This window comes from Nelusetta ayraudi, unplaced genomic scaffold, assembly GCF_046127955.1.
Source record: "Nelusetta ayraudi isolate G7.1 ecotype Tasmania unplaced genomic scaffold, CSIRO-AGI_Nayr_v1 ptg000116l, whole genome shotgun sequence".
Lineage (NCBI taxonomy): Eukaryota > Metazoa > Chordata > Actinopteri > Tetraodontiformes > Monacanthidae > Nelusetta > Nelusetta ayraudi.
In genome coordinates, this window is record NW_027466166.1 from 519224 (window position 1) to 647500 (window position 128277).

A 128277-nucleotide genomic window follows, 5' to 3' on the forward strand; every position below is an offset into this window, starting at 1 on the left:
AAGCCCCCTTTTTTTGGCCAAACGTGCAAACAAAGACTGGTTCAGGCGTCTGGCTTCTGCTCACAGCATCTGCATCCAGCTGGAGCAACAGGACTGAGCGCACCTGCAGCAGCCTGCAGGGTCAATTGGAAGCAATGGGAGCTAATTAAGTGGGGGCACGGCAATTCTGTCTTGGCATGGATGGCTGCGAGGCCTGGGGGGAGGGGGCTTCAGCTGAATTACCCCCGAGCTGCTGGGACGTTGCCTCCTGCCTCGCAGGCAGAATTTGATAAATAAAATTAAAAAAAAAACACGCGCTTAATTGTGTTTGCGTTGGCACCCTTGACGGAGAGCAGCGCTGGAAACACGCCACGCCCCTCTGGACGCCGCGTGCGTCGCTCTCCAAATGCCGTCGTCGCACGTGCCAACCGCTAGCTCACCAGGTATAGCGCCCCTACCCGCCCCCCTCCAAAAAAAGGGGGTGGGGGAAGCAAGAAGAAGACACGAGCCCATGAGAGAGGGAGATGGGATTAGGAGCAGGACGGGAAAAGGAGGAGGAGGAGAATGAAAGCGCGGCTGAGGGAAGGTGCGATAATCGCCGGGCAGCAGATATGGAATTAAGCGGGCCGCTAATAAGCCATTCCATCACTCACACCGCTGCTGCTGCTGCTGCTGCTGCTCTCCAACTTGAATGGGGAGCCGCGCGCTGATTGGCTGGAGGGTCCAACAGCTCACCCCGCGCGAGGAGTGCGCGTGTGATTATGTGAGTGAACCCATCCCTCCACTTACCGCCCCCCCCTCTCCCCTCTCCCGTCTCCCCTCGTCTCCTTCCTCCATCACAGCCACCACCCCGCCACCAACACGCATACGCGCACGCACGCACGCAGTGTGGCAGCTCTCCACCAAACAAATCAGCATGTCTCATCTCTCCATCCTGGATCTTCTGAGTGAGTGAGAGAGAGAGCGAGAGAGAGAGAGAGAGAGAGAGAGAGAGAGAGAGAGAGAGAGAGAGAGCCGGTGTCAAATACAGTGTCTCCAACCCCGGGATGCCAAGAATCAGAAGCCGGCCAGCATCCATAACCTTCAGGCAGGCGGAGGAACACACACACACACACACACACACACACACACACACACACACACACACACACACACGAAGAGGACGATCAACTGACTGACTGCTCCGGATGGATGCGGTGCACTTGCGCAACAGGTCTCGCCGCTTCGCCGAGACGGGGTGACTGAGGTGATGCTGCAGTGTTGGCGGCCCGGCAACAGAATAAACTTTACGGAGCAGTTCCTCCACCAGATGCTTATTTGCGCGACGGCAGTGGCGATCAAGATCATCAATGAGGTCATCAAGACAAAACACACACACACAAAAGGGAAGAAAAGGGGAAAAAAAAAAAGCACGTACCGGGAATGGCCAGGTTGGTGAGCGGGATGGTGTGCATGCTCTGCGGTAAACTTGCCATCCAGTCGGCGAAGCGCACGTCGCTCCTCCCGTGAGACGAAGCCATGCTTCCGCTGCGCGTCGCGCTCCTTCTTGCCTGTGCAACCTGGAGTGCGCGCCGCTCGCCGTTTTACCCTCCTTCTCCCTCCCTCTTTGCTCCGCACGCGCGCACGAGCGCACGAGCGCGCGGCCGCCGAGCGTCAACGCGCACGCGCGCACGAGAAGAAGAAGAAGAAGAAGAAGAAGAAGAAGAAGAAGAAGAAGGGGAAAAAAAAAAGATCCGGTTGGAAGAAAATTTGCGGTTTGGTTAAGGCGCGTCCGCAAGTGGCAACATCACGTTGGCGGCGTCCCTGCTGCGCCCAGCGTGGGCACTCCCATGGCTGGGGGAGGGTAGCAATCCAGCGTCACTCATCCAATGATCCGACACAATAATAAAAACTAAGGCAGAGTTTTACGGAGGCGCTTCCAACAAGGAGAGACCACAGCAGAGAAAACATGTCTCACATTTTCAGAGCAGGAGAGCATCGCTTGATTCATGGATTAACTGACAAAACAGTACAAAACAGTCTTGCTTGTCCATACTGTTGGTTTGATCTCCCCTATGCCCCTCTAATTTCTGAGTATTACACACTGCTACTATTGGCATCATCCATACAATTTCCCCTAAAAAGAACATTGTTCTGTTGAAAAGAAAACAATAATATGGTCAGGGTCTCTCCACTGACCCTGGCTTGCCCCCTCTGGGTTGGCGGAGAGACCCTGCCTCAGGTGGAGGAGGAGTTCGAGTATCTCGGGGTCTTGTTCACAAGTGAGGTGAAGGTGAAGCGTGAGATCGACAGGCAGATCGGTGCAGCGTCTGCAGTGATGCAGTTGCTGTGCCGCTCTGTCGTGGTGTCTCGATCTACGTTCCTACCCTCACCTTTGGTCATGAGCTTTGGGTAATGACCGAAAGAACGAGATTGTGGATACAAGCGGCTGAAATGAGTTCCCTCCGTAGGGTGGCTGGGTTAAGGCACCCTGAGGGACAGGGTGAGGAGCTCGGTCATCCGGGAGGAGCTGGGAGTAGAGCCGCTGCTCCTCTGTATCGAGAGGAGCCAGCTCAGGTGGCTCAGGCATCTGTTTCGGATGCCTCCTGGCCTCCCTGGAGAGGTGTTCCGAGCATGTCGCACCAGGAGGAGACCCAGAGGACACGCTGGAGGGACTACGTCTCTCGGCTGGCCTGGGAACGCCTTGGGGTCTGGCTGGATGAGCTGGAGGAGGTGACTAGGGCCAGGGAAACACCCCTCTTTCCTCCTTCACAAGGCAGAGTCAAGGACAGAACCAACATCTGACAGCAGTTGGTGATGTCACATGGGGTATGCGTGCGCCTTGTGACATCACCAAGGGTGGAGTTCCAGACTAGGTGTAACCGGTCGAATAGTGTCGTTTGCGTTGTGTTGATTTTGAGTGACCCACAGCGTGTTCAACTCTGAAGGCTGTCTCCGTTTATTCTGACAACAGAAAGTGGAACACAAAATCCTCCGTCAACTGCACATATATATCTGGAGCCCCCTACACAAATGAATTGACATTAACGTATACAACCAAATTTTGAAATGGAAAATAGACTTCACTGAGGCTCAGGAGTACAGGAACAAAAGGGAAGAGGTGAGGCGGGAAAAACTCTTTTATTGGTGGGGGGGGGGGGGGGCAACAAGTGTCCATAGGGGACTGCAGCATGGAGACAAATGTTCCAAATTTAACAATGGAGGCTTAATTGTCAGGTGTTAACACCAATAAATAAATTTTGTGGAATTATACAAAATAATATCCAGTTTCTTCCACAAATATTATTAATACATAAATGATCCTGTTACATAGGTACACTTGTTGAATAGCGCAGCCTGCAAAAACAGTTATGGATAGATGGACAGGTTACAGACTTATTCATAACAGAATACACTATCATTCAAAGTGCAGATTGTTTGTGCAGAACATCCAGTGTTCTAATCAGGAGGATCATTTGGAAGAGTCCAGTGAATTTGTGGATTTTCTTTTGGCAAAATAACTTTGATTAAAGTCCTCAATACACACCTACATTTCTAAGACATGTCGGCATCAAAGGGTCGACACATCACTCCAACCACAGAGAGAGAAATAAGGCCACTTTAGAAAAAAAAAAAAAAACACACTCCTGGCAACAAAATGCTGTCAAAGTCTAAACGTCAGTTGAGCTGGAATCATGTCACTTTAACGGAGCCAATTAACAGACCTACAGCCGTGCCAATGTAATATTTAGATGTAATGACACCCTTCCCACTCCCTCAATGTGCCAATCAATAAATTGGGTCACCATGATTCAAATGTGGGGAATAAATCGCATTTTCGTCAAAGCATGCGCAGCGGGGACTAAAGTCAAGCCGCAGCCTGTGTCAACTGGCTCTGTTCCGCTTTTTGTTTAGTTTTTTTTTTTTTTTTTTTTTAAAGGCACTCAGAGGAAAACAAGTGAACATATACAACTACAGTGGGGAGGGGGTGGAAGGGCGCGTGAAAAGAAACAATCAATATTCAGGGTGGCATATGGCCACCTTGAATAAATCAAAAATCAATTCCCTTTCAAACGTAATGCTTTTCCTATGGATACAAAACGACAGCGCTTTTTCATCATTGATCACCGTGGCTCCAGGCCATAGGCTCCACACGCACTTTAAATCATCTGCAGCGTATACATGATAAAGGAATCAATAGGTACCCTGCCCACTGTAATAGTGGGTGTAATAGGGCAGGCATGAAAAGCATCTGTAAACTTCACCGAACATGCTCGTGTGACATTTAAAGGCGTTAAAACTGTTTGGTGGGTGCGCTTTCAAAAGATGTAATTAAAATGTTAATAAAAAATTATTTTAGCGCAGGCGTTTTTGATTTACAGTTCAAAGGCCTTGTGTCGGATTTAGTGGCGTCTCTTGGGGAGGAAGCATATTGAATAACAATGTAAAAGTTGATCCCCATTTTCTGCCGTCTCACTTGATCTTTGTTACAGCTGCTGGGAGGTCAGTATAAAAACAGCAGGCGAGCACACCCAGTTCTGGGGAATAAATGGTGGTCAACACGGTCACAGAATATGGCTGCAAACTCCAAAGCGGAGCCACTGAAGACTATTAAAATACAACTGTGTCTCATCATTGAGTGACAACAGTTGTATTTATTTTTAATGACTTCAGATAAAAGCACATTTTCCGCTCCATTTAATGCCAAAAGCCCCCAAATAATTGTTTCACGCCGGCTCTTTTAAACTGGATATGCCTTTCAGTCCAAATATGAAAACGAGGTCAAACGCTGGACCAATCTGAGTCATGACGGCTGGTTCTGGGTCAACTCCAGCAGCTGGTGGCAACAGTCCCTGTCACTTTCTGCTTTTATATTTCTGCTTGACGTTCCAAAGCAGCTGATCTCCTCGCAGCGCCTCTGGCTGCGTGCGGTTATGCAACCGCCCTCAGGTAGCGGCAGCGCCGCTCTACTCGAGTGGAGAAATCACATCAAGAACGTCAGTGTAAGCGCGGCGGCCGTACGGAGGAAGGTGCGACCTGTGGACCAACCGTCACACTCGTTTACTCTCAAACAGCGGTAATTTGAACATACAAGACAGCAGTTAATGTGGTTTATCGTCATTTTTTTTTATTGAGAAATCAAAATTTGGAAAGGAAAGTTCCTACATTTGTATGCATCTTTATATACAAAGCCAAAGAGGCCAATAAACGTCTTCACAGATGTTATGTTTAGTGGAGTGAATCTGACATGTCTGAGGCTGAGAAAAAAACAACAACAACAAAAAACAACAACAAACACACCATGTCATGGCAGCCATATTCCCAGTGGAGGAAATAAAGATATCAAGTACTGAAGGTATAAAGGCATTTTTGTTTGTTTGAGAACAGTTACATTTCACACTAGATATTATTTCCAATGCTGTCACATGAAACGGGTTCTTCTACAGTAAATTCATATTCAAGCTGGATCCCTTTGTTCAAGTTGCACTCGGTCTTTGAGAACTTCTTTGAAGGAAAGAAAAATTGAGCTCTGGTGCACAGGTGCTTACTCGAAATCCTACATCCATGTCTAGCTTATTGATTTCAATATTAATGTCAGTTCATGCTAATCTCATCTTTCATTCGTTCATCTTTGTTACAAAACATTAAAATCTATTTTTGCCAACTTCATCTTACCGGTCTACTCCCTTTACAATACAACCAAGGTCGTGTTGGTCTTGTGCATTATTATTGACTTGATATTGACAAGTTAGACTGATTTATATAACGCGCGAGGAGAAACTTGAAAGAGGTTTTTCAAAATAAGAACCAACATGGACCTACAAGTTTTGGTTTATTTACAGAAAAGGGTCTTTTAGTTCGTATATGCTATCATAAATGGACGGCTCCTCTGGGTAACCACTGCAAAACTGCACACAGTTTCTCTTTTTTTCTTCCCGTAAATGTAAAGTGTACCTGAGGACAGGTGGTAATACGGCGGATAACCCCTGCAAATGAAATAACCTACTGGAAACTAATTTCATCTCTATCTGACTGGTCACACACACACACTGTCTTCATCAAATCAACCCAGTGGAACACTGCAACCGGACTAAGCTACAGATTCTGTGACACGCTCACCTGTTGTTTGGTAATAGCTGGACAAATATTTGCAGAACTGAAGAATTTATCAGCGAATATTCAAGTACTGAAAAACAAATCCTGTTAGGTTAGATTAGAAAACTGGTTGACGTTTTGGCTCCAACAAATTCTACTTCATTTACTTTAGTAAGAGGTAAAGATTAGGATGTTTGTTTGTTTGTTTGTTTTTATACTGCATACGAAGGACCCACTCAAGAAAAAAGTGTATTTCATGAGCTGGTTTGACTGACTGCCAGATCAGGCTCACCACAGGTTGCTGTTCAGATCTGCTGCATGGGCTTCAGGTTGGGAGACACCTGGAGGAGGACAGCAAAGAGATGAGACTCTGTGGTGGCACTTAGCTTTTACTGAACATACGTCCACGTAGGACGAAGCGTCACGTACCTGGAAGTCGGCGCCTGTGCACGCCTTGATGTCATCAGGGGTGAGCCCCTCCAACACCTCAATCAGAGTCAGGCCTTTCTCATTATCCACGTCAAACACCGCCTGGTGGTCGGAGGGTGAGAACAGGGGCGGTCATGGAGGGACAGAGACACTGTGATTAGCGCATTTCCTCAATAGCGCCGTAATAGGAGGCCACAGACTGCAGAATGCAGGGGGCTCTCACTTATCTAGGCGACCTACAAGAGACGGCACTTCCCAAAAACGCATCAGCGCGTCAGGTGGGGAGCAGAGCACCACTTCAGCGACACCCATCGATGACAAAATTGCCGCAATTACACTGGCGACGGATCCTTTTAAGGCATCACTGAGTGGGCCCTTCGCCCGCCACGAAGTGCCGAGTGACTGTTGTGAGAGCACAGGCGCCTCGTTTTTTGTTTGTCGTTTTGATGTAATTTGCATTGACACAGGTATTTTTTCAGATTTGGAGTTTCGAAGAGTACTCGCGATTATGCTGTCATGCAAAACAAACAAAAAAACGACAGACAGGGGCTGAGGGGCCTGAAGGTAGATATAAAATGACACGTATAATGGTAAGAATGATAAGTCTGAAAAATACAAATGGTTTACAAACAATACAGCACATTTGTAACGCGAGCTAATCCCAGTTAACTTTTTACATCTCTCCAAGTGATTAAACACCGTTTGTGATCAACAGCATTAATTCCCCAGAATAAAAAATTATCAGAGGTCTTCAGAAACTCAATAGATATTAGACAGGCTCTAAACATCGGGCTAAATATGCTAACTAGATTTGTAGAATGTTTCTTTTTTTGTTTGTTTTTTTAAATGATCATGCAAGACTGCTCCACTGGAGCCTGGAATGAAAAAAGAAGACACATGTTGTTGTATTGGATAAAACCAATGGGTGAAATCTTTTGACAGCCAAACCGATAACTAAGCCAACGCTGCCCAGTGAAGTGGGTTAGAATTCAAAGCATGTGCAGTGTTGAGCTTGTGACTTGATTCGTTGCATCAGCTGATTGGATCCGACATTTGCCGATGACATTCGATTGATCACAGCATTGCAATACCCATTTACGATAACCCTTAAACGGTTGGGGTGGTGATTGTTCAAGAGCACGTGTGTGTGCAATAGAATACCAGATGAGCCAGGCACAGTGAGTCAAGTTGGCTCATGTCGCTGCTCTCTGCGGGCACCGTCGGGCTGCGATACAGTCTCGTCCAGGCAGAGCCCATCAGGAGACTCGGCTCATTAGGACCTCTCACACACAGCGACGGGGCAGGAGGCAGATATCTCACTCCGGCAGAGCGAGACAGATGGAATGTCACAAGGTTTCCGGGTCCGTGTGTGGTTACAGACATCTGCGACACGCCAAAGGAAATGTGAAGGTTGGGCTGAACCAGGTTGTTTCTGGGCTCGATGACAGCGATGACTGCTGGTATAGCAGGAGCGAAGAAACATCACAGCGAGCAGTTTAGTCTGGTGCCCGTTTAATCTGACATTAAATAGTCAGTGTTGGCACAGATTTAGGCAGTAGGCAATCAGGTGACCTGACATAGTACCAACTCATTGGACATTTCATTTCACTTTCAGTTTCTGTGTTGAGACACTTTCATTGCCCAGACTGGTGTGAGTTTGAGCCCTCTGCGCATTGACTCTCCAGTTTGAAACTATGGTCAAAGATGACAACGTGTCACATTCAACAGGATCATTTAAAAATCACTAAACAAAAACAGTCCGAACCATAAGTTCATAACCTCAGTCGACTGCCGGGTCACTCAAGATTTCAACTCTGGATTCTAGCACGTCCATCTTGCCAACCTTAAGCTGAAAGTCTTTCAATCACTCCATCACAAGTTTGGATTTTAACTTCAATTTGCAATCAACTTCCTCTGGGGATAAAGAGTCGGGTGTTGCCAGGGCAGCAGGCAACCGCTCCAACTGTGTTCAAAAACCACTGAAGAAGAGCAGGAAGAGGAAGTCCCAGCAAGTTGCAAACAACAGCTTCTGCTGAAGACTTCTAGTGGCTGTTCTCACTGCAACACGAAACAAATGACACTCCAAGATTTTTCTCAGTGGACATTGTGTTTCGAAACAAGTTTATAGTTCAGTTAAACACTGTGGTGCAGTGTGGCTCGTCATGGAAAGTTCATATCATAACTGCGAAATCTTCACGTTGTGGCATCCAAGCTCAACTAGCCGTGGCAAATCACTTCAGCCCGATCCAGCGTGATAGATGGAAGAATCGACCTGTCACATTCCAAGTGTTGCCTTCGCTTTTAAAAGCCTTTTTAATGGGCTCTTGGCCAGATGGATTTGCGAGATAAATCCAAAGTATTTAGGCAGCGTTCCGTCTGGTGTGCCATGTTAATAGGATCACAAAATAATTTCAATTTGGCTGCCGGAGCAAAAAAAAACAGCCATCATTAATGCAAAATAGTACAAGCAACGGTTTTCTGCACCTATTAAAATTATTGAATAATTCATGAGTCATTGTGCTTAATTTGCACACGAACAGGCAATTATTTGTTGTAATAAAATAACTCCCTGGATAACCATTGAGGGAAGAAAAGACTACAACACTCTGCGCAACAAGCGATTGGGGCCACTGAGGTGACGTGATTCAGCGGCTTCACGGATGAGGGGCGACGGGACGGCAGCGACAGGCATCACTCCAATGGCACTGCTGCAGATTTATCAACAGAGAAATTGTATTAAAGGGAAAAGGAACGGCAGTGCTGTACATATACAAACTATTCTGACGACACAGAGGAACAGACACGGCGCCTGAAGCTCCGGGTCTCTCCAACCACTCATGGTCTCAAATCATGCAAACACCACTTGGATCAACGCTTCCTTTCAAGACGAGTGTCACATTTGTGGGAAACGGAAACGTGTAAATCTGCATTTGTGCACTTGTGAGTGCATTGTATGGTAGGATTGGGAAATAAAATAGGCCTTTTTTTTTTTTTTTTTTACTGGGTTAATTAGGACAAAAAGCTTCTATGTCACCGCGCTGGTCCTCTCACTTGGTTCAGCAAGCACGGCTGACAAATTAAAAAATGTTTTTATTCGCACTCAGGTACGAAGGACTTGCTAGTTTCACATCAGAAGCAGAGGGGTAATGTTTCCTCTCTGAACAATTGTGGGAATTGTGTGAATGTTCATCCCTTCCTCCTGTGGCCGAGTGGACACTTGTGTGGACGGATATGGTGCCGGTTTAATAACACCAAGACACCAGAAAGCTATCATGGGCAACATGACTCACACAAGTAATATGTGAAAAACTGGCACGTGTAATTGAGCCAGAGGGCAGCAGGGCCCACTCTAAATCCCGATTTATGACCATTTAACAAAAATACAACTGCAACAAAAACAATTACATTACATTAATCTACTATTATTATTCTATACTATACTATACTATTATATTATATTCTACTAGAACAGAATTATTACTATTATCTAATTTTAATTATGTCAGAAATGTCTCTACTAACAAGTGATTAAGCATCTCTTGACTTCCAACCATCTCTTTCCTTTTATAGGAAAAAGAAATCCACTTAAGAAAATATCAGAGCTCAGCTGTTTGAATGGAATGTTAAATGTGCATTCCTCGTTCTTCTTTGCACTGCCTTGACCATTCATGGATGTGAATGTTTTGTTTTTTTAGTTACCATAATGAAAAATCTGATTCCAAACTTTAATGAACACATAAAACACAAATGGCAACCCCTAATCTTACAGACGCACAGCGTGAAGCAATTCCAAACCTGAGCACTTTATTCAACAAAGGCCAAGATAATAACGGCAGCGCGGTTAGAAACCCTCATTGTTGTGGTCGGGTTTATTGATTTTAAAAACAGGTCACACAGCCAGAGCTGCAGACACAAAAAAGCTGGCTTGAGGTGATAAAAAGGAGCCGGTGGCAGCAGCGTGAGCGGGGCTGGAGGAAGAGCTCTGACCTTTATAAGTATCGACAGTGATCTTGTAACGCAATCACAACAAAAGCCTGCCGAGCATAAAAGAACAGACGGCGGCAAAGTAAAGAAATCAAAGGGGAAGGAATCCGAGGACACACTGCGTGACTTCAGCCCTGCCAGGTCATGTTGTCAGTGAGCGAGCTGCAAAGGCGTGGACCATCAGAGAACAGACAGGAGCATGGTCAGTCAGACGCAGGATGAGATTAGACCTGAGATCTATGGGAACGCGGTAAGCTTTTCCTTCCAAACGTTTCGCCATTTACATTTTCACTCTGAATTTGCTCTTACTGCCCTTCATTTTAGCACCTGTTCCACTTCCCCTAACCTTTTTGGACCTTATTCTCCTCATTTAGGTTTTCAGTCAAAAGGAAAATATGAAAGAAAAGTGTGAAGCACGAACCTGAAAGAGGGCAAATTTAGCAGACAAGTCTTTTAACCACACGAAAGTTGGTAAGATCACCGAGTGTGTGGAGTTGACTTTTCTGGGCTTTGAGACTCAGGCCGCTTTTAAATTAGCTTGTAAGATCAACTGCTTAAGCTCGAGCTTATGCCGGGTAATAATATGATTAGGATGGATTTAAAGGCTCTGGGGAATGTCAATATGGTATTCATGCTTATTATGCTATTACGTATTATGCTTCACAGCCCTTCAACTCATTTCACTCGCTTCTTCCATTGGTGCCACCATACAGGGAAATACATTTCTGCACAAACTAACTCAATTGGCCATTCTCCCTGGTAACTTCTCTTAAATCCATCACTTTTTGGGGGGGGGATAAAGAGCAGCAAGATTAGAGTACGCAGCAAAGCTCAGCGTTGGAAAGTTTAGTGCAGTCACCGACACATGATGCGCATGCGCTATTCTGTCCAGCTCAGAAACTGGATGTTTTAGCAAGACGACGTCCCTTTGCAACGCTCACTTGCAATCCAGAGTACAAGAGTGGAGGAAGCGGAGGAAGAATTTAGTTTTCTCAATTAACAACAATCATTTCCAGTTGTTTTTGTGCCTCTGATTCAACCAAATCATTTGAAATAAACAAACAAAAAAATCCCTGGCAAATATTTAATGATGGTAATTGGGCTCGAGTAAAATTCTAAGGGTGTCTGAAAACTCCCCCCAGTGTCTAGGCACGGGATCATATACTTATGACAAGGCCGTTCCAGCTGCACAGGTTTTTTGTTGTTGTTGTTGCTAACTTCTGACTTTAAGCCCCACATAAATAAAACATTTCTCAAAGTTAGAAACATGTAAACAATACAAGCACAGTGCAAGCATTACCAATGACCCATGAACTACCAAACGTAATAAATGGAAGGGCAACTTTCGAAATGTAATGGCGGTTGCACTAAAAATCAATTTGCTTCTGAGCGCAACGTATTTATTGGAGTTGGTTTTCTCCGCACACACAGAGGCGTACACCACCAGGCTCAATACACCAGCCTGTCACTCTCAGACAGGCGCTTTATTTAAATGAGTGTTTGTGTGTGTGATGTGATTGAGAGATTAGGATACGGTGTGTTGCCTGCTACTGTTTTCTGTCAGTCCTGCCCGCTACTGTCACATGCATGGAGCTGTGGCGTCGGAGCAAAAGTGGAGTGAGCAATATCCATCACCTGCCGCAGTGAAAGGTGCCTAAATTCTGGTTTCAGTAAATAACCGGTGACAGGACGCTGGGAAATTGCATTACTTGGCAAGCCGAGCATAATGGAAAACCTGAAACACTATCAAGGCTGCAATTTCCAATGAAGAACAAAATGTTCTGCAACTCTCAGTTATTTATTTCGACCCAAAAAATGTAACAGTGTGAACTGGGCTGTAATTAGATTGATTAAAACACACTTTCTATGCAAGGGAAGAATACTGTGAATGGAGCTTTGTTATAGGACAAGTCAGCCATCCATGTACACAGTGGGCATATAGTGATGGATACTGCCAGCATAAATACCCGACACTGAGAGGTTTTCTATTAAAGAGATGGTGCAACCAAAAGTTTAACAGGAGAAGAAAATTGCTCACAACGCCATTACAAAAGGAAGTAATGTCGTGGATGTGTTTAAATGTACATCACCACCAACGCACAAGGAAAACACAAAATGTATCTATCCTACTCACGTGGCGTTAACCCTATTGTCAGGAAGACAGAGCTGTCCAATTTTTTTTAACTTGGACATTTGGATGGCATGGTGTGGGCAGTGTGGAGAGTTCCCATTACACTGGCAGCAGGTGGAAGGTTCACCTCAGCCTCCATTGAAATGCAGTGGTGAGTTGAAATTGAGAGAAATTTCAGTTCCTCTGACCCGAGGCGTTATTCCAGGTGAGGACGGATCCACTCTTTCACGTTCTGCCCAAAGAGCTCGACCAACCTACAAGGCAGCACCTTTCAACATTTTGAGTCTTCCCTACAGTGTTGGACAAATTCTGACGAGGCATGCATCAACATGCTGCACTTCTACATTAACCCGAGCTGCTTCTTATTTCATTATTAATCCGTGTATTAGCCTGAATTGGTCTGGCTGTTCTCCTCTCAGTTCAGCTGTGTTCAGCTGTGTTCAGCTTGCTCTAATTTGCTCTAATTTTTGCATGACCTTTGATCAGACACCTCGGCCAGTTCACCTTGTGACACAATGCTGCAGAAATAAAAGTTCCACTTTGTTTGAGTTTGTTGGAAATCTATGAGGCCATCGCCTATAGGTCCATGTTCCCTTTATGCATTCGATTTTCCATCACTGCGTCTAGTCAGATGCTCGGACAGCTTAGCTCGACATAAATCAGGTCAGACGGTGTACAAACCTTTTCTGTGATGATTCGGTCCACGCATTGCTTCCCTGTCAAGGGCAGGTTGCATTTCTCCAAGATCTTGTGTTTCCCCCCCTGAAAGTAAAATTAATTTGCTCAGTGAGAGACAATATTTAACCTGATATCAGCTGCTCAGGTACATTGGGTGCATTTTACTTGCCACTGGGCCATCTTTAAGAGACAGCATCCAGAAAGCACAGATCATTGATCATGATGCCACCCGCACACTCTCCTTCCCCATCAAGAACAGAAACAGGCTTCGGGGCAATACATTTCAGCTCACCTGCTGCACCATCTGGACGTGGCGCCAGAAAGACTCCCATTAGCAAAAGCAGCACGCTCTGACGAATGCGGAACATTACGTCGACCTTGCATCATATTAGTACAGAGACGAACGGACCAAAAGTAAACTAATTCAGCAGGGTTGCCAGCCCTCTGCGGCCCGTGGGCTAATTTATGTCAAGTGTTGCGTTTGTCTCACTAATCAGCTCTTTACTATACACCCAAGCAGCACTACGCTGTGCTTAATTTGGCTTAAGATCAATAAAGCAGAAAATGGTTTGCGAGCAAAAAACTCATCAAAGACGAGGCGACACTCGCAGGGTTAAGAGGCATCATGCAATCCATTAACGGAATTATCCGCCATCGGTCATTAAATTCATTATCGTCGGCAGCAGACACAAAGTGCCAATGAAGCAAAAGTGTCGACACAAGGGAATAAAATTACAGATTCATCTCACGCTGCGCGCATCCTGAGAGAAACAGCAAGTTCTTGGTGAAGTGTCGCACAGACGAGCTCAGTTAAATCAAGCACACACCTTGGCTGAGTGCTCCATGGTGACCACCACCTTGGTGCCAGCACTGGCCACCAGGTCCATGGCTCCTCCCATTCCCTTCACCATTTTACCCTGTGAGTGGAAAATGAAAACACACATGTTGAAACAGAACTAAAAAAAAAAAAAGGTCGAGATAGAGTTAACTGCAGGGTTACCAAGCTGCTCCTTAGACCAGGGGTCACCAACCTTTCTGAACCTGAGAGCTACTTTATTTCTATCAATGAGCGTTCACAGAGTTCACCTAAACTTCTCTAGGCTTCATGTCTAATAAGATATTTTGAATAATTTAAATTTTACAATATATATATTTTACGGCTTTTTCAAATCTCTATAAATGCAAGTGTGATTACAAAAGAACGGCAACAGAAATAAAATTCAATTTAGACAGTAGCAAACTGAGTTGTGCTATTTTTAGAACAGGCCTGCGGGTGACTCATGTGGTTCTTGAGGGCTACAAGGTGCCAACAGGCAGCGTGCTGGTGACCCCTGCCTTAGGGCAAGGACATTTCAAAAAGTAGTCCTCCCTCAGTAAATTCTAATAATATCCATATGAAATAACAAGGCAGGGGGCAGAGATTAAAATGCATGAGGATCACTGCAGTAGGATCGCAGTGGCAACCCTCTAAGGGCAGCACACAAGTCTCCCAAAACATCCAGATTGTCTTCAAGGATTTATTTACCACTTCAGATACAGTTAGGTGTTTCCCATTTCCGCCTGAATTGGTTTCGAAAACACCTTCCACTTAATTTAGAGATAAAGGCAGTGACACAACTAGATGGAAACGACACACCTCAATGATTTTAGAATTCTCCCTGTTCTAAAAAAAAAAACCCAAGAAAGAAGCAGGCTTATTAGAAATGCTGGCAGCAAGTTCTGAGGTTTATAAGCACTGTTTATCAAAAACAATGCTCATGAATGGTAATGCAATTTTGCATTGCTTTGAGCTCCACAAAGTGAATCACCACAGTTCGTACTGCTGCAGCAGCAGGGACGGCACAGACCAGCGACTGAGAGTCTCAGGAAATGTTATCTGCAAGAAAACTGTAACATAGGAACAAACTACAACCAGTGTGCTCCAATTGAACAGCAGCAATCTAACCAAACTGTTGAGTAAACAGCAAGCTGTGATAGGATTAATTTGAACATCTCGAATAATTAAGGAACACATTAAATGTGTTATTGGAGCTTTTAGCTATTAAAATAACGTATTACACAACTATGGAGATGGATTGATGATGAGAAGAAGGCAGAGAACTGATTCATCATGTGAAAGATTAACGTACTAAATCCCCAATTTGAACATCAGACTTTCCAGTGTGTTATAAAAAAAAAGGCTTCTGGTCCCTCATTGTACCCGCTAAATAAGGTTTCCAAATAAAGATGGCTGACATGCAGATATAGCCGCAGGGTGATGGCTGAGTAACTGAATTAAATTCCCATTTGCTCATCAATCATGTGAGGAGGATGCTTTTCTCGCTGCTCCATAACCAGAGGATACGTGCGCCAAGTGTGGTACATCATAAGGAAAGTGTTTGCCTCCAGGGAGGCCAGCTGGGTGGGGAAGATAGTGTGCGGGCCGAGGCTTGAGAAGGAGGAGGTGGGCTCAAGGAAGTGGAAAAAGCCAAAGAGTTTTGACTGGGCCGATTTGCTTATTTTAGACCCCAAGCGCAAGCCTCCCACTGCGACAGCTCTACAGCTCGTCCCCGAGGTCAGTTTGATGGGGTCCATTTCCAAACCACCCATTATAGACAAACAATTTCCATCCGCTTTGCTCTTATGCACGCATTTTACGCAATTTTCAAATGTCACTCATGTTGTTTTGACGACTGTTAATGGAGGCTCTTTTTGCCGTCCACGAGACCTTCCTGGAGTTTTATGGAGGAATAGAATTCCATCTGATGCCAATATAATGAAAGTCCAATTGTATTTAAAACGTGACATGTGTCCGTGCACGTGTTCAGACTCAGCAGTCCAATTTGTCACACAAAGAGCTCACATTAAGATTTCTTTGAGTACATGGCTACTGTAGTGTACAATTGCCCTGGCACTGGGTGAAATGCTTCCCATATTCTGAAGCCCTGCAGGGTACCTAGGGGAGGAAGTCAGCAGAGCCTTTAGGGACGTGGTGGTGAGTAGGAAATTCAAATGAACTTTACCTTAAAGGTGTTAGTTCTCCATACGGTCATCCATAATGTGCAAAAAAAATATAATAAAATCAGCAATTTCCGAAATGAACAAACACTCGTGTGCTGCAGTTTATAACGTTGTCATTTAATCAGGATATTGTCTTTCCTAATCAAGTCTGTACCGAGACGTAGGCGGAATGAAAATCACAGCATACCGGAATAATTTTTGCAGCGAGGACAGTGAACTGTGTTTATGGCAACGGTGTGGCCCAGAACCGACTGGATTGCATAAAGTCATTGTTTTCCAAATGAAAGCCAGCTGGGGGATGAAGTGGCGCCCACAGAACAACACAGCACCGTGTTGATGCGTGGCCGTGGATGTGCATGTGCATGTGGTTACAAGTCTCTTGTAAAGCTTCTGTCCTTCTTGATGAGGAAAATATATGATAAAGTAAGACCGCTGTACAGGCGTTGAGGCGAGGATGGCTTTTTGTTGCCTATTCAGTGTTTCCTATGACCTACATTCACGAGAAGATTGGAATATTCCTGCCTCAGATTTACAGCTTTTCACGCGGTTATCGGAGCCTGCTTTGATCTGAGCAGCCGCTACGTGCAGCAGGGGGAGAAAAAAAAAAAGGAAAAAAATCGAATCCACGCCCAAGTAAATGGTATCGACGGAAGCTAATCAGCCATTGTGTTGTTCTGATGGCTAAAGCATACGTCTTTAAAATGTCCGATGAGGCCATAACTTAATTCTAATGAAAGGCTGATAGACAAAGCAGCAGTTGGGATACTGGAATGTTGCTGCATGTGGCTCAAGCACCGAAAACCACAGAGCCGTAGAAAAAAACAATACAACAAAACAAAACGATGGTGTCAGAACATCATCCGCAGAATGAAACATCCCCCGCCTCAGCAGCTAACAAGGGAGTGGGTGATTCACTAATTTAATTAATGCGGCTTTGATGATATTAACCTTGCTGGTCTGACTGAGGCTCTGCCGGATTTTAATTTCCTCGCCAGACCACGACGTACACTCCCCTGCAATCACTTTAGCATAATGTGAACTTTCCGGTGCCCGAACCTCAGTATCAACATGTTTACTCGGTGGTGTCTCATTAAACTTGAAAACTGTGCAATATCTTCTTGCTCCTGAGGACAATTACAGTTCAACGAACACAACCTTAAGCGTTTATACAATCGCGTTATGCACAAGCTGTAATGCTTCGCTAATCCCTTCTGACGTATTGGTGCAATGGCTTTGATTAACCGACATCCCAAGACTGCAGCCATCGTCTTACACAAGCTAACATACAGAGACTTTGAATTGACAAAAAGGGCAGTCTGATTTAAGCTTTAGCTCACAATGAGTTCAAAATACTGTATTTTTTGTTTTAGCTTGATGTTTAATTATTAAAGTCAACTGACTGAGGTCAAAAGACTGGTAACAGTTGATCACGGACATGATTCGGTCCTTAATGCACCATAGACTGAAACTCTGCTAATCAAATGACACCTACATGCTAAGGCAACCTTATTATACTTCTACTATTGCCAATAAGAACGAGAATACGCTATTTAGACCAGCTCCTACAGATTTAGCTTTCTCTCCATCCTTCTTTATGTTCCTCTGGCATAGCTGACTGGAAGATTAATCCGTGCTGCGGGCATATATAGTAACCCATCCATGTACTTATTAAACAGGCGTTCAGAAAGATGCGAGCAAGCGACTGCTCATTTGTATAATGGCTTTAAAATGGGATAGAATGTTGGTGGGAGGCAGTTTTACAGGCACGTAACTCCCATAATGCAGTGCTCCTTCACCGCTGCCACTAAATGTTAAACTGAAGAGGAAGAGACCATCAGTCCCTCTCAACCAGCAAGGTTTTTCACCTTGAGTCACACCTGCTGCTGTTTGGTGCTTTATTAGATTAGCACTAAACCTGCTTCCCCCTGTGCCCTCAAACTTATAAAATACGGTCACTCTTCTTTTATGGACAAAAAAAGATCACCCAGGTGCCATTCTGCTTTTTTAGACAGAAACGACGTTGATTAAAAAGCAGGACAACGTAGTCTTGCACAGTGGTTGGATCGACCCATTCTAGTCGTGAAATCTTTTCCCTACAAATTCTCAGACAATCTCTGCTGTCTATTTAATGCTAATAATACGGAGACGGGCAGCTACTAGCCTACGCTAGCCAGACAACTGCTTACCAGAACCAGAAGGAGACAGTCCTGGGTGGAGAACAGCGGACGTCCTTACTGAATACACACAGCCACAATCAAATTGAACATTTAGGAATGTGTTCAAAGTAAAGGCATCATTTCCAAAAAGCCCACGTTTAATTTGTCGTACAAACAGAAATAACCCTGCAAACTATTTCCTGGTAAATCTGCACAAGATGCAGCAGGTGAAGTTCTGAGCCAAAAGCACTCCTTCATTAAAAAGGCCATTAAGCTTCGACATCGGACACTTCAGCTGGTAACTGCATTTTAATAGTCAGTGGCTCGTGCTACTGCAGCGATAAGCACTCCTATTATTAAGCCTGAGGGGGTTCTGATGTCTGTTATGTGGTTTTGTTCAATCAAAGTGGATTCTGTTATGAGAAAATGTGTGTGCAGTGACGTCTGTTTACTTGACAGAAACGGTGCATCGGTTGCAGCCTTGAACAGAGCCAAGAGTTGCTTCAACGGCGATATCGGTTTGCAGTTGTGAAAACAATATGAATTGTTGGAATAAATTGGGATGAGTGATCTCTGCAAATGTCCGTGCAGTTAAAGGTTTCGTGACAAAGCTTCCCAGAGCACAGTTTGAATGAAGAGTTTTCTTTTAAGCAGGTATTAATACCTTTTGTATGTGACACGCCTGGAGCATTATCGCTATTATTTTTAGTCCTTAATACATTAGATTCTTTGGCATCAAAGCACCGCACCCGCTAATCTGGCTCCGGCTGGTTATAACCGCTCACTATCCGTACACAGTGAACGTAACATGTAGTGGGGGTGGGGAAGGAGTTGGCGACGGTTGCTCAGTACTGCAAGAAAAAAACAACCTTCATGTCTGCATAAAAAAAAGACGTCCAAGAATGCTGCGTTTAGGGCAGCTTGACAAGCGTCAGCAACAAAATGCTAGAACAGCACACTGAATCCAAAATGCCAGCCTTTATTCCATCATCTCGTTTTCTAAGTCTATTGTTTGGGTTGTTTTTTTTTTAAGATATTTCTGGTCGAGTGGAGATGTGAAAGCATTTCAAAGCCCTGAAGCGGATAACGTTCATCAGCATTTTTGAATACTTAAAGCATTCCAAAAAAAAAAAAAAAAATCAACATAATCACATGGAGAGAACAGACTGACGACTCCTACGTACATTTCCAATTTCATGTTGCATATTCATCTTTGATCTGCTGTACATGTTTCACCATCTAAGATGGTGCGAAAGGTCGTTATTTTGGTCCACGAAAGAACAAGGACACTCAATCTGGGCAAGTAGTGCGGGTGCCTGCTTGTGTATTTTGCTGCAGAATTGGTCTGCTGTTTAAATGGTCATGCATTTGAAAAGCTACACAGGATGAAATGAACAACAGCTGCAGCACATTGTGCTTTGAAAGGGTGCGTATATTTTATGATGCACGGGCTGAAACAACCTTTCATGTACACTTCAGTCGAGCAGAAAATGGCAGCGTGCCTGGGGGGCTATATTGAATTAGCCCTCCCATAATGTGAATGGGCTTTTAATGGGTTCTTGACCTTAGCACTTACTGAGGAGTGTGGTCACGGTGTTCTCCAAACCGACTGACCTGATGAGACATCCAGTGCTGATGCTGTCTACCCATTACACTATTGTGCTCGCCAACACTGCTGTGCTCGCTGATCGCTTTACAAAAATGTGTAATGTATTTCTGTGCTTAAAAAACAAAAAAAACAACAAAAAGAAAACAGAAAAGAGGTGTGCCTTTAAAATGATTAAAAATGAAGCAACATAATGATTTTAGACCTTTAAAATATCATTTTCACAACATCCCTGTAACGGACACAGTGCACCCTGCTGGCCTCGTATTGAACTGTACAACTCTGGCTGCCTGCCCAGCACCATCTCACTACAACACGGCCATCAACACTGGTCACTCTGGTGTATTTGCCTTTACATACACATAAAGGCTCGTGAGCTAGCCTCTTATCGCCAGGCAAGGGGTACCATTACTGTTGCGTGGAAGTGTGGCTGAACAGTGAGGCATTGTTCTCACTAGAGGGCGCCAGGCAGGTAACCCAAGATACACTGCCCCACTGCAGGCCAGGCAGGTGTGCATGTTTAATGACCTGTAGCAAATCAACAAATTCCTTAAAATGATTTGGAAACTATATTTTTAAGGTTGAAAAAGTCCAGTGTTGCTTGAAGCAGCCGGCGACTTGACTTTGCTATTGCAGCACTCATATGCACGCATAGACTTGTTCACGCAACTGCTTTAGGTTTTAGGCAGATTTTAAATTTGATATTTTTTTAAATGAGGAAATTGTAACAAGATCTGTGACAGACAGCAAACATAATAGAATCAAAGAAAGTGAAGAAAAATATTCCACGCTTTTACTTTTGTTATATTATATGGCACAACCATCAAGCAAGTCAAGCCTTATCTTTATAGCATGAGGAGCAAATTCCTCTTTTGACAAAAGCACCACACGGCAACTATACAGCCTGTATAATAAGCCACTTTTTACTGCCGTGATGGGTTCTGACATTCAGTCTGCACGAATGCTCAAAGTATGAAAATCATTAAAAGCCATCAAAACACATCAAAACTTACCGGTATCATCCAGTTGGCCAAGTCTCCGTATTTTGACACCTGCATGGCTCCCAGCATGGTCAGGTTGATGTGACCCCTGAAAACAATGACATGACACGAGAAGACAGCTGTCAACTCAAGAACCAGTGTTGCGAGCGCACAAGTGTCCACCGTCAAAAAAAAAAAAAAAAAAAACATCTTTGTGGACAAAAGATATTTTCATAAACAAGTCTTCATATTACCTCGATATATCTCAAGTCCTTCCACTACCTTACTGCAAAATGTAGGCTTTACTTGCAGTTATGCTTCAAGTAGAATGAGGCCTCTTCAATTAATTTGCAGAGTTGTGAAGTACCCGCTGGTGTGACCGCGCGCGGAAGCCACAGTAATTGAATTTATTGCTGCCAAATGTCAGAAAGGGCACTAATATGAGACAGGCTAATGTTATATTTTCCAACAAATTCGAAATAAAAATGTTACTTAATATTTGGCTCCTGTTGGTTTAATAAGACCACCTCTGAAAATGTGTTTGTATCTCCAGTAAGATCAACCTTTTTTCATCTTTCACAGAAAAGTCAGCCGCAACGTATGTAAAACTGCCTGTATTCATTGTATTAAAAAAAAAATGCTAGGCACCTCAAGCCAGGTTCTGTGCATAATTACAGAAGAAAAAAGTCACCTTTAGTCACTAATTTTCCAAAACTAACAAAGAAATTAAGATATGATGTAAGAAACGTGTTCAAGTGGCCATGACTCATAATCCTCGAGAGGTTGTGTGACTTTTTTTCCCAGCAATTTTTGGACTCATGACACACAAACAGGCACAAACACACAGTCGGTGGGTTTCCATTTTGTCCCTGCCAGTGTGACTAGACGGCACTTTGTGAGCACTATTGGATTTCCACTGGGCGGACAAACAACTGATGCTGCAGGGAGTGCGGGTGGGCAATCTCAGACAGCTGGCCGGATCAATAAGAACCGGGGGACCTTGGGAATATTGGCAAGGCCGCTGTTTCGTTAAACTGGCGACAGCAGGTATTTGTTAATATCCAATGAAACAAATTGTAGCTACGTCCGGTGCTCAAGCTTCTCGTGATGGTTGTAGCTGCTTTGGGAGGGCAGGAAACCTCTGGACCAAATTTTTAGTGCTGAAACCCCACCGTGTTTCTACCTTAAAATCGTAGTTTCAACTCAATTTTCAATGTTCAATGACTTCTAACGGAGAGCACGGCACGTCTGCTGAGATCATCATGCCTTGCTGTTTGGGAACACTTCATCTCACCAACATCTAGAATCTAGTTTCCATGTGTTTATAATGGCTAGGGGCAACGGCATCAAAGAGTTCACTGCCAGAGGAGGCGAGATAGAGAAAACGAGGGTGCCAGGCAGGCAACCAAAGTGAAGTAGTCCTACGCCAGGCCAGCAGAGGGTGCTGTGTCAAGGTGAGGGGTACCACACCCCCTATTAGGAGTCAATGAAATGTGAAAGAAAAAGGACTGAAACGATCATGTTAAGCAGAAAAGGTATCACACTATTATTTACAGCCACCAACAGGCCCAAGTCAGGCCGTGTTGTGCGACATCTTACCCTCGGATCATAGCAAACGACTCGTCACTGGAGAAATAGGCGGCCCCAGGAAGCACCGTGACGGTCTCCTTCCCTTTGGTGATGACATGGTTGTTAAAATCGGGGGGGGGGGGGCAAGGGGGACAAGCAATTTCAAATAAATAATCTTCTCTGCAAAAAAGGTTTCTAACCTTTTAACATTTAAAAAGGTTAGAAATTTAAACACATGTTTGTTTTTACTTGTCAGGAGCAGGGAATCGATTATTAGAACTCTCACCGGCATTAATCAGGTCTGCATCCACAGCTTCCTCAATGGGGTACGGTCCCTGCATGAACAAGAGGCGAGCAGTCAAACACACACACACATGCCACTCAACGTGAGCAGCCGTGGTGTTTGAAGGCAGAGACAGACGCAATCACATCTTTGTGATTAGATGAGGCATCGATTTTGTTCAACGTGGGGAGAAGAGAGGAGAAGGGAGAAGAAGAGAGGAGAGCCGAGAAGGCGAAGGGCGGAGAGGAGAAACTAATTCTCAGAATCTTAAAAGACTTTCTTTAAAACAAAGAAAAAAAAAATAGGGTAAATCAAATTAACTGCTCAAGGTTGTGCCCGCAAATAATTACAGTGAGGAAGAAAAGTGGAAGAGGAAGCGCCGAACCTGTCACTATATGTTACATAACAAAGCCATCACTTCACAAATAAGCACCCCATCTAGTCAATGCGATGTTCAAATGAATGGCTGCTCCTCTCCTTACGAGCTCCGAGCACAACCCCATTTGAAACGCAGACAGCTGAAGGGGAAGATGGATGTATGCGGGTGGCTCACCAGTCCCAAAATTCCATTTTCACTTTGGAGGTGGACAGTGATATCTGGCTTGATGAAGTTGCTGGCCAGCATGGGGATGCCAATTCCAAGGTTCGCTGATAGCGGCTTTGTTAAAGACAGTAACCACAACTTAACCGTGAGCATGCAATGGAAATTTTATTTGTATTTCTTATCACTTGCTTCACATTCACCATCGCTTTAGGTTTGTTGCCTGCCTCATATTCATATAAACTCATTTCATTTGCTGGAATAAAAATGGTTAAATCTGTTCCCGGAAGCCACCAGGTGGTGCAGTGGTCATCAAGGTTGCGAGTTTGATCCCCAGGTTTGGAGTCTCTCTGTGTGGACGTTGTCTTTGTGGGTTCTCCAGCTTCTTCACACAGTCCAACAACATGCATGTGAGGCAATTTGGGAACTGTTAATTGTCTGTAGGTGTGAGTGCGAGTGCGAATGGTTGTTTGTCTTTCAATGTGGCCCTGCGATAAACTGGCAAACTTGTCCAGTGTGTAAACAGCCTTTGCCTGAAGACAGCTGGGATGAACTCGAGCAGACCGCTGCGACCCTTAGTGCAGTAGTAGCGGTAAATAGAAAACGGATCCTGAGGGGCTAACAAAAACACATATAACAACATCATCCCAGCGAGTGATGCTCGTTTTAGTTCAGAACACATGTTGTGAAGCTTGCTTTGCTCAACAAAAAAAAAAGGATACCATACATCCCATCCTGAAACTCCAGAGCTGCACGACGAATGATCCTTTCGCGAACGATGTCAGAGTCCTTCTTTGGTTTTGGCTTTGCATCTCCGCCCTTCTTCACCGTTCGTTTCTACAAGCATGCAGGGACACAGCACAGTGGGTAAATAGGAAGTACATGAAGGGATTTTAGGCAAAAGTGACTGCAGTGATACAAAAGTTGTACTTGGCAAAACCAGTCGAGCACTTGGCATGTAGGTCTTAATTATTTTAGTTGAATTAGCCATTGCAATAGCAATAATACAAATGGAACATGTACAATTATGCACCATAAAGAACAGAATTGCGTCATCATGGTGACTGGGGTGTTTTTCTGGGCCTTCTTCACGGTTATTGTCACACAATAACATTCCTTCACAGACTAAGCCAAATCACTTGCACTGTAACTGATGGTGATCAGCTTCTGTATGAGTTTAAAAACATTTATTATCACTTACGATTATATAAAATGCATTCAAGTTAAAAGTAGATCCAAACAGATCTTAAAAAAAAAAAAAAATGGTTTCCTCTGACATGGGTTGTGCTTGGAGGAACCATCTGCATCTTTCAAGAAAATGAAATGAAATCATGTTGTGGTGGCCTGACGGGGTTTTCAGACTGTCAGGTGTTCCAATTCATTTGGCCACTGCCATATTGATAATTCAGCATTTCATTTTTAATGTCTTTATTTATTTTTAAAAAAAAAAGAAAGAAAGAAAAGGACACAAATTGCATTGCCACTGCTCACTTCAGCAGCAGAAACACTTTTCGCTTCGTACCTCGATCCTTTTTTCGTAGCTATCTCCCTTGACAACCCTGTGCACGTAGATGCTGGGTATGTGGATGTCCTCTTCGGCAAAAGTCCCAACATCCACCACCTCCTCCACCTACGCAGAGAAGCACAGCGCTGAGCTCCACCTTCACCTGTAACAGCTTTAATCTCATGACCCTGGAGATAAGAGATCGGATAAGAACAGTAGTCGATGGAAGCGCGCTACCAGAAAATAACCTCTGCCTGCACGCCGATGAAATTTAGCAGACTGTCGAATCCATTCAGCGAGCTCATCTCCGCTTTTATTCTTTAGTTTATTTTACTCAGGCACCAGCAGAAAAAAAAAATGTTTGTAGTTAAATATTTAGTCTAGTCGCGATCCGCACACTGGCGTTTGTCCTCCAGAAGCGATGCCTTGGCGCCGAAGTAAACAGAGGAAATGGGGAAATTATTTGTGGGAGGCAATTTTCTGTTTTACTTGTGAACAACTCTGCTCCAGAACAATTTGTGCATTTACGCGAAGCCAATCCGATTGATGTACGTGGGGATAACAGGAGCAATCTGCGGTAACTGTTTGGAGAAAGTAAAAAAGAAAAGTTTCTTAGAGCAGGTGGCCGCCAGGTGACCCAGTTGGGTAACAACCCTCATCAAACATTGACCAAAATGACCAATAAGCCGCTAAGTCCTTGAGGTTGATAGAAGTTTATTTCGGCTATTTCACGCTCTCCCACTGACGCCATCCAGCAACGCCTCCGCACCCTGGTGTCCCGTAGTGATGGTGACAGCTGCCCGTCATTCACTGGATGTCCTGGTTGGCAGCGAACACAGGCGAGCTTCGTCACTACCCTGAGATCAGTGGGAGAGCTCACATATGTCACGCCACCTTCTTTTTCAGTCTTCATCTTATTTCGTGCCTGGGAAGCTTGACCCGCGATCTAAAGTGGCAGGATGTAGGAGTTCTGGTCCATCTGCAATCTCAAGCTCCTGGTGTTGCAATGATCGTGCAGTGGGTTAATGTGAAGCTTTTTTTAATGCACTTTTTGTTGATGGGGAGGGTTTTTACAGTTTTTTTATATTCATATCAAACGGTTTGGTTGGGCCGCTGCCACGAATTCCCTCAGTCAGGACAATGTTTACCAGGCTCTGCTGATTTTACGGGCTATTTCACAACCACTCGAGATAAGTTAATATTTGAACGCCTTTGCCTTTTAGATTAGATGTTAGCCTACAGACAACAAGAAAATATGGCTAATCTGACATGAAAACTCAATTTCCACCAGCAGCGTCGCGGTCTTGCACAAAGGGGCTTGTGTCTCTCATGTCCGCCGAGCAGCATTTTCCCGACTGCGAGGGAGAAGCCGGCCGACGGAGGACGTGTCCAGCAGCACAAGGAGAGAGCACGAGAAGTTTATTTCTGTCGACAAGCACAGTGCACATGAAAGCGGCCATTGATTTAACGTGACTGGGACAGAAAGGCCCGGACAGATACACCTGCTCTCTCCTGCCTCGGAAACTTGGAGAACATCTATTAACGGACGACCTGTGCGCCTCGCACAGGTGTTGAGGTGGAGCTGCGCGCGACGCACAAGCTCCACCGGAGCGCGCAGCCCGTTTTAGTCTGCACTAGTGTCTGAGCTTTGCACCTAGAGAGTCCTGTGTTATTTAACAGTGGATTCACATAAGAGTTCCATTCCGAGGACGGACGGCAGGGCAGGATGTGCCATTTAATCATTTCTTTTCAAACAGGATAAAAGGGATAAATTATGCCAAGATTCAGCCTATTTTCCAATCACCCAAGTGGAACACGGAAAACCACCGCTGCAGAATGCATGCTAGCTGACCCAGTTCAAAGGTCCCAAAGTTGAGTGAAATCATCATTCTGGGTGAACTATGCCTTTAAAAATATGACAATACAGGCAGAGGCACAGGCACACTTGAGCTGTCAGTGTAACCTATTTATTCCATTCACACGAGGGGCAAATTAATCTCCCCATATCTCCAGTTCCTCCTCCCAGCACTCGGCACTGACTGAGAAGAGTCAACGGATACGAGTGAATCTCATCTCGCCCGTTGTCATGGATACGCAGGCTTTGGTCTGCAGTTAGCAAGGGGCCACTCAAGAGCGTAAAGTGATTTTAGATCCTTTTTCTGGTCCTCTCGGCCGGGATACAGGCGCAGTCTGTGGCGCTCGGCGCAGAAAAACGGTGCCGTGCGAGATGAGATTGGCGATGAAGGAGGTTCTGACGGAGTCCCAGTCCCACACATCCGCCCACGTCTTGCTCTGGAGGGCTGATCCGTCTTTTGTGAGAGTGATGATTTTCATAGACGTCCTCATCAGGCGAGGCTGAGCTCATCGCGTTATCAAACAGCCGCGGCGATAAAGCGGGAGAGGAGGCTGCGGAACGTGTGGCTAAAACTGACATGAAGTGAACGGAATCGACCGGGCCTTTCAGTTCTTTTCGATCACATGGGGTTTTCACCGCGTGCTTCGTCCGCAAAACTACAGACATTAGGAGCTTTTTTCCCCTCATTTCCCACCCCCCCCTTTCACCCAACGTGTCATCGTTTCAACGCCAACACAATCAACCCGTGCGTTGGGCTCAGTTTTCAATTAGCCCTGTCGGGCTAAAGTCTGAGCACAATGACAAGCTCATGCAATTTAAATGGGAAGTGGCACATTAAAAAAAAGCCTCTGTTCTCCCTCATCAAGGCGCTGTGGCTCCTGGGACGGGCTGGAGCTCGTGAGGGTCAGTGGACATGGGGCGGGCGGGACCAATAAAGCATTAAAATATAATTTAAAAACAGACACGCGTGCAGACACACTGGAATAACGCAGTAAATGAGCAGGTGTGCGCACACGTGCGCGCACACATTGATATTCCACTATCTGTGCACCCATTTTCACATCAATGAGGGTCTGAGCGAGGCATGAAGTGAGCTGGCAGCCGGATAGAGAGAATCAAAGTGCCCTCTAGGGACACGACAAGCGCTGCTTCGGCTCTCCTATTTCCTGGATGTTCACGCTTTTTCCGACGGCGAGCTTTGTCAGATCCTGTTAATCTCAAACTGATTGAATGGCACCGCTGCCAAATTCTTAGAATAAACCCACAGCATCGGTACGGAACAGTTCCATACCGCCGCTGCTATTTGCCCGCGCTAGAAACAGGACATGTCAAGTGTTCCTTCTGTCGGAACAAAAAAACAGACTACATGGTATATATAAAGTGGAGGTCACAACTCTTTTCCACAAAAGGAACTCGCTTTTTTGGCAAAGTATGAGAGGTTCCACAGTACGCAAAAATCACTTGACTGTTTTCTAAACATATGTACCTTTAACATACAAGTGCATGCATCAGGAATAAAAAAAAGGAAAAATTTAACCTTGTTCATTGTTTGCTTGCACCACTTTTGTAAAAAAAAAAAAAAAAATCCATCAGTTCTGAAAACCAGCCCTTTGTGATGTCACTCGGAGCCTCTCCAGCCACACTGTGTTGCGACGCCCTTCGAAACATGGAGAAGGGACAACAAATCAACAGCTTCGTAGAAGGCTATAAACAGCGGGCTGCTTTTAGGGAGTTCTGGCACCAGATTAATCTTAAAACCAGATTAATCTTCCCAGGTTGCTCTCCAGGTGTCCAGGACGCAAAAACAGACATCTTAAAATGGACGTAATATAGGACAGTTGGCCTGCAAGTCACCTGTTTAACAGACAGGTTTGAGTGATTAAATCTTCTGGACGGCAAACGTCCAGTTTTTGACCTTTATCTTGAAATGTCTGCCACGATTAAAAGCACCTCGGAAAATTAGTCATTCCTTCATCACAGCTCACTGCACACAGCCAGAGGGAAAATACAGTCCAAGGACAGAAAGAAAATTGTGTTACAGGACAAATGCGTATGACTAGATAACACATTACGGCACATTGCAGTCCGAGACAGAGGAAAGGTGCCAACTTAGAATACCTAGAATATGTGAGCTCTGCCCTTCATTCTGCTGCGCATTCACCGAGACGTAACAGAAGAATGAGATGGTGGAGCTCCATGCGGCGAAGCATGAGGGTAACAGTGACACCAGTCTCGCGTTTGCCCCTGTGTATTTTTAGCCACTCCATTTTCCTCAGTGCATGTGTGTGTGTTTGGCTACGCAGCCACGCTCGGCTGCCACTTTCGGGGCTCAGCTCAGGCTAAATCTTCTAACCCAGAATACTGACAACACGAGCAATCTGTTCCTCCTCAGCGGATGCCCACCTCGCCTCCACGACAGCCTTTATCGCATCCAGCATACGCGAGACAGCCGGCCAATGCAAACCTGGACGACGTTAAAGGAACTAAAAATACAGTTTGTTTGGTTTTTTTTTTCTCTTCCTTCCCGCCCCTCAAAAGCTGCACAGAGCGAATAAGCAGCACTTCACTCTCGATGTTTACATTTCAAAGGGGACGGAAATATGCTCGCCGTGCTTCAGATGATAGTCGGCCGGCCGCTAAGGAAGTCTGAACTCTCAGTCACGGCGTGTAGCATGCAAATCTGCCATTTCAGCGCGAGCGTGAGTTCAGCGAGTCTGTTTTCCACTTGGATTTATGCCGCAGACTTTCTCTTATGTCTCTCTTCTGTCCAGCTTCACAATAAATAAATACATAAATAAATAAATCTGCTAACCCTCGACTAACCCTACATTTATGCTAATTATATGATATTTCAAATTCTGAGCAACGCCTCAGCAACACTTCTTGGCAAAAGAAACCGTCAAACGCCGCCAGTGAAATTTCTAAAATGTTGAGCTGCAACATTTTACATTACTCATCGGCTGCTCTCTTCAGCCTGGCAAAAAGAAAAAACAAGTGATATTTTAATTAAAAGCTGTACTACACACATTATTTACAAATATTGTCACATATTATAATGACTTCTCTGTGCCAAATGTACAGAACTCACAAAAGCTGGGGCTCCTCAGCGTTCAGACTGCACCTTCAAGGAATTATAACCTTTACATGGCAATCATCATTGGAAATTCCCTTTTTTTGGTTGTTGTTTTTTTTAAGCTTTTGTGTCAAAAAATACTTTGAGATAAAAAAAAATAAATCCCATAGCCATGCCCCTACTTAACGCCCCCACTTTGATGATAACAGACTCAGAATAAAAGTGTAGCATTGTAGAATTTACATTTTCCATCAATTTGACAAGAAAGTCGAATGCCGCTAACTACTTTGTTTGTAATAAAAATGTCTATCAGCAGTGTGCAGTTAGAGTCGTTTAATAGACATTTTCTGAGATATATGCAACAAACTGTATATGTAGTTTCACTATTATCACTGTTACCATTAGTACAAATGCTGGTTAATGCCCACCATTCATTTTTCTTTTTTAAAAGATATAAATGATTGCAAATGTTTCCGTGAATGAAATACTGAATATTTCTCACTGGAGGTCTTTCTAAACCTCACTTTATTCATAAGCTTAAATCCTGGTCATGCGTCCTGCTGTCAGGGCTACACTAGAGTAAGTTGTTATCCTCAGTCAAGGCTGCCAAGTCATGAATGAATGTGTCGTCTCAAAGGCCTGAATGTGGAAAAGCTAAAACTGAGTCGCTAACATCGGATGTTTTCTGCAGTACGAGCTATAATCGAGTGCCTGTGCTATTTCAGATGATTGATTTTTTTTTTAATCAGTTTCGAATTAACACCGTGACACCTTCAGGCACCAACGTGTCCTACTTAACCAAAGCGACGTGTCACTTGCAAAACAGCGATGACGATGAACAACCTCAGCCAGACGACACGCTCGTAGCTACAGCCTGAAGGCAAAAATTAAGACAGAAACTACTTTTCTTTTATTTCTTATAAACACAAAAAAACATTTGAACTCCTGTGAGCATAAATTAAAGGGGGGCGGACTTATTAAAGAAAAAAAAATCTTTGAACTATTTGACAACAGCAGCCTGAGCACAAGAGACCAAGTAAGAGCTAATTCAAAGTTAGGAAAACAACGGACAAAGGCTTTAAGTACCCAGGAAAAAGACTACCTTTAATAATAATCATCAAACATTGCAATGTTTAAAACACAAATAGGCAAAAAGCAAACCCGAGTTAATTTTCCAAACTTCAAATTCTGGAACATTTTTTCCAATTGTGTCCAGTTAGTTCTAAACTTCAGTTTTCATACAAATTATGACAGAGGGTGTGAGCAGACACACCTGGGAAAAGAGAATGGCAAGTCCCCAACAAGATGAAAAGGAGGCTCACTGTGCATTTATTCAACTCAGGCATGCGTGACTGCCTGATCGCGTGCATCACGACAGTGACAGAACACTGGGCGGCTCCCAGTGGGTGAACACTGATACTGTACACTGTGGCAGTCAAGCAGCAGGCGAAACCGTTGCTTCCACCAAGTCTATGGGATACTGCATCCCACAATGCACTGGTGCCTCCCAGTGTACCTGCCATAAGAGAGCGGCTGGACCAGCTGAACGCCCTCGAGCATTCAACAATAAAACAGCAGACTTTGGTTGCCTAGCAACCGTGGCAGGAGCTGGTGATGATCTGGTTGTTTTCAAAGCGCCTTTGTGTTATCTCATGCTCCGGCACCCTTTTCCTGCCTCCAGTGGTTCTGATTAAGTGCTGAGAAGTGAGTTGGGATGAGCACTGGAACAGAGACTATAATGATCCCTCAGCGGCGGGTCAATGACCTCAAGAGCCAAACTGAAAGTGCTGGAAAAATACAAAAACTTCCTCCATTTATCAGTGGGAGAAAGGGAACACACTGTCACTGACGCTGGACGTGCACGGCTTTGGGGTGAACTGATGAGTCGAACAGTTAAAGCTGAAGTGTGAAATTTCATCTCAGGGCAGAATATCCCAAACTTTTGGTGAATAGTGTATTAGGTTAGATGGGCTTATCCTAAACACGCATTGAATTGTGATTTTTCCTATGGTTTAAAAGGACTCACTTTTCAACTGTTTGTTGTTGGTCTGTTTCTGTTTGTCCGAATTCAAATTGTGCTAAACCAGAGAAATCAAGCTTGGCATTTTGCCGGAATCACAGATCATTTAAAATCTTGCAAGTTCTGGAAACGGAAAGTGCATTTCTTCTTTGCTTACAAATACACTGCAATCCCACCTGTACCCTCCTGCAAACCCCAACATTCATCTCCCATTTAAAAAAAACAAACAAAAGAAAACAATTACTTCCTGCCCCTGGACAGCTTGAGTGTTCCTGGCTGCATTGAGTTAAAAGATCAGTCCCAGCCCATAAAACAAGCAAGTTAATCGTGCAATATGATGAGTGGCGTGCACTCCATTCTCAGGTCCGAACTGCCAAACTGAGCACCGAGTGAAATGAAGCGCCTTTTAACACCCATGACCTCACCTGTTGGTTCCTGGGCATTAACCTGGCAACCAAGACAGGAGGGTCAATATTGACAGGAAGTCCCAGGATTTATGACCTCAGCCTGCACTCGGTCTTCACGATGCATTTGTTTTTGTACAGAGGGCAAAGGCTCGGTTTCACAGATTTGGAAAAAAAAAGATTCTTAATGGGTGTTGCCAGACAGGTTTATCTCTTTATAGTCGCCAATAAAGTTGCCTGTCAAAAGATAACGCCTATATGTTGGGTGCGGTGCCCTGGAAAGACACTATAAAAGATGGCGCCTTCAGTATGATAGATGAACAGGACGCAAAGTGTCCAGACTGCATTAATGGGATCTCAGGTACTCAGCACAAATCTAATATGTCATTAAATACCCTTTAAATGACACTTGGTGCAACACTGATGATGCACATTCACTTGAAAAGCAGCCAAATCGATGTTAAATGCAGCAGAAATGTTTGTTTTCCCCTGAAGTCGGTGACATGATGGAGATCGCTTTCAGTCGTGTGGAAAACAAACAGGAAATTAAGAGAAACATTCAATCAGGCGTTATACGGGCACGTGACAGAAAAAGGCAGCGTGTTCATTTACGCTCCTTGTTTGAAGAGCTTTTCTATATTTCTTTCCTTGGCACCTCGAGAGAACAAAGGCTTTTCTGTGTTCCGTCCTTAATCTTAGACCTTGTTAAATAAAGTGAGCCACGTGCCTCCCGGGTGCTTCCAATCTTTCTATTACCTTCTTCTTTACGATCATTACTGCCACCACAGTCTGCGTGCAGGGATAAGGGCTGCACCGCTAATCGCAGAAAGGGGCGACCACTTCGGAAAAGATAAGAACACAGAGGGGGAATCAAAGTGGAAAACGAGACCCCGGCTGCTGCCCACCTGTTGAGAGATGATTCTGTCCTCTTAGCTTGACAAAAAAAAACAAACACAAAAACCAAAAAAACATCCTTGGCTCTAATTATTGGTGAGGACAGTTCAATATTCTATTCATTCAATTATGCTCACGAGCCATGAGGTGGCTCTACAGGCTGATGTGCACTGTAATTGATGTAATTAGTGTCCGCACCTCTGATCTTCAGATGTCATTCTTTCTCAAGCACACACATACACACAATTAAATGTGGAAACCCCCTCCCCAAAAGAAAGCCTTAAAGCAGCTCTAGGCAACTTTCGGTGGAAATGGCGAAGTGATGAAGTCAACACGCTGCAGCGCTAGTTTACTGATGTGGGAAAATACAAATAGTCGCCTAGCTGGAGCGCTCTTACGTGTCCGGGAAAAACACCGATATGAAATGCAAAACAGACATTGGCAATAACGTCGTAGCAAACGTTCAACACTTTTATTACTTCGCCTTTCATGAGGTTACTTATTGGGTTCCATTTAAAATCGTATGTATTTGCAATAGAAGTATGTAAAAACCGCCTCGAAATAAACGTGTGACGTTGCCGTCAAGTGGTTCGTCCTGTATGTAATGACGACACAGGAAGGCGTGTCGGGTTCGTGCGTGAAAATTACACAGTGCAGTTTACAGCCGCCACGACCCCCCTCTCGCTGCCGAGGCGGCACCATTGATCCTATTAACCGTTTATCTACCGCTTTACTGAGTTTGGAATCATCATTTTATGGTCGGAAAGTTACCTAGACTTGCTTTGATGGGCACTATGTCTTTTTTCCAGAGACCAACACTAAATTGGCTGTCACCTTCAAATGCATGCAGGACAGTGTTTTCGTGCCACACAGCAACGCTGCTGTCAGTCATAGATTTGAATAGATTCTGTTTGGGTACAATCATTTTTTGTGAGCCAGCAACTCCCAAACCAAAGCCAAATTGTGTTATGGACTGATTTGTTCTAATGACAACTTGCATTATTTTTTTGTGTGTGTGTGTGTGTGGGGGGGGGGGGGTTCCCAAACAAATTTCTCTTGCATGAGATGCAGGACATTTTGTTTCCAGTAAAAAGTTCATATCGCTGCACTGATTCTGTTACTGTGTAAACAAAGCATGAGGTTCCGATAAAAAGGCATCTGTTTTAGTCATAACACAAATCAGAATTGGTCTGGAGCTGGCTGCAGGGTAATTTGAGACGAAAGGCACTCAGAAATAAACTGGTAAATTCTCAGAGAAATATAAAGTAGTCTTTGTTTTATATTTACTCAACTTAGTGGAGGACAGGGTATATTCAAAGTGGAAGAGGTGTGTACTGCGGGCCAAGAATAGCAACAGAACCCAACAACTAAAACAACGTTGAAGTTCTGAAAGTTAACCTAAATTTTGCAACAAAAAAGATAAAAATGTTTCAATAATAATAAACGATGCAGCTGAGTCTTAATAAAACAATGTATTGATTATATATGGAGCAGGTTTTGAGTCATAATTTATAGGACATGGACATTTTTTTTTTTTTTTTTTTTAATACCGCGTGTGTGGTAGCTAACCGCGGGGCGAGGACGCCTCACTAACATCAGCTCCTGGCTCTCCTGCATGCACTAACCCTAGCAGACCCAGGCAGCCTTTGACATGACCAAAAATGATCCTTCTTGTCCATTTCACCATAAGAGTTGCTCCCTCTGTTGTCACCTCCGTTGGCTTTGACCCAATTTATAGAAAAGGGTCTCCCGCCGCAGTCGTCAACGTTACTTTTCTTCTTCTGGACATTTTTAATTAACAGCAGACAAAATATCAGGTTCAGCAACTATGGGGGGAAATTAAAGGCGCGCTTTGTAGAAGCCCTTTGAATTCATAAGAGACCCTTCGCTCCATTTTATTAGCAGACAGCGCCGTTCGTTTGAAGGTTTTCACACACAGTTTTCTCCCTCCCTGCTGCTCTCTAAATCAAACAGTGTTTAAACGGGAGGTGTGAAGCTGCGTGCTGGGGGGGGGGGAGTGAGACGGAGACGTTGCGCACGCGCACACACGCACGCACACACAGAAGACACCGAGGGAGGCAATCACACTTCTAAATTTCTAATGCCAGACAAGTGGGTGACCACGCAGAAATTAAATGGAGGCAGGCAGGACACACAAAACCCAGCGCAATCAGGAGAAAACCTCAACATATTGTGACTCACTGGAAAGGCAAAAACTCAAAATCTATGAATAAAGGAGCACCGCATTTCATACATTTATCACACAATTAATTTCTAGATATAAAATATGCGTCATGCTTTTAGCCTTGAGGCCGTGTCTGTTATTTGAGTCTTCCTTTGAAAGGGCCATTAGTCAGTGCACAAGCTTGATGACTTTTCTCTTTTGTTTGTACTTGCAACAGACAGTGTGTTGAACTGGCGTACCTCGACTATGGTGGTTTTGGCTGCCTTGCACATGGGTTGGTTGAAGTTTCTGGCTGTTTTCCTGTCAAAAAGAAATGCATGCTTAAATTACCAGGAAACATTAGCTGTTATAACACCGTAATGAGCAGATATACACAAAAAACAACCGCGATGCCTCAAAGTAAAAATATGTAGGCAGGTTTTCGTTTTAATGGAAAACACTGCCTCCTTGTGGATACATATATTCCTGCACTAAGTGATCTTTTCCCGTTCACGTTACACCAGGTGCACTTTCAAGGCCTAACTAGACCTAAGCACTTCAATCAATCGCAATGTCAAACTAAATAGCAATTATGTAATTAAATTATGCAATTGACCATTTTACCATTTACTCATCTTCTATACCCACCTTCTCCTTATTTTCATTCTTTATTAAGGCTTTTCTAAGAGCCTTAGAAAAGCCTTAGTGTATAGAATCCCAGACTCGACAAAAGAAATCTGCTGCTCCGTCAGCTGTGCAACTTAATAGCACTTCAATGCGATAAAGCCTCCACAGTCTTATGAAAAGAGGGTCGAAGTCAAACACCAGTCGGTTGCACGCTACTGTGTAGCCCTTATCACAAGGCAAGTGTGAGCCCACTGTTATGTAAACAAAACCGCTGATAAAGACAAGACTAATATGTTCTGAAAGTGTGAGGTACGTCTTCAACACGCATGATGCAAGAGCCGTCCAATACAATCATCTGTCCATTTACCTGAAAACAATGTTTCCAGCCCGGTCGGCTTTCCACGCTTTAATCAGAGCAAAGTCTCCAGTAATGGCTTTTTCCATTATGTAGTGCCTGCCATTGAACTCCTTTACCTGTGTACAATGAGAGGCATTCAGAAGGACTCCGAGACATGCACTCAAGGTGACAATGGAAGAAAAAAAACTAATCCACTTGAGAATAGGAAAAAGGGCTGAGAAGAAATGTGAAGGCCATGAGTGGATTACAGACACGAGCAGATATCAGAATCGCACCCCAGTTATTTGCCAGTATCACCTGTCAGTTTCCAAATTCACGTGTTTGTTACAGCTAAAGTGATGCAAACTGCTACAGTTTGCATCACTTCAGATGACGGGAACAAAAAAAGAAAACATAAAATCAAACCACTTTTACCATGTGGTGTAAAACGGTAAAAAAAAAAACCCAAAGATCCTTTAATGTCGGCATTTTGTGATGAGCTCTGACTGCAGGGCCATCGTGCAGTACAGACAGAGCAGGACTCACCTCTCTCTTCTCACTGGCGATGGCAATGCTGCCATCCTTGTTGTACTTGATGGGGGACCCTCCCTCCTGTATCAGCGTGCCGTAACCCGTTGCGGTGAAAAAAGCCGGGATCCCTGCGCCCCCTGCCCTAATCCTCTCTGCCAGCGTACCCTGCAGGGAGAAGGCTGACGCATGAAAAGGGGCACTCAACAGGAAAATGTCCAGCGCATGCCTTGGTTGTTGGACGTAAAGCAGCGTTTTCAGCAGGCAGCAAGTGAAGTGTAGGATTAATATCGATAATATTAACTACTAACTTTCACTTTTTTTTTAACTAAAGAAACCAGCGTAGCACAATCCTATAATTACTTTTTCAGTCTACATCTCTGTGGAAACCAGAATATTTAGCCCTGTGTTTACAACACACACATTCAAATTGGTTGTTGGCAACCCAAAAAAAAAAAAGGCTTTGCTTGAGATTGATTAATTAGAACCGTCTGAAAATTTGAAAGCATGGATATTATTGTCAGAGAACATTAATAAAGTGCTTAACATGGACCTTAGATATTGTAATGAGAAAAACTCTCGGAATCGGAGGAGCCTGCAGACAGCAAGACGGCTAAATTGTAAAAGAATAAATGAAAAAAAGGAAAGGGAAAACCGGCACAGATGACAGCTGCGGGTGTTTCTGATTAACCAGCCTGAGCAAAAACCCTCATGTAAATATTTCCATGTGGTCTGAGACCAACCTGCGGTGTCAGCTCCACTTCCAGCTCCCCTGCCAGATACTGCCGCTCGAACTCTTGGTTCTCGCCGACGTATGAAGAGATCATCCGCTTGATCTGCTTCGACTGAAGCAGCAAACCCAGGCCGAAGTTGTCCACGCTGAAGGGAAACAAGCATTAAGACAAATGGTGAAACAAAGGTCCAGTGAGGATGCGTTACATTACTAGAGCTCCTTACTAATTAGGTTTTTGGCAGTCTGTGTGCAAATTATACAAACTGTCTGAGAACCAAACAATGACTCACATTTCCAATACCACAACACTGCTTTGCAGCGTTGTGCTCCGGCAACCGGCAAAAATAGAAGCCTTTCCATTCGCTGTGGATTGCCAGGGGAGTGACGGACAAGAGATACCAATTTGTCACAGATAGCGACGAGAAGTGAAACTCTAGTTCAGCCCTGGTGCCACAGCAGGTGAGAGACACATCACATCGGGTGTTATTCAGAGGTTTAAGACCTGCAAAATGAATTCACTGCCGCCTTCACGACTTCTGAAGTCCGCTGACGGTGCAAAGCTGTCGTTTGCACAGCAGTAGAAGCAGCAGAAGAAGAAGCTCCAGTCAAATCGGCATTCACAAACCAGAAAGAGTGCAAGTGTTTTGTGAGGGTAATGCTTTGATATTGGTAAATACGCAGTTCAAAATACAAAAGTATGATTTGCACAACGCAAATAACAAAGTTTACTGGAACTTGGAGCTATGTTGCAATCAGCCGACAGACCAACAAACCCCACCTAGCACTGACCGCTCAGGAAGACCACTTGGTTTGAGTGCGTTCAATGCAACAGAACCTGAAATGTGCAACAACAAGGTCAACACTTCCAGAATATGACAAAGTGAACATGTCCAGTCCAGTCCCATAAGACAGGCAGCCGTCCCTGTCGAATACTGAGGTTAAATAGAAGACAGAGTCAGACAGATCTGAACCTGCACTTTTGATACACACTTTCTTTATGAAAATAAAGTACAAAGTGTGTCCCAATCATATGTGCCAAATACTTGATACTTTGAATGCATGCATGTGAAAATGTTGTGGGCAGTCAGGCACTTAGAAACAGTTCCAAGGAAATGGAACAACGGACACCTCACATCCTAAACGGACGACAGGCTAGCAATCTAGCAAGAGTGAACAACACACGCTTGCATATTTTAATTAGTAACATTATGGTGTGCACTCAGTTTATTGTGAACAGTATCAAAGGCCACTGAAAACACTGTCACTTCTGTTCAGTGCAGTGACACAGCACAATTTGGGCTGATTTCAATATTGGAGCAGTCATGCCTAGTGTACTTCACATTCACCAACTTTATACTGTAACGTGATATAGGACACAAACCATGCAAAACTGGTTTAAAAACATATAAGACACGAAATCAGAAGGGACTCTGAGTCACAATAGTGGTGTTGGATTCATTTCAAAATAAAGCACCACCATGGAATACTCGGCATGTTTTAAACACACGGGCACCAGCATGAATAAAGCAAGATAGTCTCAACATGCTCACCCTGCGTTGTTACTGACTGCGGTGATGTCCTTGACACCAGTTGTCAGTAAACTGTTGATAAGATTCTCTGGGATACCACATAATCCAAATCCTGGGTAGAAACACACACAAGAAGGAAATGTATTAAGATTACAAGAAGGGTGGAATTGTTCAATTTCCATATTAGGGTGCACTTAGTCAATTAGAGACATGGCACATGAATACACAGAAACTTAGACTCCATCTCCACATTTAAATCCCACCTCAAGACCCACCTTTTCAGGCAGGCATATACCTGATTGTCAGTGTTTCGTATTGTTTTATCATGTTGACTTTTATATAATTGTTTAACTGTTGTTCGGTGACCTTGAGTGCCTTGAAAGGCACCTTATAAATTAAATGCATTATTATTATTTATTATTATTATTATTATTATTGTTATTATTATTATTAGAAAAGGTATGGAAAAAGTCCAGCTACTGAACCCTTCAAAGGGTAGCAGGTAGAGTTAATTAACAAGTCAGGAAAATTGGTAAATTGTTTCAGGGAAGATTTCTATGTTTTGCCTCCTGGACAAAAGAGCAACACAGTGGAAAATGTTTGACAGCGTCGTCGCAAACTTGACTATAAATAAGAGTGGTGGAATTTGTGTGCACTCTCTGCGCTGATAATAATCAACTGCTTTGCCCAACAGTCTCACCTTAACTTGGATGTAAAGGTGGTGGTCACTGCACATAATACCCTGCATATTCTTTGTAGAAGCTCTCAATCAGAACTACCACTGAACACTACAGCACAGCCACCAGGCAGCTCAGGACCAGCCTCACCTCCCACTAGAATCGTAGCTCCGTTTGGGATATCTTTGACGGCATCAGCAGGATTGGAGTAGAATGATGAACTCCTCTTGCTGGAAGTAGAAAAGTAAGAGCCGCATGTCTGTTGAAAGAAGGTAAAGAGTTAAAAAGAAAAAAAAATTTAGCCCAAAGGAAACATCACAAGGTCTCTCAACTCACTGCCAGTATTTGGTGGGGGGAGAAAGGGGAAGCTCATGTGTTTGTACAGTTTTTGTGGCTGCCCCAGTGATACTCAGCTGAAGCAGAGGAAAATGTGCACAACTGCCGAGCAAATCCTCCAACAAAAGGGTGGAGATTTCAGGCAGCTCACTGTCCGAAAAGCCACAAACCAACAAACTTAAAGCCGAGCACTCACATCCAAATCCCCCTTTGACGCCGCACACAATCAAATTTGACCATTTGTTTGAATGTATCAGGTAAAGGCTTTGCAACCATTTGCCATCCAGCAATATATTCAAATAAACTGTCTTGCACTTTTTATGATCTCACTTGTATCGAAAGATATTATAAATGTGGTGCATTGGAAATTTGACGTTTAAATTATGAAACAACCTAACATTTACATCTTCAGTAAAACGGTGGTACAATGCATGCTTGCTTTTTGAGTGGTGTCAGTCAGAGACAAGGAGGAAATGCCTGTTGAAATGTCTGTTTAGCAAGTGCAACGCAATTCACCTGTAAGGCACATTAAGCGAACAGTTCCTGCTGCACAAGATTTCGAGTGTGCACAGCATGGTTCAAACTGGTTGTAGGTCAGTGCCCCGTGCAGTCAAAAGTTAACCCACAGCGATAAAATAAAAAGATTAAAAAAAAATAATAATAAAAAAAAAAAAAAAAAAAGGAAATGAATGTACTGCCAACTGCTGCTATGTGACAAGTCAGTTCATCCTTTATATATATTTGAAAATAAATACATTAATAAAATTAAATTAAATTTAAAAAAAAAAAAAAACAAAAAAAAAAAACGTTAAACTTCTGGGGCCCCAGAACAAACCCCAGAACGTGGAACGATTTATTTAACTAATTAATTTTTAAATGTTAACACCTTTGTAATGTTTAACCAGTAATTCATTCTACTCATCAGTGTCAGCGTTTCAATACCGACCTTGCTCAATTGGAGGTGGGAGAAGTTTATTTTTGTTCTGCTGGAACCTGAGAGGGTTTTGAAGAATATGTTTTCCGCTCGGCTCAACGCTTTGAGTGCCGCCATGTTTCAAAAGCTAGACACGGGTGAAGGACCAAGGAGCACAATGACAGCTCCAACCGGTGGACGACAAGCAGGCAAAGACTGGAGATATGTGAAATGAGACGCACACGTAATAGCTCCAAAAAACCCAAGGGTGTGTAGGAAATGCTACGATGACATTGGCTGCAGTCAGGAACTGGGCTGGACTGACGCCGTTCTTCTTCTAGGGATTTCACAGAAGACGCACCGACATTGTGTATTGCTGCCCTCTGCTGTTAAAATGACAGAAAACCTGCTTATTTTATCGTCCTCTGGATTGCTTCTAAAATTTAATCTTGATTTTTTTTTTCTCTCTCTCTCTCTCTCTCTCCCTCGGTTCTAACTCCTATCTGTTTCCATCGTGATCGAGTGCGACAGTTTTTCTTTTGTTTTAAATTGTAACAATTCAACAAGAATCTCGTGGGCAAACTGCTGGGCCACAAAACACCGAGAAAATTGATGAAATACAGCTGTTTTATGAATTACTGACTAGGCTTAACGGGCCGCATATGGCCCTCGGGCCGTAGTTTGTCCATGTCTGAACTAGATCGTCTCAACCACGATAACAAGTAAGATTTCCCCCCTGAAGATCAGTCCATCAGGAGGCAAGCGAGATCATCAGGTTCATTCATTCCCTTCATAGCCACTGACGTCACGCTGCTCGGTGTGAAGCAAAGAACGATTCAACGCGTCCTGAAACATTAAAGCAATAAAAAAAAATAAAACGTCTGGGCTTTGTTTTCATTCAAGAGCACATTCTGTAGCTTCAAAGCGTAACAGTGGGTGACTCGTGAGGAGGAAGCGATAATTTCTGTGGATTGGAAAGCAGTTTTATCGGACAAACAGAAACTGATGCAATGACGGGTGTTTTTGAGTTTTCTTCGGGATTCTGCTGAAAACACAAAATGAAAATCACACCTTGGAAATAAGGACAAAAGGACTTCGCTATGGGTGGCGATAACGCCCCATGCGGTTGAACGTCGCAAGTGAACCACGAAGAAGAAAAACACCAGCACGTGACGCAAAACTAGCTCACGTGACAGCCTCTTTTCGTCATGGCCGACGAATACAGGCGACAGGGGTTCGAGTTGGAGAGAAGGATATTTGAGTTAGACATCAAGTGCTCCAGTCTCAGAGCCGAGAAGCCAGGTATTTCACACGGCGTTGTTTTCGTCCCGTCTGGCGCTCGCCAGGTGCACGTTTTCTGTTGAGTTGCTATCCGGCTAGCAAGCTAGCTCACGGCGATGCACGCAGCCTGCAACCATAACAACAGCTGTCTCATCAAACCTCGCAATCTGCAAAATCGTTTTCGCCAAACCGTAGGCTAGCCGTTGTTGGGTTTGTGTTTGCGTTTCATTACAGCATTCTCTTTTCTCACCTAAGGTGTTTTTGGACTGCAGCTGTTTGTGTGCGAGTTATTAGCTAGCATAACTTGATAGCGACGCATAACTTCGTTTGCAAAATCCAGAATGCTCGACCACATTTGTAGGGGAATGGTGTTTGATTAGCATTGAAATGGAAATGACGATTAATGTGACGGAAGTTGTTTTTGTTGTTGCCTTTCATTTGGGACAATACCTGTTCGTAACCATCCTATTATCACGTCCACCGCACTTGAGTATTATTGCAGCACATTTGCGCATGGTTGTATTCTTACACGATTTTGCAAGGCTGGTGTGTATCTTTGTACAGCTTTAAAATAAATAAATAAAATCAAGTTTTTTTTAGTTTTTATTATTTGTCGTAACCGACACGCTTCTTGGTTTATTTTAAAATGCTCTGTTCTAATTACAATTCTTACATTGTGTAATAGCCTTGGCTGACCATAGATCATGCAAGTTTACTTCTACTCACCTTTGTTTGTTGAGCAATTGTATCAAATGTAGACACAAAAGCCAGTCTCCCTGATTTGTCCTGTGTGTTCTGTAAATTCCGTTGCATTCCAGTCATTGCGTGAGTGAGCTTTTGCAGTTTGAAAGTGTGATTGAATAGACGGCTTGTGATGTTTTACCTAGTACATGATAACCAAAACAGGTTTGTTGATGTACCTGTTCCGCAGGGGTTTGGAATGATTGGTAAAACCTGCATGATTGGCCGAATGCAAAGAAACCTTTGGTTCATGTTAAGTCTAAGGTTTTGATGGATTTGTCTTAATTTTCGCAATTGTCAGGACTTTTTCTCACAATGTGTTTTCTTTTTTTTTTTTCTTCCTCCCACAGATGATGACTATTTACAGAATGCATCCACTATACTTGACAAATTAAAAAGTTATTACAGACAAGGAGGAGAGAGCCTCAGTCTTTCCAAAGTGCTTCAGGATTTCACACAGGTACTTTTACTGCATTCTCGCCAACTAAATTCAGCATCTCAATGAGTTTGTATGTTTGTGTTTTCCCCTTTTATTCATTTTTCGAAATGGATTGTGGTTTCCAGAGAGGTATATTTAGTGTTGTGTGTCAGCTCTATTTGCTTTGTGTCATTTTAGGTAATATTGGACATCACATTTTATGAAGAAAATAAACTGGTGGACCAGGAATTCCCCGAGGACTGTTCACCTTTCAAAATCCAGCAGCTTCTTCAAGACCTGACTGAACCTGAGATTTTGGCCGGTAGGCTCGCACCAGGACAAGAGGTGTGACTGCATTTGTCTTTAATCAATTCTGCGGTTGTTGTGTATAGTTTTCCTCATCTTAAATCATTAGTTCAGGTTGCGTGAAAGTTAGTTATTAATCTCTCTTTACATCTTGTAGTTCGACATTAAATATTCTGAAATCTGAATTTATCTTGCAAAGTTTTTTTGGTGAAAGGGTTTTTTTGGGTTTGTTTTTCAACACTGGTTACTGGTTTGGTTGCTTTTCCATGACCGTGTTAATTGTAACATCTGTTTTTTTTTTATCCTTGGCAGGTTCAGTCTGTGTTGGGCTTAGAGCAGTTAGAATGCCTCTATTGGAGACGTGGAGCTCTCTTGTACATGTACTGCCACACTCTTCATCAACGAAAACAGTGGATTAAGAAAAACAAGGACACATTTCTGAAGGTGCTGAACTAAAAAGATTCCAGTCAGTTAAAATGCTGAACTAATTTGTGTGCCCCTACTCCATGTAGATTCACTTGTACTGACAATAATGCTCATTCAATATTTTTCACATAGTGCATTCAAGAAGGGGTGCGCTACCTGATGCGGATGCTTCAAGTCAGGAACTCTGTGAAGCTCAATGATGGGGTGGTGCTTCACGATACCGCTACGGGAAACGTTCTGTCCGAAGGTAAATTTCTAATCATATTAAGTTAAGAATATTGCCTCTGCCAGGATGATTTGATCACGCTGATATCTCGACCCTGCTTTCCATCAGGCATCTTCTCAGACACACACCTGTTGACAATGATGTATATTGGAGAGATGTGTTTCTGGGCAGTCAAGTACGAGGACTGCAGTGCCGACTCCACAGAACGCAAAGAAGATAGTCTCCAATTCCGGGACATCGGGACACAAATCCTCAACAAATATGTGCTTGCCTGTGAGGGCCCTCTGCAGGGCCAAGGCTGGAACACAGAAAATGCCAAGGAAATACTTAGCATTTTACAGTGAATTAAACTGTTCCTGTGTCAGCCTTAAGCACAGATCTGACGTCAGTATTTAATTATGTGTCAAGTCCAAAAAAAATAAAATAAAAAGAAGCACAGCAGGCTGGGAGGAGGTAATGTCGATATGAAGGTCGTAAGACAGGTGGAGGCACAGTGAGAGAAACGTATGAAGGGATCAGTGCCTGCTGGCAACCTCATCCCATGCCAAACAGCCCAGGCCAGAGCCAGGGGATGAGAGGGAAGGAGGTTGGGGGGGAATAAAAAAAAAAACAACTGACTGTGGCTGGAGAGCAGGCTGTTGAATAATTTTTGATCTGCTGAAAAAGCAGTTTCATCCTAATTCCAGACTGTTGACTGGGGCACTTATTTTGCTCTAAAGAATGTGTTATAACGACATTAATTAATTAAAACAAGCTACGATTAAGCCTTTTCTTTTTCTTTTTTTGAAATTTGAAGTTTAAAAATAATTCCGCTGGAAATGACACATTGCACAGTAACATTTTATTTATTATTTTGTTGCCATCTTTTTTTTTTTTGAAGAAAAACAGCCTTTTATTGCATACACATTTATGTGTCCAGTGTGTACAAACCTATACATAAGACTAAAAAAAGTGTTCAAAAAACTGTTTGTCATCACTTTATTATATCATTACCTTTTTATATATGTTTAAATTGGTCATAACAGCTTTGTAAGGAGCCACTTACACCCATCTATTGCAATTCCTTTTTCTGACACTTGAATAACGTTGAGAGTATAAGTGTAAACAGAGAATATGTGTTGTTTGGACGATTTTTTTTTTCTTATGTCATTGTTGACAATAAACACTTTAAGGAAATATCGTGTTTACGTTTGTTTGTCAAAGCATCAGTAGCTTTGAGGACTAGAATTGCCTCAACTCACAGGACTACACTACCCACAATGCACCAACGGAGCCAGCAACCAGGAAGTGAGTTGGAGATGGCAAAACAGAGCCAGCAACCAGGAAGTGAGTTGGACATGGCGAAACTTCGTTATCTACGGTTTGCGTCAGTGTCTTTCACCAGATTTTTCCCGGTGATTTGACAACTGACTTCATGGCTTCACAGCAGCTCAGTGAGTCCGCTGTGATCCGGAGCCTGCGGCGCTTCAGAGACACCTATTTTCCAAACAGCGGGAAAGTTGTCAAAGTTGTATCGACTCCTGACGGGGAGAAACAGACGGAGGCAGAACAATCTCAACCGGGGTACTTTGACAGTTTACCGGTAAGAAAGTTCTGTGTTCATTTTTGCTTCGTCTGACGCGTCGCCTCTTTATGAGTCCAGTAAACAATGCTATGGAAATTCTGCTAGTTTATTTAAAAAGCTCTTCATACGTGGACGTCATTCTATTAATTACCCTCCTTTCTGGTGTGAAGGTCGATGTTCAGTTCCTGATCATGACCTTCATGTCTCCTGCTGACATCTGCCGTCTGGGAGCCACTAGCCGCTACTGGAGAGCCATGGTTCGAGATCCTTTACTGTGGAGGTACTTCCTGCTCAGGGATATGCCACACTGGCCATCTATAGACCACGTGACCATGCCTCAACTTGACGCTCCTGTGATCAATTACGACCAGAGTCTGGATGACAGCGAGGAGGAGAACGACAAAGGAATGGAATCAAAATTTGACTTCATGTCAGAGTAAGTTTATTTTGAAATTGATCTTTGTGAAGACTGGATTGCATTATTATTTATTCATTATTTTTCCCTTTTTCTACGATAAAAAAAAAAAAAAAAAAAAAAACACGTTTCCTTCTCAACAGATACCTGAAAGGCTGTCCTTCCTGCAGACAGCAGTGGCTTCCTTCCAGGCCAACCTACGAGGTCGTGACCTCATTCCTTCTGTCTCTGGTGCCCTCAGCCGAGCCCCGTTATGCCATGCTCGGCCCCGGCATGGAGCAGCTGGACGTGTCCATCGTCAAGCGGCTAATGCATGCCCCAGATGTGCTTCCTGTCTCGGGCACTCCACATCGCCAGATAAACGGTGAGATGATGGACAGTTTCATCCGATCTTTACTCGTACCCCTTTAAAAACTGAAAAAAAAAAAAAAATGAATACAGCGTTTGTTCTAAGATATGCACATACATTGGGGGTTAGTGTAGTTGGTAAGTGTTTTCTTTAAAACTGAAATAGTGAACATATTCGGGTTGTGCTGTCCTCGGTAGCCTGTAAGCCTGTAAACTCATACGGTTAACTGCAAGCCATATTATGTACCTTACTTGAGGTTTACTTTTCTACCAGTAGGTGGAAGTATTAGACAATATCAATTTTTTTTCTACATCCAACCCAACTATATGTATTGCAGGCATCGGCTCGGGAATCAGTTACATGTTCAAGAGCCAACACAAATTCAACATCCTGACTCTGTACTCAACAAACAGGTGAGCACTTTGCGCTTCAAAGAGACCTCACGAGTTCCAAGTGAAAAAAAAATAAAAATAAAATCATCTTTTCCATCGTCAAAACGTGTGTGTTGTGCAGGGCAGAGAGGGAGAGAGCCCGAGTGCAGCAGCAGAGCACAGGCAATAAACTTTTTACCCTTGAAGGAACCGATGAGTCAGGTCGCCCAATTTACAGCCCGGCTCCTCAGGTCCAGCAAGTGTGCCAGGTGGTGGACGGCTTTATTTATGTGGCCAACGCAGAGCCTGGCAGAGGTGAGATAACAGGGGGCCTTTGTGTTTCTCATTTTATCTGCGTCGCCACCGCCGCCACTATTGGTTGCAGCGTTACGTGACCGCTTCGTTATCAACACAGAACATCTGCGTCATTCTTCACAGATGAGGGGGAGTCTGAGCTGGGCCACATACAGGCCGTGCTGAGCTCCGGTGGGGGCTCAGCCTCCAGGCCTCTCCTGGTCCTCTCTTGCATCTCCAGGGAGGACGCGGCAGAACACCGGGAAAGGCGTCGAACACCCTGTGTCTACATGGCAAAGAGACTCGGTCTCGCCCAGCTTGCCAACCCCTGGATGGTAACTCTCTAAGGATGACATGTCAGTTAAACCAGATCGACGTGGAACTAGCTGTTGTGAACCTTTGTCACTTCCTTGTATTCAGGTGCAAGACGTAGTGGCTGAGTCGCTGTCAGGGCTCCTGGATGGCATCTCCTGGTTGCTGAAATGTTCTGGAGTCAAACTCTAAGGGAGTTTATTGACCACCGATATTTCAGAACTACCGCTGATGCTAAATGACTGTTGTGCCATTTGGCCTCAGGAGGAGGCACACTAGAAAGTGGTCATTGGGGCTGGACCAAGTGCATTGATGAAGATCTACCCCCCCCCTGTCCTGTGCCAAAAACTTTCCAGCAAGACGGAAATTTACACTTCAACTTTTGTTGTATCTTGTCAGTGTTCTCATACAATGCAAACCTCAACTTTATTTGAAACATTTTTTGTATTTTTTAAGGATTTTAAAAGAATATTTTTTTTGGAAAACACTTTCCTTTTTCTTTGTTATATGTATATTTTTTGCACTTACATCGGCACTACAATTGTCTTAGGAATCGTACATTTTGCTCGACAGAACCCCCCCCCCCAGCGCGTGCGCCTTCACGTCCCGTTCGCTCACTACTCACTTGGCCGCCTGTCAAATGATTACAATAATGGAACTCTGAAGGCAATGAATGTATTAGTCATATTCCTCCCTTTCTTCTCATAAATTGCTCTTTCTATTTCTGGCAAAAAGTCTTGATGAACATTAAAATGTCATTCCTGTGCTGCTAAAGAATGTTGTGCAGTGTTTTCTAGCTTCTTTTTTCTAAATTCAGGGCTGGAATAAAACTTTATATCTACGTTTGCTTGGCAGCAAATATAAACCATCGTGTTTTTGGCCATTAGAGGGCGCTACCAGTTCCTCTTTCATTTCGTGTTCAGTTAATGGAAGCGGTTACGTAAACGTTGTTGCTTTTGTGGGTTTTTTTTTTTTTTTTAAGACAAATAAAAGACCGGTCTTTCTGTTAAACACAGTTTTTGTCTGAATGTTCAAATCTTTTAATATTGTGAGTCTTAACTTTTGAAATATGTTTTTCACATGTCAAATTGTGAAGAAGGGCTCGTGACAAAGCCTAGTTTTCATGACAACCAATGTGAGGCTGTGTATGCTACTTGTTCTTGGAAAATTGCTTACAGGTTAAAATTGACCTTTGATTATAAAGGGGTTACAGACCGAGTTTGTCTGAACACTTTACCAGAGAGTAGGATGCTGACATACTGGTAGCTGGGCCTGCATGTTTGTGAAAGCATTGTCAAGCCACTAAAGCAGGGCTCCAGTCCAACTACAGCACTCAAACATTCATGTCCACATGCTGGAGTTGCGCTTTCCAACTGATAATGGCCATCTGTGTTCTTTTCCACATGTTCTCATGATAGCATTTCAAGGTTACAAACTCGTTAATAGCCTTAAAAAGCCTTAAAAAGACACACACACACACACATTTTCCTACAGATAACATGTAGCAGTGCATTCAAAGGATTGTTCCTCCAAAATTGTAATTTCATTTCCGTCTCTCATGTCGATGTTGACAGAGGCTCCGGTGAACAGAATGTATGCTATTCAGCGACAGCCCGCGTTTGCCATGAATTTTGATGTTTAAAAACAGAGGGAAAACACGTCTCCATGGTACTTGTGTGGTGACGCAGATAACTGCGCAATTTGAAGCAAACACTATGTTTTTAGCCTCCCAGTCCGCGACCATGTGAATTGCAATGAGTTTACACTTTTTAAAATAATCCTATGTTATAATGATTGTGACACCATTGCTGAGACAGGTTGGCAGGCAGGGCAGGGGATTTGAATAAACTCACACTTACACTTGGAATTCCTTTTCATAAATGCATGGTGAGGGAGTCAACCCTTCTGAAATGCTGCTTCAGCTTAAACTGTACTTGGTTTAACCGTGTTATTACAAAAGCTGCTGAGTAAGAAAATATGATTAAATGCCACTGTAATAAGGGGCCTGGTCAGGTTCAGTGGTGGGAGAGATTCCTGCTCTGTGTTTTAAAGGATCAAAGGAGCAGACCTCCAGCTGCCTTTTGCTTTAACAATTGAGAGGGGCCTCTAGGATGTGATGTCACAAGCAAAAAAGAAAGGAAAAAGAGGGGGTGGGGGGGATGGGGGGGGGGGGTGGGGAGGTGACTGTTTACTGACCCAAAACAGTTCCAAAAACACAAGAAGTCTCATCAACTCAGAGGACCGTTAAAGCATCCCATGCATGTAATATGTTTGAACAGGGTTTTTACAGTGTCTCTGGGTGGAAAGGGGGATAATATTATGCATGTCATGCAGTTATTCATGCCACAATTCAAATAAATATAAAGTACATCCATCAAAATGAATGCTCTGACTGTTCATCGTTTTTTGAATCAAGCCATTTGTCAAAAAATGTCTGAATCACATGTCCTGAAAGCCCTTTGGTATGTTATTTCTTTCAGTTTTTAGAAGTTTTGCCTGTGTGCAGAACAATAACAGGGAACAGAAAAATGAGCAGGATGATCGTACAGCCAGCTAGCCAGCTTCTGTCAAAGGAGTACTTTCCTGCGAAAGGAATTTCTAAATATTTTCCCAAAGCTTCTCTCTGGGTGAAGCCCAGTGTACATACACTTGTTGGCTATCTACATAATGTGGTTGAATGCCAGCTCTGACCCTATTTAAGTTATTCCACATGCTGCTGTTCGGATTCAGAAGTCAAATATTGAATTTGGAGAGCCATACTTACGAGCTACTATAACTGCATACAGGTGGGTCTGTTATAAATATTTGCAATGGTGCTAATTCCAAACTCTTGGATAATATAGACAACATGATGTCAATTTTGCTTTCAGTTGCAATGAAGTCCAGGGGCGAGTCGGAAGGAGTTGATTAAGGTGAATACAGTCCATTTTGTCTCACCAATTACGTGTGCTAAATCTCTTAAAGATCCCATATTGGTACCAGAATTCACTTAACCACTGTTTGTTATTGCGACATTCATCTGTGTCTGTTGCCTGTCAGTGGACTCTGTAGAAATGAAAAATAATAATTTCATTTTTATCTTTTACTTATTTTGCTTGCCTCCCTTTGCAATGAGAGCGTGAACCTCTTTCCAAATTTGTGGCAAGTAAAATAAAAAGCTTTTTTTTTTCACAGGGAGCTGAAACCATGATTTTTTTTTTTCTTTTTTGAGGCCGTAAACAGAGGACTGAATATTGTGGTTTGTCCAGGTGTTTTTTTTAATGCATGATTAATGGTACACAGCTGCTCCACTGTAGATTGGGATGAAAATAAAGCTCTGAAAAAGTACCGTATGTTCCATGTTGCTAATACAACACCTGCAAAAAATTCAATTTTAAATCATCTTGCTCAAAATGTGGCTATATTCCACTGTACTACTTTTACTCTTGAATATATGTCTAGCGTCGACAGCTGCGGCACGCAATGGTGTCAGTTTGTGTGACGAACTGCATTCATTCATCAACGCAGTGCTGCTCTCATCATGCTAGGATGTCACGGAGGCAGAGTGGATGGAAAAAAAAAAAAAGAGTGAACCGGACTCGGGGGAGGAAAAAAAAAACCAAAGACGGCGTTAAAGACATTGAGTGCATGAAGATTATTTTGCGAGAAGGAACATGGCCTGGCCCTGCCCAACTTTTTTCTAATGTCACTGCGGTCATCCTCCACTGTCTGTCTCTTCTCTTCTCTTCCACCTCTTCTCACTCATCCTCCTTTCATTAGCTTTAAGTCCGTGATTTGTATTCTGCGATAACAGCTGAGATTAAAGTAGGCATTGGAAGAAGAAAAAAAAAACCAACATAATTTGCATGATGCATTCACTTATTACGCCAGGCGTCCCCCTTAATTGTGTTGTTTTGCACATGGTGGGGCTCTCCAGGCTGATACTCTGGATCTTACTCATCCCATGCAATCTCACTAATTCCCTTCAATTTCCTCCCCGCCTCGCTTCGCCCGCCTCTCCTTCCTCCTGCTGCTGCTGGATGACTGGCAACTTACGGACCCTCAAGTGCTGAACTGGGGGCTCTGGAGTCTCAGGAGTGCTTGGGAGTAACTCAGCTTTATCAAAAGCGGGAGACGTAAAAGCTGCCGTGATGTGACCTGTACATGTTTTTTGTTGTTGTTGCTGCTGTTATTTAGGCTCCTGTGTGTGATATTGTCAATTTCCTGAGGCCATCCGCTCACGTATGGCCTCATCCAGCAGGCAGTTGGGTGCTGACACACTTGTGAAAGGTCATTCTGGAGCTGTGAGATGGCACTAAATGCATTACAGGTAACTAGATGGGGGATGACACAAAGGGCACTCTTTCATTACGTGGGAGAAAAAACACAGAAACCCCAACAGAAGCAGGCCTCAAATAGCTATCGGGAGGCTTGAAATAGGCAAAAACTACTTTTGAAAGCCTGCGTAGCCTGAAAAAATAGAAAAGAAACAGCGCTCAGAAGCAGGCAGACGAAACAAAACAGTTGCACAGAAAAACACGTCACGTGGCTCACCGAGTGAGAGCTGCAAATCTGGAGCTCATCTAGACCTGTCAGACTAACGTATAGCACTGAGGCCATTTATTGATTGCCGTTTCAATGTAATCCTCATACTTCTGCATCCAATTTATTGCTATTTGTCTTATGTCATCATAATAGATTGGCTGCCATAAATGCATGGCTAAAATAAGATGAATGCATATGAACTCAAAGTTCCATGCTATGTTGAAAAAAACAAAACAAAACACACATCTCAAACAGTCTACAGCGACAACATCGACCACAACAGCAGGCTATTAGTTGCCAGCAGCCTTCACTCTGCAGCTGCAGTGACCACTATAGCCGCTGGCCTCGCCAAAGCAGCGCAGAGGCTCTGGCTGAAGGGGGCCGAGCCAGTGCCAGCCCTCCAAATTCAGCCATCGGTCTGTGAGCATAAGGCATTGTTCCGTTGTCACATTCAATACGGCATAAGTCCACATGATCACTGCAGCGCAGACAAACGCAGGAATGACTACTCCATAACAAAGGAACTAATTCAATGGACGCCCCCCGCTCTCGTCCAATCACAGCTCTCGGGCTCATTAGTGACCACAAGGCGGACATGTTCAGGGGTCATTTATTACTTCCAAAAAAGAAAAACTGTTTGTGTGGGGTTTTTATCTCTCCCTGTTTGGCCATTAAAAGTCCCGTATCCACAAAAGGCCCATTGAATTAGATTGAGTCCCGATAATGCTTGAATTCATCTGTTGTGGGACAGAGTGAAGAAAGTCACTGTTCACATTGAGAGACAGTAGCAAGCATTTTATCTGCTCTAATTAAACGTAGCACAGCCGTATGTATAGCTCTTCCCCCTGCCGTCCGCCTCGGAGCAGGATTTACAGTATTTGTGTTAAATGAGAGCGCAGCCGGTGTCTCTTTGACTTTTTATGTGCACTGCGAATCCAAGCCATAACTTGTGGGCCTTGTAAGTGAAACGGGTGGGGGGCCAAATCCAATTTTTCTGCTTGGAACGCAAAATATGTCAACGGTGCAGCAGTGGGAGGAGAAGACAAAAGCAGCGGATGAAGAACAGAGGCCAGCACGGCAGTCTCTGCCAGACTTGTTTGTATTACATCGCAGGCTAGAATTATTATCGTATACGTTTATTTTTTGTCTCACGCTCTGTCTTTTTTCTTTAACTACTGTCCTGTCGTGCCGACATCTGGAGCAGGTTTGCCTCGGAGCTGGTTGGCATTTCATTAGGGATAGCTCTGATGGATGCCGGCTTTTGGATCAAAACTGACTGGAGAAAAAAAAAAAATCTTGGAGAGGTGGGCAATCACTTGCAGACTGAGAGGCATAGCAGCAGCAATCAAACCTGCTTAAATTATTCAAACATTAACTAAATCATTTTCTGTTCTTAGTCTGCCACCCCACTACTCCCCTCCAAAAAAAAAATCTGTCCGTCTGCATGGGTGGGTTTTGTTGTCACGTGTTGGGGGCGGGAGCTCGGGTCGGGGCACTGACTGTATATAGAACAGGGGGTGTATATCAGTTGACGGCGGAATTTCTGGGCGAGCCTCCCATTGCGTCACTTCTCCAGTGGAGCCTCCACGTGAGCCCAAACAGACGCAGGCATAAGTTGGACACGGGGAGGAGGGTCTATAAGAGCCCAATTGTTAGCGGTAATTTTTTTTATTATTATTATTATTAATGATGTTTGTCATCGTTGGTTATGTGATACACAAGACTTTGATTTTAAAAAAATAAATAAATAAATAAAAAATAAAAAAAATAAATCCGGTCTATACGCAAAAGTGTGGAGCGACGTTCTTGTGCGACTTTGCGTAAGGGACATTTGCGGACTCAGTCGTTTAAGCGTCTCTGTCATGCACGGTTTTTTAAGTGCGCTGTGAGTGCCAGTCACTACACCATGGCTCTAGACTGTCCAAAGTGCGCTTGGCACGCTCTCAACGAACGGGCAAAGGGGCACCGAATACAGATGAGTACAGATGATAATGCAGCGCTTTGCGCGTTGAGTAACATTCGCATCATTCGTAATAAGAATGCTCAGATGCGGGGAATTGAAAAATTGGGCAACATCGAAAAAACAAACAACCCCAAAAATGACGTGACGAGAAGATTTGCTTCAGTGACTGAAAGGTGTAGTTATACTGACGCTCGTGTGTATACGTGTGAAGAAAATACACAATGTACTGTACAAGGCTCAGCCAACGAAATAGCTGAAGCTGTTTGGGTTTTATGACTGTAGACGTATCATTAAGTAAACGGCATGCATAGCATAGCAACCTGTCCCATGGCCAAGGCAGATCCAGGCAGACATCCCACAATCAGGGTCAATGGATACACAGGCGTGCACAAACCCCATAGGATCTGTTTATTATCACCAATCAAAACTAATTTGCACGTCTCTGGACTGCAGGATACAGCATGTGCAGCAAAACAAACTGGGGGAGAGAGGGTACAGGCCTATCTATCTATCTATCTATCTATCTATCTATCTATCTATCTATCTATCTATCTATCTCAAATCCAATTGAGTCCAGTCCATCCATCTTCAATACCAGCTTATTCACAGGGGTCTGCTGGAGCCTATCCCAGCTGTCACAGGACCTGACCCCGGCACAAGTCGCCAGTTCATTGCACAACTAACAAACAAAGTCAAACAACCATTTGCACACACGTACACACCTACGGACAATTTAGAGTTTCCAATTGACCTCATATGTATTTTCTTGGACTGTGGGAGGAAGCGGGAGAATATGCAAACAGCACACATAAAGGTCCGGAATAGAACCCACCCAGGCGGCAGCGTTAACCACTGTGGTAGGTGCATAAAATAAAGTGAATGCAGGGACAGCTGAAAAGCGCACTGAGCAGTTATTTAAAAAATAAACAAATAAATAAATAAATAAAACTGAGAAAGGTATCTATCTATCTAAATGTAATTTGTACTATCTAAATGTTATATCAATTGCATTTAGTCTTTTGAAATTATATTTAGTATAAGAAAGTTGTTAAATAGACACATGATACAGCCAGGTAGAAGATCATAGATAGATAGATAGACAGATAGATAGATAGATAGATAGATAGATAGAGAGATAGATAGATAGATAGATTTCAATTATATGTGACCTGACGAATGTTTCGAGACACCCCGCTTTTTTTTTATTATATAGCGCAGAGAAAACAACAACAACAACAACAACAAGTTAGTTAATTTTTTTGAGCTACGGCCAAATGGTTTTGTGCTCGCGGATGAGAGCGCTTTACCGCCTTCGCTGCGCGCGCGCGCGTGAGAGAGAGAGAGAGAGAGAGAGAGAGAGAGAGAGAGAGAGAGAGAGAGATGGCAGGGAGAGCAGCCCGGGCGGAGAGTGTCAGCGGGTGGAGCGCAGCAGCACAGCCGCCCAGCACACCGAGGTGCAGCAGTGGAGGAGGAGTGCTCTCTCGGTGCCCGCTGCCGTCTGATGACCAAGTTTTGAGAAGACTGCAGCTCAGCCCGTCCAGCTTTGACACCGCGGTGCCAGTAAGTGTTTCTCCCAGCCGTCAGTCACGACCTGCAAAATATCCACGTTTTTCCTTTTCCTTTTTTTTTTTTTTTTTTTTTTTTAGTTGTTGCCGTCGTCGGTTTGGGGAGGGGGGGTTGGTGTTTGAGCCGCCTGGCTTTGGGGAGGAGGGAGGTGGGGTGGGGTGGGGGAAAACTCCAGCTTGGGCTGCTTTCCTTTAAAACAGCAAAGCCCTCGCTGTGCGATCTGCTCGAGTGCAGGGTTTTGTTTTTTTTGGGTTTTTTTTTTGCTCCAACTGTTGCAGCGTGTTTGTAATGGATACTACGAGGACTTCACGCGAACTTGCGTGCGTTTAAATCTCCCCGTGCAACTTCGGGAGGTGCAGCGCGACAGCCATGGTCGCCCCGTGGAGGAGGATGTGGGCTGTGTTACCTACCTGGCTTGCAAGGGTCGGGCACGTCGTGGACCACAGGGTTCAAAATGCAACGTTGTGAATGCACAGGAGAGAGAGAGAGAGAGAGAGAGAGAGAGAGAGAGAGAGAGAGAGAGAGAGAGAGAGAGAGAGAGAGAGAGAGAGAGAGAGAGACTTCAGATACATCAAGCAGGGAGATTAGCTTGTATGGACGAAGCTTAAACTGCATTCTGCTGTTTGGTCAGCCTCTACTCGAGTCCCTCATCTTGAAGTTCACATGGTCTTTTGGCATGTTCTGTACTCTGTTGTATGTTTGCACGTTTGCAGATGAGGTCTTCGCTGTGCATGATCCAAAAGACTAATAAACAAACACACAACATCAGTGCGATTTGCATGAAAATAGACAAAAAAAACAACAACAACAACAACTCGTCTTCCCTTTTGTTCAAGCCTTGACCAGACAGTAATATGTCTCTTTATGCGACACTGTTCAACTATGCTATCTATACAAGTGGAACCGGCTATTGAAGATTTGCACCGATTTCAAGAACTAGCAGTTTAAAAGAAAAACAATAACAACAACAACAACAACAACAACAACAACAACAACGAGAAAGTTTTCCTCTGAGTTCCGATAAAAGGGGCAAGATTTACTTGAATACTTTAAAAAAATATATATTTAATAAAAAGTGTTTGACATTTGATTATGGCTTCATAGCTCTCGGTGAGGGAACCATTAGGTTTTCACACAGAGCTCAGATGTCACTTAGTCCTTGGCTCTCAAATACATGATGCGCACTAAATCACATTTCATTATCCAAATCAACCGTGTTTTTTCTTTTCATTATGATCAACACATTGAAGCAGTTAAAATGAACATCGCATAAAATCAGCAAATAGTTTGACTTTGATGTGAGGCCCACTGGTTTAGATGTCGCTGGAATTTCAACATGACAAGCCTGGTCTGTGTGGGAAAGTTACATGGGGGCAAACTTTGCAAACTTTGTAGGTTTAATTGCTTCAACCAATGGCCGCATGCACGTGCATGCAACGGCGTTGCCTGCACGCTGCAAAACATTGGTTTTTCAGCACAGATCAACTTTCACATCTGTACTGTCTCTTGGCCGTGCGCTGCTCGTCCTATTCCTGCGCTGCTATTCACACGCACGAGCCCGTGCACGTGCACGTGCACGCGCACGCACATCCCGTGCACGCACTCAATCGCCTCCCACACACATGCACGCAGGCTGCTGCAGGCTTTGCAGATGTGTGTCCTCGATCTGCTTCCAACACAGGCTACTCTCATGCCAGTGTGCTGACTCCGACTTTTCCACACTCTCTGATGAAATGAGAGACGGAGACGCTGGAGTCCTCCAATAGCTCGAGTGCCTGACAGCTCACATGGGTTTAAAGTGCGTCCCGTGTCTGACTGTTTACCCGCCACACAATCGTTTGCGCGCTACCTTTCACCTGTGGGTTGAATACGTGTGCACGTAAATCCGCGCTGAAGTTCCAGGGCATCGTAAGGAACGGCCGGGGGAGCTGCAGTATCTGGCGCCTGCTGTCTTTGGGGTCGGCTCTTGCCAATGTGGCCTCCGGTCTGTTGCAGCATGCTGGCTGACTGGCAGCTGTGCTCAGGAGATCTGGTTCTCAAACCAGCTTTTAAAAAGGCACCTTGGCTCCGAAACGGATACCAAAATTGCTGCCCTATGGACGAACATACAGCCGCTGGAATGGGCTTCACTCCTGCCAAGCAGGCGGCACCACTGCCAGCAGTGGATGAAGGTGCTTGGGTGCGATCATATTTGTCGCCATATGCTGAGACGTGTCAGTAAACCCGTTCCGCTCAGTGCGGGAACTATTTGTATTATTCTTGTGTAATTACCGTAATAAACCGTGGACCTTGGACATCTTTGTATATTTAAACTGAGAACCGTGTGTTTTTTAATATATCATGTTGAAAAAATATATATGTTTTACGCCACAGATGTTGTCACACAATCAATATGTTTAACCGTCTGTTGTTGCAATGTAAGTCACCAAGGCTACCATGTAAAATGAGACAATCTTTTTGTTAATAATTGCTAAAATTTTGCAACTGCCTCCGTCTTTTTGGATGCTGCAGCATGGATTTAGGTCACAACTTGTTTTGTCGAGTCAAAGACGTTGTATTTGGAATTGCTGCTGCACATTTTTGGTCTTGAACAGCAAGATTCTTTGTTTTTTTGCGTGAAGTCTGCCAGCTTCACACAAACAGGAGGCTTACCGCACTTTCTTTTTTCAATCTCCAATTGTTTGGCGACAGACGTTGACCTGTTAGCTGTCAGTAGCTTTCAGTGTCTGCTAGCACAAACTGCCAGAACTCTTGCAAATGTCTGTATCTGTTTGTAGCTCTCAAAAAATGCATTGTGCCACCTCTCACATTTGAGTCCAAGGAAACCTATAGGTAGCGCTAGCTTTGAGAAGGACGTCGTAGATCACAAACTCACATGTGATTGGAAGATAGTCCTCCAGTTAAAATAGACGTCCAAAGACTGCACTGCTTTTTGTGGCCAATGCGAAAATAAAAAAACACACATTTTCACCTGCACCACCCATGAAAAGTCAGCTTTCAAGTGCTCTGGAGAGGGGAGTAGTGAGGTGTACATCAGTATTAACAAAATAAGAGCCTCCCATAAAAGGAAGAGTTATTAAATTTGCGTTTCTTGCCCATGTTTTTTTTTTTTTCTTTTATGCACTCAGTCCTGCAGCAACCTTTCAAATGATCAAGAGGATGTGGGTCAGTATAAATCTTAAAAAAAAAAAAAAAAAATACCTGCACCATGCTCTTCGATTTTTTCACGTCACGCTTTGTTCCTGTCTAGACGGTGGTGCCCTTTATGATGTGGTTCGGGGAAAATGCTGCGTATTGCATTTATTCTTTGCGGCAGGTCTGCATGCATGTCTTTTCTACACACTCTTTCCTTTGCTGACCCTACCACTGACCAAAGGATGGCACATTTTAGCCTTGCCCCCCCCCCCCCCCCTCCCTTCTCCCACCAAGGTTTTAACCTTCATGGTTCACGGTTGTGGTCGCTTGCCTTTTTCATGGCTCTCCTTGCGTGAGCAAGCAGAACCTGAATAGACTGAAGTTTCCGTCTGTAAATCAGAGACGGGCATCCAAAGCAAACAACAAGGCCGTGCTAAATTGATTCGACACTGACATCCTCAATAGGCCCAGGGAGACGAGCAGTCGGAACTCAGAGCGCAAAAGGTATATATATTATTGAACCTTGCAGACATGATAAAAGGCACTCAGTGACTGAGCGTTTGGAGACCTGAAGTGCACTTACAGGAGGGATCACATTCGCACCCATCCATCCAAAGACTCATGCAGCCTGTTGCACCTTTTGAATTACAGAGGCGATAAAGTTGTCTTCCTTTTGCTTATTTATTTATTTTTGGTATATAAGCTCAGCTAATACCCACTGTTCACCGGCTGGGCTTCACGCCTACAAACTGCAAAGCCAGTAGAATTCTGAAAAGTGAAACCAAGTCTAAGGGTGTCTCAATATTATCCCGTAGTTATCCCGAGGGCCTCTAAATGTCTGAGCACACACCTGTCGCATGAAACGGTTTGAGACACACACTTCATGTTTGCAAAGCTCATCTTTCTCATGACAAGCCAATCATCATATTATTATTTTGTTGCCCTTCACCCTCATATTTTTTAATTCTAATTTTAGATTTCCTTTGCACTGTGCATGTAAAACAAAGTTACAAATACTTTTGTATCTTTTGTATCAGCATATATCCTTATGTGCCACTGAATTCATAATTACTTTGAAATGTCTGTGTATGTTAATTGCCCTGCCACAACACGTGCGGAGAGTAATTAACAGCGTGTGTCATAGTGTGGCAGAATTTATCGACAAGTTGCATGACTTTAATTTTAAATTATAACCTTGCTGACGGTTTTTTTCTCTATCTCTATGCCAATGCTACAATTATGGAAATCATATGAAAATGTTTGTGTACTTAGTCTTCATGCGAGTTTGACTAACCTTTTGCAAAATATGGAGGCCTACTTATAAAACTGCTGCTGAATCTACACGTTGTAACACCAGCTAATAATGATCACAAACCTTTTTTTCTGACCACATTATTTATTGTTATTACAGTACCTGAAGCATCTACTGCGCGCCAATGGCTAATTTGTTTTTAATGACGGAAAGGTCAGCTCTACACCATGAAAAAAGAAAATCCTCATTTTGCACAATATGTACAACCGCAACACATTTATTAGTTTGTTTTTTTGGGTTGAATAATAATATGGGATAGGGAATTAAAATGACAAAAATCAAACCTACAAAAACTGCACGTGTTCGGGTGCTGGCTGTCTTATTAGCCTATAAAATAGCCATGCAACAGTTAAAACAGATGTCTGGTATTGCACTGTAAATAAAAACCTACTGCAGCTGAAACAGAAGACTTCAGTGGCCTGTGGCCCTTCGGTGTGTTTAGGACGTATTGCTGTTTCCAGTGCTTAAAGAATGAAGCCACATGTATCTCAGACATGCTAATGTGGTCAGAGGGATCCCACTTCGAGTACGTCCTCAGTGGGTCTCGGGTGTGTTTCCCACCTGTAGTCCATGCTGCCAACTTGTGATATACATATCGAATAGCAATGCTTGAACTGCAGTAAGTTTCATGGCGGCTCCCCACTAACTAATGACCTTAAGTGCGTGCAGGTAATTCTGCAGAGCAAAAGGTCCTGCTCACTGGCCTTGGGTTAGAGTGCCCGCCTGAGACTGGGAGGGTTGGGGATGGTTAATGCAATTATCACATATTGCATGTTTCCCTAATGTTTTGCTGCCCTTCTCCTCAATATACATCTGAAATGCACAAAACATTACACAAGAATTACAAATTTGAATATTTGCCCCCAGTGTGTGTGTCATTCATTTCAATGAAATTGCCCACCCAGCGCATACCCCGAAAAAGTTTTTGACTTGTGTCACTTCCCATCATGCCTCTGTAACTCATGTGATCTATTTGGCCAATCACAACGATTCTGGAGAACGTCACTTCCAGACATGTCAAGGAAGCAGCCAATCAGAAAGAGCTGAGACACAGCAGCACGTACTACGGTGTTGACGTCACACTGGGAATAAACTCTTTTCTGGTGATTTTCTGGCTTTTGTTATTTATTTTTTTTAAATGACAAAAAGACCATAACTGAAAAATCTACAATAGAAAGATTTGCTATAAATCAAGTTTTTGGTCACAATCATCTTGTGAGCCGTTTTGAAGGTCTTTATTTTTGTATTGCGATCTATGGGAAAAAGTCTTTTTGGGGCCCATGGGATTTTTTTTGCTGCAGTACCTCAAGTGGCCACTGGGGAAAAAAAACAGTGCGTATCAGTCCATATTGCCAGTCCGGGATCCAGTTCTTATATCCAGTTCTTATAATACCTCCATGTTTCTGCCATACAAGAGACAAGCGATGATGTGACCTTTCACCCCTACCATTTTCTTTTTCTCTGGCTGCACCCTTGTATCCCATCACCCCCTCTCCCTCTTCCTCCCCCCTCAGCTGTCAGCTCCTTTTGAACTAAGACAGATGATTAATAGAGATCAGCCAAAATGTGGAAGAGGAATGGTGCTGGCAGAGTGGAGAGGCCCCATGTCTGTATGTGTGTGTGTGTGTGCGTGTGTGTGTGTGTGTGTGTATGCGCACACGCTCCTATGCATTTGAGGGCAAAGCTAGTGGGAGTAAGGTGGACCACACTGGCTTCAAATGTTTACCAAGGGACCGCAGGAGGCCTGGGCTGAGCCTCCCTCGTTTCTGATTGGCTAATGCATCCTTCCACGGGGCCTGAGACAGTAACTGGCTGAGAAAAATACACAACTGGGGAAGAAATGTGCATGACACGGAAATAAAGCACTTAACTTGCCAGTGAAGAGACTAATGGCAGGGAATACCATGAGGCAGCACACTGGAGTGGCTCCTTTGCCCTTTAATTGATCACTTTTCAATGCATCAAAGCATGCAAGCAAGGAGGGGGAAAAAAGGAGTGCAACTTAAAATGTCAGAAAGAGACTTTTTTTTTGCAGTGGAACACTTTTATAAGAGAGTAGAAAAGTGAGTGGAATTACCTGTCGTGAAAATGATTTCGTGGTCATTAGAAAATGACGGGAGGCTGGAAGTGAAAAGGCTTGAGCTGATCTGAAGATTCATTTGGCCAGAAAATGTGCAATAATTGGTTGTAAATGGAGCTTTTCAGCGAGGGCCAGATGAGCCAGCTGCCTTGACAGCTCTCTGCCATAAATTCTTGCATTTTGGGATTCGGCCTTGCATTGCCTCTGACAGATGGAATTTTATGCACACACGCATACACATGCCAAGCACATCCAAGCACTTGCAAACACATATCATTTATGGGTGTGGACATGAAGAGAAGAAGAGACTGGAAAAATGTTAAGACACTTGTTATTAGTTTGACTCTTATAGTTGCATGCTTCTTTTTTTTTCCAATCCAATGTGGTTTGATTCAATCTGGCCTGGTTGTGTGTTTGTTGTTGCTGTATGGACACAGCCATGTGACTTTATATGGGCTTTATTTCAAAGGCATTCGCTCATTTGCTTTCCATATGTGCAAGCAAAGATGACAGGAGATGTCATCTCACGTCGCTCTCCTGCTAACGTGCTCCAGAATTTAATCGGGCTGTGAAGCGAACACCGTACGGCTTAAATGTCCTCCAGTGGGGTGGGGTTTGTGGAAGGGGGGGGGGAGCAAACTGGCAGCATCACCCACAGAAACAGCCTTTGCATTTTGGGTTGTTGGCAGCCATGCAGAGTTGCGGAGACACGGCTGTAAATAGCCAAGGGTGCGGACAGAAAGTTTAGCCTATATTTAGAAACTGGACTTGACTTGGAGAACCTGCCTGTCAACACTGGGTTTCTTTTTTTGGTTTTTCTTCTGTAAATGTCACCTATCATAACCTGTTGGCGGGAGGGTGGCGTCAAAATTGTCGTAGGCTGAGGACGAGTGGGGGCGGGGGGGGTAAAACGGCATTTGGTTTAGTTTAGCTTGAAAGAACACGTGACTTGCAAGTTCAGTTTTTGCGCGACAGCTCAAGGCAACTAGTGGGGAAACCCACAGGTGGTTTTCAGCACCATTTTATGACTGATCTTTTACGACTGACGGTGGGACACGGCCGGCTATGCTATCGGTTACGTGGATGATGATGATACGTGCGACAAAGTCTTAAAAACTCCCCTGCATGCACACACCAGCGACATTGCTCTCATTCGTCATACTATGGTTTTACATGCTGCAAGCCTTCCCCCCTGGCAGCCAATGGATTTTGGACAAATTGCATTTTGTGTGTTTCAATATGAAGTCTTGCGCATGGAATTCCAAACTGACACAAAGGTTATATAATCTAAGCATTTGGCAGGGATAGATAGATAGATAGATAGATAGATAGATAGATAGATAGATAGATAGATAGATTGGTAGATAGATAGATAGATAGAATGATAGGTAGATAGATAGGTAGGTAGGGCAAAGTTAAAGGGACAAAGGATGATTGGGGGAGGCAGGAGACAAGTGAGGAACTCAGGGTATTTCACATTGGCATGGCATCATGGCATTCAACTGATAATTATAAAAGCCATCTCTCTCTCTCTCCCTCCCTCCCTCCTTCTCCCCCTCCAGCGCCATGGCGATGTCTTTGTCCTCCTTCTTCCTGGTTCTCCTCATTTCCTCGCTGGATTGGCTGTCCACCCGAGGAGTACTCTTTCCCATGGACCAGGATCAGATGACGTCATCAGGTGCCGTTTTTTCATTATCGCTATTTTTTTGGCAATTAAAACGGGTCACGGGTTTGACGTGAGGCAGACCTCTCCCCAGACGCTGTCTCAGCAAGCAGCTTATCAAACATTAACCAATGTGATTTAGGCCCTGGGCAGCGGCACGTTGTTGACACTTCTTATCGCCGCTTATGTCAGACACCAGTTGCAGAAAGCCGTGTTTGTCCAGATACATGTGGAAATGTTTACTGTTGAGCAAATGCCACACTTCTCCGGTTTGGCCTGTAAAACGGGCTCGTGATCAATAGAGCAACGGTTAATATATGGCTGCAGCTTCTCAGCCAAAGTCCAGGGACAGAACGATGCTGGATGTTCAGCCAGCTCTCTCAGTTGTCACTGAACTATTGGAAATAATTAGGTGAAAGAATGCTGTGGCTGAAACCAAAAGATAAACAGTCAGCCCTTTTTTTTTAAAAAAAAAAAAGTCACAGTGAAAATCTAGTATAATATATAATGTTTCTGTTTGAAATATTCAATGATAGGAAATTAGATCCTTTAAACCTGTTTTGTGCATAACTAAGAGTGACGGTTTGGTATCTTCGCCTGATGTCTGAAGCCTCTGCAGCAGCTGGAGCGAAGAACAAAAATGTGCAGCCCTGTGAACCTTGCCAAAAGATCTTGTTTGTCTAATGTCTAGCTGTGCTAGACCGGCACATGATTTAGAGGAGAACTGGTGGGCAAGCTCGAGCAACTCCCGGGAACCGATCGATTCTAATGTTGACTTTATCCAAGCGCATGTCCAACTCTTCCCTCTCTCTCTCTCTCTCTCTCTCTCTCTCTCTCTCTCTCTCTCTCTCTCTCTCTCTCTCTCTCTCTCTCTCTCTCTCCCTCTTTCTCTTTCGCTCTTTCTTTTTTAAAGACAGTATTGTAATATATTACAGGTACAAATATTCAGATATTCAATGGTTCACAAAAATATTTTTAAATCTTTTTTTCAACTAATTTGAAATTTGAAATTTACTGCCATTTTGTTTTTTTCTTTTCTCCAAAATGTAGGTGTTTATGATATTTTCTTGTTGTTTTGTTTATTGATTAGTTTTGTTGCACCAGTCATGGATGAGTAAACATTAACAGTTTCAACATCCCTCAATCATTTCAGTTTTGGAGAAGATTTACATGGAAATTTGATAACGTTCTTGCTTTTTTTTATCACACTGTGCAAGTAAGAATTTGCTCTTTGTTAAAATATATATTTTTCTTTTCTACATTAAAATAATTTTGGTTCATCTTCACATATCATAGTGCTCTGAAAAAGATACAATAATTTTTTGGAGAGAGGGGAATTTTACTTGTAGGTTTGATTTACTCTTTTTGGAAGGCTGCTTTCCCCTGTCAACATCTTTATGAACTCCCTCAGCAGCAATAAATCTACTGTTCTGATGAGACCAAAATAAAAACTCTCGAGTGACAGTTTCAGGATTGTGTTGAAACCGTAAAATATCTCAATGCACTGGCTGCATTTGCAGTACTCCATAAAGTTGTTACACTGAGCCGACACATCAGAAATGGAAGGGAAAAATGAAACTCAGATAGGAGCGAGAACATTTCCATCAAAGGCAGCAGGTGAGGCTGATGGATTGAGAAGACTCATGTCTGAACAAAAAAATGTTTCTGCTGGCTTTCAGGCAAGCAAGTGACTGATAACATGTCAACACAAGTTCAAAGGCTCCTCATTTGAATTTATCAATCAAAGATCTCTGGAAGTCAACAGGGAAGAGGCACGTGGAGGCGTTTCAGTTATGTTTGTGTTGCTCCATCTTATCTCTCCGCTGTAGCCCGACACGTACACTAACTATCTGTTGCACAAATGTCCACTTTTAGCCAGGGCATCTACACCAATTTTGTACTGCAATTAAAAAAAAAAGAAAAAGTTTTTATGTTAATGTTTATGCATTCAAGGTGTCAAGAGGTTAGCTGACTGGCAGGCTTATTTTTCCTTTCTGATGAGGTTTCAGATAAACAACTTATTGGCAGGTGAGCCTTTGACAGTCCAACTTCATTCTTCAAATCTTCTTTGACAGGCTTGGATGACCCCCTTTTTCAGTTGTAGAAAAAGAAACTACTCAGCCTGTCTGGTCGTGAAATATTATACCTGTCTAATAGCATTAGTATTAGTGCTGAAAAGAAAATATACCTTTTAACCGGGAATGCTCCAAAAATGTCTTCTTTATTTGAGCTGAAAATTGGGACGGGCAAACACAAGTGGAGCACAACAGGCGCAGAAGCGACTAGACGGGCCGAAAGTTCAGGATTGGAACTGGGAAGTTATTCAGAGGAGTGCTGGAAAGTCTCGCGTGGCAGAGGAGTGAGTGTGGAGCTGGGGCTGATTGCGGGGGATGGGTGACAGGTGTGCTGATTGGCTGAGCGAGGGCAGGTGTGGCGGAAAGGTCCTGACGGCGGCAAGATTGGCAGAGCTTCTTCCTCTTTGCTGTTGTGGATTGCACCACCGTGAAGGACCCTCTTCTCTGGACTATACGTATTATGTGGCATATAATGCAGAGTGCAGGATCTGTCACTGAAACATCTGTAGCCATAAGGAGCCTCTGATAGGTTGTGTTTAACTCATATTCTGTGCTTCTCACAAGCTTCGCACCGTTCAAACGCCTTCTTCATACCTTGATTCACACACCTATGTTTCTGCTCTCGTGCTGTTTCTGTTACTAAGTGTAAAGCGGGCCCTTTACACTAAGGGAACTGAGTTCAGCTGAACTCCTGCAACCCACTGGATTTTATGTCTGCTGTTGAGTCGACCACATAACAAACCCTTCGTCAATGTTTGCAAGATGTTTATGTATTTAAAGACCAAAGTAATTAGAGCCAGTGGAAGCCATTTGTCTTCATGCGTTTTCCCTCAAACGCAAACACGCCCACTTTTTTTTTTTTTTTTTTTTTTTTAAACCTTTCCTTAACGTTCCCTGCATGTGTCACTGGGACGCATTCTTTTCTTTTGAACCGAGGATTGATCCTATCAGCTCAGAGTTTTAAAACAGGTGGTGGTAACCGAGATTCGGTTTCCATTTGGCAGCGACGTGTGATTCAAAGACAAGGAGCGGGTGTTCGTGCCAGCTTCAGTTCTGGAGCTAGGACTCTACTCGGATACGGTCTGTGAAGTTAAAGAGACGGGTGTGTGTGTGTGTGTTTGTGTGTGTGTGTGTGTGTGTGTGTGTGTGTGTGTGTGTGTGTTTATGAGGTCTTAGTCGGTGCACAACTGACAGTAGATAGTGGTTGGGGGGTTTTCATTTTGGAGAAGCAAGATGGGTGGAGGACAGAACCGTTGTCTAAAAGTTCTGCGCTTCTGTGATTTGTCAGTCTGGGGTATCTCGACATCTAACAACGATGCAGCAGCAAACTTTCTCAGAAACCAATCAGAGATCAGAAGCTGACTGCGACTTACTGGTCTCTTTATTTTTACTTTCCCTTAAAAGAAAAGAATCTCCACTTAATCTGACTAACCACTCAGATTTTAACTTTGAAATCTGTCTTATCTGTTCTATTACACTAAATGAACTGTTGTGACCTGCCCTAAAAAGCCCTGTGATGCTAATGGTGCAATTACTGCTAAAGAAGCAAACAGCGCCAACAACAATTTGGAGTAACTTGACTTTGCCCTTTAAAAGAAAAAAAAAGTGAAAAAAAATGCACTTTTAGCTTTTCTTTGTAGATATGTTTGAGCTTCCATTTGAGTGAAGTGTTTACAGAAACCACTGAAACACATTGTAACTACACATGTCCTTGGTCTGAACTGGACAGACTGAAGGTGGGTCCAGTCACCTTCCCAGCATTGCCCCTGATTTTCAAGTGGGCTCTTTATTGATTGGATGGATCCTTACATATATATTGAAGATGACATGCCTGGTTAAAACCTGACAGATCCTCATACCTGGTGGTTTCCAGATGGCTGCAAAAATAGCGAAGTCTGTCTTCTGTTTTTTTGTTTTTTTTCCCCAGAGGCGTTTTTGTCCTGTGGCAAATATATTCGAAATTCCGGTCCTGGACCTTGTTTTTCTTTTGGTGTATGTTTATTTTTGTCAAGGCTGTTTACTTTTGTTTAGGTCCAGCAGAAGTCAACCTGCTGAAAAGCAGGGGGTGGCCAAAGTCAGTTGAGCGTGGAAAAAAAAAAAAGGCATGAAGTAAGTGAAAGGTGAAAGGAGGGAAAAAATGGGTGCTGGTGTGCACTGCTGCGAGCCAGACAGCTCTGCCCATCTAAATTTGCCATTACTTGGACATAATATGACATAACTACGCCAAGACTGTGGACTCTAATGGCATTAGGGAAGATTAACATTGTTAACTCAGGCTAATGAATCACAGGGTTTTAAAAAAAAAAAAATCTGTCAGTGTGGTTAACACATACCAGATTGTTTCTGTCTGACTTCAAAGCTGCGGATTCTGATGGGAATCATGGGAATGATAGTGAGCGATTGTCATTTTAACATTCCCAAACCAAGGCGGCAAAAGAATGAAAACATCCGGCTCAGCCAGTTAATGGTCGAGGCGGAGGCAAAATGTGTTCAGGGAATCAAACAATGGCACGTTGATATTTGTGGGCTTTTGTTCTGAGGGTGAAGGTGCAAGCGCGGTGAGTGTGTCTTGCACTGGTGTGTAAAATGAGCGTGCCCATGTTGGCAGTTATTTATATCAGCTGTTTATGAGCCCTTGTTTGTATCTGGTTGCTGCGTCTCACCTTTCTCCCGCTCTCCTCTGGCACACTTCTCACCCGCCTTGAATGCACGTGGCCTTGCCACTCCGCATGCCAATTCCGACATTCAGATCGATTTGAAAAGTTCAAACCTCTTCCCCTCCAGAAGGAAACACACGTGTCGAAGCGACGTGAGAGGTGGAAATATTTGGAAATCTTTTTTTTTTTTTTTTTTTTTTTTTTTTGTCCTCTCCATTCTGTCCTGCTCATCTGAAACACATTCCCTGCGGAAGACAAACAGCAGTCATCTGCAGCACGCAAATTTAAACATCTGCTGGTGTGTGTGCAGTTCACCAAAAGTGCACGTATGTGGGGGTTATACTTGACTGGGCATGTGCAGCTGTGACAGTGTGCTTCGTTGTGCAGACAGGACGTGCAGAGCCGATTTGACCTCTTGGTGAATGGAAAGAAATGGAGGGGAATTGCACCGCAGGACGTTTCTGCATATGTATGTCATGCAATGTAAAAAAAAAAAAAAATTAAAAATGAGGTGCTGAATAGTAGCAACTGCAACATATTTGCATGATCTTAGTATGTGCAAGAAAAGTTATTACTTTATGCAAGATCTTTAAGTCAACGTGAGTGCTTTGCGCTTCGCAGTCTGTTATTATGTTGCTGTAAATAGAACAGTTTTATGAGGAGGGGCAGCAGACAGCACAGTCAGCTAATAAGCATCTGCCTGAGGTGTTTTCATTTTGGGAGGTGGAGGGGGGTTCCGCACAGAAAAACCCAAACTGAGATACATTGTGAAATTGAAGTTTGTATTACTACTCGGCATTGACCAGCAATGAGGTGTGGACCGATGAAAAGCCAGGTGATTAACTCAGCTTATTTAATGCCTTAGGGGTTGATCGCACATTGGATATGCTTTTTAAACAAGCTTGAGTGGGCCAGCCCAGGGCAGTTGAGAGTTATTTTTCACTGTACTGCCAAAATTAAGATTATTCTAACATGCAGGCTAGTATTCCACAGGTGCCGTGTGAAATTCTGTCACATCAAATGAGGTTTTAGTCTTCAGGATCCTGAGCAAACTAAACTCTCTTTGCTCACTCCGTCCCACTGGCAATATTTATATGGTCCAAAAACAAAATGCTTATTTTCACAGGCTTAACAAAAAAAAAAAAAAAAAACTAGGAATGGCTTATTGCACCGGTGAGAACACAGCAAATTCTAAACACTTTGAGAGACAATTTAGATTTGAGATCCTGAAGTGTGGCAAAGGTGTCGAGTCAAACTTGTTTGCTTGTAATTCGACCTCTGTGCACAATAATTAGGTTTTGGCTGCGCTCACTTTTGCGTGGGTAAATGTCTGCATTGTTCGCACACGTTGAGAGCGAATGAGCGGGTGAACCGCAGTGGAACCCCAAGGGCAGACTTGGAGGAGGCAGCTCAGACACATTTCTCAGGCAGAACCAGTTCCAGTTGCGACACAACACTGCAACAGTGCTGAATCAAAGCCTCTGTCACCGTCTGCAGCGCCATTAGATCTTAAGGTCATTGCAAGCTCGCTCTGAAAACTGACGCAACGATATTTGACTTCTGTAAAGTGACATTTTATTCCGATATGCCGATTTAGAACCGAGTCTGTCGCATCGATCGCCTCTCTTTTCAGTGGCCCTCTCAAGCAGAATTAACCGAGGCAGTAACATTGATCTGCAAATGAGGCGGAAAAGGTGGTAATTCGCCGAGGCCTCGCCTCGTTTTCCCACACGCTGCCGCACGCCCTCCTCCCTTTGCCTTGTTTGCCGGCTGACGTAGAGGCCTGCAGTGGAGAGCTTCGTTCTGCCTTTTTAGTAAATTTTAAACCTTAATGGCCGAAGCTCACACGCTGGTAGATTAGTGGTTTCCTAGCTCCTCTGTGTGAACTGATGAAGACAGGACGTACAGTGAAGAGCCGTTTATCAGTGCCGACAGAACGCAAGCACACGCACGCACGCACGCACGCACGCACGCACACAGACACACACACACACACACACACACACACACACACAATTAGGTTCCTTCTGACTGCCAAAGGCTCTTTCCCTGCTGATTGCTTCAACGGCAGCCTGCGGGTACAGGCAGGACACGGCCTCCCTTCAGGTGAACTGCTGATGCATTAGTGTTTGCTGAGAGCAGGGAGCACAGGAGTTGCAACAGAATTAGCCGCTGACGCACGAGAATGCAGACTGCGTACTGGCGTTGTAAATGTAAGTTGCAAATTGCTCTGTGTTCAGGGAGAAAACCCTGAGAATCAAGCAACAGGCTGGAGCAGAGACGTGTAACAAGCAGCAAGAAGAAAGGCAGAGAAAATGTTTGAGAAAATTTTGTTTTTGAAAGAATGTCTTGCACAACTTTCACCTCTGACACTCTTCGGTTTTGACCATCCACAGGCTTATTCAGAACAGCAAACAGAAAAACAATTTTTTTTTTGTGCTTTTAATTCTTCCCTACAACAGAACTGCAGCAGTATTACTGCTATTTTTAAATGTGTGTGCATTTGTGCAAACGATTAAAGTATAGATATTTTTGGAAATGCACACGAGAAATGAAATGATGAAGAAAGACAAAGTCAGGACGACAACCTGTGCATATTCCAAAGATGGATACTTTGGGATGGCTTCAAGGTGTTACCCCCCCCCCCCCCCACCCCTTTTTTTTTTTTTTTTTAACGTAAGCTGTCCTGCTGTGGTTCCAGGGCTCCCCTGCACATCAAGCCACTGCAGAAAATCTCTTTCACGGTGGCAGCTGGAATTTGTTGGAGGCGGGGGAGGGTGGGGAGAGAGCGGGCAGGTTGAAATAGCAGAGCTCTGAGAACCATGACAGAGTGCCGAAGATGAAGGCGGAGCGAAGGTGGAAAAAAAATGGGAGCCGCAAGCTCGAGGCCCCGCTCGCAAAAAGGAATGCGGTGAATCACAAGGACGGAGTGGCATCGAGCGGAAAGTGAGCTAGCTGCATTACGGTGATTTAGCAGCATGTGGCGGCTCTGTGCGTTAGCATACGGCGAACGGTTCACGTACCGTTCCCTGTATGCAGAGTGTCACGCCGGGTTTTGGCTTTCAGTTGCACACCACTGTGTTCATGATGCCTGTTTACGTTCCGGGGCCGCGTGTGATTTATGCTGCGGCCGTCGCTGGAGAGGAGCAGGCGGAGAGGAAATCGATGGTACCTCCCGCTGCTTATTTATGGTTGCAACAGACCCTGTAACTCTCGGCCCGATGAGAAACTGGCCCCCTGACAGAGGCGGGGTTGGGGGGGGGCTGCACTGCGAAATGACAAGTTGTGCCGGCGGAGTCAGAAAAGCCCTGAGTCAGTGCCTCGCCAGGGCGTGGCAGAGGAGAAACAGTGGGAGACGCACACGAGTCAATGTAACGGTTCTGAGGACGCTGTGTCGGAAATTAAATGAGGGGCGTAGACAAGCGTAGTCACTTGCTGATGAGCAGCAGGTGTCTTCTGTGGACTCACTCATGCCAGGCAAAAAGCACCGCAGCTGCTTTCACCACGAGTGATTGACCAGCAGCCTCAGGTGCTGTGGGTCCACCACAACCGAGAAGTGTATGCTGATATCAGATGATGTATGCGATACCGTATGCCTGAGGTAAAGCACTTCAAACAACGGACGTGTCGATTTGACCTTAGATCATGTTGGAGGCCAACCGCGAGAATATTTTCCTTGAGCAAGTAGAACCGCTAACTTCATAAAGAGGTTATTATGTCGTAAGAGGAACCATGAAAAGGACTTTGTTGAAGCTCACGTCTCTCTGAGTTTTGTTGCTTTGCAAAAACTCCAAAGTTTTGCGTGTGACCGATCCGCAAAACCGGATCGAGAGTTGCGGAAGCGGACGTGTTTTTCCAGTTGCAGTGGATATTGACATTACTGACTGATTACTGACGGACTTGTAGAGCCATATTGACGAGCTCCAATCTGAATCGCATGAAATATGAGCTGACCCTTCAGCCTCCCACAGGGGGAAAGTGTTTAAGTGTGGTAACTATGGGCAGGGTTTGTTTGCAGCGACCGCAGGAAGTCTCCACAGGCTTGTAAGCATAGTTGGCTGCAGTGTGGGTGCTGCAGCGGATGTGCTTTTATCAGATCCTCTCCACGTTTCCTCAACAAAAGCAAAGAACGGCGCTAAAGGCCTTTGGCTACACCCCAGGTGGCTTGTGCAGAAGTCAGTGTCACCACGATCAACAATCGGAAATGCCATCTTCCTCTTGTGGTGTTAAAGAAATCCAAGTGGATCGTGAATGATTTTTCCTTTCCAAAGGGGGTTTTCTTAAAAGGTCTCTTTTTCACAAAGTCCACATTTTCCATTGGCTCTGATGGTCATTATATGGATTTACAGAAAAGTCCCTCTGGTCTGTAGCTGTTTTAAAGAGATTATTAGAATTTATTTCCGATGTGGACATCAACGATTGTTTCTTTGAGTAGAGCTCTAAAATTTGATTGACGGTTTCATTGTCACTTTCCCATGTCTGTCTTTGTCCTACAGCACCCTCCGAACCCCACTTTACAGACTGCAGCTCACGGGACCAGGCGACATTCCGATGTTGGTGGAGTCCGGGTAAATTTCACAACGTCTCCTCTCCCGGATCCCTCAGAGTCTTCTACCGCAAGAAAGAGTGAGTGTGGCAGCCTTCCTTTTCCGAGAGGATTCCAAATAATTCTTCTCAATGTGTCAATGTGAATCCCATTAAATAATGGCAGCAGTCATCAGTTTGTAACTGGATCTGTCAGAATTCAAGCGTGAACTCTCACTCAAACCTTTTGCCAGACCTAAATTTAACGAGTTTTCTAACTGTCGTAAAAATTTTGGGTTCTGTAACAAATTAGCGTCTCTGTTGGATTCGAGAGAGGTTCAGTCTGTACTCCGAATTGCACTAAATAACCACAACCAGTAATTGGAAGCTACTATGAGTTCCATCCATCCATCCATCCATCCATCCATCCATTTATCTACGGGATCCGTGGATTACCACTTATATTACTACTTCTCCTACACTCAGGATCACAATGTTTGCTTGGAGCCCATCCCAGCTGTCGAAGGCGGGGGTACGCCCTGAACAAGTCACCGGTTTATCATTGGGCCTGGTACAAAGACAAGACAACCATTCACGCACACACTCCCTCCTTTAGAGCACCCAGTTCGCCTCATGTTCACGCAGACACAGAAAACATGCGGGGCCCAGGGACCAAACCTTCTTTGAAACTTCTTGCTGTGAGGTGACAGTGCTAAGCATTGCCATGGCAGTTCAGGGGTTAGCATTGTCACCTTGTGGCAAGGAAGTCATGGCTTCCATTCAAAGACATTTGTTCTGCCTGGCTCTCCAAGTACTCTTGCTTCTTCCCACAGTGCAAAGACACGGTTGCCAACGATTGTCCGGCACCCTTGTAACCCTGAGTAAGGAAGCAGTGACATAAAAGTTTATATGCACCTTGCTGATGTCACTGGCACAAGTGGCAGGCACAACTTGGTTACCTGTCAGCTTGGCCGGTTCTGTCGGGATACATTCGCCAAGTCATCTCCCAAAAGCTTTTTCTTAGTCTCTTAGAATCTCATTTGTTGTTTGCTGCTCTTCTCTTACTTGTCTCCTTCAGATCGAAAACCGAATGGTTGTCCGGAGAGTGCCCGGAGTATATCCACTCAAACAGGGAGTGCTACTTTGATGCAAACCACACACAAGTGTGGACCGCCTACTGCATGGAGCTCCGCAGTCAGAACGCCACCTCCTTATACGACGAGAAGTGTTTCACCGTTGAGAACATCGGTCAGTGCCTGTCCGGTTTTGTTTTCTCCTGTTTTTTTCTTGCTTTTTTTTTTTAAGATGGTCAACCATGATTCTGGTAAAAAAAAATATAAATGCATTTTCCGTTTCCATGCCAGAGGGATGTTTTTTTCTGTTGATTTGGTCCAGCATCTCTTTGGATTAGAAGGGTATTTTCAGATTTTCAAGTCAATTTATTCAGAGGGCGAGATCCATACACTGTGAAATAATGTAGCACAAAATTGTTTCCAGGAACTGATACTTCCCTTACCAGGAAGTGTGAACCATCCTGTCAATATCCCACTGTGAGAGTGTGTCAGACACATGATGTTTACACAATAAACATTTGATGATTGATGGTGTTAATCTCACCAGGACAAAAGAACACACTGCTCTATTCTGTTATTACTATGTCTCCTCTGTGAAAGCGAATTCAGCATCTGCCATGCATTCAAAGTGATTTTAGTGAGTTTTAACAATTGATATACTTTCAACTGCAGCTTCGAAAATTGTGTCAAATCTATGTGTCTGATACAGCGCTAACATGTTCCGTAGGAGATAAACGCCTAGCATAGCTGCATGCTAGATTTTAGCTCCCTCAGCTGGTAACGATTTGCCATAGAAATGTCTATTTGTTTGTTTGCACGTGCTCACACACACATACACACACACACACACACTGCACTGTGTCTATTATTTTCCTACTATTACTACTATTTTGTCTTACTTGCCACTTTTCACCCTTTTTTTAACAGTGCGTCCTGACCCGCCCGTGTCTTTAAACTGGACCCTTCTTGATATAAGTCCCTCGGGGCTAAATTATGATGTCATGGTCAACTGGGAGCCCCCTCCCACTGCTGACATTAAAGGTGGCTGGATGCAAATTGTGTATGAGCTCCAGTACAGAGACAGAAATACCACAAACTGGGAAAAGGTGAGTCTTTCTTTTTTTTTTTTTTTTTCTTTACCTCTCCTCCTCCCAGAGCAGTTCTGCACACACCCGAACACACAGTGCAGTGCAAACATGATGTTCCCTTTGGAGGTAAGACATGTTGCTTAGTCCAATGGGCAAGGTGTCATGTTTCCTCACCAAGCTGAGGCTTGAGGCGAAATGCATGCAGCTTTATTGGCAAGGCGGTGGAAGCCAGAGCACGGCCCTCTGGGAAAACACAGCCCCTCTGGAGGAAGAGAAGGGAGGGATCTGTAGGTCAGAGGCCAAGAGACCTTAAACAGGCTGATATTTATTGCAGCCCAGCCAGTCAGTCTGTGAACAGGAGCCTTGGAGACGCTTTTAGATCCCTCCACTGGTAAAGCACATACCCCTCTTATGTTTGTCAAATTCCCTTAAAGGCCCCATAACATGTAGAATTCCCCCCTACAATGGTGCACGTCTCTAGCCTGAAAACTGATTCAGATGGGTTCTTCTTTGTATTGCTCCACCTTTCAGAACCTGTGGGCTAAAACACAGCATGTTGGAAGTTAACATTTTGGGATATCATAAATTGAAGCCAAATGTTCTTGCCAGTGAATGCCTCATAACCACCCTGGCTTTACGCACTTCCAGACCCGGGGACAGAACTACAGGGCACCAGTTTTAGCAGAAAGATGAATTGTAGTTTTATTTCTGATGGAGGCTGTAAACAGAGGGCTTCTGTACTCTGAAGAAGGGAGAGTTTGAAGAGATTTTATTTGTTGTATTTAACCATGTGAATCAAAGGAAAAGTAAAATGCTAACATATGGGACAGTAATTACACTTCGTATTAACTGCTTGCTCAACCCCAGTCAGTTAAAAATACACTATTTACATTTGTTTTAAACTGAAAAGCACTGACCCCATTCTGCAAATATAAAACTTGAATTGCTGCTGCTGCCCCAGTTGCAGCTCGGCTCAAAAGTCAAAGTTTGATTTCCATTTGTGTCTCTATCACAGTGCCAGCAAGTTTTTAGGACATTTATATAACTCTCAAGGTGTAATTCAATTCATGCAGCAAAAAAAAAAATTAAAATGCATCTGCAGCTAAACCCCTGATGTTGCCATTTCTGCCTTGATATTATTTTCGTACTGAACCTCATTGAGTCCTCACGTTGAATTGCTTTCCGTACTTTTGTCGAGATTTATTTTCTGTTCTGTCTGTTGTTTAGCTGGAGACACAGCCGCATACACAGCACACAATCTATGGCCTTAAAGTGGGCAAAGAGTTTGAAGTGCACATCCGTTCTAGGATGCCGGCCTTCACCAGGTTCGGAGGGTTCAGCGATCCCATCTACATTCATGTGGCTGAGAGTCCCATCGAAGGAGGTATCCTGCAGTGTGGTATTTCAACATACATGTAAATACTTTCTGACCTGTAGCGGAGGCATTAACCGAACCCCCGCCCCACCTTTCCCCTTCATGCGGTCTTCTAGACTTTTCACTCACCCTGGCTATTATTTTCGGCGCCGTGGGCATCCTGGTCCTCATCATCTTCATTGTTGTCTCTCAGCAGCACAGGTATGACCCGTCATCTGCGCCCACTGTGTCCAAAGTCTGTTCAATCCTCCACCTTTCCTCTGCATGTCTGTCCTGCCACAGGATAATGATGATTCTCCTGCCGCCGGTTCCCGCACCCAAAATTAAAGGCATCGATTCACAGATGTTGAAGGTTTGTTGTTGGGTTTATTATCAACTTTAAGCCACACCAAGGTGGATTATTGGCGATATTGCCGAATGTTTATGCTGTACAAGCAGCCCACACATGCGTTGTTGTTTACCTGGCTGCGCAATTTTTTTTTTAATTATCTCTCCATTGTGTTATTCTGAACAAAGTAGGACGCGAGGTTCAGTTGAAGGGGGCAACATTAATCAACATGACACCCGGTGACCCTCTCCAAGCGCAGCATGTCTCTTCTTGAATAGGAGCAGAAAGTCCTACAAATAATCAAAGCAGGCTTATGAGTGTTTTGTTGACATATATTTGATGTTTAATTATTTTTCATCCGGGATGCAAACAAGTGGCATCCTTTTTTACCTGGAACTCAGAATGCGTTTTCCACTGAATGACCAAACAACGTGATTGTGTGCAGAAGAGGAAGCTAGACGAGCTGAATTTCATCCTGGGCGGCCTGCCTACGTACGGGCCCGATTTCTATCAAGACGAGCCGTGGGTGGAGGTCATCGACGTGGAGGCCGAGGACCCTGACGCCGAAGGCAAGGGGGACAGCCAGGTGTCGGACACCCAGTGGCTGCTGGGTCTGCCTCATCCTGCCGTCCATCACATGAACAACGGCTGCTCCAATGTGATCAGGTGCTGAAAACGTTCTTGCGATTACGATTTTCTGTCCCTCAAAGGTTAAGTGTGTAATATTTGGAGATTTTATGGAAGAAACAGCGACATCAAGTGGTTTGTATTTATCAGTGGCGGGCCATCAGGGCCAGCTAGGCCTTCTCTGCTGGCCTAACCATACTTGGAAAAGTACATTTTCAAATATAATGATAAAGTTATTGGATATATAATATCCATTTGGTCGCATTGCTTCTATTGTCATATATTACGGTAGAGTTTTTATCCAATCATATTTCAGCTAGCTTGTCTTGCCAGGTGCCATGAAATTTTGCCTTAGGTCAGCGGATCAGACATAGCAGGTCCTGTTTGGTGGACTGATTAAAACTTTGTTGAGGAATCTCTGAAAATCGCCTTTTTTTTAAGTTTTGAAAGCATCAGTGGCCTCAGTTGCTTAGTCTTAATTATGATTTAAATGTGTTGTAATGTGCAAGTGTGTTTTTCTATATATTCTCAAGCCTTAGTGTCATGTTTTGGGTAATATGAGGTGTTTCAATTTAAGGTGGACTAAATATGATGTCACTGATGGCCTAGGTGTGAAATGCACAGCCCGCCACTGGTATATATATTTATATAGGAAAACCACATTACTCTAATTGCACTGCGATTGTACACTGTTTGTGTATAATGTAAGTTTGAAACAATATAAAAATCTTTAATCAAGCCAGATATGACACACTGGAGCTTTAACTCTGTCTTTTCCTTTCTGTGATCTCCAGCTTCCCTAACGCTGAGTCGGACCATGCCGGCTGCTGTGACCCAGGCGTGTCCAGTCAGGATACTCTGATGCTCATGGCTACCTTACTGCCGGGCCAAGCCGAGGATGAGGAAGACTCTTCAGAGATTGAGGAAAGAGCCTCAGCGCCGGACAGCAGCAAGACCTCCTGCAGCCCTCAGACAGGAGGTCCCCAGACGTGGATCAACACGGACTTCTATGCCCAGGTCAGCAATGTGATGCCCTCAGGAGGCGTGGTGCTGTCTCCTGGCCAGCAGCTGAAAACCGTCCCTGTCGGCGAGGAGAAGACGCACAGCATGGCGCAAGATTCCAAAGACAGTGAGGAGGAGGTGGAGGAGAAGCAGACGGAGCTGCAGTTCCAGCTGCTGGTCGTCGATCCCGAAGACGGCTGCTACACGGCGGAGAGCGGCGTCCGGCAGTTCGACACAGCGCCCTGCTCCCCGCCGCCTGACGAGGGGCGTCAGGCCGTGCAAGCTCAGCCACTCGGGACCAAAGCGGAGAGCAGCAGTCAGTCACCGTACGTTCTTCCTGGTTCCCCGCAGACCCAAAACTTTGCCCCGCTCGCAGACTACACAGTGGTACAAGAGTTTGACCGTCAGCACAGTCTGCTCCTCAACCCGACCAGCCACAGTTCCCCTCCCCCCTGCACACCACAGCACCCCCTCAAGGCCTTGCCTGCAATGCCCGTGGGGTACGTCACCCCAGACCTGCTGGGGAACATCTCACCGTGAACGCCGCCCACTGGGACGCTCTTGTAGGCCTTTTGGTTCCCCCGATCAACCAACCAGGAAGTCCCCTTTGTTTTGGAAGGGTGCTGAGAGGAAGCAGGGAAAAAGCTGCGTCTTGTGTCTTTTTTTAAACCGCCTGAGCCACCAGCTGGTTGGGCCGCGCGGGAAGCCAAATGTAAACAACAAAAACCAAATACACCCGCTCGCTCTGTTTGGCTGACCAGAAGTACACAGGGACGAGGACAAGGGGGTGAATGTAATCAGTCGTAAAAGCTCAAGCTTACTGCCTGTGGATTCCAGCGATTGGTGGTGTTGAAGCAATGACAGTGTCGAAGTCTTAAACTCACGGAGGAAGATTGTGATTGTGTTGAAGAGAGGACGTTATCGCTGCTGTTGGTGCATTTCTTTGTTGGCAGGTGTGATTCTTGCTGCTCACTCGTGGCCTTTTTATATTTGTAGACATATAGTAGTGCTGTGTCATCTCATTAGAACTTCACCAGAGATGTATTTATGTATTGGAACGGCATTAGCTGAAGGTAAAAACACCCACCCGCCAAAATACGCAACAAAACTATGCAGCTTTACCTCGCATTCCTGATTGATTTTTTTTTTTTTTTTTTTTAAGAAATACAGAGTATTTTCTTTTTCCAGGTGAAACGATGAATCCATGAAAAAAATCGCCATAGATGCCTTTCTATGTGGTCTCAAAAGAGAGAATGGAGCATTAATCACAGCGGCCGGAAATAGGTTGCTGATCACAGACACAGTGAGATCTGTTCCATTCAGGTCAAGTAAGAATCCAAATGCTGCTCCGGCACTTGTTGGCTGAGTGAGAAGGCTGCGCCGCACCAAACAACACTTAACCCCAAACATGTTTTTTAGTAATTATACTTGTATGAACAGCTGATTTCAGGTCAAGCTGAGCGTGGTCGATGATGTCAACAAGAAAAAAAAACAAATATTTTAAATATTAAAAAAAAACAAAAAAAAACAAAATCAAAACACTTAGTTTTGAGAAATGAGGGAAATTATCAAGGTCCAGAAAGTGAAGAGATCAGCCTTTAATTATATCTCACTAAATCTTCACGTGAATTATTTTCCTTTTTTCCTAGCACACATGCTGAGAGTGTCACCTGCCAGGCTTTTGTAGCGGTTTTGTTGCGGGAGGAGAGATTCACATAAATGAGTAGGCAAGCCAGAATAAACACTAAACTCTGTAGCAGAAGCCAAAATCCGACCAATGACGGCGCATCATACTCGGAACTTCTTGAAGGGAAACACGAGGGGCTGCCGCTGCCACGGCAGTGACAGTGACTCAAACAAAGTGATAATAAGCTGTAAAAAAATTAAATTAAATTGTTACCTGCGCGATTTACTGTTTTATTCGCCTGTGTGTAAGACAGTAATCGGCTTTGTACACATGGGTGCCGCAGGTGCATTAAGATTCCTGCACTTTACATAAAGCGTAGCATTTGTTGTGACAGTCTAACCTGCGCATTCACAAACAAGGTAACCTCCACTCGCTCGCAAAATAAAAAGGTTTTACTTTGAAGCGTTTCTTTTCTTGCCTGGCATTGAGTCATAATTACTCTGAGCTGCAGGTTTTGTGCACCAAACCATTAACCAGACGTTTCCAATTACGCTTGAAAAGAAATGACCACAGTCCCCGAGCCCAAAAAGGCTCATGTTCGCTCCTCTTGTCGTCTAAAGCAAGAAAAACAGTGAATACATGTCTCGAGGGATTTGAATTAAGACAGTATTTGGAAGGCAGAATCTGTTTGACAGTTTTTTTTAGTCACCTTAGCTAATAATTAGCTGCAAATGCTCCTGACTCTCTCGATCAATAAGCTCAACGACAGATTCAGTGTTCATCCTGGATTTTTAGTCTCCTAAATGCAACTGTTGCAAAAGCGTTTCGCGTCGAGCCTCCGACACATGCAAAGCTCAGCGGGCCATTAGACGGAAAGATGAATTTTTGTCTCAGTGGGTGCCCCAGTGAGTCAGAGGTGCAGTTGTGCAGTGTTGTTGGAGAGCCGGCCCCAGTATGGTCATGTTACATCACAAACTAAACAGCACAGCGAGTCGCCCTCACCCAGGAACCACCCTTGAAACGAGCCGCCGGCAGATCCGTCAGGACGGCCTGCTCGGTGTCAGGCGGTCGGGTGTCAGAGGTATCAAAGAAAGACGGCGTGAGAGTCGGTGTGAGTTTCTGAAAATGTGAATGTACGCATTTCTCTCTTTCTGTGACTTTTTGGTGTTTTTTTTTTCTGAGAGAGCCCAGCATTCTGTTGTTGTTGCCTGTAGTGCCGATGATGCAGAAATGTCTTAATATATTTACTAGTGCTGTAAGATCACAACTACAAATGTTCATGTTTTTTCTTTTTTCTTTTTTTTCTTTTTTTTTTAAGAAAAATCATCAACTGAATGCTGCTTGTTACTTTTATCATTACTGATTTTTCAATTTACCCACACTGAGCCACTCTGTGGTGGGACCATTGAGTATATATAAAGATGGGCTGAGCATCCAGTTTCAAAAAGGAGGCCAACATGGAAGCACCAAAAAAAAACTGCATTCTTTCATTTGTCCAGCAGGGCGCATCAGATTTGGTTATAAAAAGACTATAAATGGCCGACTGTCAATTTCATCTGAAGATCTTTGTCCACCTCCAGTACCATCCACACATCCAATTATGAAATCTACCAGTTACCTCTGACCTTGAAAACCATTTCTAGGCTTCCAAACAGGCATTCAAACCAATAGCTGATGTGACGTTGACTCCGCCCATCTTTATATACAGTCAGTGGGTGGCACATGTCCATTTTTCTAGAACGATTTTTAATATGATTTTTTTTTTTTTTTTAATGCTCAGATGTAAATGTATTGAAACATGTACTTTGAAATATATTTAGTAGTTGTAGCCATGGGGGAGGGGAGGGGAGGGGGGGATTGGGCAATGAGTCTGATGGAAGCATTTACGTCTTTGTTCAGTCACTATTGGACCGTTTCGCCAGTGTGTAATGCTCCTCCGGACTCACAGTGTTCATGTTCATCCAAAGAGTTCAAGGGGGCTGAATGTGAAGTAAAGCACTTCAGGAGCACCGCCCAAGCTGCGTTTCTGTTGTGATTGTGAATGTGCTCAAACTGGAATTTGACAATGAAATCAAGCGAACACATGAAAGGTCTGAGGTGGGCGACAAGTTGAGAGGTACTTTTATTTGAAAGCATATGATGCAGATGTTTACTAGAGTGAGTCTGAGTTTGCTGTAGCTGTGCTTGATTTCTTTTTTATTTTCTTTACCGGTTCAGTATTAGCTCATCCTAATTGAGGTGTGAATTTTCTTTCCTTTTTCTTCTAGTTTCGGAATTTTTTTTTTTTTCATTATTTCACTTTCGAGCCAGCACTTGGTGGACGCGTGCATCTGATGCTAAAGATGCTTTCTGTTTTCAGACGGCGTGTGGTCCGTCGCCACAGGACAGCATCGTGTCTATACTCAGCACAATAATCACACAGAGAGAATCTCGCTCAACCTCTATAAAGCTTTGGTGTTTGTTTTACAGAGTATATGCGTATCAGATATATTTTACACTACCAGATTGATAGAATGATGTACTGTAATATGAGTATGGAATTTTTTTACTAAGAGATTTAGGGCAAAGTCGTGTAGGCAGAGCAAACATATTTCACCTTTTTTTTTTTTCGCACTTATGTTGTATTGAACTGAACTGAAAAGCCAGCATGCCATTTCAGCAATTCTTGATTGACACACGTGAACTGAATCTGCTGAGGTCTTTGCTGGTTGTTGCTCGTGGTGTCAAATGTACAGAGATATTTTTTTATGCTTGGTGCAGAAATAGTTCTAATCGTGACTTCGGTCCACCATGAACACCTGACGTGTTTATGACTTAGCTTAGTGACTCCGCCTGGTGTCATTACTGTTGTTCCCATACCATGTGAGCCTTCAGACCACCACGTTACCTGAGCTGACAACCAGAGGATGCTGCAGCATGAGTATTAGAAGCACTGTAATTGTGTACAGTTTAAATATATGGATTTATCACATCTATGTTGCAGCACAACGTGTTTGAATTGTAAATTCTGTTTTTCAGACCCTCTGGGCCTCGGAGCCGTTGCGCTTTTCTGTCCGATGTTGTATGAAAAATAAGCTCCCGTCATGTTAAACAGCTCAGCATTTCAAACTTATGGTTTGTTATTGGTTGTCTTCAAAAATAAAAGAAAATGCTAGACTGTTAAGTTTTTTTTTTTTTTGTGTGTGTGTGTGTGTGTGTGTGTGTGTGTGTGTGTGTGTGTGTGTGTGTGTGTTTGTCATGTGGTCGATTTCTTCAAAATCCAGCGCATCCTAGTTCGACCACTAGGGCCCTTATTCCAAAACTGGATCAATGCTTGTGTTACAATGAAAATCAAATTAGACAGCATTTAACATCACAGTTTGAATTGCAGCTGTAGTTTCAGTGAAACTGAGCCAAAAATGTGTTCACAAGACCCTCACAGCTTCCTGCCGGCCGCGACTTGCGGAGTAAACAAGCCGCGCACTGCACAGGGAGGTCAGCCCGGAGCGGCACTCAGCGAGGGGAAAGGATGTTATTGAACAAAATGTACAGCCCACTGTGGGAGAGTTCAGATGCAAATTGGCTCGCGAGTGTCAGCAGCAGCGAGCAGGAGGGGAACGGGGATTGTGCGTTGCCGAGAGTGTGCGCTTGCTTGTTTTGCGAGCAACACACAGGAGCACTTTGTGTGCTTGCGTGTGTGTGTGTGTGTGTGTGTGTGTGTGTGAGTGAGCGAGCTGACAAGTGTTGGTTGCTCTCCTCTGCGTGTCTGTCCGGCCGCTGCGCTAAGTGGAGGGGGAAACGGCTCGCAAAGGCGAGTCGTGCTCCATGGCGAAAGCATATCGGACAATTAAGAGTGAGGCTGTGTGTTGCACGGCTCCGTGTGTGGCTGATTGAATCGCGGAGACAGCCACTCACAGCTCTGCGTCTCAGGACATTGCTGGTAATTACCCATAAGTCACTGTTCCCCTGTATTGGATCTTTGGCTCAATTACGCCCACACCAGCAGTCCACCTAGGCCTCATTTATTAGCTCCGGTTGCTTGTTGACCTTTGCAGAGACACGGCTGGACAGACAATTCAGAGGCTTTACGCCGAGAGGACGCTTTTGCACTTTAAGACTCTCAAGGCGACTCGTAGCTGCGTTAAGTGCATCTTTTGAGATCGTCGTTGCACAAGGCTGGAGGGGAGACGGGGGCATCTCTAAATCATTGCACGTCTTATAAGACCCCCTGCGGCCTTTTGGGGGAAACAAAACTGTCAGCTTTACACACAATTGAACAATTTCTGTTGAGGTAATGTTAAAAGGGAAAGAATAAGGTATGACTTTCTCAAGGAAAGGAAAGTTCACTAACCCCCAGAAATGCACGTGGGCCCCAGCTTCCAAAGGGGTATTGAGAAACCTTATGCCACTATATATATATGTATATATATATACATATATATATATATATATATATGTATATATATACACACACACACACACACACACACACAACGAGCAACAACCAGCATTTTATAAAAGTAATAAAAAATAATCCTCCTGACTGAAAGCTTCACAAAAGTGCATTACGTGTTCCCAGCTCCAGACAGCAATAAATAACTCAAACCTGCTCTAAATATCACCAGGGTCTCCTCAGTCCTGTGGTGGACATGCTCATCCTGCAGTCCCTGCAGACTGTAATCTCTTTTCCTCTGGTTGTGACGCTCTGTAATTATTTTCCCATTAACAAATATGTTTTTAGCGTAACAGAAACTGCAACCTGTCTTCTGTTTTGTCCTGAAGAACAGGATATTATCGGTGCTGTTGGGATGGAGTCCAAGCGTCTGACAAGGGCCCAGAATATGCAACCCTGACATTATAAAACAAAGGTGTTCAAAGCAGACTAGACAGTATTTGCCAAAAGGGGCGTGGGAGGCGGGGTGGGGAGTGGGGGGGAGTTTAACACCTTATAGTTCAAAACCTTAGTTGAGGTTGTTTTGACATTTAAAGCTCATTTGGTCAGAGCTGGGAATGTCTTCAGACTGATTGTGGACTGTTAAGAGGATGAACTCCCTCTGTAAACTCAGCTGTCAGGAAGAACCCTCTTTCTTATTTTTGCAGCCCTTTATTGCCATCTGCTGACACAGGGCCCCATATGTATGACCATTAGCCAACATAAACTTGCAGCTAAAAACTCAAAATAGTTTCATCTTTTCAACAGTGTGGGTAGAATCAAAAGTATTTACATCTGTTAGCACTTTTCTGAAACAGAATTTTGTGAAACTCTTTAGACTCTTGAAAAGCTCATTTTAAGTGTTGTGTGCCGCTCTGCTCTGTTGAAGTCACATGTGCACAACTTCTCAGGCACGTGCATGCCTTTTGCCAAAACTATGAGGAGTTCCTCCCCTGGACCAGACACAAATTCCAAAGCAAGCACCTCAATTTATTTTAAAATCTTTTTCAAAATGAGGGAAGAATCTTTATTCTTCATTCTGAACTCCAGTGAAGCAGCCTTGTCCAAATAATTATCCAAAAGAAAACAGAATATTAAGCCTGTTTGTTTCAGCCTCCAGTGAAAATACTGGACTGATGCTTCCATCAGTCTAGTCCATTGAAACAAAAGAAAGTAAACACTTCACTGCCCATTGTGACATTACAGATGGATGATTTATAGAAATGCTCTTTGGCGCCATCACTCTCAACAGTGGAAAAAGCAGTGAAAAATGAGCTGCGTTGAATTTTCCTGCCCTATTTTCTGTTCTTTTACAGGCAAACATCTATTTGCACAATATGGGACCTTTAAATCCACATTGAGAGTGAATCTGGTCTATATCCCGTTTACGACCCACTGGCCTGGCCTGAAGCTCAAAGTCTAAACTGTCTCCACCCTGGCTACTGGGCTGACCATAAAACATATTGATTTTATTGACTTCTTTATTTTTACAGGGTTATCGCACACCTCAGCTACATCAGATCTTCCTGTCAGCTGTTTCTCATCATGACACCACAAGAACAAATAACACACGCAACAGACTGGGAGATAGGCTCATCCATCTTTATTCCACTTCCTTATTCCTCTGCATCAACAACCATCACGTAATACATTTCTCGGTGCGGGCATCAGGATTTCTGGGTGACCGCGGTCTTTCCACAGAAACCATCATAAAGCACAAATGATGTATTGCAACTCTCGTCCCTCTTTCTGTTTCCCTTCTCACCTCCTTCTAAGAGAGCCTTGCTTTTTAAAAATTCATTTATGAATATGGGTAAAGAAAAAGATACCAAAACTAAAAGTGCGTTTATACGCGTGTGTCTTTTGATGAGAAAATTCAGTCGGTGCATGTGCTTGAGATGAATTAACACAAGAGAGATTTGAGCTGTGCTCCGGAAAGATACGATTACTGCTGTGCTCCAGTCGCACTTATTTCTCTAATTATCATACTTTAATTCAATTTGCACCATTTTATGCAACAGACTATGTGTGGGTTCTTTTGGGATTCAACTCAACAAAGACATCCTCGTTTCAGAAACTGAAAATAATCTCATCAACCGTGATCGTATCCTCTGCTACTCTTCTGCCGTGACGGCAGATTTTTTTTCCACCCCAGATTTTTCCTCTCTACGACGTTTTAGGTGATCGCCGTGTTCGTGAAACGCCCTCTTCTGCCTCTCCTGCCGGACTTCAAGCAGCCGCCACTAGAGCGTAGTTTATGCGGCTGCTTTCATTGAGGTCGGAGAGAGCTAAGTGAAAGGGGTGGTTTACGGACATGGAAACCTCATGAACTCCTGGGAAAAGAGGAGAGCGCCCCGCTGGCTGCAGCACGGCGAGGACAGACGTTTCTCTCTGATCAAATTCTGCTCGTCAAGTTAACGGCCCATGTTCATTCCCGTCCCCACTGACTGTCCTGGCCGCCTGATGATGTTCACTGTCACTGCGGGGGCCCTTGTCCTCTCCCAGGGTAATACTAGTTGGCATTATTAAAGAGCTCAAAAGGCCCGTTGGTGTCACCGACTCATCCGAGCCAGTTTACTGTTGATCTCATTGTCAGTTGACACCAAGGGGTCAGGCTCAGGGTGCCGGCTGAGGCTGAGGTCAGTCGGCGGGGGGCGAGCGTCACTGTCAGGTCTCGACGATGTTGGTGGCGGTGGCGCCGTTGGCACCGTGTCACCGTCAGGAGGCGGGAAGCGCCTCGTTGCAGTGTCAGAGACCGACAGACTGCTCACCCTCCGCGCCGCTGAACAGCCGGCGTCAGTGTCAGCATCAGCTGGCCGGGGTAGAGCCCGCCACGTGTCAGCTGTGCTTCGACTTTCACCTGGACTTGCTGGCATTTCAGGGCCGGACGGGGGCAACCCCGTCGGCCGCCAGCTGGTGCACGTCGGCGACCTGCTGCATCTGGTCTAAATCGAGGTGCACCGGCCTTTGAACGGCGTCGTCTAGCACGACTTGACCTGTTTGCACCCCGTCGTGCTGACTTTGACCGTGGCCGTGGTCACCGCCGTGGCCGTGGTGGCCTCCAGCGCGTGGGTGGAAGCCGTGGTGGTGGCCATGGCCGTGGTGGTGGCCGTGGTGGTGGCCGTGGTGACCGGTAGCCTCCTCCTCCACCGGCGGGCTTCCGTCTCCAGGGGGCTGCACGTCTGCTCTTTGTTGGCACTCCTCTGGGATATCGACGTTCTGCGGAATACACGTGGATGTACGGTAGGTGCACGAGCGTTTGTCAAAAGTGCAGTTGCGTGCCCTGCGCCTCTGCCTGGCTGTACCTCGTGCGTGCACGCGCCACAGATGCGATCGCAGTAGGTGTCTCTGATCGCAGTCTCCAGGTGGCCCGATCCGATGATGGAGTACGGAAGTGAAATGTGGTGGGTGAGACGACCGCACCTGATCACGGAGAGATTGGGAAGCATTGTGGGTTAAAGAGAGAGAGAGAGAGAGAGAGAGAGAGAGGGAGAGAGGGAGAGAGAGAGGGAGAGAGAGAGAGAGAGAGAGAGAGAGAGACAGAAAGGGAGAGGGAGAGAGAGAGAGAGAGAGAGAGAGAGAGAGAGGGAGAGAGAGAGAGAGAGAGAGAGAGAGAGAGAGAGAGAGAGAGAGAGAGAGAAGGAAAGAAAATTGGTGCTTATTGCGAAACAAAAATCTGACAAACCTATCATAAATGAAAAAGTCGTCTTTCTGCCCGCCCAGCCTCTGCCAGACATCCGGCTGCTGTCCGTCTTGTCGGTGCAGAGGGATGTGCTCTGACAGCCTCGCTGCCAGCGTGGCGTGAAGGCGCTGTGCTTGCTCCCCCTGGTGGTTGATGACCATGTAGGCCACGTTCCTCAGACCCTGATTCTCCAGCTTCTGGCGCAGGCCATCCAGTCTGCTCAGATGAAGGATGCGAAAACATATTGAGTATAGGTTAATACATTAGGTTAATACAAACTGGACTCTCTCCGATTCCATTCTTCCATATTAAGCAGACAGTGTTTCTGTCACAAATTTGGGTAACTGTGATGATGCAAAGTACTTAGGGATGAGTTGTGGTTCTAGTTTTACATGTTTGTACAGTGGTTATAAACCCCTCTTATTAAGAGAGATTTACTGAGGTTAGGTATGGACAAAAATGTCAAACGGTGACCTTCAAAAAACACAATATGTAAATAAAATGTCATACTTGGAAGCCTGCTGCAGACAGAACAATCAGCTGGCCTCAAGGAGCGCCACCACCGTCACACGGCCCATCAGCTCCTTCATTGGCTCCAGCTCCCCTATCTTCCAGTCTGGCGCCAGCTGACAGCGGGGCCCGCCCCCGTCAGCCTCTGCGCTGCCCCCATGGAGCAGGCAGAGGCCGACGAGCAGGCTGAGGCACGCCCACATCTCTGCAGTGCCTCCTCGCCTCCCCGGTCAGCTGAGCAGGGAGAGGTTGGGGGATTGTGGGGAGGGGGAGGACATAGGGAGGAGACTAAGTTAGAAACTCGTCAACAGCATACTTGAACAGAAACGCAAGTGCAAAAAATAGTTTAAAATTCTTCAGGAGAATTGGACAAACTCAACGGCCGAGCTGATCGGCTGGTGATCGGTTGGGCCTGCGATTGTGCTATTACAGAGTTTTGCTTTTACATTTCCAATCAATTCCATATCTTAATATAGTCCAATGAAAAGAAATCTTCAATGCTGAAGTACGTCAAAAATGTAAATGTTTGAATATTTCTATACCGACTGAGGCATAAAGCTTAAAAGGTCAAGAGTTCACTTGTCGTAAAAATGCTCTTTGTAAACAGCTGTATTTAAACTTTGCAGGAGAAAAGCATTACTAATCACTCTGTTAAGTTCTTGTCGTAAAAAGTGGCGGAGGTCTTTTACTTACGTGGTTGGAAAAGTTCTCTTCTGTGCAGCAGTGCCGTGCAGGGCTCAGCACGTCCACTACTCCTAACACACAAGCAAGTCTCCTCCTCCTCTGCTGCCTCCCTTTTATACTCTGCCTGTTGTTTTTCTGTTCTGATAGAGGACAAAGTTCAGCTCACACTGTCTGCTGATGGTGCCACTTTTCTGGAAATAAATGGTGCATGACCCCCCCTTCACCCCGCTTCCCCCTCCCACCTCCGCCTCCATGTCGACTGGAAACAAAATGTTTCGGACCTTAGCAACAGGGAGTTTGGCATTGGCACGAAGTGGGAGTAATTACCCCTTTGTTGAAGTTCAGCAAAATGACCACTCCGTGCTTGCATGCATTACTGAAAATATAATATGATTTTACAACAATACATGTATTTATGCAGAACATTGTGCATGGTAAAATGTTGCACAATCATAAAAAAAAAAAACATTTCAGCACAGAGAGGGAAGTGCAAAAGGACAGAGGGCAGGGCTTTATTTGTGTTGTGCATGTTTCTACAAGTTTGCACAAACAGAATTGATTGGTGCAATGCTTGTGCAGTTTTAATTCCCTGCTGTCGTTACGTGCTTAGAGAAAGTAAAGTTAATAAGTATCTGTGACTCTTTACTTTCTGAAGCTGATGAAGCTGATGAGGGCCAGAAAATATGTCACTCCATTAACAGAGAAAATGACCTTACCTACGTGACACATATCGAGCATACAAAGTCTAACCTGTTGGTTGCGTAGGTGTCAGTCTGCGAGTGTGGGCCAGACAGGTTAGTTAAAAGATAAAAGATATATGTTTTAATGCTGACCTTCTGCATCTTTGTAGCATAGATAGACTGCATTAAAACCATGATTTAGATTAGATAAGATCTGAATCAATTTTACTGTCATTGCATCACTTTCACAAAGCAAAGTGATGCAGATTGCATCTCACAATAACTGCACATAGGTGTACAGGGTATGATATACACAGTTATATGTCTATAGTATCAAACGTGCATGAATGTGAAACATTAAAAAAAAAATCCTTAATCCCCTATTCTTCCATACCTTTGCATTTTGTAACACTATACTTCATTATGCAACAATAATAAAAAGCTAAAAGAACATTGTTAACTGCCTGTTACTGCAGTAAAACATGACCTGATTGGAGATCAGCACACAGAAATGTTGTGTTCTATCACGACAAGCTTACACGGTGACCCACTGTTACTCATTTACAGTGCATGTCTGTGAAACAGTGACATACTAGGACAAAGTGAACCGCAGTATGTTTTAAAACTGGGAAACTACAATACGAACAAAAGATTTGAGTAGATAACTTAGGTCAGAAACATTAAAAACATTCCTACTTCTCTAAAAGCGCTGACACTATGTAAATAGTATACAGGAAATACTACTTTAGAAGTTCTCTCTCTCTCTCTCTCTCACACACACACACACACACACACACACACACACACACACACACACACACACACACACACACACACAGAGCTTCCTCTCTCTTTATCTATCGCTAGCAGTACAGAGCTCCCTCTCTCTTTATCTATCGCTAGCTGTGTGTGTGTGTGTGTGTGTGTGTGTGTGTGTGTGTGTGTGTGTGTGTGCGCGCCAAACGCGCACAGCTGTCACTAAGCAACACTCCATGGCGTCCTTCACCTCGCAATGGGTTCTGGGAAATTGAGGCCTTTGTGGTGAACGACCGCCCTTTTTTGAAGCTATGAGACAGTAGAACGGAGTGGAACGACGATACATGCGTCGAGAGAAATATTATTCCAAAAAAGCGCTCTGGTGCAGCTAAGTCACACTTGAGGTATGTAAATAGGTGGTTTTCGACTCCTCTTTTAACCCACTTTAAATATTACATGGAAATCGGTTCAGCAAAAGTGTATTTTAATGCGCGGTTTGATGACGTAATGTTGATAGTCAAACGCGAAATGGCGAGCGTGCTAGGAGGCCCGTTACAAGCAACATACTATAACTTTACTATGTGTGATTTTCCTACGTTTTCGGATAGAAGGATTAACACAGGGACAACTCGTCATGGTAAGCTGGGTAATGGCCTGGACAATGTAGTTATCGGCGGGGCGCAACGTCTAATTTTGTTAAACTGCGGAAGGACGTGCTCGCATTGCCGCGGTTGCGACCTCAAGCTAACAGCTAGCTGGTTTTTAGCGAAGCTGTCAGCCTCAAGAACAGCCATGTGAAGTGTCATTGGTTAGGGGAAACGATAATTCCACACCACAAGCCAATCGTCGGCAACGTTTCGCTGAATGGGCTAAATTACGTTGTTCGATGTTAAATTGTCAGTATGTGTGTTATGTTTACCTTGAGTTACAGTGTCGTGGTTGGGTTGGTTTGTCGAAGGTAGTATGGACTCAGCAGTAGAGTGTAACAGTGCTTTTCTTAGTGACAGTCTTGCGCTACCTTAAACTTTCAACGCATTTTGCTGGATTTTTGCTAAACTCTAATCTCCATTCTATTGCCTGATTAGAGTGGAAAAAGGTCAACCATGGCAGCTGAGGTTGAACTGGAGCACTGCCATGAGTACCCGGCACATTACAAAGTAATGATGGACAAATTGAATGAGCAACGACAACTGGACCAGTTCACTGACATCACCCTAATAGTTGATGGTACATAACCTTTACGTTTATGTTTCTGGGCAAAACCCATCTGTAGATACTCAGATTTCCTCATTTCCATCTCCCATGTTTTTTACAGGACACCAGTTCAGAGCCCACAAAGCAGTGCTGGCTGCATGTAGCCAGTTTTTCCACAAGTTTTTTCAGGATTTTACACAAGAGCCAATGGTGGAGATAGAAGGTATTGCTTTGTGCCAGTTTAAGGTATAAGAAAGAGTCATTGAGCTCTTAATATAAAAGGAGCTCATTATTAAACAGTCACACACATACACTTAAAAATTAAAATAAATAAATAAATTCTGAATGTATTTTGTTTTATTTAGGCCTTGTGTGCTTGTGTTTTGGCCTCTGAGAAACGTTTTGAACATCATATTTCCTTCTAGTGTTTTTTTTTCCACATTAGTGTAACCCATGGGAATAGTATGGATGTGCATATAGACCAAAACATGTACAGAGACCACATTATTAACAATTATTACTAATTACTACTACTAATTAGCATATGTTTTGTCAGAGAGGTTTTACTCAATGTCAACGCTGTCTTGCATTTTTGCAGGTGTTAGTAACTCAGCCTTTCAACATCTGATGGAGTTTACTTACACAGCAACTTTAGCGGTGGCTGGAGAGGAGGACACCTTTGACGTTTGGAAGGCTGCAGAGTATCTCCAGATGGAAGAAGCCATCAAAGCGCTCGACAACAAGTAAGTTTGTCTTCAGTTAATCTTTGAATTATTATGAGTATTATCTGTTTCATCAAAAAGTAACAGTAGTGTTTTTAAGCTAAAAGGAAGTCTCATCACCCGTATTTTCCCTTTTTAAGGATAAATAATCCCAATTCACTGACATCAAAGAACAAAGGAAAGAAGAGGAAAATTGCTGAGACATCGAATGTGATCACAGAAACACTGCCTTCAGCAGAAGGGGCACAGGTCAGTACAAATCCACAACCTGAGAGCAAAAATCAGAGTTAAATCAACAATAACACAAATGGTTAGAAAGAGCTTGTGACAATCACTGGGTCCCGGTCCTCCCAAGTTTTCCTCTTCAGGTCAATTAAGTACCTGTCTGTTGTGAATATTTTCCAGGTTGAGATTGAGGTGATGGAGGATGGGGCCATTGAGGTGGAGACTGGACTGGAGGAGGTGTTCAACACAGCAAAGAGCTCTGAGGAGGGTTCAGATGACTCTGCCTTGGCACTTCTGGCTGACATAACCAGCAAGTATCAACATGGAGAATCCACGTTACACATTATAAAGAAGGATGGAATAGATGAGGTACGTTTAGGGTTGTTAGTTATGGCTCTTCATGGGGAAATGCCTGCAGCCTAAATGTTCACCTTGCCTGACTTTCGCTGGTTTGCGTTCTGCAGGAAGTGGTATATCAAGAGGAAGCGATGGCTGCCTCCAAGGTACTGGAGAATGTAGAAGTTGTTGAGGTCCAGATTTCCCAAGAAGACAACATGTTTGGCTGCACCAAGTGTGACCGCAGCTTCAAGTTGTACTATCACCTCAAACAGCACTTAAAAACGCACCTTGGCTCTCTGGAGAAGCCTCATGTGTGCAGCCATTGTGGCAAAGCTTACACGCGGGAAGGCGCCCTGAAGCAGCACATCAGCACATTTCACTTTGACACAGAAGAACTGTCCCAAAACCAGAAGCAACAGAAGAAAGTACATGTTTGTGAATACTGTAAAAAGCACTTTGGCCATTTTGGCCACTTCAAGGAGCACTTGAGGAAGCACACTGGTGAGAATACAAACTACATCAGGCTGTGTTCAGCTTTTAACTTGCCCGTTTAACACTTTGACTCCAAATTCTACTTTATTGCTGACGTATGCGGCTTTATGTACCTCGTTAGGTGAAAAACCATATGAGTGTCCGGATTGCCATGAAAAATTTGCAAGGAACAGCACCCTGAAGTGCCATATGGCAGCCTGTCAGAATGGGGCTGGAGCCAAAAAAGGGCGCAAGAAAGTCTACGAATGCCAGGTAGGTTTGTCCAGAATCTGGTCATCAGGTTTGGCTAGAACTGTGCAGTCAGAATGCATATATTATATGAAAAACAATGACATTGCTTTTTACATTTAATTTGTATATTTTATAAATAAATACATTTTAATCATAGGGCTGTACAATGAATTGGATTTCCATTTCATTTACAATTTTAGTGTCCACAAAAATAAGCAAACTAAGGTGACTGTTATTTTGCTGCGTGACCTGGCATTCAGCAAGTATGTGTGTACAAGCTTTTTTGTTTAAAGGGATTTACAGCTTCGCCACACAGCAGGAGATGGTACAAAACATTTCCAGTATAATGTGATATCACAATCTAGGTCAAATAAAAAGAGCCAAAATGATGTTGTTCCCACCTGGTTTAGGGGCTGATCTGTCTTTGCTCTGACTCCCTTTGGTAAATACATTGTTTCCAGTTAAATACCATTTATTTAGAAGTGATTTTCATTACTGTTATATTTGAGTAAAGAAAGAATTTGATTTGGTTTGAATTGTTGTCTGTCTGGAACATGTCGCCATTTTCTTTTTCCAATTGAGAAAATCCCCTTGTGTCCTCCACCAGGTTTGCAGCAGTGTCTTCAACAGCTGGGACCAGTTTAAGGACCATCTGGTGAGCCACACTGGAGTCAAGCCCTACCACTGCACCATGTGCGACATGTGGTTCACCCACACCAAAGATCTCAGAACCCACCTCAAAGTGGTCCATTCTGTCGAGGACAGCAAATCAATGGAGGAGGTGATCATCACCGACGCTGCCGCTTCCGCCACCCTTGCCATCGCCACGCAGAGCATAGCGGGAACGGAAACGGTCCTGCTGGACGGCGGCATCCAGGTGGAGCACGTTACAGTCGAGCCTGTTGACATCATGGAGATAGGCGGGGCAACCACCGTGGTGGTGGAGGACGAAGAGGTGGCTGAAATGTGCGAGGAGGACGTGGAGAGGTTAAAACAGGCTGGGGTGCAGATCCAAGTGGTGCGTGTGACCACGGGTGAAGTGGAGCAGACGGTGGTGAACTCTCAGGTGGAAGTAGAGGTGGAGGAAGAAATGGTCAATGTTGAAGATACAGAACAAGCAGTTGTATGAGAATATAATAAAAGACTCAAAAAGAATTACCCTGGAGGTCAAAGGGAACAGTTTCCATACGAATCCATGCATGTGGAAGAAGGCATGCCTTCAGTGCGCCATCTCATCACATCACATGACTCCGTTCTCGTGCAGAAGTCTTTACAGTTTTGCATCTCCGATCATGTATTTATTTTTGTAAGTTTTTATTTTTTATCATACCACAAATACACATTGACTCTTCAGATCTTCTCCACTCACTCTTCCTTTGTTGGTATTTTACCTCAAATTTCTATGAATTTCTTTTTAATATAAATTGTCTTGAAGACAAACTTATCTTTAAGGTTTCAGTGATGCTCTTTGGGGCTAATGAAACAGACAGCGACATTGCAGGACACCTTTTTCATTTGTTTCCTTGAGGTAGCTTTATGTACCATAGCAGATCTATTTTCTGGAAAAGCAACCCTAAATGGCCATGGTTTAATAAATACAAAATTAAACAACAAAAAACAATTGTGATTCTTTTTTCCCCCCCTTGATAGATAATTTGAAGTGCGTTGCCACATAACTCCACAAACCATAATTTTCACAATTGTCAGATTAGGTCAATTGGGGTTTGCACTAGAGATTATGGGTCAATTAATTTAATCTGTGCTCAAATCCCCCCAATCCCCTCCCCCCCTCCCCAAGGTTATTTTCAAATTGTCATGATGTTGTAGAAACAACTGACACAGGGAATACAATTTGGGGTTCAAGATAATTATTATATGTTGTGTTTTGGTCTGGTGTGATACACTTTTATATATGGTTTTTTTTTTTTTTTTAAACTTTTGCTTACTGAATATTTATTGCACGAAATGACAATAAAACATGCTGGTAAATGGTTTAAAAACATAAATTATTAGATGTTTCCTATAATATCAAGTCGGTAGGTAAGTATGTGTTTATTAAACTATTAGTGTTTATCTGCTTTCATGATTTAAAACCATAAAGCATCCTTTGACTGCCCCCAAGTGGCCTCAAAAGATAACTAACGCCACACATTGTGAAGGGGTTTGGGCGCCAATGTATTATTGTTTATTGGGCATGGCGAAGTAGAATTTAAACGAATCACTGTTTTATCCCTAGTTGACTGATCCAATTGAAAACAATTTAAAGACTGTTCCTGTCCCCCCCCCCCCCCGAAAGCTCTAGAAGTTTTGTCTTCGAACTGACGTTGAACAACGACATTCACCATCGCTGTGTACTTTATACTCGGTTGTATAACTTTGTTCATATTTACTTTGTTTACTGAGCTGTTTTTCATGAAGCAGGTGAACAGAACATGGAAGACCTCAAAAGCAGACAATTTCCACAGCAGTGGTTATTGCAATAAAATGCGGACTAATTTCTTTTAGCTAGTTACAGTACTTACCCCTCAATTACCTCAGTGTCACTCAATTAATCATTAGTCTCTCTTGTGTTAATCCATTTTCTTGTGAGAACCAAAGAAAATGGATACAACTATGCATTCTATCCCCAAAAGCAATGAGAGCCCCCCCCCCGGCCCAGTCATTCAAGAGCTGAATGAGGTTCCATGTTGCTATGCAGTTGTTGTGGAAATACTGAAACGCCATTTATTAGGACGCCATTACTCTAAATTGGGGCCCAGGCTGAGATTGTCTAAAATATATCTTTTGACCGACCCCGTCAAACCCCGAGAAAGTGCCAGAGGTTCTGATGGGGTTTTAGCGGCGTGCCTAACGGCGTGACATGGTGAAACTGAGAGCGTAGAGTGGACTCATGTTGAGTTCCCCGAACCCAGCCTGACCCCAGACGGTGCTGACACACTGGCCGCCGGCCGTGACGAGCCGTGTTTCGGGTTACCCGGCGGCGGGACCCCGGCAGGCTCAAACACCGGCACAGCTTCCACAACCCGGAGCCGAGCTGAGAGCGCGCGCGAGGAGGTGAGCCTCGCTTCTGATTGGATACTGGGGGCAGGGGTAGCCGCAGAGGCAGCCGGTGATTGGTCGATTCTCGTGCCAGTCAGTCAGATCTACCTCACAACAGAGCGAAGCCGACAGAGCCGCTTCGCTCAATGTCAACGGGGCAGCAGCGAACACAAGAGGTTTTATAGCCAAGGCTCCGCAACCTGTCGCCGGGGCTCAAGCGGAAGGAATTTATCCCGCCAGGAGTCACGGGCGTAACTTTTCCCGTGTTTTCGTGCTGGTTGGATGTGTTTCGAGGAACGCTGCGTCTCAGAGGAGTGGCCTGCTGCTGAGATGTGAACTGTTGACTGTTACCGAGCAGCCACAGACAGACAAATCCCTCCAATGCACTGCAAGGTCGGTACCTACACTATGATGCAGACTCACGGTTTTAGGCGAGAATGTAGGTTTATTAGAATGGCTGGGACACAGAGTGTACATCGCCAATTCACTTGACCATGTATATTTCCCCCCGCTAATGTTGTGGTCTTCTTATTGCGTTTGACTTGACGCCAGGTCGAGCGAAGGAAGGAAATTACAAGGCGATGCCAGCATTTCCACTTTAAACCACTTTCATTTGTGTATGACATTAATGGGCTACATTTTGTGTCATGCGTCACAGTTTTTTTTCCCCAGTTGGCAAAGCCACAATTCATTTGGGATTTACTTCAGTAAGAAACTTTGAATCATCACATTTTGATTTTAGCGGTATTTGTCAATCCAGTGGCCCATTTCTGGAACTTTTTTCTGTCTTAAAGTCCTTTAGAAAAAAATAAACTAGACAAACCAATGTATGGTTTAGTTTTCCTCTCACAAAGAGATAACTAAATTGAGTTATACAGAACTTTAATATCATTAAATAATAATCAACTCTTTTCTTTAAAGCACCCGAGGGCCTTTCTTATTTCCATAGTTACATGTACACAGTCAATCATTTTGTAACATATGTCCTTGCATCAGAAATTGTTTTTGGCTTTTAGTTTGTGTAAAGATCGATTTTTCTTCGTCTGAATTTAAGTTTGAGTTTTCTTGGTGGCACGGAATACAAGCTTGCACATGGAGCTGCTTTGGCCCATTTGACTTGTTAGAAAAAAGGATCTTACTAAGCTCATTTGCTGAGCACTCGCGGAACCGTGCACCTGCTGCCACACTGATGGGTAGTTCCATGTGCCAGAACTGTCCGACTCTTTTAATTAGGATTTTCTTGCAGCTAGCGTCATCAATGTAATCTTAATGAAATTCTGCAAAGACTTACCCAGACACTACAACACTTCAACAATAAAGGAACCGAGAATTCATCGGAACATCGTCAAGAACATTTTTTGAAATAAATGAGTTATTCATTATGTTTTTCCTATTCTCTCAGCAGCCAGATGTAAACATTTATTTCTCATAATCTTGACAATATCCCATAATACACCAGGGCGGTGTTGCAAATTGCTTTATCCAAATTGTAAATCACTTTGCAGACTTTGTTTACATCTGCTCAACTGAATTTAGTTCCTGAATTATTTTGTTAGGATTTATTTATTTATTCTTTTACTGTCCAGTTGACCAGTCGAAGCACATGGTTACTCTTTGGTACCTATCTCATGCTATAGATGAGTAGCAGACTGGAATGATGCCATGAAGCAAAGAGTAAAAGTTGGGTTTAACTATGCATCAGGAGATGAGCCAGGAATTATAGAACAGCAGATCATGTGATGAAAGGATGAGGAGTTTTCCACAACTGTTTCTGCTGACAGCAAGTCTTACTGCGCTGCTTGCTTATACCATCTTCATGAAATCAGCAGATTTCCATTTGTTTCAGCTCAGTTTTTCTGAACTGTTTCCACCTACTTTGTTTTAGTGCATCCGTAGAGGCCTCTGCAGCTTTGGCACGGACACTCTGTTTATCCGGCGAATGGGATTTAGAGGTCAGCCTGCTTTTTTTTTTGGAAATGAGAAATATTTGCCCTATAGATTCCACTGAGGCCTTGCTCTCTGTTCCCAAAGCCTGCAGCCTTCATTGTTGCCCTGCTTTCACTGCTGAGCTCTTTATTCCTGTCAGCCATGTGTCTCAATTAACACACTGGGGAGCTTTGTGCACAGAGGGAGCTGTGCACAACGGTGGTGGGAATGAGAGGATATGGGACACAAGTGCTGGTGAAATGAGAGGGAAATGTATGAGAGTCTGTGCCTTTTTTTTTTTTTTTTAAAGGGGGAGGATCCGCAGCTACTTTAGGGGGGACAGACTGTATTAGCTGCTGCAATCAACAGTGGAGTGTTCAAGATAAATCTTTCATTGTTTGTTTGAGCGTCTGTTTGTTTGTCAGTTTGGAAATGATCAATTTCAATTGTGAAATTAGGATTTGTGTTTGTCAAAGCTGACAGTGTTCGCCGACCCATTGTTTTTCAACACGCATTGTACTGTTTTGGCTGTGTGTGGGTCATTGGAGGTCGATTTTTGGAACGCAACAGTAGCAAATGTTCAAGGGATTTGATAACACTCCATCCATCCTGCGTCATTGACTCAGCAGTGACAGTTATCCCGGCGGCAGCCTTGTTGATGCACTCGGATTCTGCAGCAGCAACACTTTCATTGGTCCCTGCGGTGCTTCTTCGGGCCTTCCCAAGCCAGCTGACTGATAACTCTCCACTGCAACCAGGGTTGACCTGGGAGCCTCCCATTAGACGTAGCCGTGCAGACAACCTTCACAGAAAGGAACCCTCACTGGAGACTCTGGCTCTGAGTTCAGCCTCTGCGAGGTGGAGGGTGTGAGCTGAGTCCCCCTCCAGAGGAAACTCTTGTCTTCCTCTTGTATCTACTAATTGCCTTGATTAAAGCTGCTGTTGGTGGCTTTGCAATCTGGTAAATCTGGTAAATGTCTGGTTATTGCGGACAATACTTGCAACTTGTAAAAATAATCATGACTTCGGCTGTGTTCAGACTGCAGGCGAATCTGATTTAAATCAGATACCTTCTCAGATCCGGCTGACTGTCCAAACTGTTTTTAGCAAGTGTCCAAATGGGATCTGGCTCTGTTCAGACTGGGCCACATTATATACCAATCTGACAGGCTGTCAGCTGATGTCACGGACAGTCCAAACCGATCGGTGTGTTTGGAGCCGTTCACACTGAGACGATTTAAAACTACTCCCCGAAGGTGGCTTCAATCCGATTTCATGTGACTTGTGACTGTTCTGGCTACAAAAAAGCCATCCGGTTTCAATCTGGATGGGCTAAAAATTGGATTTTGGCTGTCAGTCTGAACGTGGTTTAAGATTAACACGGATTTCAAGGCAACCAAAGCACTTGCCCTGAACAGACTGACGGAAGTGGGGCTGAAAAGAACTGCTCCTTGGACCACCACCACCAGGCAATGTGGACCAAGTGTCTTGCCCAAGGACAACACAAAAGGACTGAGCTGCACCACCAATCCTTCAAATCCAACTCCACCAACACAGGATGTCGCCCTGTGAGGGAGTGTGCAGCCGCAAAGCAGCGCGTGCCTGCACATTGTCTGTCATTTCCACCGTTTTCAACATCAGAATGGGTTAGCGTAGTTTGAGAATGGACGTGAAACGATTAAGTAAATGAGCAAACAGAGCTTGGCACGTGTACAAAAGCACTACCTAGTTTGATTGATGAAAGCACTCTTGCGATTATTTAATTGCAATCACATTAATGCAGAGCTCTACCTGAGAGCTTTATCACAATCAGCCACTTGCAAATGGAATGGTGTTTGTCTCGCAGCCATGAAGAAGTCAGAGAGAAGAAGAAGAAGAAGAAGAAGGGGCTGCAGAACTGCTTCCATTGTGTCTTCGTGATGTTGGTGCTGCTGTAGCTGCAGGAATGATTGTTCCTTTCGCTCAGTTTCGCACTGTGCTAACTTCAACACGAGACTGCGTGTGTTTTTTTTGTGGTTTTTTTTTGGACGTTCATCACGCGTCAATGCCTAATCCTCGGCAAGACAGGACAAACAAAAACACTCGGTCAGCGTCCATCACCAGGCAACCAAGTAGGTCTGATTCTCAAGTGAAGCAAAGTGCAAAGCAATCGGGCTTTCCCTCATTTATGTGTGTGCACAGTCGCAGAACTTCTAAAAATAAACACAACTTATCGCATCCTGTATATTGACAGCAATATTGAGGTGATTGTTGACGCTTCAAATAGTATTTTGCATTGCAGGGCCTTGGAAGACTTGTTCCATTTCCCTTATTGTGTAATACTTTTAAATGAATGCACATTTGCTGCTAAGATGTTCAGTTTTTTGTGCCCGTTGTTTTTCTCCTTACGCTCCTGCTCCAGTTTTATATTGACATGTTCATGCCATGCGCGACAGCCCCCTTTACTTTGTGTTTACCCCGATGAAAGGCTGGTTTAAGGCCGTGACGCTTTGTGCTGTGAAGCGGAGCCTCATCTCATCTTGGCAAGTCCTTTTTTTCCCTTTGCCGGAGATCAATGCTTATGTATTCATGGCGCGACAGCAGAAAAGGTGTTTGAAGGCCGGGGAGACCGTCAGCGCCGCAATAAAGAACTGCTTTGATACCCCGGCGCGAGTTTAAAATAGACTCATTCATCTCATCGCGAGGATGGATGAGGGAACATCTTTGAGAGTTGCCGTGTTATTCTGAGAGCTGCAAGTTTACACGTTTGTATCACTGAGTCAGTTTTTTTTAGTTTCTGCAGCCTTTCTTTGTGGTCTACGGTGTAGTTTCAGTCATAACTGCAAAGCTCATTCATTCTAGACAGAGTTAAGTGTGTTGTGTGTGTGTTTTTTTTTTTAAATCACACCACCTTTATCCGTTTATTGACATTTTCTCACATTTACTTTTCATCCCGGATGCTCAGAGAATTCTGTGTTTTAGCCTCCTGATATAACCGACACTTCCTTCTAGCTTCTGCGTGTTTGGTTTCAGGGGGTGGAACTCCTGGTCTGGGTGTTGTTGCTAACCTGGCAGCCGTGCCATTCCTCTTTGTGATTTCACAAAGGAACAATTTCCCACAACTGAGCATTTTCAGACATGCTTTCTGAAAGGTGGAGCGGGCCAAACGAGTAGAGGATGGACTTTGTTCATTTCTGGGCAGTTTAGACAGGCTAGAGACACGTTATTGCAGGTTTTGCAGCTAGTTGCAAGATGTTGCCACCTCATTTCACCTTTATTTCCCATGAGGCATAAGCAGAGTTTTGCTGTAAAAGCAACGCCATCCAATTATCACCCAATTACAAATGCACTTACGCATCCATGCACGCAAGGTCATGTTCAGTAAAAAAAAAAAAAAAAAAAAAAAAAAATTGTAAGCTTTTATGACCTGAACCATGCGAGTTTCAATCTGCACTGAAAAAGGTCATCAAAAATTACGAGTCCAGTGTGAATTAGAGAATTTTTGACAACATTTAAATCAGTGAAGTGAGCGTGATGTCGCTCTAAAATTAGAAATGGACGTTTATTCTTGGATCTCTCACCTGCTTGATTCCAGGTTACCTCTCTGACCGTCTCATGTCTGGATCCTGACAATATCATCTGTTCAACCTGCTCTCAGTACCCCTCCGCCCCCCTCCTACTCAACCTGTGGCCTATTTATACCCTCTAGACTCCTCCAAAGAAGCCAGCGAGGCTCCACAGACCTCTGTGTGCATGACAACTCGCAGGCGACCCGATCCGTTTGCTGCTCACTTTTTGCTTTGGTGGCTCGAAGCGAAGAAATTAAGGCTTCAGCAAGTGGAAACTCCAGAGATGTGCAAGAAAGCAACAGTGGCAAGCCGCTGAATGACAACGTGCCCTTTTTTGTTCGCAGCCACTGCCGGTGGATGCGGTTTTGGATGCAGCATGTGCTTGGCTTTGCTTTGCGGGCTGGAAGTTTTTCCCGGTCAAATTGAAACACAGAAATACATTACGTCACAAGGAATGTTGGCGGTTTTGTAATTACCAGGCAAGGACGGTACAAAGAATTTCCAGATGAAATGTATTTGAAGGTAAGTTTTTGTCTCATTTTAAAATTTGTTAAACAAAAGACTTTATGAGAAAAATAGATAGTATGTAACATATTTGTATTCATTTTATGCATTTTTATTTATTATAGGGAAGTCTTATAATAACTGTATATATTTTAATGTTAATTCACTTGCAAATGAGTTCATGCAGTACAGTCAAGTGTTTTTTAAAATTAAAATTTTTAAAGAAACATTTCAAATTTAGCTGCATTGAAACCAACAAATAACAGATTTACAACATAAAAATCTTTTTTTTTTTCCCATCAGTTATGAGTTAAGCCCAGGCTTCCCTGGGCTTCCCTTGCAGAATGACTGCTGTCTGCCCCTCTGACAGCAGCCCTGAAGGTGTGGGGGCCGGTGCTGCAGCAGGGGCAGGTGCAGCAGCCTCCAAGGGGGCTGGGCCGCCCGCCGCCACCGGGAGCATCTCAGTTTCTGGAGCCGAGAGCGGGGAGTCCACTGCGGAGTCTGTCAGAGGCTCCAACGGAGACTCGGCTGTGGTGACTGGCGTCCACAGACACTCGCGCTGGAGCCGCCAGGACAGCTCCGACATCAACACTGATGACGAGGGCGCCTGCATCCGCCGCCTGACTCCGCTGGAAAGGCTGAACCTGGATATGTGCCAGGATGAAAGGTATGGCTTCCCCCACCCCTTCATGTCGTATTATTGGCACTGCTATTAAAAAGGTGAGAAAGTAGTACGATGTGATGCGATCACAGGGTCGTCCGAGAGCTGACCGTCGGCAGGAGGATTGGGTTCTACAAAATTCGCGGAGAGATTGGCTGCGGGAATTTCTCCCATGTCAAAATGGGGATCCATGCCCTGACCAAAGGTAAAGGAAAACACAACACCTGCACCTATTAAACAGCACATGAGCAGAATTCGTGCTCCAAGAAAAAGCTGTCCCTATCGGCAAAGAAATTTGGCCCCTCATTTCTGTAGCAGAGGGATTGAACACAGTATGCACGATGAAGGAAGCTAAATAATTGCACAAGTCAGTGTTTCCTGTAGGGTTATGATGGATACACTTTTTTTGGGGGGGGTGGGGGGGTTGTCTTCTAAGAGGCATGCTTGTCTTGGAAGATCATTTTATCCAACAAACACCCCAAATAATTGTCGGCGAACACTGCAAGTTTTTACATGATTTTTCGAAAACAAGAAATTATTTATGACTTGCGCACATGTTGATCTTTAAACAAATTAGACTCTTGGTAGACACTCGGAAGGGTTGTTTCTATTCTAAAAACTGTAGAGATTTTGACCAGATGTGTTGCCTAACCCATGATATTATTGATATATGTAATACATAAATTAACAATATTTAACATATCTTTAAATGTGTACCTATCCCACAGCTGAAGGCTAGTTCATTAACTCATATGATCCACTGCAAAGGCACTGCAGAAATGTTTTTTTTTTCTCTGGATTAATACAATTAGTCAGCTAGAATACTTGCAGGTTTGTCCTTCTATGGCCATTGACTGGTGGCTGATTCAGCCAAACGGCTGCTGTCTGCCCTTGAACAGACGGATTGATTAGAGATCTCTGGTTTCCCTGGCGACGGCTAAAAATGCCGCACGCCTCATCAAAGCCTGCGCAGAGGAAGAGGAGGCGGAAGAGGACATAGTGTGTGGCTTTGTGCTCGTGTGATCGACTGTGGGGCTGCGCACATAGAATCGCGAAAGGAGGCCAAATTATTTTGCCCAGCAAAAACAATATGGGCCGTGATGCATTCGGGTGCCCCTGCAGAGGGATATGCTGAAAGGGATCCCAATGGCAGCCTTAATAATGCATAGTGAAGCAAAATCAGATATGTCTGCATTGTGTCGCAACCTCAGATCATTTTATGTATTCAGTTACCTGGGGTCTGTCATACCCAGCGATATTAATCATTTAGCTGCGTGCGGTAGCGATATCAGGTGTTTGAATTCAACCTGCGCATTGGATATTCTGATCTACACTGTGGAATGAAGTCGTTGATAACAATGTTATTTATGTGCACACTGACCTGAACATTGTAGGTCTAATGTGTCTTAATGTGAACACATTTGTGTGTTTGCTGTATCAGGTAGAGTGGTTTGCAATGTAGGGCAATCATTTTATTTGATTTTTTTCCACTGCTATCGTGTCTGTTGGTGATAGCGCTGCTTTGGCCGTGTGCTTTTCAATGATATTCTAAACTAAGACCTCACTCCTGCTTGAACTTCATTTGTTCCTCCAGACAAAGTAGCCATAAAGATTCTAGACAAAACCAAGTTGGATCAGAAGACGCAGAGGCTGCTCTCCAGAGAGATATCCAGCATGGAGAAACTGCACCATCCCAACATCATACGCCTCTATGAGGTTTGATTCACTTTTTTTTCAATATAGACTGCGGTGTAATCTTGAGATCTTTTCTCAGCGGCAACAAGTGCACTGACTGTGTTTTGCTGCGCAGGTGGTGGAGACGCTGTCGAGGTTGCACCTGGTGATGGAGTACGCAGGGGGAGGAGAGCTCTACAGCAAGATCACAACTGAGGGAAAGCTCTCGGACGCTGAGAGCAAGATTGTCTTTGCTCAGATCCTCTCTGCTGTCAAACACATGGTCAGTGCCTGCACCGCTCAGCCAAAGCATTCCGACAAACAAAAGAGAGAATTTGTCAGCGGCTCAGAATTTACGGCGAACTGTTGGCATTGAGCAAGAATGATGTTGTTATTTACAAAATCTTGTTTGTCATTTTGAGGTTATATTGAATCCAGCCCTGTTTTCCATGCGGTCAATAAACGCCCCTAAAATGGGAAAGGTTAATGTTTTCCTTCCTTTGCGATGTCACAGATGGCAGCCCTGTGTTTATCCTCTTCTGAAACTGTTTTATCAGTTTTACCTGTTTTAAGAGGAAGATAAAACCCAGTTTTTGTAAAGGAGGAGGCTGCAAACAGATTGTTTTCTCGAGAGCTATTTAGTGTGTGTCTTTCTTATATCATTTTGTGGGGCTGCTTCACTGGAGTCCGTGATGAAAACTAAAGAAAAGGAAATTATTATTATAGTATTAGTATTGAATTGAAAAAAAAACAAAACATATATCTTTTTTAATTTTTTTATTCCCCATGAAGGTACTTTTCATTTTAGATGTATGGAATCATATTTAAACACAGAAGTAGATTCTTCAATAACGCCGTCATCTTTGTGCCACTGCAGCATGAAAACAACATCATCCACCGCGATCTGAAGGCCGAGAACGTCTTCTACACCAGCAGCTCCTGCGTCAAGGTGGGCGACTTTGGCTTCAGCACGCTGAGCCGCCGCAGCGAGACGCTCAACACGTTCTGCGGCTCCCCGCCTTACGCCGCGCCTGAGCTCTTCCGGGACGAGCATTACGTGGGCATCTTCGTGGACATCTGGGCCCTGGGGGTGATGCTGTTCTTCATGGTGACGGGCACCATGCCGTTCAGGGCCGACACCGTCGCCAAACTGAAGCGCTGCATCCTGGAGGGGGCCTACGTGCTGCCGCCGTGGGTGCCAGAGGCGTGCCAGCGGCTGGTCCGGGGAATCCTCCAGCCCACGCCGTCCGAGCGCTGCACCGTGGAGCAGATGATGGGCTGCGAGTGGCTGCTCCCCGTGGACTTCCCGCGCGCCTTGGAGCCCTTCAAACTTGACCCGTGCTACCTGGCCGAGAGCGAGCCTTCCGAACTTCTCGAGGAAGACGTGGCGGTCAAGTCTTCGCTGGAGACCTTAGGGATCACCTCGGAACACATCCTCAACAACCAGGGTAAAGACTGCCGGAGCTCCATCACAGGGGTGTACAGGATCCTGCTGCACCGCGCGCACAAGAGGCGCGCCGTGGAGAGCGCGCCCGCGGTCGCAAAAATAGCCGGGTCCACAGGCAAAAAAGAGCGGTTAAAAGTGTACCGTAGTTTGAGGCACACATCTAAGCTCTGCGTGATTCTGTGACAAAATGCTGTGCGCCGCTCTGGACAACATGGTAAATATATGTATGGAATGAGAATGCATGGATTCCCTTTGAAATAAAAAAAAAGTTCTCGTTTTAGCAATTTCATTTAATATTTTGGTGACTTTGCATCTTTTATCTCATATACAGAACATATCTTTTTTTTTATTTAATTTAATTTGGGAAATAAATCTGCATTTTGTAAAAGTAATGTTTCTAATCTTAATAGGGAGCATTCGGTTTTATGAGTTTGTTTAGGAAATGTTGATTTAGTAATTTATTGAGGACATTAGACTGGGCCAGTTTCCTCCGTTGCTCTGTTATGCTGGAATATGAGGAATGCTGATTTCTATGTAGCATAAATTACAGAAAAGTGCATAGATCCAATGTGTGCGCTTGTTTTTTGTTTTTGTTTTTTTGCACTGTTCTAGGATGCCTTTGCTTTCTTTCATTTTATTAACTCTGTCTGATTGTGGTGGTACTATGGAGAGAGATCATACTTTACCTTCTTTTACCTATTTGTCATGTATCTCTATGAGATGTAGATGTCTTTAAGACTGGGTAAGCTGAACGACCTCCCTCAAATTATTTCTTGGCTTTAAAAGCCAACAGCTATTTTTGAATTCTGAGCAGGGACCAACATAGCTACTAAGTAATGCTTAGTCGATATGGTGGTATATGTTACAAGGTGCCTAACTTTCAGTTTTACACGTGGCTATATAACTTTCTGTGCTGAAGGTGGAAATATGGAACATTTTAATTATTTTGTGTTCAGTTATCTCATGCCTTGAGAATGCTTGTGCACTGGTTTAAATAAAGATTCAATAAATCAACTCTCACATCCTTGCCATCGGTTTTCTACCATCACCCTGATTTTCAAAAGAAAAAAAAATGTCGTTAAATTTGTTATTACAGATTCACTTAGTCTTAGAATTTCTTCCCGCATCCTACTTACCACATTTGTAACGTTTTGCGGGCATGCCCTCCGCTACAAACGGTGTATGAAATTCTTCAAGGAGGATGCGGTCCGTGGGGCGTATACAGTATACTACATTTCCCAGAAGCACGGTGAAAAGCGCGTCGAGAAACGACTTCCGTCCGTACGTGATGACGCATTTTTTGCCTCGTTGGAAGGTGGTTTCTGAAGGAAGCGCTGTGACTGTAGCGAGCGAAGAAACGCTGAGTATACAGACCAAAGACGACGCCGGACGCTTACACTTGAATGGTGTTTTGTGTGTTTTCATCGAACGGTAAGTACAAATACAAATACAGTTGCACTTGCGTGTTACGATTATTCGTTTGGTGGACACAGTGGGGAAACGCCCTCTTTGATTATAACGCGATAGCAATATTTAATGCTAAAACTGTCTCGACAAAATGCCCCAAAGGCATTTGTTTCGTTTTGTTGCACACAGTGCTCCATCAGACCCGTATGTTAAAAATTCTCGAGCCATATTCATTGCTTTGACCATTGCAATGTTGGCAGGTCAGTAGATTTTTGACAAATTGTGCTGCGGCACAATCATCCTATTTAGTAAGACAATAGAGAATACATGAATCCGGCCCGCTTGTTTAGTTATTCATGCATCTATTTATTTGTACCACAATATGATCATCTATTGCAGAAAACATTACTTCCGCCATTTAAATATGTATGTATAGAAGGATATTTGTTTTGACACCTGATCTGTAATTCCGATCTTGTGACAAAAGGCGGATGTGGGCGGGGCTCCGTATTAGATGATGTCATGACGAATCGTGAAGATGATGCAATGTTAAAGCAGCCCCGGTAGCAAGTGCGTGGCACATACTGTAACTGTGCTAGTTTCTACGTTTGAATTTGTGCGTTATGATTGCAACCAGCCGGAATAATAAGCAGACACACATTTTATTGTCACTGTCTGTTGACACTGTGACAAACTTCAATTATACTTCAATACCGAAGTATAAACCATAAGCCATCACTCAGACGAAACAACGGCAAAAAAAACCCAAAACAAAACAAAACAATTTAAGATAAGTGCAAGTAATTGATAATTGTCAAATAAAAACAACAACAAATAAATGAATATAGTCAGATAAAAAAAGAATGCAGCATATGACGCAATAATAATAAATACCAATGAGTTAGTGGTCTTTGATTACTTAATAAAACTTGTGTTAAAACCTCACATACAAGTTGTGGTATAAATGTGCATGAGCAGTATAAAAACACATGTTCACTGTGTGGAATGACAATAAAACACTTTCAAAAATATATGATAATAATAATAATATGTATATACATATCATTTTTTCTCTTAGGCAGGCAGTTTAATCATCAGCTTCCTAAACTTAAATATCCCACACAGTGCGTGCACTAGTGTGAAGCTGATATATTATTGAATTCAGTAAAAATGGGTCAAGTTTTTGCAAACACTGAGTGCCACTGTGTTGGTGCAGATGTCATTCAGGGAGGACCTACCAGACATGGATGGGCCAGATCTGTTGGGGCTGCTGTTCAGTGGAGAAGACCAGGGTTGTGATGGCTCCCTGTTTCCTGTTGAGAATGATCTGATTGAGTCGTGGCTGTCTGAGCAGGATGTAAGGCTTTTATTTGAAAAATTAATATGTTTGTTAATAGTATTTTAACATGAAAAGGTGCTTTCTGACATTTATTTTAATTTGTAGTCAGCATATTGTCTGTGTCTAACTTTAGATTGATCAAATCGACAAGGTTATTTTTTTTCTAAACTGGGTGATGACACCTGTGGTCTTGTCTTTGTAAACATAGTTACATAACTGACTGTATTTGTACTTTTATTTGTAATGTATCATAGTAAACCATATCAACACCTCAGAGCCACTAGGAACTAACCAACACGACTGCCCCTTTTTTCCATCCAGATATTAACAGGCGTAGACACTGAAGACTTCCTGTCCAGCCTCTTAGAGGGAGATGACAACGACGGTGCCGTCTGTCCATCACGCTCTCCTGCCGGCAGCGACAGCGGCATTTCTGACGACAGCAGCACTGGGGTCGGAAACGGCAAACCTCTGGGTTTCCTGAGCCCAGATAGAAGTGACACTGACAATGTGCCGAGTCCCAGTTCCTCCCCGGCGAGCTCGGTGCACTCTGACCCTGCCCTGCTTCTTGAGGAGGTGCAGACAGAGAGCCAGGAGGCCTTGGTTGTCCAGACAGATCACTGCTACTCTCTGCTGCAGAGCAGGGACCTCGACATGGACGACCTGCAGAGTGTGAGGGCGGAGAAGCCAGACACTGATGTCTTCATTGATTTAGGTATGTGTTGTGCAATTTTCATGCACTCACAAGTTTTAACATGCGGATAGTGTGTGAATGTTGTGTTTCTTCTTTTAGATGACTATGTGAGTGAAGCAATGGAGGAGGATTTTACCACTGAGCTGCCTTGCACTTTGTCTATTGAGGACTCAGCACAAAGTATCAGTGAATCCAGTCAAACAGACCAGGTGCGTTTTGTTGTGTTAATCCTGAAGTCATATTAGTGTAGATGGATTTCCTACACTTGCTTTGACACTGTTCTCTTTCTTCACTCCAGTTCCAGTTCAAAGAAATTGTGCTGTCTGAGGAGGAGAAGCGCCTTTTGTCCAAAGAAGGGGCAACTATTCCTACACACATGCCTCTCACGAAGGTAAGTTATCATTTGGCTGTGAAACATTGTCGTCTGTGACACCAACGCCTGGCTTAAAGTCTCCTAATTCATGACCAGGCGGAGGAGCGGACGCTGAAGAGGGTCAGGAGGAAAATCCGCAACAAGAAGTCTGCTCAAGAGAGTCGCAAGAAAAAGAAGGTTTATGTTGATGGACTGGAGAACAGGTGAGAGAAGATGCCCACACTGTTGTGAAGAGAATCTCTTACCAATACATCAGGACAAATTCATGTCATGTCAAGTCATGGATAGAAACAAGAATGCATCAAAAACTCAAATTAGATTTGGTTTGTTCTGCTAAACAAAAATATGTTGCTTTAAGGATGAATTTATTTGGATTTACAACATTTTGACACAACTACAAGTCAAAGTCTAAAGTCCTAAGTCCCCGCTATCATTTTCATCAACAGGGTTGCCATCTGCACGGCGCACAATCTGGAACTCCAGAAGAAAGTCCAGTTGCTTCAGAAACAGAACATGTAAGAAGAAAGTTTTTCACATGTCGGTACATTCACTAGTCATTTGTCATCCGTTACACCGCATGTGGCCTCTGGTTCAAACAGGTCGTTGATAGATCAACTCAAGAAGCTGCAGGCCGTGGTGAAGCTATCAACCATGAAGACCAGCACCGCCAGCACCTGCGTCATGGTATATTTACCCTTCTCTGCCCATGTTGCTCAACCTTTTTGTTTCCGTGCACGTCGTTGCAGTATGGTTTCACGGCTGTCTTCTGGGCTTTGTCCACTAGGTGTTCCTGCTCTCGTTCTGTCTCATCATCTTCCCATCAGTCAATCCGTTTGCCAGAAACACGGAGCAGAAGGGAGTCTACACTCCCCCCTCCGGTAAGTTGCCCTCAAATAGAAAGTCCTTCCTTGTTGGGTGTGGTTGTAAAGTACTTTCAGTGAATGTGAGGGTGTAGATTTTCTAGTGATAACCTAGTTTGACTTTTTGTACTCGTCTGGATTGGTTTCAGCTGTTCCTCTAACCAATTTGGCCCGTTGTTATCTCTTGCAGTCTTTTCCAGGACGTTGCGCTCAGTGCCACAAGAGCTGGCTGAACCGGTGTCTTATGTGGAGTCGGTGGAAGAGGAGATTCTCTTGGTCCCACACGCTGAGGTGGAGAATGTGAAAGCCATCTTTGCCGGCGGCCAGAAGAATCACACCCCCGACTACCAAAGAGTGGAGCAGTCCGATTCAGAATCAGGAGTCAACAGCAACTCTTCGTCTGACTTCCCCGGTGCCGGCCAGGCCAAAGAAGTGGTACCAGGTCCGAACGGGGCTTCGCAAGAAGGATCCATTGATGCAAAGGTGGCCCCTCCCGTGACATATGACATGACCGGATCCAAGGAGAACTGGATAGACCGAAACCCTCCATCAGTCATATTACCGCAGCACCGCTTCGATGAGATGTAGTTGATGCTGTTGATCGTTTTAACCAGCAGAGGGAGCCATTTTCCTGATGCCTAAGATAGCAGAGGGAAGCGTATTTTTAAATGCAGGAGAAGCGGAATATGGCAGTAATGATCCAATTTTTTGAGTATACAGTATGTGCCCCCCCCCGACCCCTCCAATATGCTACTGTTACTTCATTTGCACTTTGTTTGATGACCTAATTCCAGGCAGGAATAACTGGAGAGAGATTGCCATTTTTAGCAGCGCCAGCTTGCGTTGGTGGAGATTACACTGATTATGACGCACTCCGCACACAGGGCTCACACCGTATTGTACAAAGTGGTGCTAATTAACAAAATCTGGTTTTGACTGTAGTAGAAAAGACCTCCAGCACTGGCCTCCAGCAGCTACCTGACACAAGCAGGTCGTCAGTGATTTTCCCCTGTAGTGAATTATTGCTGATGAAGTAGTCCGCAGCAAAATAGCCTGAGCCATCCATTGCGTAGTAGAGTAGTGGCTGCTTAATTCTCATCAAGCTTGATCTTCGTGGTTGACCATCGTAATGCTTATAAGCCATTGCAGGACATTTGGCCGTTAGAAGACGTGTAAATTTAGCTAATTCCCTTGTAACAAGGGTTTCCATGCTTTTTTTTTTTTATTTTTTTTTTTAGAAAAGATGTTTTTATTTTTTACAGTGAAGCAAGGAGGAAATTCTGCAACGCCAGTAACAAGGCTCATGTAATCATTGTCAATCAAACACAGTCGACCCCTCCCCCATCCTCTCTCAGTATCTCTCGTAAACTATATGGGACTATTTCTGTGTTGATATCTATGTAGGAAATAACTGGGCACCTGCGTGCGTGGAATAAAGGGGTTTGATACGTTGGGTCAGTAAAATGTGGTGCAGGAAAATCTGCTTAAAAATGTAATGACCTGTTTTGTCAGTGAGGCATTTTTATCCGTTTTTGTGTATTATTATGTTACTGTTCTTAATATATGGGATATAAATGGTGTTTAAGTTGTCTTTTGTAATGGTACAACAGTAGATGAGATTTCAAATGTTGAACAAATGCACTGACATTTGACATAGAGTCCAAGAAGGGATTGTAAAAAGACTGAGATGATTGTACATTGAAACTCTTTATGTATAAAACGTGTCTGAACTTCTATAATAAACTTTTTATAAATCGTATAGATTCATATCTTATTTTGTCTGCTGACACAACTTGATGTCATCCCTGCTTCTCCTGACTGCTGCAGGTTTCAGGGGGGTAATTACTCATTCCTTACAACTGTTTAGGGATTTCCCCTGACCACCCTCTAGTCAAAGGACAACTTTCAGAAGTGTTGAAAATGCACATTTTCTTTGGATAAAAGGCTTTCAAATTGTTATGAAATGTATCTACCATAACATTCTAAATTGTCTGTAGGTGTGCATGTGAGTGTGAATGGTTGCCTGTTTCTATGTGGCCCTGCGATGAACTGGCTCCAGCAGACCCCCGTGACCCTGAATAGGAATAAGCGGGTATAGAAGATGAATGAATGAATGTGTCTACCATCAATCTGTCTAATCTCGTTTCAATTCTTACTATTTGGGTCACATTTATTTATTTAATGATCATGTAACGTTCTTGAAATGTGTTGCAGCTTGTGTTTCACTGTTTATTGGAGTCTGTGTTAAGGACCCTTTGAGAGGGTGTTCGCACGGGTTTGTGGGAGTTCTTGAGAATTATTTAGACACGTCTAGTCTCCGGTTCTGGCTGAGGGGTTGATGGAGAAAAGGCCTGCATTAGAGATTGTTGGAAGCAATAATAAAGCCAGCTGATGACCCAACAACAACGTCTAGTTACTGAGGAGCACAACAATACTACTACTACTACTACTTCTACTACTACTTCTACTACTACTACTACTACTACTAATAATAATAATAATAATTTCACTTCACATAGTACTTCACAACCTTTCTCCTTCCCCGACAAACAATATTACACATAATCTCAACTGTCGGGCAACAACAACAGACAGTGACAGTCTGGTGAGTCACTATTACGCGTTTGGAGTCATGAGTCATCAGCTCGCCCGACATGTCAGAACATAATACGTCCAGAACGAGATACTGGATGAGACGAACGGCCGGCAGAGGGCGCCGCATGCTCAGCTATCCAACCCTTTGCTGTGAGAGAAAAGGGGGAATTTCTCAGGTGGCGTTTGTGCAGGTTTGGTTTAAAGATCATGCGGCCATCCATCATGTGGGCGCGCGTGTTTGTGTTCAGTCAAATGTCAGTGTGTTTCTGTAAGTGACTCATCACTCAACAACAAGGCGCATTTCACAAATAAACAACTCGGATTTCATACTACCCGTGTCTGATTAACGTGCATGTTGGATTTAGCATTTAGCCCACCAGATCCAATTATTTCATAGGCATGGAGCTCACAGAGGAGCAGGCAGGCATCCGGTGCGTAAACACGCACATCTGTCCCAGAAAGACAATGGTGTTGAATGTAAACACCGCGCGTGGACCTACTGATAAGATTATCTGGCACGTGCCCATGGCGGCGGGGGGGGGTTAACGCGCAGCTGTCGGGCATCTGCCTCAAAGATACAGTGGGGGCAATTAGGAATAGGCTGCACGCATACACACACACACACACACACACACACACACACACACACACACACACACACACCTGACCTGCACGTTGGAGATCCATGGCGTCCTCTTAGGGGAGTGTGTGTGTGTGTGTGTGTGTGTGTGTGTGTGTGTGTGTGTGTGTGTGTGTGTGCCCATTGTGGCTGCGCACAAAAAGTGCCTCCTTCATCCCTCACCCTCACGCAGCACCCAGCAGCCACTCCACAAGCCGCAAAGAAACGACACGCGTCATGTCAGCTCAGCAATTAGACGCTGTTTGGAACGGGTGAACAACAAAGTGACGTGTGTGACAGTCGGACCGCAAGCTGTTTTTGTCACCCGCGCCAGAAAACAGCATTAGGGATCCTCCTCCTCGCCCTGGACCTCCTTTCAGGAGCCCAGTCAGGTCAGGTCCGGTCCGGGACGGCCAGTTGCAGTTTGTGTGACCGCCGTAAACACAGCGGCCCGTTAGATAACGTGTTGGTTGGTGAAGCGCAACTTGTTTATTAAGGCCAAGACGGGCTGGACTTCGGGGAAAGTTTAGACAGACTATTAATAGCATGGCACAGTGATTCCCCAGCGCTGGGAAAGTCCACGATGGATGCTGCTTGTTCTAGAATGTGTCTTGGAATCAACCAGTCAACCAATCAACCAGTCAACCAATCAACCAATCAATCAATCTATCTATCTATCTATCTATCTATCTATCTATCTATCTATCTATCTATCTATCTATCTATGCTCGACCACCTGCCATAATGACCCCGTGGCATTCGGGGATAAAGCATAAAAAAACAAGGTGCACCACTTTCAGCAGCAGCAGCTGCAGCCGCGGACATGTGGCTTAAGCCAACTTCAGGGTGCTTTTATGCCTCCATCGATATAGGTCACATTAGTGCCAACGCAGTGCGCCTGTGTTAGAAGCAGGTGTTTTTCGCTGTTTATGCCGCTCTTGTGTCATGCTTTGTTGTGTCAGCCGCGGTGTTTGCACAGACTTTGAAAAAAATCCACCGTAATCGGGAATTTGGACCTTCTTTGTTGATGCTGGGTGTTGACAAGGTTGTGTGGAAGGTGCAAGGGGCTTTCTCGACAAAAAAGGAAAAGAGAGAGAGAGAGAGAGAGAGAGAGAGAGAGAGCCTGTAATCTTGTCCCCACGTGGGGTTGTCAACATGCTCCGAGTCGTTTCCCCCCCCCCGGCGGCGGGGACTTCTTTGCTTTACTCACCCAGGGCCGCTCTTAGCCAATGGCAGCAGCCGGCACGGGAAGGCCCGCCCCTTGCCGAGAAACATCGGCGGGCGGCTATAAATTGCGCCGCTGAGCCGAGAGTCTCAGAATATCGCAAGCAGAGCACGGAGATTTAACACACTCACACAGCACCGCCAGCCGGACCCGCTGATCAGCCGCTCGGTTCACTTCACCGCGACTTTTTCTTCTGCGCGTTGGCGTTTGGATTATAACTATGACTCTGGAGGAGATCCGCGGACAGGACAGCGCCATGGAAAACGCAGACAGGTAAATATCCAACACCGCCACGATGCCGTCACGGCTCCTGGAATCGGCGTGTTTCTCGGAAGCTCAGTGTTTTGATCGACTGTTTTTTTTTCTTTTTTCTTCTCTTGTCCTTGTCAAGGGTGCAAAGTGCAGGCGCAGCGCTGGGGGAGCTGCTGCTCGCCGCCAAGAAGCAGGACTACCTGACGGTCGGAGTTTACGAATCCGCCAAAGTCATGAATGTGTGAGTATTTTTTTTTTTCTTCCCCCCTTTGTTGCCAGTTTTAGCCTTTATTCTTAATTCCTCGCGAGTTGCAGAAGTTCGACGTGGACATGTGCTGACCTCGTGTCCTCTCTCTCTCTCCTCTCTCCTCCACCCGCAGCGATCCGGACAGCGTGGCTTTCTGCGTGCTCGCCACCGACGACGAGTACCAGTGCGACATCGCGCTGCAGATCCACTTCACGCTCATCCAGGCGTTCTGCTTCGACAACGACATCAACGTGGTGCGCGTCAACGACATCGCGCGCCTTGCCGACCTCGTGGGTGCAGACGAGAGCGGCGAGCCCAAAGACGCACACTGCATCCTCGTCACGGTACGCCTCTCCCTCCTCCCTCCTCCGAGCACCCACTCAGTCACAGCCGGTGAATCATGCATGCATCATCCTCCTGGCTGGGATATTTATTTATTTATTTCCTTCTTGCTCTGTGGAGCTCTGAGTCTAAATCCGTCTCCTCCTCCTCCTCCTCCTCCTCCTGCAGAGCCCCAGTGCAAACCCGTGGAAGGACCCAGCTCTGGACAAGCTGAGCCTGTTCTGCGAGGAGAGCCGCAGCGCGTACGACTGGGTGCCCACCATCACCCTGCCGGAGCGCTGAAAGGGACACGCCAACGCACGACGTTTTTCGCGCGATGACGGTGAAAGAGAATGTCAAGGAGCTGAGCTTCAGCCGACCTGGTGTGGTGGGAAGGAGGGGGTGTCGAAGCCTTTCTGCCCTCCCGGTGTTCTGGATTAAGAGGCCAGGAGGGGCTGCTGCCCACCCCCCAGGAGAGAGGGTGCAACTTTCAGACGCCCTCTGGGTTCGGCGTGCCCGTTGTGGTTGTTGCCCCCAGAGGGATGGCTTCCAGTTCAGAGGAGTGAAGAGTGGACTGGGTCGAGTGGGAAGGAAGGAAGAAAGAAAGCCTGATGGACACTAGGAGGAGGACTTTGGCGCTGTGCTTCACCAGCTGGGAGCGGCTGTGCAGGGGCCACGCTGATGGAGAACGGTGCAAGAAAACGGACTTCTGAAAGTGCTGAGGCTGGACTGAGCTGCACCAGAGTGGACGGGCGAGCAAGGAAGTTCTTTATTTGGAAGAGAGCGTCTGCAGACGCCTCATTGGACTTTGTCGTTGCCAAGCTCAGCTGTCGGGAAGATCTGGGAATAAGCAGAAGTGTTGCTTGCAAATACTGACCTGAGCTGTGACTCTTGTTGATGGACTATTATTGATTTTGATTTTTTTCTTTGAAATATGCAGACACACCGATGCAATATTTTTGCTTCAATTGTACTGATCTGAAATGATGGTGAATAAACATTTGATATCAAACTCTAAACGCCTTTGTCAGAAATCGTGTTTCCCATCCGGGTTCTCTTTTAGCACCGCAGCAACGTCTGCAGGGGGAAATTTCAGCATGTGTGTCGGTATCAGGAAGGAGCTGCATGACATCAGCCACTGAGTAAGAGGGGAGGAAGTCAGACGGAACACGTGGGTGGGAGGGTGGGTGTGTGGGGGAGAGGACGGAGCGCTGCGTGGCTGAGAGCGAGCGAGCGAGAGAGAGAGAGAGAGAGAGAGAGAGAGAGAGAGAGACGCTTGTCGGAGAGAAGGGGAGAGTAGAGCGGTTGCGACATCACACTGCCCGTGACGTGTTGCTCTTTCCAGGCACTCGTCATCTACTGCTGGTAGGCCGGCCGCCTCATGTGACATCTCTCACAGAGTGCCAGCAGCAGAATCGAGGCCAAGGGGCTTGGGGCGGGGGCAGCAATCTGACAGGAAATAGCTTTCTTTTGTTTTATGTGTTCAGACAGCGAAGGCTAGAGACAGAGATGTGTCTGAACAGTCTGCTCCGTTGCCGTTCGGTGCATTGGGGTGGAAAAGGGAAGGCTGTCTGGTATTCAAGTAACCCAATTTCACCCTCACACACACACACCCCCCCCACCAGAGAGCTGAGATCAAATTTAGAACCAGAGATGCGCTGTGGGGAAAAGTGTTGACAGTTCTGCAAGAGCAAACATTCTTTGTTTGGTCAATTTTAATATATATATATATATTTTAAGTCTAAAGTGGCACAACACTAAAAACGTTGTACTATTAGACTTATTGCTGACGTGCGCACATGCATTCCTGCACGGCCACAGGCCTCGACATTGACTGGCCAGCAGAGGTGCGGGCGGGGGGCGGAACAATGAGCGGCTCTGCAGCGACGGAGAGTTTAAGGTGAGGGGAGTGGTGGAAGTGCTCTGTGGTCTGTGGCACAAGCGACACTGACGGTAAAACGAGCGGCCCACATCAAAGCTGGAAGGGGTTTTCGGAGGAACTATTCTCACTTTTCTCAGCAGCGGCCTGGTCTCCGGCCAACTGGCGGTTAAACCCCGGCTGTCTGCATGTCCAAACACACAGGTGCCGCATGGGCAGAAAGATGAAACGCACGCTATTGTTGTTTGGATTCGGTGTGGACAAGTCATCCAACGGTGGTTTGTTAATAAGCCACATGAAATAGCAGTGGGGTTTACGGCGCTTCTGTGCTTCACGAGTAAACACAGCGAGGAGAGCATGAGACAAAGGGAATAAACAACGAAAAAACAAATGCCAGTAAATAACGGATGCAAAAATAACCTTCCCATTAAAAGGACTCTTTCATAATGTGCACCGTAATAGGGGGGAAAAAAGTTAGAAACAAACTAGCCGAGGCCTTGTGAGGGGACATCGTCTCTCTTTGTGTTGATCACTCAGTTTTTCCTTTGTGCTCAGCTCTGCATCACTCACGCCTACATCGCATCCCGACCCAGCTACTCCCCACTCGTGCAAGCCCTGCGCAATAGGAGAAAACAACAACATGCCTGTTTTTTCTCCCTCTTTTCCTGTAATACGTTCCCTATGGCCAGCGCAGCATGTGGGCCATGGGAGAACAAAAACAGTCCGCCGATTCGGAGACGTAACAAATGTCTACCGGTGATTGCCAAAGTCTGAAGCAACGCTCCAGACACTTGAGGTCGTCTGCACGACGTCTGAGCCAGAGGACTGGAGCTGCGTTGCACTGGAAAAGGCGGAGGGCGAAAGCAGGCAGACGTGTACTCTGAGTCAGAAACATCGACTGCGGCGCAGAGGGATGGTAAACAGCGAGCAACGGCTGCCTCTTTTTCTCCCCTTGTGACGCGCCCGTAATGAGTTTTCCTCACTCACTCTGGGCACGAGCCCAGAGAAAATATCCGTCTTCGCCCTTTCAACTGATTAGTCATCATGTGTGCGCAGGAAATGTTGGAAAAATATGGGAAATCTATATTTACTCATCAGTTTTTTAACGAATAACATGCAGACGTGGGCAATCTGTGAAAATCACATTAACCCCTGCAGCCGATGAGCTGAGATCAGGGAGGAGTTCTGACCTCCACAAGCTAAACACTCTTGACTTGTTTGAAACTGCTTTTGAAATGTTGATCTGATTGTCTTTCAATCTAAAGCACATGAACAGATTTGGAAACACAAAATCTGTCATGGTCTGTTTTAGTGTTTCCTGTTTTATTTTGAAAGTCACCTTTACTTCATGCTCCTGGTATCCCATCTCTTTTGTTGCCTCGTGATTTTCACCTGTGTCTCGTTGTCAGTCCTGCTCTTGATTGCTCTCACCTGTGTTCCACTGCACTCTTGTATAAAAAGTCCTTGTGTTCAGTGGCTGTTTCTGCTTGTTTGTCTATGGTTCACCATGGTTAGTGCTTCTCATCTGATTCCAAGATTCCAAGAACTTTATTTGCCACATACTCAAACGGGATATGCAGTGAATTGATAGAATTGCAACATGTGCAACAACATCCACAGCAAAAAAACAAAACAAGACTTTATACTATAGCAAAATGCAACAGTTGTACAACACAAAAGCACACAGTCTGAACTATAGACTTTGTGAAAGCCAAGATGAGAAGGCAGGGAAGCTATGTGACTCAGACAATGAATAGATATTGACTGCATGCTGTAAAACCTGTTAAATGCATCTGAAATTGGTGTTGCTGGACCCTTGTGACCCAGGCAAACTGCCCCTGTCCTTGTTTCCATATTTGGTCTATGATCTCCATGGTTGGGTTCTGACTGTAAACGCTAAATGCTCCAGAAGCAGCCCAGTGCAGTTATACTCAGCTTTTCCCAGAGCCATTACTTTTATGGGGAACTGCGGCCCGTTCCCCCTCTCCATCTCACTTACTGTAACCACAGCAGGATGAGATTACCGCATGAGCTGGCAGCAGGACATCTCCTCTCTCCCCGCCCCGCCCAGTTCAGCGTATCACTCACCACCCCCCTCCCTCTGCCGTGCGCGGCCCGATCGGTCCCGTGAGCTCAGCGTCCGGCTCGTTCGGGCGAGCAGGCAGCGGCGGAGGCGGGGAAGGAGGGCGGGGGAGCGCCGGGTGTTTTCTGATCGAAACCAATGTGTCACTTTCTGCTGGCCGTGCGGTGAGCTCATGCCTCGGGGTGATGACCCAGCACCTCTCAGATGTTATCAGATCAACTCCACAGGAGGGGGATTTCTCATCGAGCGCGGGGGTGATCCCTGTCCGACTGCGGGGCTGGTGTCACCTGACAGCTACGCGGTTGAGGTCAGGTCGCTGTGGTAGCTGCAAAATGTTAGATCGTGCGTAAACAAGCCGACACCTGGGGATGACTGCAGCGCTCCGGGTGAGGCCATATCGCATGATGCGGAACTTAAAGTCGAGCTTGCAGAGCATTAAATTGAGGTTGGACGAAACAGCTGTTTGAGTGAGTCGAGGGCAGGACGCCACACACACACACCTGACCTGCAGGTTGGAGATCCATTGCGCCCTCTGAGGGGAGTAGAGTGACACACACACACACGCGCACATTAGCAGGTCGTTTGCAGATGAGGTCATGACATGCACTGCGACTGCTGTCAATGTGAAACACTACTCTGGTCTTTGGTTGAAGGCCCGATGAGACAATGTCTAAATATAATAGTGCAGCAGTGATAATGTTTATAATTCAATCCTGTATTTGCGAAGGATGCGCCTCTGATGATTTGTTTGCTCTGCGACCGGCCCGTCAGATCAGTTGCGCCGGGGTTGCATCAGGGAGCTTCGAGCGGCAGCGTCGGAACAGACTGACTGCATGGAGCCTGATTTCCAAATCTCTCCATCGCTTGCACAAGCAACCTTTCTTACCTCCCTGCCTCAAAATATAATGTTGAGCTGTGATGGCCGTGATGGCCGTGGCCCGGCGTGAACCTCTGCAAGCCGCAAGCTAAACGGTCTGATGTCTGATTTCCTCCCCTCGGGCTGTTGGAAATATCAAATATGCAACAGTGAGCAACATCTTGTGATCTTGACCTAGATTGAACCGGCGTTGAGGACAAGGTCAAATGCATTGATAAAATGCGGGTGGGGGCACCAGGCGTGGAAATGGGATTACTGTAAAAGGGGAAAGGACTATTTTAGGGCAGCCAGAAAGCGCTTCGCTACAACGTCCGGGGCTTGTCTGGCGAGCAGCAGAAAGACAAAGGGAGGAAAACAAGTACAGACAGCGCCGCCCGGAACGTATTCCCCCAAAGTGAGCGACGTGTTTGTGTGTGTCTGAGTCTGTGGATTTCTTACTCATGCCTTTCCCCTTATCCTCACGTCTGCCTCTGGATTCCCGTCATATTTTCTGGTTCACTGTGGCGGCCCGTCTCGCCGAGGTGGGGCAATGCTAAGTGATTTGCCAAATATGGGGAACAGTCTGCGCCCACGACGGCGCTGACACATTGTTAGCATTGCTGAGCTGATCCCCCCCACCCCCCTCCACTCCCCACAGAAGCACATGTACCAAACGCCTTGCCAGGAATCTCCTCGCATACTTGCAGCTGCAGCAGCAGCAGCAGCAGCAGCAGCAGCAGCAGCAGCGGCAGGGGCAGCAGGAAGGACGTCTGTACAAATAGCCGCTGTGGGGAAGAGACATGCAGGGGCGGCTGCAGCGCAGGGAGTCGACGGCAAGCCAAATAAATAATACAAACGAAATGCGGGGAAGTTGCCAGCTATGTGATGGTAAAAGTGTTCTGCCCTGGCCTGGTATGCAAAAGTGGGGACGGGGTTCTGGACGAGCGGCTCGTTTCAAGGAGAGATAGAAAACACATGCATTGTCAGGATGGTGTAAATTCCACATTCCACAACGCTGATGAAGCAGAACTATTTCGGGCGGGACTAAGTGGAATCTCGAGCAGAATGTCTCCCTCATCGAGTCTGTCTAAATCACATAGGTCATGGCAAAAAAAATAGCTGTTGTCTGAGTATTTGGAGATTTTTTTTTTTTTTTTTCCACGGAGCCGAGACTGGAAAAGAGCGAGACTGCCAGAGAGTCCAGACAGAGGCCGGCCGAGGGAGACAGAGCAGAGGAGACGCGTAACCAGTCGGGCTGCCGCTAATTAGAAACCTGGAAAGTTGCAGGAGTGCTGGCGCGCAGATGGGAACTGAAAGTCAGGCGAGGAGGGGAAAAAAAAAAGAAGCCCAGAGCAGAGAGAGGGTTAAAAGTGAGGGGGGAAAAAAAGAGGAAGATCCCTGACCGAGGCCTTGTTTGCTCGGGCTGGGACGTCACTCGGCCCGGGTTCAGGGCCGGTAGGGGAGCGATGATGCAGGAGCGGCTCACCGAAGCCTTTTGCGTGTGCGATAGAAAACAAAAACAAAGCAACAACATGGTTGGAAAACGCATCGGCGGCCCGTCCACGAACAAACGCGCCCGCATGCATGTATTTAAAGACGGGCCTGGAAACAGACACCGTGACGAAACCCTCCCCCCCCCCCCCCCCCCGGCGGAAAGGTTAAACATTAAAAAAAAAAAAGACCATAACATGTTTTCCGCGTGTGACGTCACCAACGTGTTGTCTTGCGAGTTTGAAAACACGCCGGCTGAACCGCTGAGCCGTTGCATAACAGCGGCCCGCGCTGGACGGACTGACCGCGTATTTTGGCAGGGTGTCTGATTTGGCGGCGGAGCCTCGACCTCAACAACAGCCGCTGGACGCACTCGGCGAGATCAAAAACAAGCGGCATTCGGCTGCAAGTTGCACTTTCAGCAGGTGGAAAAAAGGGAGGGGACAGGAAATGAATTATGCGCGCGTGACACAAACATCAGATCAGAGATGGATGGAACGATCTCGATCGGGTCTCCCCCGGTGGAGGCTTTCGCTCGGAGGCGGGAATCTCGTGCACGAGAGGCGGCACGTGCAGCATCTCAATGAGCAAATCCTCGGTGGTGAATGTTGTTGGAGAGACGGCTGGAATTTGTTTTTTTTTTTTTCACGCACAAAGGGTGTATGAGAGAGAGAGAGAGAGAGAGAGGGGGGGGCGCGAGATTTCAAGGACTTGCCAGGCGCATGATGCAATGACTCCCCGTCTTTGCACTCGGGCTTCTTTCATAGCAACATACCACACTTAACCTAGTAACACAGTGAGCGCGGCGCATGGCAACAGCCAACTCGCTTCCATCCCTCCGCCTCCTCCTCCTCCTCCTCTGACCTGCCCCACCCCTTACCCCCCCCCCCCCCCCCCCCCCCTTGCATCAGTCTGCAGGATTCCACCACAGCGCATACCTACACATCCCAAACACGCTGGCGTTGATGAAAAACAAAAATAAGCCCTTTTTGTTTTGCTGCTGTTACTTAATCTGCCGGGATGGATGGAAACACAGGCGAGGCAGCGAGGGACGGAGGGAGGAGGGAGGAGGGAGGAGGGAGGAGGCGGCGGGGAGGCGTCCAATCAGAGCGCGGGATTAGCCGGAGGGGAAGGCACAAACACAGGGTGTTGCTGTTGGTAACAGGCAGCCGATTGGCTGCTGGCAGCTCTTGGCCAACCCGATAGGGTTCCTCCAGCGTGTGTGTATTTTGATCACTGTTTTGAAGGTGTTTATCTGCCATTATGCTCTTTAATAACCCTCTTATTATTATTTTCGCTCTCCTGCCTTGCTCTTGTTTTCACTGGCTTGTGGTCCAACCCCCCCCCCCCGAGGCTGTGCTTTTGGTACAAGATCACTGTGTTCCACTCGGTGGCAGTAAATCTTGTTGAACTTTGGTTACCCCTGAGTGGAGCACAGGCCGTGTCATGCGCACAAGTAAACAAACACGGCTGCAACAAAAGATTTGGACTTCCTGTAAGAGTGACCTCGATGTCCTCTGACCCTGCGTGTGTTTCCCCACGTTCGATATCAAGTCTGGCTTGGTCCTGATGCACCTGCTTCAGTTCTGCAGTTCTGTCCACCTGCAAAAAACCCCCCAAAAAAACCCCCTTCTGGCTGCAATCTGACGGCTTCATGTGACAGAGCCACAGACAACAAGTCCAGGTCTGCTCATGTGCAACGCGGCAGACAAACACGTAATCCTAGAGGTCATGTGTCCGCACGCAGTCACACTCTGTTTACCACAGAGCCGCGGCAGGCAGAGCCACATGCACATGCCGGCTTTGTTTACAAGCGGCTCCTTCCTGAAAGGGGCGGAGCCGCGCGGCCGGCTTCCCGGGAGTTGCTTTGGAAACAGGGACCGGCGCGCGGCCAATGGGAAGGCGGGGATTATGGCATGTGTTTTTGTTGCGCGCGTGGGTCAATCAAACGGCGGCGTGTCTCTCCGGGTAAGGGGGCAGATTTTAATCAGCTCACTCAAGGAGGAAAACACACTGTGCAATAATACCGGGATCAAATAAACACACGCTGCAAAGCCAATTAAAAAACAACAGTCTAATCTCCCATCCCGGGGTTATGAAATGACTGTGTGCGTGTGTGTGTATGTGTGTAATATCAACAACGATAATACATTTTATTTAAGCGCCTTCCACACAAAGACACTTGGCAGGATTTGACGAACGCAATAACACAACAGTTAAAAGCCTCCGACACAAAATATTAAGTAATAAAACATGAAATAAAATAAAAATAAAATAAAATTGAACAACGCATTTAGACAGAGTAGCGCAATTCAAACAGATGGGTTTTGAGTCAGGGTTTAAATGTAGGGGGAGAGTCGATGAGATCAGATGTCTGATGGGAGAGAGTTCCAGAGTTCTGCTCCCCATGGTGCTTACATGGTAGGAGGGCACAGAGAGGTGGAGGGAGGAGGAAGACCTGAGGTAGTGTGTGTGTGTGTGTGTGTGTGTGTGTGTGTGTGTGTGTGTGTGTGTGTGTGTGTACGTGTGTACACATCTGCTCTCGAGGTTCATTGAGCTGCAAAAGACCTATTTTTACTTTTTTGTCGACAAAAGCCCTTCCAATCAGTCGGACATCTTGTGATTCTTCAGCTAACAGCTAACTTTCGTCTCGCTAACGAGTTGCATCCCGAGGGCTGCTGTTTGTTCTGTGCACATGCACATGTGCACACGCGCCCGTGAGAGTCGTTTTTTCTTTTCTTTTTTTTTCTCGCTCCCCTTCCCTTCACATGTGTTAATCACCAGGGGCCGACTGCTGGTTTTGTCACCTGTTCCTTTATGGTCGGGATCTCACTGTCAGCGAAGGACACACACTGAAGCACACGCACGCACGCACGCACACACACACACACACGCACGCACGCACGCACACCACATGCAAACACAGAAGCTCTGCTCATGACAGACTCTCATAACAGAATAAAAACAAGTCAAATAAACAAAGTAAAAAAAAAACAAAACAAAAAAATCCTGTTTCATGACAATGATGTTTTTAAATTGAAAAACCATCATATTTATTTTCCTGTCATAAGCAGTCCATGAAAATTATTCACTTTGCATCTGTGTGTGTTTAAAGACACGTAAAGGGGCTGAAAGTGTGGTGTGTGTTTATGTTGTCACATGTGTAACTCCACAGGAAGCAGCTGCAGCAAGTTGACAGCTGCTTGGTAATAATTCAAGTGCATCTGCACATGAGTGCGTCTTTTACTGTTTATTTCCTCAAAACAGGCAACCCTCTGTCTTCTTTCTCAGCTCTTGCGTGCGTCTCCGTCCTACATCCACAGCTAGCATGAACACCGACTGCATGCACCCTCCGGGCCCAGTGTGTGCTGATCTTCATCAGTAATCAACATTTTTTTTTTTTTTGTCTCTGCGAAGGCAACAAAGCATTGGAGTTGCTCTGTATTGGTCTAATTGACTCGAAGGAGAGGCAGCTACTTGCGGCGGTACTAAGGTCAAGTGGCTGATAGAGAGAGTCGACGTGGAACGTATTGACCGAAGACATAAAACAGTCGGCGTGACTGGACAGTCCTTCACCTCATTGAGTCCAATATCAAGTGGCTCCTTCGCTGCAGTCACTCGGTGAGACAAAGGAAGGAGCGAAGCGACTGCAGTGTTCTACCCGGCAACTGCACCACGCCGCTTGCTAAATTCATCTGTTTATGCTGCAAACAAAATGCAGGCATGCCTGCATGTATGCTCGTCAGTGTGTGTTGTGTGCGTGTGTGTGCCCCTCCAGACGCAGACAGACGCCGAGTCTGGAAGCAGACCCCCCCTTTGTCAGCCTGCGCCGCTTTCTGTGTGTGGAGTGGCTCTGTCATGTGACCGCGTTTGCCCTTTGCTCGCTGGGCTAAATGTATTTGCAAGGAGGACAAACGAGCGGATTCTTTATCTGCCTCGAGAAGTCCTTGTATGGTACTTTGTACCGTGCGCTCGTGTGTGTGTGCGCGTGTGTGTAGGTGGCCGTTATAATGTGCAAACACATGGGACCCTCCATGTGGGCAAGCGGTCGTCCACAACCCCGGAGCAAGGCGAGCTCTCTCTGTGACGTCTGACTTGGAAAGTGACGGACTGGTGTTGCCTCTGTGGGCGATGTGAAACAACGTCGCCTTTGAGCGTCACGCTTTGATAGCGCCTCGCGAGCGCTCGTGTGTAGGCTGCCGTACGGCAGCATGTATGGGTGTGAGGGAACTTTTATTCCTACGTCAGATTTAAGCGAGCCCCCCCCCCGGGTTCCTTTGTCTTTGTTTGTTTCCGTCGTCCTACTCTAAATACCTCACGAGACGCTTTTGTTGTGTTCAAAAGTGACACTGAACGCAGCTTGGTTTCGATTTCAGGCTTTCAAGGTGTCTCGACACTCGGCGCTCGCACCTCTGCCTTCTCTAATGAAGTGTTTTGTCTATTTTTTTTTTTACATTAATAAAAAAAATCCCATGGCAGACCACCAACCAAACATATTAGAAAAAAATGTACACTTTTTAGCCTAATATTGACGATATACTCTCTTAATTTAGTCATTCTGAGTCAGTGTGAAACCTGGGCCTGTTTAGAATAAAATAAGAATGCCTTTATTTATCCCACGTTGGGGACATTTGCATAGATACAGCAGCAGGTACACTGCAAAGAGAAGAATTCAAAAGAAACAAGGAAATAAAATAGATATAAAAATGATTTACATTTGTAAAGATGATGATAGATGCACACAAAGCTGACATCCTGGATGTGATTGAGGGAGGAAAATAGACTTACATTCCTTTCAAAGCACAGTCACACAATGGAATGTTAGTATTTTTTTTTAAGACCAATTAAGTGAAATTGAATATTATTCCACAGCGCACCAGACATGATCTCACGCTGCGCTAGTTTTCCGCGGCACGGTGTTTGAAAAACCCTCGCTCTGATGTATGCAGGGAGTTTGTGTTCACTTGCAGTTTCTCCTTTCTGT

The 128277-nt window shown here is 44.7% G+C and overlaps 10 protein-coding genes and 1 long non-coding RNA gene across 15 annotated transcripts in view; 8 read left to right on the forward strand and 3 right to left on the reverse strand.

The window, feature by feature from the left end:
* Positions 1-1568, reverse strand: part of plcxd3 (phosphatidylinositol-specific phospholipase C, X domain containing 3) — a 16252-nt gene extending 14684 nt beyond the window's left edge. The window contains exon 1 of the mRNA XM_076049489.1: positions 1397-1568. Within this exon, the coding sequence (XP_075905604.1) occupies positions 1397-1499 (103 nt within the window). The 5' untranslated portion in view covers positions 1500-1568. The remainder of the gene's footprint in view (positions 1-1396) is intronic.
* A 3508-nt stretch (positions 1569-5076) lies between these two features.
* Positions 5077-43141, reverse strand: oxct1a (3-oxoacid CoA transferase 1a). Of its 2 annotated transcripts, none has more exons than XM_076049503.1 (17): positions 43013-43141; positions 39907-40015; positions 39101-39191; positions 37561-37696; positions 36836-36985; positions 36320-36426; positions 35586-35646; positions 24934-25041; positions 24134-24248; positions 23424-23518; positions 22874-22922; positions 22618-22690; positions 21052-21127; positions 14104-14193; positions 13280-13360; positions 6484-6585; positions 5077-6395 (listed from the first exon to the last, which is right to left on the reverse strand). In XM_076049503.1, exons 1-17 carry the CDS (start codon positions 43106-43108, stop codon positions 6360-6362), a joined length of 1575 nt encoding a protein of 524 aa, XP_075905618.1. In that variant the 5' UTR covers positions 43109-43141; the 3' UTR covers positions 5077-6359. The 2 variants fall into 2 exon arrangements, with proteins under 2 accessions (XP_075905618.1, XP_075905617.1); XM_076049502.1 differs by lacking the exon at positions 43013-43141 and adding an exon at positions 41039-41361.
* rimoc1 (rab7a interacting mon1-ccz1 complex subunit 1) lies at positions 42150-45579 on the forward strand. Its single transcript, XM_076049505.1, has 6 exons — positions 42150-42307; positions 43378-43487; positions 43644-43790; positions 44064-44195; positions 44310-44424; positions 44512-45579. The coding sequence occupies exons 1-6, from the start codon at positions 42214-42216 to the stop codon at positions 44745-44747; spliced, it is 834 nt and encodes a 277-aa protein (XP_075905620.1). The 5' UTR covers positions 42150-42213; the 3' UTR covers positions 44748-45579.
* Positions 45573-48723, forward strand: fbxo4 (F-box protein 4). The gene is made up of 8 exons (XM_076049504.1): positions 45573-45694; positions 45727-45985; positions 46138-46403; positions 46526-46746; positions 47069-47144; positions 47245-47417; positions 47541-47731; positions 47817-48723. The coding sequence occupies exons 2-8, from the start codon at positions 45818-45820 to the stop codon at positions 47898-47900; spliced, it is 1179 nt and encodes a 392-aa protein (XP_075905619.1). The 5' UTR covers positions 45573-45694; positions 45727-45817; the 3' UTR covers positions 47901-48723.
* A 7010-nt stretch (positions 48724-55733) lies between these two features.
* Positions 55734-79382, forward strand: ghra (growth hormone receptor a). Its single transcript, XM_076049465.1, has 10 exons — positions 55734-55755; positions 63851-63966; positions 73180-73309; positions 74286-74455; positions 75208-75386; positions 76596-76752; positions 76860-76944; positions 77026-77095; positions 77517-77737; positions 78493-79382. Exons 2-10 carry the CDS (start codon positions 63855-63857, stop codon positions 79238-79240), a joined length of 1872 nt encoding a protein of 623 aa, XP_075905580.1. The 5' UTR covers positions 55734-55755; positions 63851-63854; the 3' UTR covers positions 79241-79382.
* A 6944-nt stretch (positions 79383-86326) lies between these two features.
* selenop (selenoprotein P) lies at positions 86327-89783 on the reverse strand. The gene is made up of 5 exons (XM_076049460.1): positions 89624-89783; positions 88931-89164; positions 88424-88636; positions 88044-88161; positions 86327-87957 (listed from the first exon to the last, which is right to left on the reverse strand). Exons 2-5 carry the CDS (start codon positions 89131-89133, stop codon positions 87616-87618), a joined length of 876 nt encoding a protein of 291 aa, XP_075905575.1. The 5' UTR covers positions 89134-89164; positions 89624-89783; the 3' UTR covers positions 86327-87615.
* Positions 88101-88564, forward strand: LOC142903687 (uncharacterized). Its single transcript, XR_012929278.1, has 2 exons — positions 88101-88188; positions 88338-88564. It is a non-coding gene; the product is annotated as an uncharacterized LOC142903687 (long non-coding RNA).
* Positions 89784-91297: 1514 nt separating the features above from the next.
* Positions 91298-95861, forward strand: znf131 (zinc finger protein 131). 2 transcript variants are annotated; one of them, XM_076049497.1, is made up of 9 exons: positions 91298-91454; positions 92136-92277; positions 92366-92467; positions 92843-92987; positions 93107-93215; positions 93372-93560; positions 93656-94031; positions 94144-94274; positions 94861-95861. In XM_076049497.1, the coding sequence occupies exons 2-9, from the start codon at positions 92154-92156 to the stop codon at positions 95380-95382; spliced, it is 1698 nt and encodes a 565-aa protein (XP_075905612.1). In that variant the 5' UTR covers positions 91298-91454; positions 92136-92153; the 3' UTR covers positions 95383-95861. The 2 variants fall into 2 exon arrangements, with proteins under 2 accessions (XP_075905612.1, XP_075905611.1); XM_076049496.1 differs by lacking the exon at positions 91298-91454 and adding an exon at positions 91550-91687.
* A 1134-nt stretch (positions 95862-96995) lies between these two features.
* Positions 96996-108066, forward strand: nim1ka (NIM1 serine/threonine protein kinase a). Of its 2 annotated transcripts, none has more exons than XM_076049499.1 (7): positions 96996-97685; positions 102793-103288; positions 103574-103937; positions 104024-104136; positions 105526-105647; positions 105742-105942; positions 106483-108066. In XM_076049499.1, the coding sequence occupies exons 3-7, from the start codon at positions 103615-103617 to the stop codon at positions 107233-107235; spliced, it is 1512 nt and encodes a 503-aa protein (XP_075905614.1). In that variant the 5' UTR covers positions 96996-97685; positions 102793-103288; positions 103574-103614; the 3' UTR covers positions 107236-108066. The 2 variants fall into 2 exon arrangements, with proteins under 2 accessions (XP_075905614.1, XP_075905615.1); XM_076049500.1 differs by having other exon boundaries at positions 96997-97685; positions 105742-105888.
* Positions 108067-108337: 271 nt separating this feature from the next.
* creb3l3l (cAMP responsive element binding protein 3-like 3 like) lies at positions 108338-113484 on the forward strand. The gene is made up of 10 exons (XM_076049501.1): positions 108338-108483; positions 109676-109816; positions 110120-110513; positions 110592-110701; positions 110791-110883; positions 110962-111068; positions 111312-111380; positions 111465-111549; positions 111650-111743; positions 111916-113484. The coding sequence occupies exons 2-10, from the start codon at positions 109676-109678 to the stop codon at positions 112311-112313; spliced, it is 1491 nt and encodes a 496-aa protein (XP_075905616.1). The 5' UTR covers positions 108338-108483; the 3' UTR covers positions 112314-113484.
* A 2769-nt stretch (positions 113485-116253) lies between these two features.
* Positions 116254-118003, forward strand: gadd45ga (growth arrest and DNA-damage-inducible, gamma a). Of its 2 annotated transcripts, none has more exons than XM_076049480.1 (4): positions 116254-116437; positions 116556-116657; positions 116797-117056; positions 117174-118003. In XM_076049480.1, the coding sequence occupies exons 1-4, from the start codon at positions 116385-116387 to the stop codon at positions 117323-117325; spliced, it is 567 nt and encodes a 188-aa protein (XP_075905595.1). In that variant the 5' UTR covers positions 116254-116384; the 3' UTR covers positions 117326-118003. The 2 variants fall into 2 exon arrangements, with proteins under 2 accessions (XP_075905595.1, XP_075905596.1); XM_076049481.1 differs by having other exon boundaries at positions 116262-116437; positions 116797-117007.
* The last annotated feature ends 10274 nt before the right edge of the window (positions 118004-128277 follow it).

Excerpts from the sequence above, each read along its gene's own strand:
- oxct1a (XM_076049502.1), bottom strand. The coding sequence starts at position 41,143 with ATGGCGGCACTCAAAGCGTTGAGCCGAGCGGAAAACATATTCTTCAAA. Across the intron at positions 40,016-41,038 it reads CCCACCTCCAATTGAGCAAG|ACATGCGGCTCTTACTTTTC; the intron begins GTCGGTATTGAA and ends TTCTTTCAACAG. Across the intron at positions 21,128-22,617 it reads TCGTTTGCTATGATCCGAGG|GGGTCACATCAACCTGACCA; the intron begins GTAAGATGTCGC and ends CATTGTTTTCAG.
- rimoc1 (XM_076049505.1), top strand. The coding sequence starts at position 42,214 with ATGGCCGACGAATACAGGCGACAGGGGTTCGAGTTGGAGAGAAGGATA. Across the intron at positions 43,488-43,643 it reads TGCTTCAGGATTTCACACAG|GTAATATTGGACATCACATT; the intron begins GTACTTTTACTG and ends GTGTCATTTTAG. Across the intron at positions 44,196-44,309 it reads ACAAGGACACATTTCTGAAG|TGCATTCAAGAAGGGGTGCG; the intron begins GTGCTGAACTAA and ends TTTTTCACATAG.
- fbxo4 (XM_076049504.1), top strand. The coding sequence starts at position 45,818 with ATGGCTTCACAGCAGCTCAGTGAGTCCGCTGTGATCCGGAGCCTGCGG. Across the intron at positions 46,747-47,068 it reads TCCACATCGCCAGATAAACG|GCATCGGCTCGGGAATCAGT; the intron begins GTGAGATGATGG and ends TATGTATTGCAG. Across the intron at positions 47,732-47,816 it reads AGCTTGCCAACCCCTGGATG|GTGCAAGACGTAGTGGCTGA; the intron begins GTAACTCTCTAA and ends CCTTGTATTCAG.
- ghra (XM_076049465.1), top strand. The coding sequence starts at position 63,855 with ATGGCGATGTCTTTGTCCTCCTTCTTCCTGGTTCTCCTCATTTCCTCG. Across the intron at positions 63,967-73,179 it reads GGATCAGATGACGTCATCAG|CACCCTCCGAACCCCACTTT; the intron begins GTGCCGTTTTTT and ends TTTGTCCTACAG. Across the intron at positions 76,753-76,859 it reads TGAGAGTCCCATCGAAGGAG|ACTTTTCACTCACCCTGGCT; the intron begins GTATCCTGCAGT and ends GCGGTCTTCTAG.
- znf131 (XM_076049496.1), top strand. Across the intron at positions 92,988-93,106 it reads ATCAAAGCGCTCGACAACAA|GATAAATAATCCCAATTCAC; the intron begins GTAAGTTTGTCT and ends TCCCTTTTTAAG. Across the intron at positions 94,032-94,143 it reads GCACTTGAGGAAGCACACTG|GTGAAAAACCATATGAGTGT; the intron begins GTGAGAATACAA and ends GTACCTCGTTAG.
- nim1ka (XM_076049499.1), top strand. The coding sequence starts at position 103,615 with ATGACTGCTGTCTGCCCCTCTGACAGCAGCCCTGAAGGTGTGGGGGCC. Across the intron at positions 105,648-105,741 it reads ACATCATACGCCTCTATGAG|GTGGTGGAGACGCTGTCGAG; the intron begins GTTTGATTCACT and ends TTTGCTGCGCAG. Across the intron at positions 105,943-106,482 it reads ACAAACAAAAGAGAGAATTT|CATGAAAACAACATCATCCA; the intron begins GTCAGCGGCTCA and ends GTGCCACTGCAG.
- creb3l3l (XM_076049501.1), top strand. The coding sequence starts at position 109,676 with ATGTCATTCAGGGAGGACCTACCAGACATGGATGGGCCAGATCTGTTG. Across the intron at positions 111,381-111,464 it reads TTGCTTCAGAAACAGAACAT|GTCGTTGATAGATCAACTCA; the intron begins GTAAGAAGAAAG and ends TGGTTCAAACAG. Across the intron at positions 111,550-111,649 it reads CCGCCAGCACCTGCGTCATG|GTGTTCCTGCTCTCGTTCTG; the intron begins GTATATTTACCC and ends TTTGTCCACTAG.
- gadd45ga (XM_076049480.1), top strand. The coding sequence starts at position 116,385 with ATGACTCTGGAGGAGATCCGCGGACAGGACAGCGCCATGGAAAACGCA. Across the intron at positions 116,438-116,555 it reads GCCATGGAAAACGCAGACAG|GGTGCAAAGTGCAGGCGCAG; the intron begins GTAAATATCCAA and ends GTCCTTGTCAAG. Across the intron at positions 117,057-117,173 it reads CACCCACTCAGTCACAGCCG|AGCCCCAGTGCAAACCCGTG; the intron begins GTGAATCATGCA and ends CTCCTCCTGCAG.